Raw genomic sequence first — 144,179 nt, 5'->3', positions numbered from 1 at the left:
ATAAGAATGGCATCTACATTAATATTAGTCTGTTTCTTTCTTATTCCGAGGTCACCGTAGTCAAGACCACAGGAACCAGATGATTCCTCTGCACAATCTGACTTTGTTGCAACCTAGAATTAAATGGCTGGTTTCATCTGGCCAGAGGAGAAAAACCTTGGGAGAAACCAGGCTCAGTTGGGGGGGCCAGTTCTCCTCTGGCCAAACGAACCAGCAGTTTGTTCCATGCTGCAGCAAAGTCAGATTGTGCAGAGGACTCATCTGACAATGAGGACAATCAGGCAATGATGACCACAGACCGATGAACAGCTGAAGTCTTGTGTAAAACGATATATAATTTCATGCGCCTATATTTTCCTGATATTTTACACCATTTTACACAATTTCCTGAGATATTTTACTTGTGGCCGCCCCACATTGAATTGTTTTTCTTCAATGAAAGGTTAGAATTTTGTGAATTTTTTGAATGGAAAGATCAAAAAGATAAACAGTGCCTTTGCTCATATTTACCAAGAGTGCCAATATTAGTGGAGGGCACTGTTCATGCCGGTGTGCAATTCTGAGGGCAGTCAATATAACTTTTTTTGTATTTGGGCACTTCACCTCCAAAGGACCAAAAACTAGGTGCTTGATAGGGTCATAAATGCGGCCATCAAGAGATACCCCAAGCCTAGGGTGAATTCAGAATCGAGATGAAGTTTATTTCTAGCAACAGACAATATTCATGAACAGCTTCAGATTCCATTTCCAGGCCTCTCTTCATATCTGCTGTCTGGTGATATCCTCTGTAGATCTTTTCAGCCAGGTGGTGTTCAGAAGAGCCATGCCCTGGCACATGACAAACTCTCTGAAGCACGACAATGTTACTCAGGGCTTTCTCGATCTTGTGAGTTACTGCCAGTGACCTCATGTGTAGCAGTCTTTGGTGGGTGTGTACAAACAAACAACCCTGTAACCATCATTTGGCAGATGTGGTGGTGGAGGAGCATTTTGATCGGGAGTAAAGTTGAAAGTTGTTTTTGCTGTTGACAACACATTCCCATCCTGAACTGAAAGCAGGATCCACCAGTGCATCCTCAGCAGACATCCTTGTGGTAAATGAATGGGCATTCATTGAGCCAAACACTGATAGATCAGGCAGCTCTCTGATGACATAAAATGTACCCCTAAGATGAAAAACAAGTGTGTAGGGACAATTGACCCTAGTGATAAAAATAATAAACTTATGCTCACTTTATTCTTGAGTTAAAGGTATTGGTGTTGTACTATAACTCTGCATACCAAAGTCTGCTAAATTGTAGCTAATTTTGTATTTAATGCAGTTGAGTTCTTCTAAAAGTAGTGCTGAGGTCCAACTAAAGATGTGTTAGGTATACTTGTTTGTCCATGGTCCAGCTATACAGAGCTATCTCTGTCAGTCCTGTCTGCCCACCCACAAACAATTGAGGCTGCCCTGTCTGTCCACCCACTGATCTCAGAGTTGAGGAGGTCATTCTGCAGTTGCCTGTTCTTCTGGCCCCAGTCCAGCTTGAGGTTCCTCAGTCACCAGTGCCTCTCATTAAGGTCACGAAAATCATCACGCAGTTCTCTGCTATCAATCCATTCTTTCAGAACCCACATAGCTAATGCTATTCTCATGAACGCAGCCATTATTCCTCTGCTTTCTTCTGCAGCAACCACTCCAAGCTTCTGTGGCAATCGTTGATCCTCTACGGCACCCCATAACAGCTGCTGACAGGTCTTGAGCAGGGAAATGTGGATGAATTCCTCGACCTAGCCCATCAGTTACCCTTCCCAGATAACTGCCTCTGCTTATTTTTGATCGCTGGACTTAAAAATGCCACCAAGGTTCAGTTGTCTGGAAGGGCCCTTGAGGGAGCTTTGCAAAATTTGTGGAGTGGGCACAGGTCTCATGTGGATTGCCGTTTATCGTCTGACTTGTCGAAAACACCAGCCCCACTACCAAGCCCGTGCCCAGCCTGAAACCATCAGACCTCCCGAATGGGACTCCCTCTCCAAATCTCAAACTGTGTGTGCACCCAAGCCATGATGTTTGGTGCCAGTCTCTCTATTCATCCTCAGTATTTTCCCCAGCCCTCAGCCACTCCTGTTGCCCAGTCCTCAATTACTGGTGCCAGAGTTGGAGCCGGTGCTCAGCCAAGACTGGCACTCGTTCAGAAGTGCCTCCCTAATTGTTGTGATAATGTTGTTAATTTATCTGAACTTTGATGGTTTTTAAAAATAGGCTTGTTCGAGATGGGAACCTATGACGTCAGCAGGTGAATGAATGATTGAATGAGGCATTTATATAGCACTTTATTGTGTATTGCTGTACACCCAACGCGCTTTACAATCATATGGGGGGGTCTCTCCTCAACCACCACCAGTGTGCAGCATCCACTTGGATGATGCGACGGCAGCCACAGGACAACGGCGCCAGTGCGCTCACCACACACCAGCTACAGGTGGAGAGGAGAGAGAGATAGAGCCAATCAAGTGGATGGGGATTATTAGGAGGCCATGATTGACAAGGGCCAGTGGCGGGAATTTGGCCAGGACACCGGGGTTACACCCCTACTCTTTACGATGAGTGTCATGGGATTTTTAATGACCACAGAGAGCCAGGACCTCGGTTTAATGTCTCATCCGAAAGACGGATGAGGTGGAGCTCCCACTACTGATGGTTTCAGGCTGGGCATGGGCTTGGGAGTGGGGCTGGTGTCCTCGACAAGTCCTCCCCCGCATTTTGAAAGGAGCCATTAGGCTTGTTCGAGATGCATCAGAGCTGCGATCGGTGTATGACATCAAAGTACCGCGAGTGCAATTCAAAAGCATTAAGCTCTCCAATTGCCCTCGCTCTACTTTGATTTCAAATGCCGATCGGTCTGAGCAGTGCCAATTCATCTCGAACAAGCCTAATGGCTCCTTTCAAACTGCGGGAGGACTTGTCGAGGACACCAGCCCCACTCCCAAGCCCATGCCCAGCCTGAAACCATCAGTAGTGGAAGCTTGTTCGAGACCAGCAAGGTTTCGGAATCAGGATCTGGGCACTGGCCCAGGATTTTTTCGAGTGGAAAAGCATGGCCCCGTTCCCAACTGGGCTTTGGCTCCGGCACCAGTCCCGGGGGAAAGGTGTGAAATGTTTCCCATCAGCCCCTGCTCCTCAGCCTCCTCTTAGTGGCAGGGCAAGACCTCGGGGCTGTGGCAAGGCAGCTCCTCCTGGTCGTGAGGATCCCTTGGCTCAGGCTTCAAATACTGTAATTCCACCTCGGCTCGTTGCACTGAACAATCGTGGCGATTTCTGTGATCGTGGCTCCTAATCAGTGGTCCTGTGTCGTTGTCACGGTCTTGCAATCAGAGATAGCCTACGATACAGCATGATCATTGCACAGTGTCTTTGCTGCTACGATCCACATTTACTGACCAACCAATAAAATTGCGACATGAAATAAATGCGACATGGCGCTAAAACATAAAACTGCATACCTCAAGATTTTATCCCTTCCTCTTTCGCTGCTTCCCCATTTTTCAGCACACATACAGTAAAAATTACAGTGGCTAAAGTGTGATTCATCATGCTCTTTTTATTTACCACTAGCACATGCTGATGACGTTTTATTATTCTACTTTAATGTGCGTTGTAGCGAACAAGACAATAGGTGTCGTCATCGTACAGTAATAATAATAATAATAATTTGTTACATTTATATAGTGCTTTTCTGGGTACTCAAAGCGCTTTACATGAAAGGGGGGGGGATCTCCTCAACCACAGTCTACACACGTCATCGTTTATTAGATCCATGTGTGACATGCAGTGATCTTATAGGATTGCTAAAACTGTGCAGTTCGTAGAAGGCTTTAGCTGTGCAGCATCAAGACACTAGTCCCAAATTACTCCTTGCAATAGGCCTACTAAGGTTTATTAGCGACCAGAGTCATTTCAGACACAGCAGAGCAGCTTCCCAACCTGAGGCTTTTTTCCCCTGTTGTTTGAACATAGCATTTTCACTCCCCTTAAAACATAAATATACAAAGGACATAATCATAAAACATTTAAGGTTACAAGTTACAACATAAACATAGTATTTTTAGAACATAAATATGAATAAACTACAAAAAATAATCACAGGAATCACTTTCATTACCACTCTTTTTTTATTAAATAATTTTCATTCTCCACCAAAAAAAATCCGGAAAGTTCTTTAAAATACTATTTAAATATATATTTGGCAGTGGATCATGTAGGGTAAGGCCATTGCAAACCATTTTTGTGGTTCAAAAACTGAAGAGTTGGTTTAATATGACCTCAGCAAACTTCCAAGGAGAACCTAATAAGTCTTAAAATGATTTAAATTACTCAAGTTTAAAAGGTTTAGATATTTGAAGGCTCTTGTATATGATATGTAGAGGTACTTCAGTAAAATATATATACTTCTAATAAAAAAATATATATACTTTTTATATATATATTTTTTCCTCTTTATTTTTATTCCAAAGACAAATGCTATTATTTGTACAGAAACTGTATTTTTACATTCTTAAACCCTCCTCAACCAACCCAGAACAAACTGCCTATAAGTAATAATAATAATAATTAAAGCTGCAAGCAGCGATAAACGGGCCCTCGCACCCGGGCTCACCGCCAACGGTGGCTTCAGAAAGACAGGGAACGGTGAGCAATATGCATTTAAAAAGCCAAATATAGAGGAAAATATTAAAGTCATTTATATGTGCCAAACCTGCTGGTGGCGCTATGTCTATAACTTAACATTGGCCTGTAGATGTCTTCAGACCAGTACTTTTATCAAATATATGACGTTTGGTGCAGATTGAACATGGTATGTTTGAGTTAGTGCAAAGCATGACGTATCATGTTGCCAACAGGTGGCACTATAATTATAACTGAATATTGGCCTTTTGATGCTTCAGACCAGGGCTCTTACCAAACATATGAAGTTTTGTGCAGATTGGACATTGCATGTTTAAGTTAGTGTAAAACAAGTCATTTCCTGTTGCCAACAGGTGGCACTATCACTATAAATGAATATTGGCCTTAAGATGTGTTCAGGCCAGGACTCTTACCAAACATGTGAAGTTTGGGGCAGACCGGACATTGCATGTTTAAGTTAGTGTAAAACAAGTAATTTACTGTTGCCAGAAAGTGGCAGTATGATTATAACTGAATATTGGCCTTCAGATGTGTTAAGGCCAGGACTCTTATCAAATATGTCAAGTTTGGGGCAGATCAGACATTGCGTGTTTAAGTTAGTGTGAAACAAGTCATTTCCTGTCACCAGCAGGTGGCGCTATAATTTTAACTGAATATTGGCCTTTTGATGTGTTTAGGCCAGGACTATTATAAAAGGTGTGAAGTTTAGGGCAGATAAGACATTGTATGCATGAGTTACAACAACTTCCTGTGTCATGGTATTAATAACATGCTTTAGTACTTAGTAAGCGCTGCTATCATGTTTGACCATTATTCTAGCATGTTTAGCACACAATGGCATAATTTACAGTGTTTCTAAAAGTGCATCACTGTGTAAAACATGTCACTTCCTGTTGTCAGTAGGTGGCGTTATCACTATAACCGAGAGTGAGCATGTAGATGTCTTCAGGCCAGGACTGTAATCAAACATGTGAAGTTGAAGGCAGATTGGACATTGTATGCCTGAGTTACAACAACTTCCTGTTTGATGGAGTTAGTAGCATACTTTAGCACTTAGCTAAGTGTTGCTATCATGTTTGACCATTATTCTAGCATGTTTAGCACACAATGGCATAATTTACAGTGTTTCTAAAAGTGCATCACTGTGTAAAACATGTCACTTCCTGTTGTCAGTAGGTGGCGCTATCACTATAACCGAGTGTGAGCATGTAGATGTCTTCAGGCCAGGACTGTAATCAAACACGTGAAGTTGAAGGCAGAATGGACATTGTATGCCTGAGTTACAACAACTTCCTGTTTGATGGAGTTAGTAGCATACTTTAGCACTTAGCTAAGTGTTGCTAACATGTTTGAGCATGTTGATAACATGTTTAGCACACAATGGCATATTTTACTGTGTTGCTAATAGTGCCCCAGATAGCACACGTACGTCTGCAAGATGTCTGTTAAAGATCTGTTGATCTGGAAAGCATCTGCTGTCTATAAATGTCTGACAGACGTCTGTAAGATGTCAGTTTTACATACACTCTAAATCATAAACATCTTAAAGACATCTAATAGACGTCTATTTGACATCTAAAAGGAGACGTCCTATAGACGTATTGCAGATGAGCAAACAGCCTAAAAAATACGTCTTGCAGATGTAAATGCAGACGTCAAATAGACGTCTCAGAGATGTACGTGTGCTATCAGGGGCATCATAGTCTAAAACATGTCATTTCCTGTTGCCAGCAGGTGGCGCTATGACTATATCTGAATATGAGCATGTAGATGTGTTCAGGACTGAACTCCTATGAAACGTGTGAAGTTTGGGGCAGATCGGACATTGCTTGCCTGAGTTACAGCAACTTCCTGTTTCATGGCGAAACATCAAACTTTGTCAGGCCCCCAGGGACACGCCCCTTGACGAAAACTCTAGATCTTTGCAATTTAACATCGCAAAGGCCTTATGATGACACTCAGCAAATTTGAAGACGATCTGATTAAAACTGTAGGAGGAGTTTCTCAAAGTACGAAGCCTGGAAATTGCAAAAACTGCACAAAAAACAGGAAATTCAAAATAACGTACTTCCTGTTGGGTTTTGGATTTTGTACCAAAAGGCTTTTTTGTAGGTAATGGTATGTTACATGTGTTCCTATTTTCGTGCATGTACATAAAACGTAGCTCGAGGCGCACTCTTTTGAAATAGTATAGGTGGCGCTATCGAGCCATTTTGCCACACCCACTTCTGAAATCATCGCCGATTTGATTGCACAGATACTATTTAAACTAAACTGAGCTAGACAATGACATCTCTGAATTCAATAATGAAATGCCTTTAACTGAAAATTGAGTGTTTAATCTTATCAATATACATTACTGACACTCTATCCTCCAGTTTGATACTGTTAAGTGCTTTGACACAATCTGTATTGTTAAAAGCGCTATATAAATAAAGATGACTTGACTTGACTTGAAAAGATAAAATATTAAAAAAGAAATAAAATTAATAATAATAATAATAATAATAATAATATTATATTTAAAAAAAGGGTAATTGCATACCACAATCAGGTATTATACACCGTCACTTCACTTTAAAGAACAACATAAACCCTACACGAGTGGTGAGGAGAAGGAAAAAAAAAAAAACAAGGGAAAATTGTGATGAGGTAAATCCCATTACTCCCCAGGTAGTATATTTATAGCAGAGAAATATGATAATAAGAGTTGCCAGACATAAGAGAATTTATGGGAACCTCTAATTGAATATTTAATCTTTTCTAAGTGTAGGTATAACATTAAATCCTGAAGCCAGTATGATGCTTTGAAGATCGCCAAACTGAGCAATGCCCTTATCTTGCCGCTGTTTAAATGCAGAGTCTAGTTTTGCAGGGAGGAATGCATGATTATTGCATATTGGACTCTGAAACGAGAGTGCTTGTCTTAACTTCAAATGCTGACGTAGCTGAGTCCATATTTTAAGAGTGAAATGAACAACTGGATTTGAAGTATGTTGTGCTATTTTAATAGGCAAGCCAGATGTTATTAAGGCTTGTATAGAGGGTGCTGTGCAGGATTTAGATTCTGTTTCATACCAATCAGTACCTCCTGATGAGCGCATCCAGTAAATTATCTTTGGACATTAGCCGCCCAATAATAGTATAAAAAGTCAGGGAGAGCTAAACCTCCGTCACTCCTATTTTTCTGGAAAAACTCTTTATGAATCCTAGGAATTTTCCCATCCCATATAAAACTGGAAATAAGTTTATCTAATTTGTTGAAAAAGGTTTTGGATAGGAAGATGGATTCTTGGAAGAACTGTCACAGTTCACTCTGCCAACCAGAGACAGATGGAGAATCCTCCATTTTTGAAGATCAGATTTGAGTTCAGTCAATAGAGGAGTAAAATTATTTTCATATAGTCCTTTGAAGTTTTGAGTGATATTGATACCCAGATATTTAAATTTAGATCTTGCCATGCTAAAGGGAAACACCGAGTCAGGCACAAGTGTGGCATGCATTCGCTTTTAGAGATATTCAACTTATAGCCAGAGAAGGTCCCAGAATTGTGCAAGACTTTGATAATATTGTTAATGCATGATATGGAATCTGACATGTAAAGAAGCAGGTCATCAGCATATAATGAGAGCTTATGTTCGACACCCCATCTAATTATGCCATGAAAAGAGGGTGTGGATTTCAGTGCTAGAGACAGGGGTTCAATTGCAATTGTAAACAAAAGCGGGCTTAATGCGTACCCCTGCTGAGTGCCACTTGACAAAGCAATATTTATTAATAACCACTGAAGCAACTGAAGAATGGACGGATCCATTCTATAAATTTGGGGCCGAATCCGAACCTATCCACAGCGAAAAAAAGATAGTCCCATTCCAGCCGATCGAATGCCTTTTCGGCATCTGATGCTACAATTTCAGGGCTGTCTTGAGAAGAGGGGGTGTAAAGAACATTTAAACGGTGACGGATGTTAGAAAATATGTGCTGACCTTTTATAAAACCGGTCTGGTTAACTGAAATGATAGTAAATAAGGGAGACTCTAATCGAATAGCCAGTAATTTTGCTAAAATTTTGACATCTGCGTTTAACAAAGAAATTGGTCGATATGAGCTACATTTTGTTGGGTCTTTCTGGGGCTTCAACAAAAGTGTAATCAGTCGTTTGGTAAGGGACTTCGGCAGATAAAGAAGGTTCAAACATACTGAGAAGGAGCGGGGATACTTTAGCAGAAAACTTCTTAGAAAATTAGATCGGAAAGCCATCGGGCCCCGGGGTCTTGCCGCTCTGCAGCGCTGATGTGGCATCAAATATTTCTTGCAGCTGAAGGGGATGATCTCAGTCTTTTTTGTGTTCCAAAGAAATAGTGGGGACATTTATTGTATCAAAAAACTCTACCAGTTTAGACTGATCCTTGGGTGTTTCCGAAGGATAAAGACTAGAATAAAAGTTCATCAAAATGTTGTTAATTTTAAAGGGATCAATTGTTAGTTCCCCGGCATCATTTGCAATTTCAGAAATATGTTGTGCTGATGAGCTGGATTTAAGTTGATGGGCTAAGAATCGGTTAGCCTTATCACCGTGTTCATAAAAAACCCTTGTGACCGAAGAATAAGCTGTTCTGCGTGACTTGTATTGGATCTGAAAATCAGTCCTTTCCTTATAAAGTTCTGCTGTAGGAGAAGTATTGACTGTCGATTTTGGATATTGCATCAATTAAAAGTCGCCTTGTCCTTCCCCTCTCTCTATTAATAACAGCAGTGTAAGATATAATGACTCCCCCAAGCACTACTTAGGGTCTCCCAGAGGAGACATGCTCCGTTTAATTCAATTCTAAAAAAAACTGTCAATTGAAGAGGATTCGTGTTGACAAAAAGATTCATCTGACAACAGCGATGAGTTTAATCGCCATGTGTAGCTGGTAAAATCAGACGGAAAGGGAGCATTATATCTTTTTTTATATATATATAAAAAAAACGAATAAATATATTAGTTGAATGAATGTATTAAATATACATTTTCTAAATGAGAAATGCTGTATTTTCCACGATTATGAAAGTGTTGTAAATGTCTGGTGAAAGTTAGTGAAGATGCGGGACAGGTGCGGCGGGTGTGGCAGCGCTATAAATGGCGCTGATGAGCGCTGCTCTACAGCCTGTGCTTCAGGAGAGGAGTCATGGACGCAGTGTCGCAGGTGTTCGTCTGAGCAGATCTGGCCTGTATTTGAAGTCTCTGTGATCAGCTGAAGTGCTTTGTGTTGAGATAATGAGCAGCGGTACTCCTTACATCGGCAGTAAGATCAGTCTGATCTCTAAAGCTCAGATTCGCTATGAGGGAATATTATACACTATTGACACGGATAACTCCACCGTGGCTCTGGCGAAGGGTGAGTGTCCAGTCCGCAGCGCGCGCCTCTTTATCATAGTTTCCACGTGCTGCGCGTGAGATCAGCTTTCAAATCCGCTGATCAGAGGCTCCAGACAGCGAGCGTGCAACACACACACACACGCACACACACGAGTCTTTCTGAGCCAGTTCTCTTCAGTAATATAAAATAGACAGTGCAAAGACTGTTCATGCATCACGTGTTCACATTAAAACCCTGTTGACCCGCTGCAGTTTATATCGGTTCATTGAAGCAGTCGAGCAAATTAATAACGAAGCCTAATCGAAGTCAAGATCAAACCGTAAAACTTGTTCACTTGATAGTAAATGTTTATAGGTCTGAGTGTTGATCTTTATTTGACCCTCTAACTTTAGCACTCTCCGTTTTCTAACTGCTTGTTTTCTTGTTGTATATAAATGAATGAATGAATGCATAAATAAATTGCCTTGTTTATAAGTACTGTTACTGAGACTTGTCACAGCACTTGCATATTATTGCCCTTTTATTGGTTTGATTGCTTCTACTGTCCTCCTTTGTAAGTGTCTAAATGTAAAGTTAAACCGCAGTCCCAGGCTCACTGGTGTTGATGGAGAGGGTGAAGTTTGGTTGGGTTCGAGCTCTGATTTCCTTGCCTGTCTTGTAAGGTCCATCAGGTTTATTTGGCGGTGACCGTCATGGAGTCTGACTGCGGCTTTTGTTTTTGGCAGTGAGGTCTTTTGGGACGGAGGGGCGGCCGACGGACCGGCCCGTGCCGCCGAGGGATGAGGTCTTCGAGTACATCATCTTCAGGGGAAGTGACATCAAAGACATCACGGTCTGTGAGCCTCTGAAGATTCACCACAGTCTTCCTCAGGACCCTGCTATCGTTCAGGTTAGTTTGTCTGCGAGGGAGTCTCCAGCAGGTGTCTGCAGGCAGGGCTGATGTGTGTTTCTCTCCGTCAGTCGTCTGTGGGGTCGGTCCATTACCCTGCGTCTCAGGCCGGCTACAGCCCTTACCGGAGCGTGCTGCCCTCCTACAGCCAGCTGGCCGCCAGCTCGCTCCTCAGCCAGCAGTACGCCGCCGCCCTGGGCCTCGGTGAGATGAGCTGCCTCTGCGTCACACTGCGCTGCGAGCGGTGCTCACCCTGACTGTTCTGTCTGTTTCTGAGGCTCTGGTGTTCCTGTGAGGAGAGGCCCGATGGTGGAGCAGGCGGTTCAGACGGTGCCTGCGGAGCAAGCGGTGCAGAAGAAGGGTTTGTCTGGAGCGCAGCAGCAGGGAGGAGAGCCGGGCCGAGCGCAGAGGACCAGAGCCCCAGCCCCGGCACCGGCCCCGGCCCAGAGAGGTGAGCGACTCCGCCGGATCCCAGCTCATCAACCCAAACATGACATCTTCCGACATGTTCTCTGACAAACTGCTGGTTTTGACCCTGTGACAATCCTTTTTTCTTTTTCTTTCCTCTCTCTTCCCACTTCATGTTCTGCCCGTGGATCCGGTCTGTTCCAGCGGCACAGCAAGGAGCCTTGAAGGGACCGAGTCCAGCCAATGACGAGAACAAGCCTCCAGGCAGCAGGAGAAAACAGGGTAAAGACTGAAGTGTTTGTTCTGTGGAAACGAGTACAGCTTCCGATCCACATCTGAGGTGTCTTGCAGGAGCTCGCCGGTCCAGGAACCGCGGCCGAGGTCAGATCCTCGTAGGCAACACCAAGCCCAGCACCCTGCAGTTCGAGTCGGACTTTGACTTCGAAATGGCAAACGCTCAGTTTAATAAAGACGACCTGGAGAAGGAGATCGAAGAAAAGCTCAGTGTTCAAGGTACGTGGTTCTACCTGAACTCCTGCCCTTCGTCTGCGGTTTTCTACACCTGATTGGAGATGTTTTTCTTTGTGCTCTTGTGTGTTTCTCCTGTCAGAACCGAAGGAGAGCCCGGAGGAAAGGAGCGATAAAGAGCAGGAGAAGCCTGTCCCTGAGAGCGAGAGCCCTGCTGAAGAGGATCCACTCGGGCCCAAGTGCTTTTACAATAAAGCCAAGTGCTTCTTCGATAACGTCTCCTCAGAGCTCAAGTCGAGGTATGAGCCGCTTGCGTTTCCGGCGGGAGCGTGTCCTCGGGGTAATCTCTGTCTCTGTCTCCAGGCGTACCACGTGGGCTGAGGAGAGGAAGCTGAACGTGGAGACCTTTGGGGTCCCCGGGCGGTTTCTGAGGGGCCGTGGGTTTCGGGGTAATTACAGAGGGAGACGGGGCCGAGGGGCAGCGCAGCATCCCGTCCCACAGAGAGTAGGGAGCGGGCGGCTGTGAGGTGAGTTGCAGCATCTCTGAGACGACTCTGGAGTTTGACGTGTGTAAGGAGAACCCTTCAGGGCTGTTTCCCGTACAGCGCTGTAAACCGCTGATTAACCACCGTAGTACGAGGCATTGTGGAAGCGCTCTAGCTAGTCACTGCTGTTTCCCGAACACAGTCACATCTCCGCAGTTTGAACCTCATTAGTTCAACATTATAGGGCCGTTGTTAATGACATCACAGGCATGTGCTGGAGGATTCACTTCTGCTGTTTAACTGATTCCAGAGCTCCAAGATGCTGCTGTATTGATCATGGCACCTGATGACTAATTGACTTTTTTTTTTTTTTGTTTAACTCGTCGCAGGTCCCTCTTACGGTTCTCCTGGGTATTTATGCACATGCGCACTCTCAAAAACAGCACTTGAGGATGTGCTAAAATACATAGATTAAAATGCATTTATATTTAGCTGGAATGGAATATAAACGTAGTATTGCATGTTAGCGTGCTTACTGTGCCCAAGAGCAAAATTAACTTAAGCCCACATGTCTTCCTAACCAGAAACTATGCTTCTGACCACAGGTCGAGAGCTGTAGCTTCAACCGCATTAGTTTGCGCCGCTGATTGTGACTTCTGGTTTGAGCTATGGTCTCAGGGAAACACCGACCCGTTGAACTTGAGACATTAGTTGGCTAATGATGCTTTTAACGGTCTGTCGTCGTAGATCTCTCTTCATCTAATCGACTCCTGATGCACTGAAATCCCACTCGCCGCTGCAGATGCTTGCCACTCGTTCTGAGTGAACGGCAACTACTTTGGCTTAAACGTGCCTCTTTCCTCCAGATACACCGCCTTCCTCCGGGACGTGGCTGACTTGCTCTCGTCTGAGTTTGGTTTCCGGTGTCGGAGATCTTCAGTGGTAAATATCACTAGACTGTTCTCGTCATCTCGCCCTCCTGTGAAAAATGGCTACATTGATTGTTAGTTTTCATTTGATGTTTAAACGGCCTTTTCCTTTTTGTTTAATGTGAAGAAACTCTCGGCTTTAATGTGAATGCACCTTAATCTATCAGTGATTTTTGCATTTGAACTAGGATGGCACTTTTATTTGTATGTACGGCCAATTTAATGGCTATACAGGAATATCCATTTAGATGGAGTAGATGAACTTCAGCCTATGGTATGTGGTCCCCAATAATTATTTATTACCTTTTTTTTTTTTTTTTTTTTCCATGTGTGTAAAATTGTAAGGGGATCTTGTTCTTGATTGTGATTGTTAATAAACATAGGAAATTAAAATCTTGTGTCTGAATTTTTTTTTTTTTTTTTTAATTTGCACTTTGAATGCCTTGCAGAGCTTTAATTCCTTATACTTTAATAATAAAATGGGAGTGTTAAAGATTAGTGAAAGGAATGGTTCCTGAATGTGCTCAACCTAAGGTCAAAACGCTGATTAAAACCTCAATCCACACCACTTCAGTCCATCAGTTAACATCTTGAGACTAAAAGTTGATTCTGTGCTAATTTGATCTAATATTTTGTTGATTTGTTCAGGGTAATTAAAGCAACTGGAGTCTTTTGTTTATTGGTTTTAATGTGGTAGTAATGTTATTTGGGGTAGAAAGTGCCTGAAGGCACTATGGGTTCTCCAGTGCTTTCCAAAAAAAAGATCGTTTTGAACAGGTTAACTTTGATATTGTGAGCCTTTTTAACCCTGTGTGTGAGGTAAAAAGCCCACCTTGCCACCTCATTTTTCTTTGTTTTAATATTTTAAACCAATATCTTTCTGTAGGAAATAAACTACACTAAAAATTACATGGAGGGGGGGAATGGTATGTGTTCCTAAGTGATGGTTGTTTCTTGTTTGGCAGGCTGTATCCCAGTAAGGCTGTCTGTATTTGAAGGATCCTTGGAAGATGGCCTTTTTTGTCTTTGATTTGGTTTATTTTGAAGGATGCATCGTGTGTCCTCAGTCACCCACAGTCCTTTTACACACATACCAATTCACAAAGGATTAGAGCAGGGATACTCAAATCTGGCTCGCAAGATCCACGTTCCTGCAGTGTTTCTCCAACCCTGATCAAACTAACCTGACCATGTTAATGTCTTCAAGATGATTAGAAAATCACAGGAGAGTTTGATCAGTTGGAGCTAAACTCTGCAGAAAAGTGGATCTTGCGAGCCAGATTTGAGGATCACTGGATTGGAGGAAAAAAGAATCAACATTGAACTCGTTGTTTTGTTTTTGTTTTTTCCCCTTTCTTTGCATTAAATGAATCGCAAAATGCTAAACGGTCTGTAATATACTGCCTGGCCAAAAAAAAGTCACCATCCAGATTTAAATAAGCAAATACGTTAGCTTTCAGAATAAAACCATCATTGCAGTGATTAATGTGTTTGTTTGGCAACTATTCTTTGAACCCTAACTGACGCAGTGTAGATTTTTATTTCTCCACCAGCTGTGTTGAAAGACATACTCCTGTCCGTATTTCAGAATGACAAGATGCAGTAAATGTTACAGGAGTTGTTTGGATCATACCTAGTATTTTTAACTTTAAAAAATTGCAATGTTAGCCTTAAGTAAGGTTAACGAATTTGATTTTACAGTCTTTGTGATTTTTCTTAAGTAGAAGTGTAATAACCGCCGACTTGAAGGTCCTTGGAGCGTGAGAGAGATATAAAGAGCTGCTTACTGAGAATGACAGATTTATTTCTAAAGCAGTGGCACGGTTCAAAAACAAGCTTTGGTGCCGACCAAAGTACTGTGCACGAAGATAGAAAACCCAACACAGAACAAGAAACAGAAGCCACTACAAATTAAAATAAGAACTATAAACATTTTACACAGACTACACAGGGCTAAGTGAAGTGCATGCACGTATACTGAGAAAACCACGCAAACAGTATGATGCAGCACAAATGCACCAGGAGGAAGTAGGGAGCAGCATACATGAAATACAGTTGAATGTAGATAACATAGTTATGTGGTAATGAGTGGGTGGTAACAGTCCAGTCCAGTGTGTGTCGTTCTTATCGCTTCCCTCGTCTGCAGGTGAGGAGTCGTGATGCAGTGAGGGCCGAACGCTCCTGTACCTCGTGCCAGGCAGCAGAAGAGTGAAAGGTTTACGAGAGGGGTGTAGATGTCTGGGACGGAGGGAAGAGAGACCCCAGTGGTCTTCTCTCTCTGCTGCAGGGTCTTGTGATCCGAGATGCTCTCAATAGTCCCTCTGTAGGAAGTGCTGTAGTGGTTTTGCTTCCGCCAAACCTAGGGAGGGGAAACAGTGCAGTGATGGGTACTCATGTCACCAATGATATGATTTTTGGATCAGGTGTCACTTAACGTGTGGTTATGAGTACATCACATAAGAAAGATTGGTGGGATCTTGTAGAACCTCTTTCTGTATTTATCAACACAAGGAAGACACAAGTGTAATTAAATACATTTTATTAATTTGGGTGTTGCTATGTCAGAGCTGTTATCTTATGGAAAGATAAACTGAAACTAAGGCCAACCTTATTATGCCTCAAAAAAAAAAAAAGGGAGTCTCTTCCGCTCATCAAGGCTGTATTTATTCGATCAAAAATACAGAAAAAACAGTAATATTGTGAAATCTCATTCCAATTTCTAATATTGGTTTCCTATTTGAATATGCTTTAAAATATCATTTATTTCTGTGACGCAGCGCTGAATTTTCATCATCATTACTGCAGTCTTCAGCGTCACATGATCATTCTAAGATGCTGATTTATTATGAGTGCTGAAACTGTTGCGCTGCTTCATATTGTTTTTTGGAACGTGATCCTTTTTTATTTGATTCTTTGATGAATACAAAGTTAAAAAGAGCAGCATTTGTTCAAAATAGAAATCTTTTCTAACAATATAACGCTCCGTTCTCTCTATATTTTAGGATTGGATGTACCCAATATTTCCTTTCTTTTTCTCTTTTTAAGAAGCGAGAGGAAAACAAATTCATCCTCAGTGCTTGAAGACTCCATTTAGTAGGCTACGGTTTAGTGAATTTCTTCACAATGGATTAATTAATACGCATTGGACTCAGTGTGCAAGGTTTCTGCGTGTAACGAATTTTCAGGATTATGAATATTAAAAAACGCATACAAAAATTTCTGACTCCGTGTGCAATGACCTTTACTTCTTCTGGAGGTGCAGCTGGATCACGTACAATAGGTACTGATCTATCCTTGAGTTTTAACTTTTTAACAAAACCTGCCTTGTATTATCCCTTGTTCAGAAAGCAGTTTGGAGTAAAATTATTTGCGCAGATATAAACGAATTTAGGTGTATTCGGTGGCGCATTACCATTAAAAACAAAACTAATGCACAACGTCCTCAGTGGCTCTGATGTCGGGAGAAAATTAAGATTCTTATGTTCTTCTAAATCACAAAACTACAAAAAACCTGCATTGCTTACAAGACATTGTCGCTACAGATGCTGGAGCATGGAGAAAATTATGGACTTCATACAACTGGCTAAGGACGAAAATATGCTAATATTGGACAGTACTTCAGCGGTTGAGGGTGGGGCCTGAGCAATATGACATCATACTGCTCAGAAAATCAAAACTGTTTGATAATTGAGACCGTTTAGGATTTTTGGGGATTAAAAAAAAAGGAGTGTTTGCTTATGTTAGTCCACCAAGATCCAATCAAAATGTAGAAACTTTTGTCCACTGTTGTGGCCAAAGAGGGGCCCTGCCACCGCTGAATGAACACCAAGGAATTTGGTGCTCTTGATGATCTCTGTGGAGGAGCCATCAATTTTCGATAACCATCTCTTATTTTGTCCACATTCAGGGGCAGGTAGTTGACTTTGCACCAGTCTGTTAGCCAATGCACCTATTCTCTGTATGCTGACTCGTCACCTTTGCAGATGAGACCCACCACAGTCGTGTCATCAGCGAATTTAATGATGTGGTTTGAGCTGTGCGTTGCTGTCGTGAGTCAGCAGAGTGAAGAGCAATGGGCTAAGCATGCAGCCCTAGGGGGGCAGAGTGGTGGTGCTGGAGAAGCTGTTTCCTAGTCGGACTGGAGGTCTCTCAGAAAGGAAGTCCAGGATACAGTTGCAGAGGGAGGGGTTCAGGCCCAGCAGACTCAGCTTTCCAATCCGTTACTGAGGAAAGATGGTGTTGAATGCTGAGCTATGTCTATGAACAGAATTCTTATGTATGTGGCTTACATATGTGAGCGAGAGCTCGGTGGAGGGTGGTGGTGACAGCATCGTCTGTTGAGCATTTAGGGCGGTTCGTGAACTGAAAGGGGTCCAGTGTAGAGGGCAGAAGAGTCTTGATGTGCCTCATGACAAGCCTCTCGAAGCACTTTATGACAATGAATGTGTGCACAACAGGCCAGTAGTCATTGAGGCTGGATACATAAGACTTCTTTGGCCCAGGCATGATGGTGGTGGTCTTGAGGCACGTTGGGACAATGGCGCTGCTCATGGATGAATTAAAGATGTCAAAGAAAACATAAGCCAGCTGGTCTGCAGATCCTCTGAGCAACTTACTAGGAATGTTGTCTAGTCCCGTGGCTTTCTGTGGGTTCACTCTGCATGGCCTGGATGCCCTGCCACATGCACCGAGTGCCACCACTGTCTCGGAAGTGGCTGTGGATTTTCTGGGTATGGACACGCTTTGCCTCTCTGATGGCTCTTAATGCTGTCTTGTTGCCTATTCTGAAGGCAGAGTTGCGGGTCCTCAGCAGCATACACACTTCCGCAGTCATCCACATCTTCTGGTTTGAGTGTGTAGTGATGCTCTTGAAGTCAGTGCCGTCATCTATGCACTTGCTGATGTAGCTGGTCACCGATGATGTGTATTCCTCCAAGTTGGTGGAGTCACCAGTTGTTGCAGCCCCCCTGAACATGTGCTCAAAACAGTCCTGAAGAGCAGAGATGGCCCTTGCGGCCAGGTTTTCACCTTCAGAGCTGGTTTGTCGCGTCTGACGAGCGGTCTGTATGCTGAGATTAGCATAACAGAGATGTGGTCTGAGTGGCCGAGATGGGCGCGGGGCTCTGAGTGATATGCACTGGGAATGTTTGTGTAGATCCAGCTTGTTTGCCCCTCTCATTGCAAAGTCCACATGCTGATGGAATTTAGGAAGAACTGCTTGGAGATTCACTTGATTGAAATCTCCTGCGACAATAAACAGTCCATCAGGGTGTGTGTTCTGCAGCTCGCCAATGTGCCTCGTTAGATTTAGCGTTCACACTAGCGCTAGGAGGAATGTACACACCGACTATGAACACGGTTGTGAATTCCCGTGAAGTAGTAAGTGCATCAATTGCCCTTTGAAAATTCTTAAAAGAATGGCATGATTTTACTTTGGCTAAAGATCTCAAATGGAAAAAACTTGACTTAACCACAAAGTTAACCTGTTTATCAAACTTAAGTTCATTGTCAAAGACAACACCCAGATTTTTTGTGAATTTTTCTCAATGAAGTCAGCTTTTTCTGAGCATACTGCCTTCTGATACTGAAAGTGATTCATTTAACACATCATAAGAGACCTGGGCCCGTATTCATGAAAAATCTTAGCACTAAGAGTTGATCCGAAAATTCTTAGAAATGTGGGTGTTTCCCCTTAAAATTAAAGAAAAGATCCTAGTAAAGACAAAAGTAATTCAGGAAGCATCTTAACCCTTAAAAGAGGTCTTAAGGTCCAAAATTGTTAGGAGTACGGACGAGGACTTTTAAGAGGCTTAAGAGTTTCTTTAGCAGTGGAAAAAGTGGACGAAACATGAAGAGGGAGAAGAATTGTGTTGCATACAATGCATGACAGTGAGTTAATAAGACGCTACACATTAGATTGTGCAGGGATAATGTTTGTGACCGATAAGTATGACAGCATGGTAAATAAAAAATAAAGAATATATATACATATATAATGTGTGTGTGTGTGTGTGTGTGTGTGTGAGAGAGAGAGAGAGAGAGAGTACGGTAAAACAGGAAAAATCACGCCTGTAATTTCAAAGTGAAGGCTTAAAATAAACCCTACTCTTAAAAGCGCTCTTTTATTTCCTTCTCGGACAACCAACCAATCACAGTTTTCAAAAGACTGTGTCATAGCTAGCAATGGGGTCAGCCCCGCCTCCTCACTAAGATAAAAGTTTTTGCCTTTTTCTCGCTCAGAGTTGCTCTCAGATTGGTCCTGAATCACTTTTAAGCTAAGACTCCTAGTTAGAAATTTTTAAGCTAAATTAGGAGCTCTCTGAGAGGATTCTTAGAATCTTTAAGAATACGGGCCCTGGAGCTTGTCTTTTTTCTATTTTCTTTCCATTCCTCTACAAATCTGTCTTGAGTCTCTTGTGGTGTCATTTAGCCATGGATCAGACCGTGGTTTGTAGTATTTACCTTAAGTAGAGATATTTCATCTAAAATGATTGTGCAGACTGAGTTAAAGCAGCTGAGCTTGGAGAGAGATTGTTACATTCAGCCTTGTTGGTCGATGATACTATTGATGAAATGTGCCCACAGTGGTGGGAGAGCATTACTCTGCTGGGGTGCAGTTCTTCAGCATGGAAGAATCTACAACCCGAATTCCGTAAATGTTGGGACGTTTTTTAAAATTTGAATAAAATGAAAACTAAAAGACTTTCAAATCACATGAGCCAATATTTTATTCACAATAGACCATAGATAACATAACAAATGTTTAAACTGAGAAATTTGACAGTTTTATGCACAAATCGAGCTAATTTCAAATTTGATGTCTGCTACAGGTCTCAGAATAGTTGGGACGGGGGCATGTTTACTGTGGTGTAGCATCTCCTCTTCTTTACAAAACAGTTTGAAGACGTCTGGGCATCGAGGTTATGAGTTTCTGGAGTTTTGGTGTTGGAATTTAGTCCCATTCTTGCCTGATATAGGTTTCCAGCTGCTGAAGAGTTTATGGTCGTCTTTGACGTATTTTTCATTTAATGATGCGCCAAATGTTCTCTATAGGTGAAAGATCTGGACTGCAGGCAGGCCAATTCAGCACCCAGACTCTTCTACTACGAATTGACTGCAGTATGTGGTTTTGCATAGTCCTGCCGAAATAGACGTCATCTGGAGGGGAGCATATGTTGCTCTAAAACCTTTATATACCTTTCAGCATTCATAGTGCCTTCCAAAACATGCAAGCTGCCCATAATTATGCACTTATATTCCTTCCTAGAGAAAAATGATATCTGTGAGGAATTCCAGTCAGGATTTAGATCGTATGATAGTACTGAGACTGCTCTCATTAGAGTTACAAATGACCTGCTTCTATCATCTGATCGTGGTTGTATCTCTTTATTAGTTCTACTGGATCTTAAAGACCCATCTCTTTAGCCTGGCTTACACATAACACATTAATACGCTTCTATTATTCAAATCCGTTAAAGGATTGTTAGGCTGCATTAATTAGATCAACCAGAACCGGGAACACTCCCCATAACACACGATGTACTCGTTACATCGTAAGTTGAATGGCATCTACGCTAATATTTGTCTGTTTCTTTCCTAGTCTGTTTCTCAGTCCGTATCCGATCAGATGGTGGATCAGCACCAAGAGATGATGTCTACAGCCCTGATCGTCAGCGGAGACCAGGACGCCCGGATGACCCCCAGAGATATATCCCCAGATATATCAACCAAAAATAACAAAATAACTAAAATATAATAAAATACCTAACTACATAATACTACTATTGTTAGAAATTGCAACAAAATTAAAATAGAAATATAAACTTTTGAACTGCGGGTTTCGTCTGGTCAGAGGTAAAAGCGCTATATAAATAAAGGTGACTTGACTTGACTTGACTTATGCAGATGCTGGCTTTTGAACTGAACGCTGATGACACGCTGGAAGGTCTTCCTCCTCTTTAGCCCGGAGGACACGGCGTCCGTGATTTCCAACAAGAATGTCAAATTTGGACTCGTCTGCCATAGAACACTTTTCCACTTTGAAACAGTCCATTTTAAATGAGCCTTGGCCCACAGGACACGACGGCACTTCTGGACCATGTTCACATATGGCTTCCTTTTTGCATGATAGAGCTTTAGTTGGCATCTGCAGATTGTGTTCACCAACAATGGTTTCTGGAAGCATTCCTGGGCCCATTTAGTAATGTCAAGTCACCTTTATTTATATAGCGCTTTTATAGGGCGGTGTTGCAATAGAGGCTATTTACACTAAGTGAAAATAGCAGTATTCTTTAGTGATATGCTATTTACACAGTGCAAATAGCTTTAGATTCTATTTATTCTCTGTTAAAATAGCATGATTTTGCTAATTACTTATTGCAAATATTGAATAAAAGGGTATGATTAATTGTGGCGAAAAACATTATTAGAGAAAAACATTACTTATTGCAAATAGTGGCACTTATCTGCATCTCTGCATTATAATACATTATAAAATAGTATGCAATAACTTTTGTTATAGTTATAGTATGTCATTTTTTAATTTTATTTAAAATTATTAGGACAAGCCTCCTTACACCTACCCTAACCCTACCCGATACTTTATGTTCAACTTTTTGATTATTTCCTTCATTTTTATTAAAAAATTATTGCTTTTCTGATGTGATTTGAAATTTAAAAAGGGAGAAAAAAAGTTTGCCAAAAGGCAGATTCAAACCCCGGTCGATCGTGTCAAAAGAAGTGTACTACACGCTTTACCATCTGCGCCACTGAAGCTAACGAATGATGACCGTCTTTTGCAAATTTGACTATCCCAATCATACGTTTGTGGGTGGAGTTAGTATAAATAGCCTCTGCCAACAACATGGCTATTTGCACTTAAATAGACACTCCGATTTGTTTTATTTTATTTTTTATATTCCCAACAATTAAACAGTTGCCCACAGAAAAAAACAGGGGGTGCTGCAGCACCCTCAGCACCCCCACTTCCCGCGCCTCTGGGCGGGTATATGAAAATGTTGGGGGCGTAACTATTAGAGATCCCGACTGTTACGTCACAGTCTGTGTTCTGTTCTGATTCGCTGATACTGATTTTCAGTGGTCTTTTTTTATTCACGAGATTTACATAAGAAGGAGGAAACTATGGTGTTTGAGGCTCACGGTGTGTCATTTCCATGTACAGAACTGTTATTTAACTATGCCAAGGTAAATACAGTTTTCCATTCTATGGCACCTTTAATACCGATGATGCCAATGTAGTTTTCGATGAGTCTGCTATGTTAGCAATAATAACGTAACCTGCTTGACGGATAGTAATGTGGACTACAGACATGACCGCTGTCGCGGCACGACCAAACAGCTTGAAGTTGTCTAATTTAGCACGGTCTCCCTGCTGCACTAATAGTAGTAAGGCTTTCCTCTGTGTATACTTAACCTTACAAGTACAATTTTAGCTGTATTATTTGTGTCCCCTTCAAAAATTGCTCTTGAGAAATTTTACGTTTGGGTGTTTCTGCAACTTCGGGCACTTTTGACTCTCCAAAATGTAGAAAAATCTCATTTTAATTTTAACCATCAGAGTCTGTAATACTTATATAAAGTTCAACAAAATTGCATAGAGTCATTAAGATTTTAATCTGGAACATGTTTATTTTTTATGTTTTTCAACTCTTCTTCTTACAAAATGTCCTTACAGTAATGTTCATTATATACATTTTTCTTTTTTAATTTCTATATAAATGTAATTCCAATAGCTTTCAAATTTTGTGCAGTTTTGTAAATACTGATATTAAAAAATATATATGGAAAAAATAAAATAAATAAAGCAGAGCTGCGGTAATGCGGTAAAGAGAAGAGGAAGAGAAAACTAGGGGTGCACGTAAAATGCTATTCATATATGAACCGCGATTCTGTCTTCTAACGATTCTAATGGATTCACAAGTTTCAAAATCATGTTCTAAAGCAGCGGTTCTCAATCCTGTTCCTCACATCACCCTGCTCTGCACACGCTCTGCATCTCTCTCTCTCTCTCTCCAACAATGAAATGTTCCATTTATACACTTATTTTCACACAGCTATGACAAGCGTTAAACATGGACATGCGTGTGGTTGGTGTACTGTATTAAAGCTTTAATCAGGATAAAACCATATATTAAAAGCTAACAGAAGCAGTAGCACTTACAAATAACAGCATATCTAAAAGTATGAGACAACAACAACAAACAAAAAACATACCATTAAAAGCCATGCTTGCACAGGTTCTGCGCAATCCTCTTCACTAATATCCTCTGTGTCTCAATCGGGCTCAAATTGATAAGCAATATTGACGACGCCATTGTTTACAATACAACCGGAGCACATGCCACTGAGCTGAGGGGCAGGATGTTTAGATGAGCACTAGAGGCGGTTTAGCCAATCACAACACAATCTGACCCGATTGCGTATTTCTGAGGGAGGGGCTTCATAAAACCAGGAAATGATCAGCGCGTTTAGAGGAGAAGAGCGATGTGGAATAAAGGTAAATTATGTGAAAAATAATGCGTTTTTTAAAAATGAAGCATTAACACATGTTAGACTGCACCCCCTAAAACACAATCAAGCCTAGAAAAAAACAGTAAACCACCCCTTTAACAGCAGATTCAGTGATGTGAGAGCTGATCTGCGCATCACGGCTCCGACACAGCCACCGGAGCAGATCACGGTCGCAATGCTTGTGTTTATACCCAGTGGCGCCAGCAGGTGGACTGACCTGAGATTTGCCCCCCAAACATTTCAGCAGTAAATTATAGGCCCGTGTGTCCCATATTTCTGTCGACTAATTCAGCCATGCCATTAATAATGAATGTATCAGTCTTTTGCATGCCAAAGTCAATTTCTGCTTATAAACATTATGTCAAATAGAAAGAGAAAATCGTGCTACACGCACTTTCATGAGATCGGGTTAGACTACAACAATTAATTTGTAGCCTATTTTACAAATGGGAATACAACGAATTCATGACAATGTTTTACATTCAAGCATTACATTCTTTAAAATCATCTGGAATGCAATAAAGTAATTTTTAAAGCTGTTTTTAAAGCATTTGACGCATGTTTTAGGCTTTTCTTTATTTTTATATTTTACTTAGAAGGTGATGAAAAATGACTCGCCATCTCCTCATTGGACGTGCCTTTAGAGAAAAATGCATCTTTACGGATTACATAATGAAAGAGTTTTTGTTTTCGATTTGAATTACTTCGTTTTAAAGTAGTAATTTAAAACTTTCTATAGATATATTTATCATATTTGTGACTCAGTTCGTTGAGTTTCGGTTCATCATTGTGAAGCGCTCCTATTCAAGACGGCAAGCGCATCCTCTGTTTTCCTATTTATTTTATAAAAGCACGTTTTGTTGTTATTGTGAGTGCACACAAATAAAAGTAGACCCTTTACAGTTCCGATTGATGTATTACTCTTACCTTTATGAGCAAAAATTACGGCCTATTTTAAGTTGTTTCCAATATCAAGAAAAAAAAGTGACCGCTCTGGCGCCTCCATGTCCTGCAAAGTGCGCTTCAGCTTCCACTCTTCACACAAATTATTAGATATGCACCTAGCACACATTTATATAGTTTAAACATTAACTAACATTGTGATATGCTTGAACTGTTTATCTGTAGATTTTATTTTAGGCAATTTGAGAAGGCTAAATTGATCAAACATAGGCTATGATCACTGTCTGCCGCTGGCTGCTGGTCATTACTTAAAAAATAAAAATAAAAATTACATTTAAGGAACAAAAAGTGCTCCAAACGTTTTTATTCATTAACTTTATAAAAAACGAAACGAAATATAATCACTTTACCATTACATATGAAAAAAAAACAAAATAACTGTGCGTTCCCTCGGAAGAAATCCTGCAGGCGCCCCTGTTTATACCAGCCACGCCGCGGCACGTTTCAGAAGCATCCCAGAATCTCGTGGTCTCGCGCTGTATCTCTGCTTCGCTCCTGGTGTGATTTGGCACCGCGTGGAGGACGGAACAAACGGTCATCGGAGCCGTAAGGGGTAACGGTAACAGGCTAATACAATGATAATAGGTTGCTTTTAAATGAACATTTTAATAAAAAACAAAAGTTCTTCTTTGGCCAGATTATAGTCTACACTTTCTTAATAGCATAAACACAGCTTTACTCCATTCAATCTTTATCTGGAATGCCACTGTATCTGTCACTGCAGCTTCCCGAACAGGCGAACACACAAATTAAATCTGTGTGTCTGTCTGCCTGATGAAAAAATGAATTTAAAACACGTTCATATTTTAGAGAATATTTGCATCACTAATGATTTATCTCATCCACCCGCAATTAATTAGAATGTATTTTTTATTACATGACCCACTGACCCGCAGATTACCCGCGGATACAGCCGCCATCCGCGCATCACTATTACCTGGAGTCTAGACTAGTGCGCGTGCGTAGAGTGTGTTCTTGCACTGCACTTTCACTACATTTAGAATGAACACAAAATTAAAGACATGGGAGCAGAAAATGTATTTTGTACCACTTCATATAGCCTAGTTAATCAATTACCATGATTACAAATGTGATATTGAATTTTTTACAACAGCTCAATAAGAGGTTAATTTCCTGTTTTTTGCTTTATTTCGACAACAAACAATCACTCCAAACACAGCCACAGCCCCCCCCCCATCTGAGTGTTGTCCCCCCTAAAAATATCATTACAAGTGACTCTGTGTACTGAAAATAATATAATGGACATATACTTAAAATAATTGTGTGAGTAGTAAAACAAAATAAACGCAAAAAAGCGTCTTAAGTTCAGAAATGTTTTGATTCCCCCCTCCTTTGCCTCACAATGGTTTGGTCCACTGCCTGCTTTCCTTCTTTACCGATACACACACACACACACACACACAGGAGTCCGGTGGGAGAGAGCTCCTCAGTAACAGTTAATTATGTGTAAGCGCTATTTTATTCTCTTTAAACTTCGGGTGAAATGATTCTTTCTCTTTAATACAGATGATGCTGGATCATTAATAAATTTGTCATGACAAAAAAATTATGACATCCGATGTATTTTCTATGAGCGATTATAAGGTTAACAAGTTTAATACCGTAGCTTGTCACCCACTACAACTAACACGGCGATAAGCCTGTGTGTGAACTGATATTAGGCTAATATTGTAGACCTACGGATGCTTTGGGCTTTGCTCAATATGATGTTAAGTGGCAGATCAGTGGGCTTAATGCGGTTGAATATCTAAAGAGACGTACTCGGTTCCAGACGAAACCTAAAATACTATGGAGGACGCAAAATAATAATTATAATATGACCACAGCGTGGTGAACCATATGAACCGAACTCATATTTAAACAAGGCCCATGCTACACATGCTGTGTACACATATCTATCCTTACAAGTACAATTTTGGCTGTATTATTTGTGTCCCCTTCAAAAATTGCTCTTGAGAAATTTTATGTTTACTGTCCCCCCCTACTGTCAGATGAAATTTACGCCCCTGGGTTGGAGCTGTAGTAAATAACTCAAACTGTTTTTTATGTTTAAAAAATATAATCTCCTAAAGTTGATGTGTTTTGTTGCAACACACTGATTTGAGGCATGCAGTACTTTGTGTTTTGCCCTCTGGTTTCTTTTATTTATCCTGCACTGCCTTCTTTTCAGATTTTTCCCTCTTTTTGTCAGCTGGAAGACACTCTATCTGCCCATTTTCCTGTCTCTTTTTATAACGTTCCTTCTGCAGAACCTCTCTGGGTCTTTTCTCATTTCCTCTCTGCATTTCTTTGATCTTATTGTTGATGAATAACAAAATGTCATATTTAAATATAATTTACAATAGACTGAATATTTGTAATTTAATATACAGTAAACCTTGAACTTCTCTGTACCGCAACACCTACATTTTGCTGTGGTAAAGAGATGTTGCTGAAATGACATTTTTGCTAATATTGCAGTTAATTGGCACCTAGCAAGGTTACTACATTAGTTTTGAGTCTTAGCATCTTAATATACATGAATTAAACCGTATTATGCCAGGGTCTGTCTGAATACTGGATTCTGATTGGCTGGCAGGTGTTGAACTGCAGGTAGTTCCAGGTCAGTTTAATCACGTTCTATATTAATGCGCTTCCTATAAACATTGGTAACCATAGTAACATACAATAATAATATAAGCGGGATAATCACTCCGCTCCACGTCCTGCATTCAAATCGTTTAATGCACAGCTAGCCGTTGATTATTCCTTACATAAACATTTATTTTTAAAATGTAGTTCAAAGTACAGAATTACTAAGCTATATGGTAAGGACACACAATAAATACTGACACAGAAAATATGACATTTACCCCATATTTTTGGGATCTTGTGAGTGAGGTAGTGAGGTGGCCCAATCTGTCAGCAATGTGCTCATGTGCTACTTTCTGTTTCCATAGAAACTAGACTTGTTTGTCTTTGATAAAATGTGATAATAAAAGCCTTTTTTCATTGTTGCGGTAAGGACTCAAAAGTGTGGGACATGCACATTTAGTTGAAAAAATCATAGAAATGATCAGTAAATAGCCTAATACAAAAATAATTAAGATGCTGTAGATTAATATGTATATTAAACAATTCCATTTGAAATAATGTCAAATTGTAATTCAATTAGCTTATTTCGTGTATCCCAACATTGTTGTGGGACATGAGCAAAAATGGTGTTTGGGATTTGCATGCCGTTGCACAGGTGTATAGATGCATTCACTCATTCAAGGTTTGTTCAGGTAGTTCGAGGTTGTGGCAGGAACAGGGTTACAGACTTAAACGAGACGTTCCCTTTCAGCCAGGCACATTCAATGTTACATCAATACAGCTGTACTGGGGAAACCGCCACAACCAGTGAGCTGTGTTACGGGATGTGGCCGTGCAGATGCTGGCATCTAGTGGAGACTTCTGTAGGTTAGACGTCTAGAGTTTTCTGAGTCTTGCTGTTATGCACAAGTCCTCTACCTCTTTCAGTATTGCTTGTTGATTTCTTAGAGAGATCTTTGCAGGATGCCGCTTCTTGGGAGAGTAGCAACAATCCAGAATTTTCTGCATTTGCAGACAGCAAAGTGTTTGTTGTCTTTTCCATCTTTGTAATTCTCTGGAATGCATTTTTAAGCTGTTAGGATCACGAACCAACCTTTCTTGAGATGACCAGATCTGTCAGTACTTTGTGCGCCTTTATTTAAAGAGCATCACTCAGTTTCTTCAATAAAATGTTGAAAAGTACAGCTGTTTGTGAGTTATTTGTTTAATCAAATTATTTTTCTCTTTCATTGTGACAGATGAAGATCAGACCACATTTTCACAGAAATCCATTTAGAAATTCAGATATTTTAAAATGCTTCACAAACAATCTTATCACTGTACATAATATACTTAAATACTCATAATGAAAAAAAAAAGTAGTTGTTGTTCGACAGATATTAGAGATATGACAGAAGGATTTTTAGCAGAAATGAGTAGCTGGTTGGCATTAATCTCTATTTTATCATTCAGCCAAACTAATTTGTAATTGTACTGATCATTAAAATTTTTTGGTATACTATTTAAATTGGTATGATACAATTAAAAAAAAAAAAAAAAAAATTTATATATATATATATATATATATATATATATATAAACATGAAACATTATTAGTAATATAATAAATGTTACATTATTTAAAAAATAAAAGAAATTACACTCAAAACAGTACTAACTCAAATGTAACACTACTCTGTCTGAATGTTGGGTTCATGTGTGTGTCCCTTACGAAAAATAACCACGGTTTTATTATAGTAAAAGTGCAGTAATTTGAGATTACCATGGTTTATCAATGGTAACCGTTTTGTTGTTTTTTGAAGTGAAACGGTTGTTTATCGTAAGGACTGAATATGTTGCCGGTGGTCAGTGCGTGGATGCAGTGTGTTTGAGTGTGGCGGAAAAAACAACAGCATTTCTTTCTGTCGTGTTACAAAAAGGAGATCTCAGCCGTGAGCCGGTTCCCTTTGTTCACGGACATCGCTGTGTGCGGCTTTGTCCGTCGTTTGCGTGAGAATGGCGTATTCTGCTCGTGAATCCGCAGCGCACCGGCCCGACAGAGCTGAGGAGATTATACCAACCGAGGCAGCAGGAGGTCAGGTGCTCCCTGCGTGATACAGCTATTGAAGAATGAGCGCGAAAAAATGCATCTCTAGCGAGCTGTACCAAAATTAAACACCCTTTTGTGCTTTACATCGGCCAGTTATCTTAATGGTTCATTTTTTGCAAGACTGTCATATTTAGACGCGGAGACTCCCCTGTGTTCATCAGCAATACTCGTCCGGAGTGTATAAACGCCTCAACGCGGCATAACAGATACAGATAAAACATTTATCATCATTTCAGATTGGAACATGTCTGTCACATTTCCAGCTGTGCGTCCGAGGGGGAAAGGAGAGGTCACGCAGCAGTCCATCCAGAAGGTAGGCTGCTTTGTTGGACTGTGTTTGAGTGAATGTAGCGAACGACAAACTGACGGATAAATAACAACACTGTACTGCTTATGTACCTGATCCGATCCCAGCAGTTGTGACTTTTAATGTATTTGACAAGATTTAATGATTGGACGTACAATTAATGCTTGATACTGCCTCTCAAACACACGCACACAATACCACATTATTAGTAGCTAATTGTTCAAGTTCACATAAGAAAGTTGTTTTGTGAGATTTTAAGTGATTGTTTGCGCTCGATTGACGGGAGTCCATTAGAATATCAATTACAGAGCCTTATTATCATAATATCATAAGAGTGATTGCCTGTCTATAGTGAATCGGTTAATGCCAGTAATATTATATTTAATATAACTGCAAATAATATCAGTCGAAGACCAAAGGGTGATATCGGTAAAAGTAAAATCAAAGTAATATCGATTGGTCTGGTTTAGGAATGCCTGTCTTTTCTGTATCAGGTCATTTATCGTTTTGTAAAGTGCACTTACTATCCATAGATTTGCCACTAATATCAATTTGCTGTTATTTTTCTATTACTGTGTAATCGTAGTAGCAATTATTTGACCTTCTTTACTTGTTTGTTCTTGCATAGATGCTGGATGAAAATCATCATCTGATACAGTGCATCATGGACTACCAGAGCAAGGGGAAAACATCTGAATGTACACAGTATGTATTTGTCCTATATGTTCAATACAGATGATCTTTTCAAATGTTATACATTTGCATAATTCTGTGATGAACACGCATACATTTTTGCTAATTAAAAACAGTTTTACAATTAAAGAAATGAGCAGTGAATTTGAGAAATATCACTGTCACTCAGAAGAGATGGAGTCCAAACAGAAAAGGCTGTTGTATTGTGTGTGGAGCGCCGCTGTGTTGACATCTCTCGCCTCGCTGTGATGAAACTGACTACTGCTATTACTGTGTCTGCTGTATTGTGCTTTCAAGCACTGCTTTAGGTGTTTTACAAAGTGCAGACATTAAAGTAGATGGACAAAACAAGCAAACCAAACAATATAACAACAAATACAACTTGAATGTTATACATGCTGAAACGGAATGATTCGCAGATTCAGATTTAATGAGTATGCAACCATCATCACTGCAGCAGCAGTCAGTAAATAAACAATACGTGAGTCAGAAACCACTGTTCTTTAGAGAAGAGTAAGAGTCTGATAACTGTAAGCAACAACTTTGAGTTTACTTTTAAAGGATTTAAAAAAAAAGACTAGGTTTTAAAAAATAGCTGGGTTCACTATTTTATTTGTCATAGATGTATAAGATGGATTACATATAGGGGAAGTGATCCTATTAAGCACACCTTAAATTGTTGGTTGACCAGAAGAAAAAAAAAACAACAACAGAATTTTAAATCATGGTTTACGCACCCCGGGGTTGTTCTAATGCCATATGCCCTTCTTTCTTTCTTTGACCACAAAAGGAGAATTAAAAATTGTCCCGCTCGCGATTGTCCATGTAGTGGCAGTGGATAGCGATCGGCATCAAGCTTTTAAAAAAAGACACAAGAGTATCACAGAGTGGTCCCATGCAGCACATATCGTATATTTCAAGTATTCCGGGTTTAGGGAAAAATAAACCGAAATTTAGTGTATTATTTAAAGAAAATCTTGACCTTGGCCTTTGGTCTCTGCACACAGCTGCAGATTAATGAGACTCTAATTAGCGCAGCAGTTTACTCAGAGAAAAAGCATACAAGTTGTGAGAAATCAAGATTAATAAAAACAACACAAAATACAATACATGTACTTTTATAGATATTTGTAGATAAATGTAGATATTCTGCTTTATTACACTGAAAAAAATTATAAACGCAACACTTTTGTTTTTGCCCCATTTTAAAATGTGCAGTTTTATCACACAGCACAATGCCACAGATGTCGCAGGTTTTGAGGGAGCGTGCGATTGACATGCTGACTGCAGGAATGTCCACCAGAGCTGTTGCCCGTGAATCGAATGTTCATTTCTCTACCATAAGCCGTCTCCAAACGCGTTTCAGAGAATTTGGCAGTACATCCAACCGGACTCACAACCGCAGACCACGTGTAACCACACCAGCCCAGGACCTCCACATCCAGCATCTTCACCTCCAAGATCGTCTGAGACCAGCCACCCAGACAGCTGCTGCAACAATCAGTTTGCATAACCAAAGAATTTCTGCACAAACGGTCAGAAACCGTCTCAGGGAAGCTCATCTGCATGCTCGTCGTCCTCATCGGGGTCTCGACCTGACTGCAGTTCGTCATCATAACCGACTCGAGTGGACAAATGCTCACATTCGATGGCGTCTGGCACTTTGGAGAGGTGTTCTCTTCACGCATGAATCCCGGTTTTCACTGTACAGGGCAGATCGCAGACCTGGTGAGCGGTTTGCTGATGTCAACGTTGTGGATCGAGTGGCCCATGGTGGCGGTGGGGTTATGGTATGGGCAGGCGAGATCCTGAGGCCCATTGTTGTGCCATTCATCCATGACCATCACCTCATGTTGCAGCATGATAATGCACAGCCTCATGTTGCAAGGATCTGTACACAATTCCTGGAAGCTGAAAACATCCCAGTTCTTGCATGGCCAGCATACTCACCGGACATGTCGCCCATTGAGCATGTTTGGGATGCTCTGGATCGGCGTATACGACAGCGTGTTCCAGTTCCTGCCAATATCCAGCAACTTCACACAGCCATTGAAGAGGAGTGGACCAACATCCCACAGGCCACAATCAACAACCTGATCAACTCTGTGTGAAGGAGATGTGTTGCACTGCGTGAGGCAAATGGTGGTCACACCAGATACTGACTGGTTTTCAGACCCCCCCCATCCCCCCCCGCCCCCACAATTAAAGTGACCTTTTATTGTGGCCAGCCTAATGCCGAGTTCACACTGCACGATTTTAGCCCGATTTTTCACTCGCCGACAGGTTTTGATAAATCGCCGACAAATGCCCGACATCGGAGGCAAATCGGAGCTCGTTCACGCGAGTGACAATCGCGCAGTGTGAATTATCACAGACGCGATCTGAGAGAATCGCCGACACGTCGCCGACGCCTGTGAAATATTTGGCATGCTAAATATCTGGAGCTGTCGGTGATTCACAATCCTGCTGTGTGCAATGATTTCTGACTGAAAACTACATCACGATGACCTTCAGCCAATGAGAGACAAAGATACAGGGCAGAGGGAAGTTCGGTGAGGAGTTATAGACCATATCAGTATTTTAATATGTACAATTATATCATACAGAAACAAGCACAAACGCTTGACCAGCCGCAACATCAGCATAACAGTTACTGCTAATTATTATTTACCAGAACACAATCCCTGTTCCCTGCATCTCCCTCCTGCATAATCTGTTTTTGTTTTTGTAGCTGGAAATCAGTGCACAGACCATTTGCAGGCTATATTTTTTAATACTTCCAGTCTCGCTCGAGAACAACGGGCTGACGCATGCAGGTTCTGGCGTTATTTCCTTATCACTTCTCGCTTGTGTTTTGTTGTGAAACGTAGTTTGCAGATCAGACAGAGTTGTCGGCGATTCTTCCTATTGTGAAATCATGCAATGTGAAAGCCCCTGTCGCCGATCCATCGTGCAATGTGAACACAGCAGCGAATGCTACCCCAGATAGTCACGCAGTGTGAAAACAACAGCGATCCGACGAGTTTGAAAATCGTGCAGTGTGAACTCGGCATAAGGCACACCTGTGCAATAATCATGCTGTCTGATCAGCATCTTGATATGCCACACCTGTGAGATGGATGGAGTATCTCGGCAAAGGAGAAGTGCTCACTAACACAGATTTAGACAGATTTGTGAACAATATTTGAGAGAAATAGGCCTTTTGTGTACATAGAAAAAGTCTTAGATCTTTGAGTTCAGCTCATGAAAAATGGGGTCAAAAACCAAGTGTTGCGTTTACAGTTTTGTTCAGTGTGCTTACATTCTATTATTGCTATTTCATGTTACATTTTTATTAATCTCGATTTCTCACATCTTGAGTGCTTTTTCTGGGTGAGCTGGAGTGAACTGCTGCATTCATTGAGTTTCATGAAGGTGCAGTCATGCACAGAAGAACGACGGCCAAGCTTAGGACTTTCATTAAATAAATAATTTTGTTAAATTTAAATTTTGGTTTGTTTTTTGACAAACCCTCTCATATAATCCCAGAACAATTGGGATATATGATCAACATGTCATGGGACAATTCTGTGATACTTTAACGTCTTTTTTTAATTAATGAATTATATATAGACAAGCATTTTATGTTCTGAACAAGACCGAAGGGCATACAGCAATGGAACAACAACAGGGTAAGTAATGACTGAATTTTTATTTTTGGGTGAGCTATACCCTACATATTAACACCTTACATGTAGATGTGTGAATAATATAGTGGCAAAAAGACATAGGTAAATGTGTAGCGGTTAAGGCCACCTGCATTCCAAATAAGCCCACTACACCTTTTTATGTAATCACTTCAAATTATATTAAACATTTTAGTTTGTAACTTTCATCTGGATGTTTCTTTAGTTTTAACATGGACCCTCTATAGTCTACACTTATATCTAATCTTAACATTCTTAACCCTGTCTCAGGTTCTTCCTTTATCAATTATTATTATTTGTATTTCTTGTAAGACTTTTCTTACTTTTAAAACTTACAACTCCCAATACTTCATAGTTATAAATTAAAAGCATGTGTTTTGAGCACTATTAATTAATTTACTGCTTTTTATATGAGGTTTGGGGTGTTTTAAGCGTATTTGCAGTAGTATACAATAGAGCATAGGTGTTATTTGGGGGCCACCACTTTTTTGCAAAAGTTGATTGACACTTTTTCAAAGCCACTTAAAAAAAACACTTGAAGGCTTACAATGCAAAGCAGAGGCATCCCCAGTCAGTTGTTCTGAACGTCAGCTTTACACATAACACAAAATACATTTGTGCTAATGAGATAGGCCTGATCTATAAACATTGCTGTGTACGTATCAGGATTTATAAATTATAAACATCATAATTGTATGTGCAGTGCCGGTCACTCTGGGCCATATGCACTCTTTTACTGTGTGATTGAAGAGATGAAGTAAACAGTGCTTTCCATTTACACATTTAAATATTCCACTCTCATGAACTGAGCAAATGACATGAAATCATGATACAGAAGATCCAAAAATGATAAGAATTTAACGTATAAGCAGAAATATGTAATGGATGTGCTGCTTTTCAAATACTTTTCCCATGACATGCTTTCTTTAAGTGCTAATTACAGCAGGGGTTACCTGGCTCGAAATATTCTGCTTTATATTATATTATGTTTTGTATTGCAGAAATCAGTCTAAGCGCTAACAAAATATTGGTACTTTTATTATTGAATATTAGGTCAATGATGGCTTAGCAACATACATACGCTGCTGAATTTGTTGATTGGTTAGCCATTCAAACAGATGCAGTGACACCTTTGGCCTACTGTACAACCGCTGCCGCAAATGACCATTAAATGTGCTAGTATTCAAAGACCTATGCACCTGACTGCACTTACCCTGACGCTCAAGTCTGATTATGCCCTAATAATTAGTACAAATTAAGCTAATACATTTCTTGCTTCTAGCTACCTTCAGTGTACAATGTATCTGGTTAGCATGGTAACTGCTCACTGCTGCTCATGAAACTGCTTATATATTGAGTTTCAATAATTTTAGGTTATATCATGGATATTTAAAATATCACAATCGCCACCACTGCTTTTCAAGACAAAATTATGACAATGCAATAGAGCCATTCCTTATATAGATGATGAAATTAGAAAAAAGGCCGATCAAAAAAGCTAAATTCACTTTCCTTGCTCTCTATTTGAGTAAACAGCATTCACCACAAGACAGAATATTTGCACTTAGTGAAAACAAACACTCCGAAAATGTAATGCATTTGTGGATTGATTAGATTATGGTCTTCTATGACAGCGCCCCTATTATGGATTTTTGAAAATTACCTTTCATGCAGAGTGTAATGTAGCTGTATGTGAATGTAAACAATCTGCAAAGTTGTAAAGCTGAAAGTGCATCATAAATAAAGTTATTGTCTCTCAAAAGAAAGAGTCGACTCTGAATCACTTCAACGTGTCGTTTAAAATTCGAATCCCATTTCCGTGAAGTTCACAAGTTACCACATTTGCATAATGCTCGCCTATGTTCTGTTTGGATATCCTGTGAAAACACCCCTCAAACCATAGGCGTAATTTGCGGGTGGGACAGGTGGGACTTGTCCCCACCACTTTTTGCCAAAGTCAATTCTGTCCCCAACACTTATTATAAAGCCGTTTAAAAAATATATAGCATGCAGAAGGCTTATAACGCAAAGTAAAAGCTTCTCCAATCCGTCTCCAGTCGTTCTTCATAATTTAATTCATTCATGTAACACAAAATATATTTGCGGCAGTCAGACAGGCCTGATCTATAAACCTTGTCAGGCACATATCAGGATTTATACACAGTAGGCTAAATGGCGTAATTATATGCGCATCGCTGCACGCCCTCTTTTACTGTATGATGATAGCGATGAAGTAAGCTTTCTATTTAAACATTTAGATTAAATATACCAATCTCATGAATTAAGTACACACATTACATGACATAACAGACATAGCGGGGCAGGTCCGGTACCAGAATCAAATCACTGAGGGTGCTCTAACCATAATGCACATCTATTTTGATCTATTTCTTTGTCCCATCCATTGTTATGGTGCAAAGAGCGCTCCCTTTAGGCTATAATTATTAACAAGCTAATCTTAGCCTACTGTGATCTTACAAAGCTCTAGGTGCTGATCCACCATCTGATCTGGATACAGACTGGATCGGGTGGCTACAGTGACCTCGGAGTAAGAAAGAAACAGACTAATATAAGCGTAGATGCCATTCTTCTTACGATCTAACGAGTACATTGTGTGTTATGGGAAGTGTTCCCGGTTCCTGTTGACCTAATTAATGCAGCCTAACAATCCTTTAACAATTTGGGGCAGTTGTGGCCTAATGGATAGAGAGTCGGAGTTGTAACCCAAAGGCCGCGGGTTCAAGTTTCAGGTCCGGCAGGAATTGTAGGTGGGGGGAGTTCTCTCTAGGCGATTCGTCTTCGATTATGAATGCGATATTGCCTAGCTTGTCAGTGAACTACGGCTCTGTGTATTAACTACTGCTCCATCTGAAAGCAGGTGATGGCGAATTACTGCTAATCACGAAACCGGCTTTACTGACGAGATGCACATGATAATGCGCACAGCCCTAGCTCTCTCCACCCTCAATACCACGACTGGGGTGAGACCCTTGAGCAAGGCACTGAACCCCCAACTGCTCCCCGGGCGCCACCGCATTGACTGCCCACTGCTCCGGGTGTGTGTTCACGGTGTGTGTGCACTTGGATTGGTTAAATGCAGAGCACAAATTCCAAGTATGGGTTACCTTACTTGGCCACGTGTCACGTCACGTCACTTCACACTTCAACGGATTTGAATAATAGAATTGTTAGTGTGTTATGTGTAAGCCAGGTTAAAGAGATGGGTTTTTAATCTAGATTTAAACTGATAGAGTGTGTCTGCCTCCCGAACAGTGTTAGGTAGATTGGTCGCCAAAATAGGAAAAGGATCTGCTGCCCACAGTTGATTTTGATATTCTAGGTATTATCAAATTGCCAGAGTTTTGATAACGCAGCTCGCTCAAGTACTGAGGAGCTAAACCATTTAGGGCTTTATAAGTAATTAGCAAGATTTTAAAATCTATACGAAGTTTAATAGGGAGCCAGTGCAGTGTTGACAGAACCGGGCTAATATGGTCATACTTCCTGGTTCTAGTAAGGACTCTAGCTGCTGCATTTTGAACCAACTGGAGTTCGTTTATTAAGCGTGCAGAACAACCACCCAATACAGCATTGGAATAATCTGGCCTCGAGGCATGAACGCATGAATTAACGTTTCTGCATTTGACATTGAGAGCATAGGCCGCAATTTAGATATATTTCTGAGATGGGGAAAAATGCAGTTTTACAAATGCTAGAAACGTGGCTTTCAAAGTTGAGATTACTATCAAATAGAACACCTAGGTTCCTAACTGATGACGAAGAATTTACAGAGCAGCCATCGAGTGTTAGACAGTGTTCTAGGTTATTACATGTGGAGGTTTTAGGTCCGATAATTAACACCTGTTTTTTTTCCAGAATTTAGCAGTAAGAAATTACTTGTCGTCCAGGTTTTTTTTTTTTTTTTTTTTATATCGACTATGCATTCTGTTTGTTTTTCAAATTGGTGTGTTTTGTCAGGCCGCAAGGAAATATAGAGCTGAGTATCATCAGCATAACAGTGAAAGCTAACACCATGTCTCCTGATAATATCTCCCAAGGGTAACATGTAAAGCGTGAAAAGTAACGGCCCTAGTACTGAGCCTTGAGGTACTCCATACTGCACTTGTGATCGATATGATACCTCTTCATTCACTGCTACGAACTGTGGCGGTCAGATAAGTACGATTTGAACCATGCTAAGGCATAACTCCAATGAGAGCAGTCTCAGTATTATGATATGGTCTAAATCCTGACTGGAAATCCTCACAGATACCTTTTTTCTCTAAGAAGGAATTCACTGTTAATTGTCTGTAATTAACTAGATCTTTGGGGTCAAGTTGTGGTTTTTTTAATGAGAGGGTTAATAACAATTTTTAATGCTTTTCTGTAGGATAGGGTACTTTCCCGCCATATGATACGAAATACCTCTAGTTTTGTTTTCCTCCAGCTGCGCTCCATTTTCCGGGCTGCTCTCTTTAGGGCGCGAGTGTGCTCATTATTTTTTTTTATTTTTTTTTTAATATATACACTGCATTTATTTGCATTAGCATTATTTCTTAACCCTCATAAGACCTGTTTTTCCTGTTTTTCAATATGACCCCAAAATTGAAAGAGTAATTGTAAAATATTTATAAATTTTTAATCATTTTTGAGTGTGCTCATTATACCACGGTGTTGGACTCTTATCCTTAATCTTCCTTAAGCGTAAAGGAGCAACCGCATCTAAAACGCTAGAAAAGAGAGTCTATAGTTTCTGTTCTATCATCATCAAGTTTTTCTGAGCTATTGGATATGCTGAGGAATTGCGATAAATCAGGAAGATTACTTACAAAGCAGTCTTTTGTGGTAGAAGTGATAGGAAGCCGGAAAGTAGCTCTTTGTAGTCCTTACAAGCTGTAACTTTAGGCATTAAACTGTCATAAATTTTAAAAGACACTATCTCCATTTGCATTGAACTTTCAGCGTCGTAACTTTGCAGATACTGTTTGTGCTCAAACAGCAACATTAAACACTAACTAAAGTTAAAAAAGTGAAATCACAATCAACCACCCCTTTAAAATCAATTACTTATCTCTCCATACTATGCTGTATTGTGTTCACACTTTGTTATAATAAAAGGATTTGCGGGTTCACAGAATTTTAAGCATTTTAAGCGGTGAGTGGACTTTAATGCCTCTTTTTCATTGCATTCATGAAATTAAACAGTTATGTCTGTAAATGGTTACATTACTCGAGACAAATCACGCTGGAAATAGAAACCTTTGATGCTCTGCAGAGTGCAAACAACAACGTGCGCTACTCGTCTGTCAAATCTGTTTCGCCGATATGTTATTATTACAGCTTCAACTGAGGATGGACTTCCTCTGTCACCTCCATAAAATTAGGCTTGAAGCGAGGATTGCTTGGCGGTGAAAATTCTGGCTTTAATTTGTGTTATACTGCAGAAATCAGAGCCTGAGCACAAAGAAAATATTTTTTCTGAATAATGATCAATGATACACACTTGATTCAGAAGATGGCTTAGAAACATACATATGCTGCCGGACCGTTCCACATCTACTGTACCACTGCTTTATATGTGCTACTATACTGTACATTACACATGCAGTTTTGAGCGCAATGACCATAAAATGTGCACAAATGTGTGAGAACTGACGCTGAAGTCTGATGATGTTCCATACAAGTTGACTGCAGTAATTCATGTTGATAATCAGTGCATGCAAATGTGTATGACAAACATAAAAATACTTTTAGTAACTGAATCATAAATATTTTATCGGCGTTGCAGTACAAACACACTATAAACTTGAATATGGCTCGCCACAATGAATGTGCTCTGCTGGTTGCAATGCAGTTCTGAGAGAGTATTTGACACCAAGAAAGAAACATGACTGCCTCCTACTGATCATGACTTTCCTGTGCCAGAGCGTTCCTTGTGTTCCTGTGTGCTACTGTGTGCACATGCAGGATTAATTTCTCTTTGATGTGCATTCTCAGTGGCCATATCTGTATGTGCATCAGAAGCAGCACAAAATTAAGGAGTTATCACCTGAGTACTATGTCCATACTGGTTACTTCCTGTTTGGTGGTATTTATCCATCTTATTTTTCAACACGCAAGTAAGTGTATTTCCTGTGAATATGCAAGATTTCCAATTCATCATGTGCTATCTGTAAATAACTAGAAGAATATAAAACGTTTTGTGCTACACACCAGTGTGTTTATAATAATGACAATACATTACAATAATATGATAAAAAAATACCAATTTGCAATATAAAGGCGCATAACAGACTGTTGTGAACTGCTAAAATTAACTAGAAAGTTAATTCTTGCGCTGCATCTGATCCTTGCAAAGTCTTGTCTGTACATTGACTGCAATTCTGAGCGTTTTTAATTTTGACTGTGTTCATGGATCTTATCTGACCATTCAACTGTTCATTGGTTTGTTGTCTGGACTGATAACTTAGTGTTGCCCCTCGCTCTATATTAGGGCTGCCACTAACGACTATTTTTATTTCGATTAATCTATCGACTAATCGATTAAACAATTAATTTCCCACAAAAAATCAGCAATTTTTCTCAAGAATATTTTATTAAACCAAATGAAATCCAAATTTCTATGAAATCCTTTTTTTAAAGCAAAAGTAATGTGCAACAGTGCAAGAAGCAAGTGTGCATCTCATAGTCCAAATCACTGAAATCAAAGTTCAGTATTATAGTGTAAGAATTACAACATATCCACCTGTTCTAGTCTACTAATAATAAAACTATAATCAGAAAACACTTTTTAAAGGAGTATTTACCAGAAATATTATTTACCAGAATTTATTTAGGAGAAAAATGTAAATGTGCAGTATTTCTGAAAAAGAAAAAAGAAAAAAAAGAAATACTTTTTTTAATATAAAATCAATTAATTGGAGATGCTTTTGGTTATTAAAAGAAAGAGTATAGAAAAATTAAAATAGATTTAAGTGAACAATAGCTTTTAAAATGACTTAAAATACATATATAATGGCAATGATGCAATAATAATTAGTTCAAATAAAGTATCAAAAGCAAGAAATCATATGGTTTTATTGAACAAAACTTTTAAAATACATAATGTATTATAAACATTAGCTAATGTACATTACGCATAACAACAAAGGCCTGCAGGGGGCGCCGACGGCCTGACGATTGTTTTTACACATTACTGCGCGATCTAATCCTTGTTTAATATTGACCAAGAACCATTTAATTCAAATGTCCACTTAATCTTTAATATTTGGGCATTTCTTTAGGACAGAAATGCTATAGCCGCTGTAATTAAATGCATATGTGGACATCAAAACGTGTAAACTCAGAGTGAGGGTTTGAGCTTTTATTTTGAAATCGCGATGTATTCTCCTGTGTTTGTGTAGATTTATAAATGATTTACCTTACAAATCTGATGAAATGGCGCACATTGCGTTCCCAGACGAGTGTTATAATAAACCCAAACTCACAACAACATGCAGAGATGGAGTTTGAGACGCTCCACACACGTAAATGATAACAGTTTCTGTGGAGCTACTGTGAACGGAGCCGCTGTGTGACGCACGTACAGAACCTACACGCATGTAGATAATTAAAGCACATACTGTATTACAACTGCATCGCATATAATTATTTAATTAAATCGTAGCGTTTGTGAATTCACAATTATGCTTAATTATGATTTTTAAATGGGTTTAATATATCATGCAGTCTTGGAAAATAGTCTAATAATGTGTTTCATGGATTCTCGTCTGTGAAATGCGCTACTTCTGGTATTTTGCTGGTTAGTCGACGCGAGCAAAATGAAGTCGACGATTTTTATAAATCGGCTAGTCGACTAAAATGGATGAATCACGACAGCCCTACTCTATATTGATGCCCCCACTGCCTGCTATCTCTGAACCATGTGTCGATGTACTCAGTTCATTGCTCTCCTTTGTCTATCTGAGATACTACTGGGTAATACCCTTGAGTTAGGCCGGGCATACACTGTAAGATTTTCGAGCCGAATTCTGACTCGTCAAGTCAAGTCAAGTCATCTTTATTTATATAGCGCTTTTAACAATACAGATTGTGTCAAAGCACTTAACAGTATCAAATTAGAGGATAGAGTGTCAGTAATGTATAATGATAAGATTAAACACTCAATTTTCAGTTAAAGGCATTTCATTATTGAATTCAGAGATGTCATTGTCTAGCTCGGTTTAGTTTAAATAGTATCTGTGCAATCAAATCGGCGATAATCACTAGAAATTAAGTGTCCCCAACTGAGCAAGCTTGTGACTCTCTTTTTTTGAAGTCAGGCTAATTTCAGCTTTGCCGTGCATCATTTGTCCTGCAGTGTTCGTGCAGTGTACAGGGGGAACCGAGAAGCGATTAGCCTCTCCTGACTGGCAATCAGACGGTCAGATGAATTTCTGATATGTCAGAAATTTTGGTCACCCCTGGCGAGGGCACAGTTAAAGCGAAGCTACGAACGATTGCCCTAAACTCAGTGCTTTTTCCCTCACTATGTCTGCACAAAAACTGAACTAAAACTAGGAAATGAACATCGTAATGTTTATGAATTAGCTCAGTCAGTGGAGAGTAGGTGGACTTTAGTGACTGTTTGAACGCAATCCAGTTGATTGCATTTTTGACTACCTCTGGAAGTTGTCGAAAGTGGACAAGCTCTTGAGAACTTGAGACATTTGCAAGTTCATCAGATATGGAATAAGTTTAATTAAAGCAGCTCTATCGAAAACAGTGATGTCGTCATCCAGCTCAGTTCAGTTCTCATCCAATAGTGTTGGTGGGTAGGGTCTATGCAAAGGGTTCGTCTGGCTGCCGTGGCTTTTGCTTGAAGATTTGTTGATGGCTGTCTAGTTACGAGGTCTTCGCAGGGGATCGGTCTCTACAGCTCATCTAGTTTGAGCCATGTTTTTAACAGCAGATGGCACTGCATGCTTTAGAAACAGCCATACTCTGCTTACTTCCAGTTCCTTACACACACCACTTGAACATAAAATAATCATTCATATAGTCTGAAAAGGTTGAAGCGATTTACAAGAGTGTTCACAGTGGGCTGTTTACTAGAGATGCACTGATTGCAACTTTTTTTGCCGATTGACCTGCCAATTACGATTTTTAAAAAAAAGAACTGTAATGAAAGCATATACAGAAATATTTTCTTCAATGAATTGTTTTATTTTATAATACAAGAAATTATTAAACATTGATCTTCTCACAACAAAATAACAAATAACTTTAACAACAAAATAAAGTGCTTTGTGCCTTGAAAAAGGTATAAAATGAGTTCCTGTATATAACTAACAGTTATACTAACAAAAATCTTCTTTTACTCAATGAAATTTTTTATTTTATAATAAAAGAAATTAATAAACATTATAGGATCTTCTCACAACTAAATTTTGACAACAAAAAGTGCTCTGCGCCTTGAAAAAGTTAGAAATAAAATACAACGGTAACACTTTACAATAAGGTTCATTAGTTAACATGAACTAAGAATGAACAATGCTTCTACAACATTTATTAATCTTAGTTAATGTTAACTTCAGCATTTACTAATGCATTATTAAAATCACAAGTTTTGTTAACATTAGTAAATGCACTGTGAACTAACATGAACAAACAATGAACAACTGTATTTATATTAACTAACATTAACAAAGATTAATAAATAGTGTAATAAATGTAGTGTTCATTGTTCGTTCATGTTAATTAATACATTAACTAATGTTAACAAATGACACCTTATTGTAAAGTGTTACCAATATAACTAACAAAGTAGACTTGCTAACAAAAATCTACTTTTCTTCAATTAATTTTTTAGAAATTTTATTATGAAATAATTTTTTAAACCATTAATTACAGGATCGTCTCACAACAATAACTTTAACAACAAAAAGTACACTGTCTTAAAACAGGTAGAAATAACAATGCTAATACTAAATTCTATTACTTGAGGATTAAAGGTAAGTTTTTCTTGACAAAGAGAAGCATTTCTGCCTTGTCACCAGTTAATCTGTTTCTCCTTTCATTTACCACATGTCCAGCCAAGCTAAACAAAACTTGTACATGGAGTGGAGAGGTAGGCTCGGGCAAGTTGAGCAAGTGCAGGGAAACGATCTTTGTTGATCCTACAGTAGGTCAAAGCATTTTCGCCTCTGCTGCTGGGCAACTCGGAGAGGTAGCTCTGAACTTGCACAGATGAGGGGCTGGCCAGCAGCTGCTCCATCTCAGCATTTTCCTTCAGTATTTCATCATGTACTGAAAGTAGTAGACTACATGGCTTTTTGGCTGGAGGTACTTCTGTGGCAGGACCAGGTACTGGAGAAGCTTCTGCAACAGGTTTCTCAGGGGCCGGGTCTGGTCTGGTCTTCCCCTCCAGAATAGCCAAAAGTGCTTTTTTCACTTGGTCTTTACCATCTGTTGAAAAGTAGCGATTCTTGTACCTTTTGCATGAACGGACAAATAGACAAGAAGGAACGGTCACATGAAACTTTGTTTAAGTTTGAAATGTTTAAAATGTCCGACGATCTTCCTGGCAATTGCGAGCACATCAGTGATGCTTCGCTGCGACAGCCGCTGTTGCCGCTAAGTTGGCAGCAGTATGGGACCCCTTAATTTCTTGACAGTGCAGAAGTAATTGTTGTCGCTGAAAATCTTTGTCAACACCGTGAGCAGTCAGGCTCATCATTGACATTAAGCTAACGTTACATGTCCAAATATCAGTAGTAAAACTTATGGCTGCTTCAGGATGGGCTTGTAACAGGCTTTGTGTATGTTCTGACACAAGGTTAAACAACTCGGGTAAGGCAACGTCGGAAAAGTACCGCCGGCTCAGTATAATGTATTTTGGACTGAGGTAATTTCTCAAATTTCTGAAACCTCTGTCCTCGACTATGGAGAACGGCTGGTCATCAAGTGCCATGAATTCCATAATTTTTCTTGTAATTGCTTTGGTCTTTTCACTCCTCATCCCAATAAAAGATAGCAGAGGCTGCTGACTTGTGGCTGGCGAGCTTTGGCTTGGATTCGGAGCGCTAGCTTTTCGTTGCCTTTCCCCTTTTCAAACTGGACATATTCAGCTGAGTGATGCTGTTTTAAGTGTCTTATTAGGTTTGTTGTTCCGAATGTTTTCGTGGTTGTTCCCTCACGTTGTATTTTGGCCTTTCAAATGTTACAAACTGCGATCTTTGTGTCATCTTCACTCACAGAAAAGAACTTCCACACCAACGACATGTTTTCACGTGACCGTAAGTGTGCGAGTGGCTGTGACGTCATTGCCTGCGCCGCTGGCAATAAAAGCATCGGCTCGGAATCAGCAAGACATGAGACTGATGATCCGGGCCGGTCATGCGAAAAATCGTCCGATTCCGATCACTGGCCGGTCAATCGGTGCATCTCTACTGTTTACATTAATCTCGTGTCATAAAAGCATAAAAGCTGAGGTGCAAGTACATTTAACCACTCACATGATTCAGACGAATGCACAAGGGCTCTTCTTCGTGAGCGTTTGAGTGTGCGGTTAAAAACTAGCCTAAAGTGTCATCTGTTGTTACAAACTAGGCTCAGAATTGATCCACGAATTGTGATGCATCGATTTATTGTCCCAGCCCTAGTCGTTTCTAGGTGCTGATCCACCGTCTGGTCAGGATAGGGACCGGAACCAGTTGACGGCGGAGAGTCAGACTAATAATAGCTTGGATGACATTCCACTTACAATGTAACACATATATCGGGTGTCATGTTACCAGTTCTAGTTGATCAAATTTATGCAGCCTAATAATCATTTTTATTAGGGATTTGAATTATTTAATTGTGATTTATTTAAATGTTATTTTCTCCTAAATCGGCACGTTATGAGCAACTTACAGCCTTAAGATGTTTTATGACTTCCTTAAACTTGGTGAGTTGATGAGACTCTGGCATGGTGGCCATTATGTGATGTGTCCCTGGTGTGGTGAAGACTCAGGCAGTTATTTATTTGTGTATGCCAATCTCAACCCCAAAATTCTGTCTGAACAGGATTTCTGTATTGCCTAAAATATTGTTTTTTTTAATTAATTTTTTTAGTCATCATATCTTCTATGTACATCTCGCATTTGCGCTGATTTATCTATTATTTATATTGATTATAGAAGTATTATAATATTATGTTACCCTGTAACGCTGGATTTACACACTAAAGGAGCAGGCAGTGAGCACCACATTTTCATTTCGACACCCATATTAAAAGAATTCACCCCGGAGGCATGAGCTGTGCATTGCTGCTTCCCAGCAGCATTGCATGCAGAGAAATGAAAATGCCTGCTCACAAATCTGACATGAACAGCACTATGTGGCATATGATAAAGTAACGGTTCCCTTACGGTTACGTTAGCCGACAAGAAGCAGATGAAGATGATGAAAGTGTGGGGAACCCAAAAAAGTAGTTTATTTTAAAAGCATGAAACATTGACTTGAACAATGACCTGAGAACATGGAACAGCATACTTACTTCCATAATCCAAAAAGTAACGAGGCAAACAAGAGAGCTTAAACACAAGAAAAAACAACCAATGACTATACAGAATTGTTTAACAAGATAAGACAATGATAGTGGATCAAAATAAAATAAGACCGTAAACCAATGGAAACCATGACACATAAAACAAAGGAACAACATGGCAAGAACACATGAGGGGAACAGGGAATCACATGACACTGACTATGAAAAAAAACAGGTGAGGCCTTCACAGACCTGGCCCTCCGGTCCTCCGTGGCATGATAGTGGGCCTGGACCTTGGAGCAGTGGACAAGCCCATGGATGATCTGGTAGTCAGGGTGGAGCCAGCAGACATGGAGACTAGCAGGGCAAAGCAGCGGAGGAGAAGACCACCATAGTGGAGCCGCTGTAACGGGAGTGGAAGACCACTCAGGCAGAGCTAGTAGAACAGGGCACCACAACACAGCAGAAGACCACCACGGTAAATTGGAAGCTCACCATGATGGATCAGGAGGCTGTTGGAAACTTAGAAGAGAAGACCAGGAGATTCTTGGGTATCTTTGGCAGGATTCTTTATTGAGAACTTGCTGCGTGGTGCTGCAGTCATCAACACTCTAAGGCAGTGATACATTGTAGTTTATATACATTTAGGGGGCAGTGCTTAGAATTGGAGACAAAGTACCTGGGTGACAACCTTAAACAGAGCATGCAAATAAGGCACTCTGTGAACTGTACGGGGCCATTGACGAGCTGCAGAACACACACCCTGATGGACTGTTTATTGTCGCAGGAGATTTCAATCAAGTGAATCTCCAAGCAGTTCTTCCTAAATTCCATCAGCATGTGGACTTTGCAATGAGAGGGGCAAACAAGCTGGATCTACACAAACATTCCCAGTGCATATCACTCAGAGCCCCGCGCCCATCTCGGCCACTCAGACCACATCTCTGTTATGCTAATCTCAGCATACAGACCGCTCGTCAGACGCGGCAAACCAGCTCTGAAGGTGAAAACCTGGCCCGCAAGGCCCATCTCTGCTCTTCAGGACTGTTTTGAGCACATGTTCAGGGAGGCTGCAACAACTGGTGACTCCACCAACTTGGAGGAATACACATCATCGGTGACCAGCTACATCAGCAAGTGCATAGATGACGGCACTGACTTCAAGAGCATCACTACACACTCAAACCAGAAGATGTGGATGACTGCGGAAGTGTGTATGCTGCTGAGGACCCGCAACTCTGCCTTCAGAATAGGCAACAACAATAGGCAAATTCACTGATGACACGACTGTGGTGGGTCTCATCAGCAAAGATGACGAGTCCGTATACAGAGAATAGGTGCAGGGGCCAACAGACTGGTGCAAAGTCAACAACCTGCCCCTGAATGTGGACAAAACAAAAGAGATGTAGTTGACTTTAGAAGAGCACATGACATCCTCAACATCCTGCTGAACATCGATGGTTCCTCTGTGGAGATCATCAAGAGCATCAAATTCCTTGGTGTTCATCTGGCAGAGAACCTCACCTAGGCCCGTATTCACAAAACATTTTATCTTACCACTAAGAGTTCTCCTAAATAGCAGTCAACCTATTCACAAAGCTGCTGAGATGAACTTTTACTAAGGAATAGAGAGAAGTCCTAAGCTAAGAGTAAGGGCGGGGTTGACCTTGTTGCTATGGATGATGTCAGCATGCTTACTAACTATGCACACCGTGACTGGCTGATAGTCTCTATAAGAGATTTATTCATAGAAATATTGTAGAGCGCGATATTATGTTGCCATACTTACTTAAATAAAGGTTTACAAATAAAAATGTTGCCATATTCAAATAAAGATTTTAAAATGCAGGCTAAGTGTCACTAATTAAACAAGTATAAGTTCAGCTAATTGTCAACCTGTTGCATGTGTGCTTCTCGTAAACCATTAGCGGATATGCATATAAACAGCCTTTTAATTAACAGAGTAGAATAATCATGGCTGAAAGTAAGACATGCAAACATAAAAGAAAACCAATCTGACCTCAAGAACAGCTGTTACTTCTTGCCCAGATGGTTAATGAAAACAAGGATATAATCAAAGGAAAAGTTGTAGTTGGGATAACCTCCAAAACCAAAGGCGATACCTTTTTTTAAAAGCTAATTATCATCAAATGTTTCTAAAATGTTTACGTTCCGAGGCAGATTACCGGCAATAACAGCCATTTTAGGATAGTTTGTGATTTGGTCTAAGTGACTTGAGAGTCCTCTTCACTACTCCTAACGTTTCACAGATTTAGGAGCTAGTTTTAGTGCTAAAACGCTTTGTGAAATGCTCTCAGAGCAAAAATTTAGGAGTCCTAAATTTAGGACTGACACGCCCATTATTTTTAAGATTTTCTCCTAAATCGGCACGTTATGAGCAACTTACAGCCTTAAGATGTTTTATGACTTCCTTAAACTTGGTGAGTTGATGAGACTCTGGCATGGTGGCCATTATGTGATGTGTCCCTGGTGTGGTGAAGACTCAGGCAGTTATTGCAGGATTGCAGAGTACATGACGAACCGCTCAGCAGAAGGGCACAGTCGTATTCCATCAGAACCCAGCTGATTAAACCTCTAGGACTTATGGAATACAGTGGCTCATTTAAGCCAGCTTGAAAGATGTCCTTGAAGGCATAGATGAATCAAAACAACCAATGATATAACAGAACTTATAACAACTGCAACCCTTTACAAATCATTATTTATACAAACCAAATGGCCGCTCACTTCTTCTAATGGGCAGCTCACCTCACAAAAAACACCTTTTCCAAAATGGCCACTAATGGGCAGGCCCATCATAATAAGAGTCCTTTAGAGGCCAACAAAAGTCAGCCTAAGCAGCATGCAACAGACAGAATTATAATTATGTATAATTAATTAATATAATTAGTATATTATTTTTATACAATTATAATTATTATAAATTTTTATAATTAAAAATGATAAATAAACATATATTATAATTATAAATATAATTAATTGTATTAGGGGCCGTTCACACTACACTTTTCAGTCCTTTACCTTCGATTCGTGCAGACGTGGGAGACAGGAAATGCAAGCTCACGCAAATTTCACTGTGTTCCAAAGTTGAAGATATCTCCAATTGAAGATCAATAGGTCACAACTTGACCGCTTAGGTGAATTAAAAGTATGCAGAGTTTAAATCTGCTGGATTGCAGCATTTTAGTACAGTACAGTAGATTGCATATTTTTACATTTCGGATGAATATAAACATGCTGTAAATGTGACATCATGTTATGACCATTGCATTGTTTGTAAAAATGTTGCTTGCTCAAAGTCTAGTGTGACCACGGCTTTAGGTTGGGAATCTTTGACAGCCTGTGTAAAAGAAGAATGCTGTTTGTGTGACCAAATTAGAAACGGGAGACGCTGTAGGATCTATTAGCGAGAAGGTCTTTTTAATGAGGCAAACCAGAAACAAAGTCAAAGAGCATGCAGGGGTCAAAACCAAAAGAAACGAGTCCAAACAGTAAATCTGAAATACAAACCTGAGACATTAGAACAGAACAACAAACGGGCAGGGGTCGAAACACAGGGTGAATCCAAAATATAGGAAAACGCTCAGAACTGCAATACAGATATTGGCATGACTTCGCAAAGAATGAATAGCCCAGGGTGTCTGTATGTACAGTGAGTAATGGTGGAGAAAGACCTTTAGGTGTGGCATAAGTCAAAATTCGAGAGGGGGCTGCCTCATGTGGCTGGTGGAGGGAATAGCAGGCTCAGGTGACAGTTTGTTGTTTGTTTACCACTAAACAGGACATACTGTATGTAACATATTGAATGTAATAGGACATATTGTATGTTGTAGGCTATTTGTAATGTGCAGGTTCTGTACATTTAAAAAAAATAATAATAAAAAAGAAGCCACAAAAATAATAATTTGTTATTAATAATAAATGTAATTAAAAAATAATATATATATATATATATATATATATATATATATATATATATATATATATAAAATACACATATGGAAATTTCACCTGAGATACTGCTCTAAAGAGATAAGTATGAAAATATAATTTACAGATAGAAATGGCAAAGTGCAAACATTTTTCCAAAACATTTTACTACTTTCACTGCACTACTAATAACTTGTCAAATTATTTTATATGTGAATGCATTATTTGAAATTCCTCTTGTATTTATACTTTTACATTTTTAATTTCTTACAAATATTCAGCAGTTCTATGACCAGATATAATATTCAGCAGTTCACCAGAATAATAAATACATACATGCATACATACATACATAAAAAAATATATTTGATTAGCTCTTAAAGTAAAATAACAGTAACGTGGATTAACATACATTTCCTCATACTTTGTATTTTTTTCTATTTTAAAATCTAGAAGTGGGCTTATCAGGTGTGTGAGTTTAGTAGGGTCGCTTCCCCTAATGTTGCTTAGACAGGGACGGTAATTGATTCCATCATGTTTATTTACAGTGCTGCTTGGTTGCCTGCTAGTCTTTCTCTGTTGTATTAGGCCTGTTCCACACATAGTCTGTAACAGTGGTGCTGCTGCTGCCAGCGGTGGCCTCGCTCTGTTACAATTTTTAAGACATAAGTCATGTTCATTTCAGTTCATTTCAATGATTACAGATCACAGCCTCACGCTAGGATATACAGGGGTTGGACAAAAAAAACAAGTGAACACCAATTATTATAGGATTAACATTTGTGTCCAATGATCCTTTATTTATTTATTTATTTTTTTCTAATTGTCCATATACAACACTAATACACTACCCAGAGAATAAGTTGTGTTCAGCAGAGTTTAGTACAAGCTATGGATGAAATGGGTGAAGCTGGAGCATCTGTAACCTTAACAGCCCTGTTGTTTGGTGTATTAAGAACAACAGTCTTTATGATTATGACTGCAGACACAAAGCACAGTAAGACTTTGTCAGCAAAGAAGATTAGTGGGCAAAAATCAAAAGTGAATGATGTGAACGTCGAAGACTAACAAGTGTCCAAACAAAACAGAACGGTTGCACTTTATTTTGATAGTTCACTTTAGACATTCTACTATAAGTAACTTTGCAACTACATGTCAACTAATTCTAATTAACTTGCAACTACATGTCTGCTAACTCTGAGTACACTGTTAGGGTAGGTTTAGGGTTAGTAGAATAAGTTGGCATATACTTGCAAAGTTTCTTTTAGTCAGTATGTGGTATGTTGTGGACCCATCAAAATAAAGTGTTAGAAGATATTAAGCAGACAGTCTACTAATACTCTAATGACTGATAGTTGACATGTAGTTGCAAAGTTACTTACTGTTAGTAGAATGTCTAAAGTGGACTCAAAATAAAGTGTTACCAACAGAACTACTGTGGCAAACCTCAATATTCATTTTGAAGTCCCTGTTTCCACAGAAACTGACCACAGAGAAGTTCACGAAACCAGCATCCACAAAAGAGCTGTACCTGCTTTAATTTTAATCACAGACACTAATGCTAAAAGGTGAAAAATATGGAGTCATGATCATGAAACTTGGACAGGTGGAGTCCCAACTTTAACATCTGGCATGGTCAGAGAAATCACCATCTTGAATATTATCTAGGTTAATTGAATATTATCAAACCATTATGGATAGTTTTGGAGAGAGGAGTGAGCAGTAGATTCTCTGAAGCAACTGGCAAAGGTTTTGATAGACAACATTCAGGCTGTTCAGAGGTGGTATGAATCTACATTGCAGGCTGCATTAATTGTGGCAAAACACCTCAATACAGAAATATTTCCCTCGTATTCACATGATTTTGTCCAACCACTGTCTATGCATGGTAAACCAGGTCATAATCATGTCCTGTGATAAATGACAGCATGCCACATATGCTGTTGATAAATTCTGAGTAGTAAATAACCTAAAAATCAACTGGGTTTCCATCCAAATATTTTGTTGCTCATTTTAAAAGTGCGCATAAGATATCCTGAATGGAAACACTTAAAATGTCAACTCTCAAAATTCTCATACAAATTCATTGCACTAGGCCAGCGGTTCTCAATTCCAGTCTTCTTGTTCCGAAGAAGTAAACTTCAAAGTATTTTCCCTGCTCTTTTGAGAACCGCTGCACTAGGCAGAGGTGGATTACCTAGCATTTTGCATTCGTTTGCAATGACTGGCCCAATGAAGTATTGAATATACAGTAACTGCTCAAACAAACAGTTAGACAAAAGGAGTCTAGGGACGAATGGGAATAGCCGTTTGAGCCATCATTATGTGTGTTATAAACCTTAGTCATGGTAGACGCCATATTGAATTTTATGAAAATGATGCTGTAAGGCAGGGGTCACCAAACTTGTTACTGGAGGGCCGGTGTCCTGCAGTGTTTAGCTCCAACCCTAATCAAACACACCTGAAGCAGCTAATCAAGGTCTTACTAGGTATACTTGAAACTTCCAGGGAGGTGTGTTGAGGCAAGCTGGAGCTAAACTCTGCAGGACACCAGCCCTCCAGGATCAAGTGGTGACCCCTGCTGTAAGGGATAGATTTATAGTCTTATCAATGGCATACACTGGTCCTAGATCAAATGTTATTCACAACTTTCAACTGTTTAACAGAATGTTTCTCTACTGAAAGTTGTAAAGACAAATACATTGTTGTGAAATAACATTACATTGAACACACTGTACCTCTATGCCTCAAGGCATCATTTTCATTCCTGTAAAAAATAAAATAACATGGTGGTACCCTGACTAAAGTCTATTGCACTTCTGCAAAATTTGTGTATTATTGCTTTGTTACAGCAAATACAGTTTTTCTCAGAGCATCATGACGAGGCGGCCTCCCTCAAGATGACGCACATAATGAAATGATTCACATGTTCTTTATTCAAGTTTTTTTAGAAATGCGCATGACAAATGCTAAACATTTTGGATGGAAACTCAGCTCATTGCTGAGTTATTGAGCCATTGGCTTGCTCTTACCAATGATGTCTCTTGCATCTTCCCAGGTATCAGCAGATATTGCACAGAAACTTGGTCTACCTAGCAACAATAGCAGACTCTAATCAGAATATGCAGTCTCTGTTACCAGCGGTATGTTATGACTGGAAGCTTTAACAGCTTTCTTTCTTTCATGCTTTTTCTTTCTTTCTTTCTATTTCTTTTTTTCTTTTTTCTAAAACAATGACAAAGAGTGGTGGGATGACGCAACACAAATCTTTATACCAAAATCTATGCAGCATGATGCAAATGGTCACTTAATAATAAGTAAACAAACAAACACACACAGAGTATTTGACCACAAGGGAGAGCTGCCCCAAAAAATCCCATGGATTTTGCTGTGGAAGCAAGACGATACAAAGCCCAAGTCATGTACTCAGCAGTCGTTTTCAAAATGCAAGGTGCAGGAGACTTTACTACTTCTCAAATCATGTTTCTTTTCAATATTCAATATACAGCATTGACATTGGTAACAAAAAACAAACAAACAAAAAACAATATTCAGTATTGCTCTATGAACCAGATCATTTTGAAAGTAGAGGAAAACAAACATACAGGACAAAAGAAATGGGGGTTACTGGATATACTATCATTAGATTACTTCCAAATGGTCTAAGAGAGGTTCCCATGTGGCTTCAAATCTTTTTGGTGAGCTAAGCATTTGAATAAATGGAATTTAGGCCCAATCCCAATTCTATGTTATACCCCTTCAATATTCCCCTAAGAAATGGGACACCACTACTACACCGTTACATGACATCATATGTTGTCTAGCTCCTACAATACACACACCTATAGTGGTGTGAATTAGAGCCTTACCGTTCTATATTAATGTGCTACTAACACACACACACATATCGGAGATCGCACAGTTCACACACGCAGGAACAAAGAAACTCATCAACGCTGCCCCACGATTTTTATTAATAGTTTAAATACTGAATCGCTACATTATATTTTCAAACAACGAGAGGATAAAATCACTGTTTCATCGCTGTACAACTGACTCATTGTAAAGTGAGACTCACAGACACACACGCATCTTTCATCTCTCTCTCAAATTGGTCATAAAACTCTATCTTTAGAGTGGGCTCAAAAGAATGGTTACATGATTTTGGTGTTAATTGAGACTGGGTAATTAAAAAAAAAAAAAAACTAAAAAAAAAAAAAAATTAATCAAATTTAAAATCTTTAAGGAATTTCTCAACAGAAAATTTCAGTTCACCAAATTGTTAACAGTTCTGCTTTCTGTGAAGAGTAGAGCTTGGAGAGAGGACCTTGGCACTGACATAACCTCCGCTTGAACCCATAATGGAAAGGTCTCAGGTGTCCAGATTTGACTGCAATAATAAAAACTGACACTTCAGATCAACATTTAAATATCAACTTTTACTTAAAGTAGTTTTTAGTACTACCTGCAAATATATCCAAATGAACAACCTAATACAAGTAATGTGCTTTATGTCTTACAATCTCACGTTCTTTCATCGGTCTGCACAGCACCGCTTCACCTAATATATTGAGGTCATATAAGTGAAACTATTAGTCTTTTTTTACTTGGTTACTTTAATAATAGCTTAGGACATTTTTACTTTTTAATTGTCTTGATGGAAAATCCATAAAAGAGAGAGTTACAGTAGTCAAGTCAGGAGGTGAGGAAATGTGGACAAGAACCATGGCATCTTTGATATTTAGAGAGGGACATAGTCAAACAATTACTTGGGTGAAAGATAGCTGATTTGGCGAGAGAGAAATATTAAGGAAGAAGGAGGTAGAAGGATCAAAATTTATGCCAAGATTTCTAACAGCAGTGGAAAGTCTAAGAAGGACACCAGCAATATTAACACTCAATATAGAGGCAAGATGTAAGCTGAGAAGGGCCAACCAGTAGAAAATCTGTTTTATCAGTGTTTAATTTAGGAAAATTACAAATCACCCAAGCATTGATGTCATCAACACATGCAGATATAGAGTTGATGGGGAAAGCAGCTGTACATTGAGAACTGATGTGGAGCTGGGTATCGTCAGCATAGCAGTAAAGGTTAAAGGGGTCATGAGAGAAATCAAATTTTCTTTGTGCTTTTGCAATAAGAGACCTTTGTACCATCAAAAAAACCTCCTGTGAGTTTTTCATAGCTTAAAACGTCATAATAGACAAAGCGTTTATTTAATCAAGCTCCAAAAATGGCTCATTTGGATAATGTGAGTTCTGTGACATTATCCAATATATTTGCATATGACTGCCTCCAGAGCAAAATATAGATGAATAGTTATCATTGCAACATAGGGTTTGCGCACTGATGTTCAGTCGCTTAACGCCTGACACGTGTCTACACCAGACATGAGTGTCGTGTCAAAAGCAACCAGAGCTTATTATAATCACTGATACCGTCTACAACTGCATACAGTAAAAATGCCCATTCTGTTTTTGACATACTCTGACACGCTCCAAAACTTTATTAACATAACATATTTCATATATGGGGCTGCCCCCTAATAGTCGACTAACCGTTAGTCGAACAGAAGAGTCAACCAAAATTTTATTAGTCGCTTGGTCGCAGAAAAAATAAAAATCCACAGGCGAAGTTACGCAGTTCATGACAGACAGATCATTAATGGACAGTCTATGTGGTAATGCAGTACATCAAGCAGGACATCCAAATGCTCGCCTATCATTCATCGAACTCAAATATGGCTTATCATCTGAAATATGTTAGTAGCAGCAACTTTACATGGCCGCTCAATCTAATGTTAACCAAGAGAAATGTGCTCTATTCAAGTGTCTGTGGAGTGTGGAAGCTGAACAGTAGATCACTGCAGGACAGATGGAGGTGCCGGTGTGCTTACTCTTAAAATACTCCATTTTTGATCATACAGATAAGAGTAATGGTGCGTTCACACCAGATGTGAATGAAGCGTTAAGCGCAAGTGATTTACATGTTAAGTCAAGGCAAAGACATCCTGCGGCGCGATTCGCACAAATGAGGCGGCGTGAATTGAGCGTTTCGGGCGGTTGACACGCGTAACTCAATTTGAGGTGTGTGTGTGTGTATATATATATGTATGTGTGTATATATATTCTTCAGTGTTGTCACATGAAAAGATATAATAAAATATTTACAAAAATGTGAGGGGTGTACTCACTTCTGTGAGATACTAATATATATATATATATATATATAGAAGTGAGTACACCCTCACATTTTTGTAAATATTTTATTATATCTTTTCATGTGACAACACTGAAGAAATGACATTTTGCTACAATGTAAAGTAGTGAGTGTACAGCTTGTATAACAGTGTAAATTTGCTGTCCCCTCAAAATAACTCAACACACAGCCATTAATGTCTAAACCGCTGGCCACAAAAGTGAGTACACCCCTAAGTGAAAATGTCCAAATTGGGCCCAAAGTGTCAATATTTTGTGTGGCCACCATTATTTTCCAGCACTGCCTTAACCCTCTTGGGCATGGAGTTCACCAGAGCTTCACAGGTTGCCACTGGAGTCCTCTTCCACTCCTCCATGACGACATCACACAGCTGGTGGATGTTAAAGACCTTGCGCTCCTCCACCTTCCGTTTGAGGATGCCCCACAGATGCTCATGCTTGCCCAGCCCAGTGGTCGTTTTGGAGGTGTGTTTGGGGTCATTATCATGTTGGAATACTGCCCTGCGGCCCAGTCTCCGAAGGGAGGGGATCATGCTCTGCTTCAGTATGTCACAGTACATGTTGGCATTCATGGTTCCCTCAATGAACTGTAGGTCCCCAGTGCCGGCAGCACTCATGCAGCCCCAGACCATGACACTCCCACCACCATGCTTGACTGTAGGCAAGACACACTTGTCTTTGTACTCCTCACCTGGTTGCCGCCACAAACGCTTGACACCATCTGAACCAAATAAGTTTATCTTGGTCTCATCAGACCACAGGACATGGTTCCAGTAATCCATGTCCTTAGTCTGCTTGTCTTCAGCAAACTGTTTGCGGGCTTTCTTGTGCATCATCCTTAGAAGAGGATTCCTTCTGGGACGACAGCCATGCAGACCAATCTGATGCAGTGTGCGGCGTATGGTCTGAGCACTGACAGGCTGACCCCCCACCCCTTCAACCTCTGCAGCAATGCTGGCAGCACTCATACGTCTATTTCCCAAACACAGCCTCTGGATATGATGCTGAGCACGTGCACTCAACTTCTTTGGTCGACTATGGCGCGGCCTGTTCTGAGTGGAACCTGTCCTGTTAAACCGCTATGTGAGGGGTGTATTCACTTCTGTGAGATACTGTACATATTGAGTTGATGTGTTTATAATATAAAGCGCAGCTACCCTCTCAACAAAATCCATGTCAGCCATTTCACAACGAGACTGGAGCTGCCTGGCAGAAGCCATGACGCAAATTTGCGTCTGTTGTGAAGTGAATTTCACGCGCGAATGAAGTGAGTAAACTCAATTTTCAAGCGTCCATTTATTCGCGCAAGTCACGTCTGGTGTGAACGCCCCATAATACATCTTTCAAATCTGTAAAGACGTTTATTTGTGTGCACTCACAATAACAACAAAACATTGCACTTTTGTAAAATAATGAAAGCAAACAGGATGCACTTTCTGCCGTCTCGGCCTCTGTGAACTTGGGCACGAAACTCCGTGTACACTTGCCTTACAGACAGAAAAATATATCTGTAGAGAGTAAAATGTTTACTTTACGACTACTAGTCGACCAGAAAAATCTTTATATATATAAATGATTAATGATTATTGTGGCCTAGTGAAAGTCATATAAGTGATGAAGATCAATGGAACAAGAACAGAACCCTGGGGAACACCATGAGAATCGGGGGCAGCAATAGACTAATGAATATAGTTATATAGTGTTGATGGTCAGACAAGTAGGAAATGAACCAAAAGAGGTCAGTTTCAGAAATACCAAGAGCAGAAAGACAAGAGATGAGAATACTGTGAGAGATGCAGTGCCAAATGCAGACGTCTAAGAGAATCAGAATACTGGTGGAACCAGAGTCAGTGGCCAAGAGGAAATTATTGACCACTCAGAAATGAAGAGAGCAAAAGCCTGATTGGACTCAAAGAATTTGTTACAGATAGGACTATAGTTAAGCGGCCTCAACATTCTCCAGCAATTTAGACTGGGGGTCGGCCTTTTACTTAAACATTTTTATGTTTTTGTTCATTTTCATGACCAAAGAGCATAAAAAACATTCCAGGATTTCCACCCAGTGTATTCCCTCCCTTTTTCCTTTATCTGAAGCTAAGGACTAATGACCAGTGTTGGGAAGGTTACTTTGGAAATGTAATGGGTTACAGATTACAAGGTACCCTATTTAAAATGTAATTAGTAGTGTAACTTTTCAATTACTTTATTAATTTAACTTATTACATTTGATTACTTTTTAAAATTTATAATATTTTCAACTGTTAATCATTTTGAAACATTTAAAGCAGGCAGGGTTAACCTTACAGTAGTGCTCAACACTGATTACTGTCACTTTCAAAATCCTTCATCACTTGAATTAAGATTATAATAAATAAGGGATAATGTGTATCTTTATTTTGCGATAACAACTGGCTGGATGTACATTATCCCGCTTATAACACGGCTGCTTGCCACAAAAGTCAATATTTAGACATGAAACACTGATCTGAGTAGAAATATTAGAACGCAAAGCTTCCATGAAGAAAGCAGTTGCTAGCAAGCAGCAAGTTCAAACTAGACGGACATTTAAGGGATACGGTGCAGTCATACCACTTTTATTACACAACATTTCACCACATAAATAATTAAGTAAATAATTGAGTCTGTGTTATTAGATTTTACCGGTTGTTATAGAGAAATAACATACCTTGGAATGTCACGACTGACCAATCAGAATCAAGCATTCCACAGAGCCATGTAATAATTTAATTTAAAGCACAACCACCACAAAATAAGACTCAACTCCTCTTATTTACTTTGAGATCATTCTGAGGTTAAATACAGATTTAAAATCATAACAAGAAATAGTTTATTAGCTATGATACTGGTTTTGAAATCAAATGTTTGCATGTTTATGTCAGGAAACACTGGCATATAAGAATGTCTTGGAAAAAAAACAATGTTAAAATAATAAAGCATAATTATAAACCCAAATAGGAAATGAAACAGTTATCGAATAAGCATGTGTCCTATTCTGTCTCCTAAACTCCTGAAACATTGCTGTCTCATATTTTAGAGCAGTCAATGCAATTTATGATATGGGTCAGTTAAATCTGTATATGGGTGTGGGTGTGTGAAAAAAATTCAGATGTAACCCCCTTTGTAATCATTAACATTTTCAAAAGTAACTGTAATTTAATTACACACTACTTTTTTTCTCAGTAACTGTAAGTAATTACAAATACATTTATTTTGTAATTAAATTACGTAATCCTGTTACATGTAACTAGCTACTCCCCAACACTGCTAATGACCAACCACTATAAACATGGATGGAACATGCCAGAAGTTCACAGAGCGCAGTCACTTTCATTTATTATATCTGTTATTTATAAGTTTAAATTACTTTCTGGGTTCATTACAAGTTAAGATCAATCAATGGCACTTGTGACATAAAGTTGATTACCTAAATATTAAATATTAACAAAACAAAATATTTTTTTTCCGAGTTGCAATGGACGCAGCCAAAGACTAAAGATATGCAGCGTCGGTAAAGTTGTTGAAATTAATAAAATTATATATATTTTTGTAATGTACAATATAACTATATGTTACATATACAAAATATTATATTAATGTATAATTATAATAGAATATATAATTATTCAGTTTACATCACCTTCATAAATTAAATAAAAACGGAAAAAATTAAAAACGCAATGCACATTCTTCTTTCAATATTTTGTAGATGTAGAGTTAAAAAAAAAAGTTGAATTGTGTAGAAACGTAGAACTAAAAGTTAAATCGCCATCTTTTTCCGACCAAAGTGACTTAAATGCAACCGATGTCGTAATAACGACTTGTCAACTCGTAAGTACGAACGTCCCAGGAGGACTTGAACGCAGCATAAAAGCCCTACTATTTCCTGTGTTCATTGTCAGGTGTTGTTCTAATATGGTGGTTTGCTCAGTTTTGATCTTTGTTCCCTTAATTTTTATTGCTTTGACTGTTATCACCCAAAATAAAACTGTTTTACTCTCCTTTGTTGCTGAGTTCACCACTCATTAGAGTTTTCAGTTTTGCACTTTAAGAGTGCCTTATGATGTGTAAGCTGTAATGGGGCTAAAGACACCTTAAGGAAACTGTGCTTTTCACTTCTCCCAAAATGTATGATTTCACAAATTACACATTGTTATTGAACAGTGATAAAGCAACACAGTTCATGGAAAAATAGATTACAAAAGTGGTATGTTTTAAAAATTCATGAGGTGGTAAAAGGCTCACCGACCGCGGACAAAAGGCACCTAGTAATGATACAAATACTTTAGCTAAAGTAACAAGTTCTGCATGATGTTTTCAAATATGATTAAAAAGATAATACTTGTTTAGAACAGTCACTTCAGCAAATTTTGCACTAATTTTATAATAAATAAGAAAAAATCTAATTAAAAAACGCACTAAATTATTTCTCATTTACAAAATAAATGAAAACCGTTCATGCCTTCCCTGGGAATCAAATGCTCTAATTTTTAAGTTAAAAAAACCTATACTGATTTTTTTTTTTTTTTTTTGTGCCATCTAGTAATTGAAAGAAAAAAATCAGAAGTGCTTTTTAGCCTGGTGTGCCTCATTGTGCCCTATTTGTTCCTTCACGAGTTGCTGTTGGAAATATATGATGATTTGCAGCTTCACTTGAGGAAAAGATTTACGTTCAGTAAACACAGACCGTTCTGCCTCCACTTGTTTTATTAGCAAAAAAAACCTAACTTTGGTTTATATGTTTGTAAATTAAAATTGGATAGTGTGACAAGAGCTTAATAAGGATAACTGAAAATGTGTATTAAAAGAGGGACATAAATAGTACACAGTCACTTCATATAACAAGAATGGCTAAAAATAACAAAAGAAAGATTTAGTTTCTTTTTTTCTTTGTCTGTTCTTTATCTCTTTCTATTTGTCTTTCTCTTGCTTTGTCTTCACTTTAGCCTCCCAACCCCAATCTAAACATAGGTCCAGGTGGTGGAGGTCAGTCTCTGCACTCTCAGACTAATATGAATGATAGTATGGGCACTGGCTTGCCACCCACCTCACTAATGCAGAGCCACATGAGCAATGGTGAGACCCTCTCTGCATCCAAGAACCGCTTACGTGCCTGTGCTGTGCTTGAGCTTGCTTATTTCTTTATAGAAATTTATTTTCACTGTATGTAGTACTTAATGTTTTTACACACACCCCCTATACTTTTCAGCAGCTTGCCTGGCTCTTAACAACACTATGTTCCCTTTCATTTGCTATCTTTGTGTGGTGGTGTTTTGATGAACTGAATGTGTGCTTTATCCTGACTGTGAGTGTGTGTTGTCAGGCCCCAGCCACGCCCTCATCCAGCAGCAGCCCAGCACATCCATGAGCCTGCCCGCCAGCAGCCATGGCACGGGGCCTGGGTACAACCACTCAGCGCCCACCTCTCAGGGTCAGGTGGCCTATTCATCCATGGCCTCTCGTGCCAACCTCAACATGCAGTCCAGCCAAGGTGAGCCCGGGATGGAGCTCACCTGAAAGTCCCATCCAGAAATCAATGTAATTGGATGAGAATGGGGGATGAGGGCTTTTGAGGAAAGCTTTATTCAGAAATAATTTGTCATGTATGGTATGTATAGATATATTTTGCATAAAGATAATAAAGCCCATTTTAGCCATGTACACACTAAAGTTAAATTTGTTTATCAGTTTACCTTTTAGTTATAAATCCCCTCCTGTAACAGTGGCGTAGCCAGAATTTAAAAAAAATTTGGGGGGGGGGCATCTTAAAATGAGTTAAAATTATTACATGTAGGCTATAATGTCAATATTAAATGCGTGCATTTTCAAGTGTTTGTGCAGCGTGTGGAAGCTGAATAGCAGCGCGCTTATACTGCATGACAGTTAAAACCTGGTTTATACTCGCGTCCGCCAGTTACTGCCAGAGGAATACTCGGACTGATTTAATTTAATTTTTAGTATTATTTTGTTTATTGTTTCATTATATTTATTGTGATTAACCTCCTGTTCTTGTTCACAGTATAATGACATTCAATCGTTGCACACAATCACTGAGAATATAACTCGATTAGGATGATCAAACTTATTTTTAATTATCGTCTATGGGCTGGAAATATTTCTTTATTTAAATCATAAAGTCAGTGCATGAAAAATGCATTATATTTAATACAAGTTTGCCCTAAACCTTTAATTTAATCCTTCTATACAGCCTATTTGAATCTTCCACTTTCCAAATGCGGAAGTGTGATAAAGGCTTAAAAGGTTTTTTTTTAAGCAATCAGAAATCTGAGGGGGCCGGACATGTAAATGAGGCTACGTCACTGTCCTGTAAACACACAGTTCAGTAAATCACGTGAGTGACATCAGCATTCTACAATTGAATCGACTCCCGAAAAATACAGGTGGTGGCAGCCGCGTTTACAGAAGTTCTACGCAATGTGTACAGAACTGAACTGAACAACTAGTTGTACAACTAGTACGAATTTAAACGTGCATCAGAGATGTGTCTCTCTGTATGTGTGTGGTGCAAGAAAATCACAGAGAAAGTGGTATGAGCTTTGACTCATCCGTGTCAGATCTAACTAGAAAAAACAGTAAACAAGAACAAGCCCATAATAAACAGATGAATCCAAATGCTTTATCTTAAAAACAAAAATATCTCAACCTGCTCGCTTCAATATCTCCATAAACTTAAGGTAATATCAAGCCCAAAAATGTCTATAAAAAGTGGACATGGCAACACTTCAAAAGCGTGCTCTGTAAAGCAGCCTTACAAACATAAACAAAACACAATGGCTCTGTTGATGGTGGTTTAGTTAAAATTGCTGACCATAAGTCTTTGATCGCTATAATATTACTTTTGACAAAAACAGTGAATACCAAACACATGAGACACCATAATGTTGATATGGTGACCACACTGTCAATGGCAATTTTGGGAGTGAGTCATGTTCCGAACACAAATTTAGAGAATCCAGTATTTAAATATGGTTGCTGAAATTATATATAAATAACTGCTTAAATTTTACAGTGTAGCCTTTGGCATTTTTTTTTTTTCATGCCCAATTTAACAAATTTTATTGTTTTTATACTGACCAAATTATACTTTCTTTCCCCTAACCCTAAACCTACCCCTCACACAAAACATTCTGCCATTTTTAGATTTTCAAAAAACTCCATTCTGTATGATTTTAAAGCCTGTTTCCTCATGGGGACCAAAAAAATGTTTTTGGCATTACTATCCAAAATTTACTGGCATTACTATCCTTGTGGGGACATTTGGGAATACCAGGTACACACACACACACACACACACACACACACACAGAAACATATTTTGGGGAAAAATATAACAAAGACATGTTCTTGACAGGTTTCTTGATATTCATCTATGTGCTACTGTTGAGTTATTCTTCTGCATGGATAAAGATGCTTCATTAGAAATATCTCTTGACCCTCAAGAGAGAGATCAAACACATTCAGTTCATCAGCAGGAGGCTGCTCCCTTCCTCTGACTTTTGATTTAATCCTCTTTTTAGGCATTCTTTAAATCTTTAAAACCCTGAAATGCTGCCCTATGTCCCTAACTGACAGTGTTTCTTTCTTGACTCTACCCCTGCTGCTTTTAGTTCTCAAAAACTGTATAGCAACATTTTAGTCCTGGATATAACCACAGTGTTTTAAAACATTTTTTGAACATAAGACTTTTGTTTACACTGTCATTTCAATGTTGCAATGTTTGTGGTGCTGGTTCCCATTAGTTTCTATGATGCATCAGCAAGGCACTGGACCCCATTACTCATCCACCTCAGCAGGGGGTCAGCACTACCAGGGCCAGCAGACTGGAATAATGGCACAGGGAAACCAGGGGAACAGCATAATGTCACAAAGGCCAATGGGAAGTTATCGTGTCCCACAACAAGGTAAGGGCTGTTACCATTATTGTATTCAACTAGTTTAGATTTTTCTGCTGTTTTCCTATGTTACCTGAAGCTGGTTAGGGTTATGTTTAATTGTGCTGTAGATTTGCAGAGGTGAAATAAAAAGTGCTAATTTTAGTAATTGTTGAGCTATTTTTTTTTTCTATGATGCAATGACATTGATTTCAATACTTGTTGAAAATTAAAATAATTCTAGACAAAAGGATGGCAGCCTGTTATGAATATGCACCAAACATCTTTCCAATTTTGTAATGAGAATGGTTTGAATTCCTTGACAACAAAAGAGAAGTTTACTTGAAGTTTACAGAGGAAAGACAACAAAGCATTCCAACACATGAGACAAAACAAATATGACAACAATACATGTGTAATCAAGGAAAGGGGAAACAAAAGACAACACACAAAAGTGTAGCTGATATAGGGTATTGTGAAATTTTTTGCAAAAACTGTACAGTGAAAGAGTGCTGAAATAAAATGTAAAAAAAAGTTGCGTGTCAAACATACAAAATTTCATCATAACAAGACATTGAATAGGCATAAGACAATGCTTTTCTCAGGTTACTGAATGGACAGAGACTGTTACAGTTCATGAGGCTCCTGTCAGCTTGAAACCAGACACCGGGGGAGTTGTGACTGATGGCACATGCAAAGCATGCAATGACTGTGGCAACTTTAACATTTGAAAGGATACTATGGCAAAGTTAATGCTTTCCTTATTCAAACTGATTTATTTATTTTTTTCATGAATATATGGTTGACCTGAAGAAGGAAAGCTATATCATACACTTGGAATATTATGAGCTATATCACCGCTTATCGACACTAGGGGTGTGACAATACACTTAACAAAATATTTACCTTTTAATTACAAAAAGTAAAACAATGCAGTTGTATTTTGAAATATTTTAACTATACAATACAATACAATACAATACAAATGTTATTTTTATAGCACATTTAAAACAACTGTCATTGACCAAAGTGCTGACCAGCATCAATACATACAGTCACAAAAACGAAATTCAACATTAAAAAGTACAACCTGATCCCTCTAATCGACTCCAAAAGCTCTACTAAAAAGGTACGATTTCAATCTAGACTTAAAAGCATCCACAGATGGGGAGGATTTAATATGCATTGGGAGAGGGTTCCATAAACGGGGAGCAGCCACTGAAAAGGCCCTATCGCCCTTAGATTTTAATCTCGTTTTAGGAACATGAAGAATCATCTGATTCGAAGATCTCAAGTTTCTTGAATTTTGATAAGGAATTAAAAGGTCAGCGATATATTTTGGAGAGATGCCATGCAACGCATTAAAAACCATCAACAAAACCTTGAATTCAATTCTAAATTCTACAGGCAACCAGTGTAAAGAAACCAAAACTGGAATAATTCTCTCTCTCTTCTTTGTATGCGTCAAAAGTCTGGCAGCAGCATTTTGTACTAATTGAAGACGAGATAACTGACCCTGTGAGATACCTATATATACAGAATTACAGTAATCGATGCGTGATGACACAAAGGCATGAATAAGAGTCTCCAGGTCCTTAAAAGAAAGAATAGATTTCAGTTTAGAAATAAATAATAAGTTGATAAAAGGCAGCCTTCACAACACTAGAAACCTGTTTATCTAAAACTAAAGCTGAATCCATTGTAACACCCAAATTCTTAACATGATCTGAAACACTTATCTTCATAGAGGCCAACCTACTTATTATTTCCTTGGAAGCAAAGGAAGGTCCAAAAACAACACACTCAGTCTTATTAGTATTAAGATGAAGAAAGTTGCTTGACAACCAGGCTCTTATCTCACCTAAACACTGAACAAGTTCCTCAAAAGATTGAGATGCACTTGGATCTACTGAGATATATAACTGAGTATCATCTGCATATAAATTATACATAATATTATATTTACAAAAAATTGAACCCAAAGGGCCCATGTATAATGAAAATAAAATAGGCCCAAGAATAGACCCCTGAGGCACACCACTACGTAATTTAGCTGATGTCGAACACAAATCTCCAAGGCAAACCGAGAAAGATCTATTATTTAAGTATGATTTGAACCAATCTAAGGCAGTACCCCTAACACCAACATCTTCCAAACGCTGCAATAAAATACCATAATCAACCGTATCAAAAGCAGCTGTGAGATCAAGTAAAACAAGAATAACTACCTTTCTAGAATCAACTGCCAAAAAAAATCATTAAAAACCTTAAGAAGGGCGGATTCTGTACTATGAAGAGACCTAAAACCTGACTGGAACATATCTATAACAGCATTCGTATCTAAATATGACGCAAGCTGGGACAGAACAACCTTCTCTAAAATTTTCGATAAGAAAGGAAGTTTCGATATAGGTCGGTAATTACTTAAAACAGTACAATCTAAATTCGGTTTCTTAAGAAGTGGCTGCACTACTGCATGTTTAAAACAAACAGGGACATTTCCATTAATTAAACTACTATTAAGAAGAGATTGAATAGTTTTACCTAAAAGATCAAACAAATTTAACAACAGCCGATTTACAGCTGCGATTTAACAACTAATCTAGGGCTGTAACTAATAATTGTTTTGGTAATCAAGTAATCTACTGATTATTTTGACAATTGAGTAATCTGATATTTTTTAGTAACACAAACAGGCCTAAGTGAAAACCAGGCTTTAGTATGACTATTTATATCTAAACTAACGATGAGGCAATAATAATTGGCTCAAATAAAATATCAAAACCAAGTAATTACATGGGTTTTATTGAACATCTTCCTTTGTGTTCAGCAGAACAAAGACATTCATACAGGTTTGGAACTACTTGAGGGTGAGTAAATGATGACAGAATTTTCATTTTTGGGTGAACTATCCCTTTAAGTACATAATGTGTTATAACAAATACTTGCAGAGGGCACCAACGTTTGACGTTTCACTTTACAGCGTGATTAAACAACATTTAAATCCATTAAATTTTTATATTTGGCCACATGCAAACTCAGAAACTTTTATTTTGAAATCACAATTTACAATAAATGACATTTTTAGAAATAGGTTGATGTATTCTCCTGTGTTGGCAAAGGTGTATAAATGATTTATGTTACAAATCTAGTCAGATAATGCACACAGTTTTCCCAGATGAACCTTAAGCAAATCAAATTCACAGCATATACAGAGGAAATTTAGCCCCTTTCACACATACAGTCTTTACTGGTAAATTACCAGTAAGTTGCCATTTAAGAGATCATGTGTGAACAGGACCTTTTCAAAAATCTCGGTAAATTTGTTCTGGCAATCATATCGTTCTTATGGAGATGACGTGATTACTCTGAGCTGTTTACAAAGCTCCGCTGCTTTTTAATTAGTTTTTCTATGTAATGCGCTAGATGGACATCTTTGACCATTGTGCCTCGCAGCTTTTTGTCAAGTCACTAGTCAAGTCACTATTTTTTGTATAGCGCTTTTAACAATGCAAATTGTATCAAAGCAGCTTTACATCAGCTTTACAGTATTTAGACGGGGGAAATAGTGTGTCGAAATAGTGACGCGCTTCTCCATTCATCAGAGCTGAGTCTCTGCAAGTGGATACTATTATGCACGTCTCGTATAAGAGCAAAACATTCTGATTGGCTAGTAATGTTAGTTTCGTTGAGAAAAGCTGTGCTCCTCTCATACCATTGGGTGTCCCATACTTGGAATTTGTGCTCTGCATTTCACCCATTCAAATGCACACACACAGCACTGACGTATCGGGGTCTCAAGTGGGAGCCCAGTCACATCTGAGTAGTACAAGAATCAGCCAATGAATATTGGCAAGTGGAATTGGCATGTCTAGCCACTTCCCGTACACACTGGTATATTAGATGGCAGCATGCATCCACGCATTCAGGTTAATGCTGAGGAGTTTCCTCTTTGTTCTCTCCTTCAGGGAATGACGTTTACATGTAACCAAGATGAGGTTTACATGTAACCAAGTTGTTCCCTTTCAGTCAGTCACATTCGATGTTACGTCAATACAGACGTATTTGGGTCCCTACAGAAAGCACCACAACCACTCAACTGTGTTATGAGATGCAGGTGGTGTTGAGCAGAAGCATGTCTAGACAGATGCAGTTGCAAGCCATAACTATTACACATTGGGGGAGCTGCGGAGCCACATCTTACCCATAGGGAGGTGACATGTGGAGCATGCACATACTGACATGAGGGCAGTTGTACATATTGAATGAACCAATGTGGTAGGACCCACTTCGGTAGGTCCTCATCTGCCAGACAGGTGCCGTGCACCAATGCCCAGGAAGAGCCTGTGCTCCTACTGGAATGACTCCTCTTTCCCAGGGTGCCCTTTCATGTGCTCCTTACGTCTGGTATGCCAAGGTGATGGCATCCACTAGTGGGCCAACCTCTGCTTGGAGGCAGCCTCTCCTTTCTGCTGACCTCCAAAGCAGATAAAGAGCTGTTCTGAGCTTCTGAAACTCCGGGTGCAGTCCATGTAAATGTCCAAAGCGCAGATGGGACAGAGCAACGCAAGGGCCATGTCTGCCTCCTCTGTGGGCAGTGCTTGCAAGTTCACCACCGGATCCTGGAAGGGAGTGGTGGGAACTTTGGTTACATATCAAGGCCAGGGTCTCAGGATCACATGAGAGTCAGCTGACCTAAATTCAAAGCACATTTTGTTGATTGAAAATACCAGCAGGTCCCCCGCCCTTTTGGTGGAAATGAGTGTGGTCAGGAATGTTAAGCTCAACTGACCCGAAGATTCAAAGGGAGCTTTCTGTAGTCCAGTAAGGACCACAGAGAGATCCCAAGAAGGGATGAGCTGCAGTCTTGGAGGATTCAACCTCCTAGCCCCTCTTAGGAACCTGATGATTAGGTCGTGCTTCCCCCAGGACCTGCCATCCATTGTGCATGATGTGCCGCAATGGCGGCAACATACACTTTCAGGGTGAAAGGGGACAGCCTCCTCTCCAACCTCTCTTGCAGAAAGGAAAGCACAACACTGATCGGGCATTTCCAGGGGCTTCTAGTGAGAATAACACCACTCGACAAACATACTCCAGTTCAGGGCATAAGCCTGCCTAGTAGAGTTGGCTGTAGCCTGAGTGATAATGTTTATCACAGCCTGTGATAGGACACTTAAGTCTGCCGTGTCCCATCCAGGAGCCACACGTGGAAGTTCCAGAAATCTGGACACAGGTGCCAAATGGTGCCCCAAATGGTGGGAGGAGGTCCTTCCTCAGGAGAATTTACCAGGGAGGGGCTATCACGAGGAGCATCAGGTCTGAGAACCAGGTATGAGTGGGCCAGCAGGGCACAGTCACCAAGACCTGCTTCTCATCCTCCTTGATCTTCAGAGTCTGTGCAATGTGGTTCACTGGGGGAAATGCGTACTTCAGCAGACCCCAGGGCCAGCTGTATGCCAGTGCATCTGTGCCAGGTTGGGGATGTGGCAGTTTGAGCCTTGGTCAGGGAATAAAACAGCTGGTAATGGGAGGACTCCTTGGAAGAGAAAAGATGAGCTGGTCCACCTGGGGGTGGAGTCTCCATTCTCTCAGGAGCATAAGCTGTCATGAGAGTGCGACTGAGACTGAGCTCCCCCAAGATGTGAATGGCCTGCAGTGATTTCAGCCATGTCTGACTGAGATGGCAGGTGTTTTGCACTGCAAGAATACACGGTCTTCATGGTTGATGTACGCAACCATCGCAGGTTGTCCATCCGGACGATCACATGCTTGCCATGAACCAGTGGCTCCAACATGTGTAAAGCAAGCAGCTAGAGCTAGCAACTCAAGGAAATTGATATGCCACTGCATTTTAGGTCTTTGCTTAGGGGCCCGAGGCTGTGTGCTACTTGCCTCTGTTGTGACAACAACATGCCTCCTAAGGACAGTTCTGCCCATAGAAAAAGGTCTACCATGGGGTGAATAATGAATAAACGGCGTAATGATCACCCGCCCATGCCATGTCCATCTTGGGAATCAATCAAGCTTTATCAAGATAAAGAGATGCTCTGCACAGGGAAGGGCTTGCAATTATGCCTGAGCATCAAGTCCCCATGCTCACACAACAGATCTCATGAATGAGCTAATATAAGTCAGTCGTTGAGATGAGCACACTCTGCAACTTTGGAGAAGATGCAGGGAGAGCCCAAAGGGGAGGACATTGTACTGGTATGTTCGACTCCTCAAAGCAAACCAAAGAGACGGTCTGTGTCAAGGTAGAAGTGAGACGTGAAAGTACACATCCTTCAGATCGATTGCTGCAAACCAATCTTATGGGCTAACGCATGAAAGAATGCATTTCTGCATCAACATCTTGAACGGGAGCTTGTGTAGGGCCTGATTCTTACTTTAAGCATTTGGGCCATGTAACTGATTTGGGGAAGTTTTGACAGAATCCAAAATTCTAGTTCACTCTTATTAATTCTAGAAGTCGCATTAATAAGAGTGAGAGAGAAAACCAGTTTAACCCTCTGGGGTTCGAAGCCCGCAATGGTGCGGTCCATCTCGTATTTTGTTGAGGACCGCGAAAAGAGCTAAAAATACTCCGTCATTTTTGATCATACAGATAAGAATAAGGTATCGTTTGAAACTGCAAAGGGTCTACTTTTATTTGTGTATAGTCATAATAACAACAAAATAATGTGCTTTTGTAAAATAAATAATATAAACAGGGTGCGTTCTCTGCCGTCTCTGCCACCTCTCTTCACAGACACATAAATAAAACAACCTGAATCTCAGCGAATACTCGCCTCAAAGACATGAGAAACATATGCATAGAAAGCTTGAAATGTCTACTTTTAAATGAAGTAAGTCACGTCCAAAACAAATATTCTTTGATAAAGTAATCCGTATGAAACCAACGCAATGTCCAGTTTTTCCTGTCTCAACTCATCATCTCTAATGTAAGCCGATCGCGCTTTTCAAATTCTAAACATCCACATGAGACGCTCAACATGCAAACACCCACATCACCTCAGTAAACAAATGTGAAGAGTTCATCCCGGCTACTTTTTATTTCTGGAAGAAGACGTGCTGAGAGGAATAACCCAGAACTGACCTCAGAAGAAGAACACAACGTGATGCATCACGTAGCTTGATCCAGTTAAGAATATAATTCTAATGAGTAGCCTTGTTATTGTGTTACTGTGACATTACTTGTACACATTTTACTAGTTAGACTTTTCCCAAATTATAATTTCTGACTACATGTATGCAATGAAGTGAAACATTTTGAAATATGTGTCATTTCATTGTATAAACGCCAGGATGTTTGTTTCATGTTTTATAACATTAAAACCACAAGATATAAAAGTAGAGCGAGTGTTAACACTATGATATTAGAGTCTCTGAATGTTTGGCACAAAGGTGTTACTGTTCAAGTCTCAGTGTTCAAATCGGTATATTCAATCATGTGTCCTTGACCTTCACTGTGTAAATTTTTATTATACTGTGTTGTGAATAAAATACAAATAATACAAACAATAATACAAATAATCAAAAACCCACATTATTTTACTCTCCTCACACATTTTTTTTTACCTGCCTCAGTCACATTCATATTGATAGCCCATTATGGGAGGCCCTTTGTCTCTCAGGTGTGAATCACTAAATATTCATGGCCATAGTCACTCCCTCGTATACGGCCATTCTATCACAAAACATGTTTTACAAATGTTAAATGAATATATTGTTTTCTGTGAACGAGTAAAGAGGATGATTTTCACACCATTTTGTAGCAAAAACTCTACCACGTCCATTTCTCAAAAGTCTTGTATAATATTCTTGTACAAATATTCTGTATATATTTTATGGCCTTATTTCAGTGACTTCAAAATTTTAGTTTTTCACTAACCACGCATAAATGTTTTCTCAAAAACACTGTAAGATTCCTGTGTCGAAACGGACACAGATACGCCATCAAATGAACTCGTCACGAGGTCCAGGTTAATCATCACTACCCCTGACGTCAATATTCTGAGCGGTTTCCTGTCAGCACCTTATTTTCTCTACTCAGAATGGTGATAAAACATTTTGTACTTTTGTATTAAGAACTGAAAGAGCTCTGTCTCACAACGCATGTTCGAGAGAAGCCTCGTGACATCTCGTGGAGCAATGCATGGACTATATTATATCAGACAGGAAAACGATGATTAAATTAACTAACAGCCCTCCGGCCTGCAAACACAGAATCTGGAACATGACTGTCCCATGACTCGCTTCCTGCTCGTCTGCGTTTTCAACTTTTCTCTTACAACAAAAGAAACACAAACTTACATAGAGGATCTCTAGAGACAATCATTTATTTCCATTGCTATTAGAGCAAGTGTATCAACAAATAATATGTTGATGTCTTTTTTTTTATGATTGATATGTTATTGTAACCAGTGATGGGAATAACGGCGTTATAAATAAACGGCGTTATTTTTTTCAGTAACGAGTAATCAAACGAATTACTGTTTCCCCCGTTACAACGCCGTTACCGTTACTGACAATAAAATGTGCCGTTACTATTTTATTAGAATTTAATTTTTCAGTTCATCTGAATGGATGCGCAGTGTAGCTGTATTTGACGAACCGTAAACTCTAGTGTGAAGGCGCATGACTCGCCGTTGCTTTGTCTCACACGCAAAGAAAGATACAGAGCAAGAGAGTCTTTCATAACATGCAGAATTGACGCGCTACATGTAAACAATATTCTTTGTTGTATTTTCCTGTCAAAATAACGGAGTTCCTTCGGAATTCTTCAGCTTTTAAGAACTGGCAGGTTCTCTGGTAGTGGGCGGAACTAATGCGCAAACGACAATATCATTGGCTAGCGCTCACCTATTGTCATCCCTGTTTTGATTTCAGCAAATCAATTTGAGCGAACGCAGACAACACGATTAATATTCATGAGTCCAGCAGCTCATTAATCCTTAGTGCGTTTTATATAGATGATAAATATGCATTCATACTTGGTTATTGTAATTACTAAAGTTCTATCATCGTATAATATTAAATTATCATAATATTATATTATAATGCTTGACTGACTGATACTAATTGTCAGTAGATACATAGTGTAGATTAATGTTCTGGCTGTTTGATAATACCTAGAATATCAAAATCGACTGCGGGCGGCAGATCCTTTTCCTATTTAGCACCCAAACTCTGGAACAATCTACCTAACACTGTTCGGGAGGCAGACACACTCTGTCAGTTTAAATCTAGATTAAAGACCCATCTCTTTATCCTGGCTTACACATAACACACTAATACGCTTCTATTATTCAAATCCGTTAAAGGATTGTTAGGCTGCATTAATTAGATCAACCGGAACCGGGAACACTCCCCATAACACACGATGTACTCGTTACATCGTAAATAGAATGGCATCTACGCTAATATTTGTCTGTTTCTTTCCTAGTCTGTTTCTCAGTCCGTATCCGATCAGATGGTGGATCAGCACCAAGAGATGATGTCTACAGCCCTAATCGTCAGCGGAGAGCCCCTGAGACATAAATTTAAATTATAATAAAAAAACAAATATATATTATAAAAATACACCGATAAACAATAAATGCATTAAACTATACATTACAATTATAGCAAATGAATAAATCATATAAATGAAAAACTTCAAACAATGAATAAAACACAAATATAACAAATACATTAAATTATAAATTAAAGACAAGACCACGGGAATCAGATAAGCCCTTTACACAATCTGACATGGCTGCGGTTGGAATTGAACTGCGGGTTTCGTCTGGTCAGAGGAGAACTGGCCCCCCGACTGAGCCTGGTTTCTCCCAAGGTTTTTTTTTCTCCATTCTGTCACAGAGGGAGTTTTGGTTCCTTGCCGCTGTCGCCTCTGGCTTGCTCAGTTGGGGACACTTAATTTCTAGCGATTATCGTCGATTTGATTGCACAGATACTATTTAAACTAAACTGAGCTAGACAATGACATCTCTGAATTCAATAATGAAATGCCTTTAACTGAAAATTGAGTGTTTAATCTTATCATTATACATTACTGACACTATCCTCCAATTTGATACTGTTAAGTGCTTTGACACAATCTGTATTGTTAAAAGCGCTATATAAATAAAGATGACTCGACTTGACTTGACAATGTTTTATAATAATAATTTATTCTTTTTAGTGTCCATTTCATTAATTTAACATTTAATATTGGGGGCATCCAAAGTTATTTGGTATATTTTTAAAGTAACGCTATAGTTACTTTCCCTGGTAATTAGTTACTTTTATAATGATGTAACTCAGTTACTAACTCAGTTACTATTTGTTAGAAGTAATTAGTAACTATAACTAATTACTTTTTTAAAGTAACATGCCCAACACTGATTGTAACCAATGAAGTCTAACCAATGTGTATAACCTTCTTTTTAGCAGAGAAAGCTATTAACATGCATGTGAACTATGTGAAGTTTGGTCTTGAAAGGAAGTTTATTTTAAATGCAGAATGTTGAAAGGAATCAAAAGTGCATATTATATACCGTGTTCTTAAGGTGACATTTTTTAACCGAACTTGCAAAGATATTCCCCACGTGGAAGATTAAATATATGGTTAATTTGTGTCCAAAGAGGAACAGTACGGGGCGTGGTTCTGTCCTGCAGATCAATCGCCGTGGGACGGACAAAATCAGCCTGTGTAAAACTAAGGAGGACACAGCCCTCCCTTGCTCTGCGCTGCTTGCTTGCTTACTCTCTCGATCTTTGGCTCTCTCCAAAGAGCTCACAGCTATAACATCAGGCTATGAGACTCCAGAGCTACAAATACTTTGTTGGAATTTCGTTTGAAACTTCGGGACTGCCAGAAACTTCCAAAGCTTAGTCTCTGCAGACAGACTCCAGAAAGCTGAACACGTCACTCTCGCGTCACCAGGAAAACAACCAACCACCGGAGGGCATCCCTAGAAACGTGTCAGACAACGACACATCAGCAGCCAATCAGGAACGCCGTGTTTCCCTGAGACAAGCCAGGAAAGGAAACCAGCCAGCTTTCATTAGTCAACTTGAACACCAGGTAGTGAGCAAAATCTCCATATCTTGCTGGGAACTGGTCGAATTAATCGTCAAGCAGTAAAGATAATTTTATTTATTTTTTCCTCAGGTTGAATTAGTCTAGTCGCAGATATTAGAATTGTGGGAATTTTCTAACGTGTGTGTGTGTGTGTGTTTTAGTTAGTTTAATGTACCTTAGAATAGCAAATAAATCTGTGCCATTTATGAAGAATCCTTGTCTTGTGTCGTGTATTTTAAAGTTAAACTTTGCCCAGATCACGCTACAGTCGCTCAAAAGTAATCTAAAACTGTTACTGTTAAGTGCTTTGACACAATCTGTATTGTTAAAAGCGCTATATAAATAAAGGTGACTTGACTTGACTTAAAACCCAGTTGTTTATTGTCGTTGGCCACGAGATAAACATAATTGCTAAGATACACTAAGTGCTAGACACTGGACAGAATAGTCGGAGTGTATGCTATAAATTTTGAATCAGTCTAATCAAATCAACCCGAATCTCTAAGATTCTATTCCCTAACAGCTAAAATTAAGAGCTAAATCCTTACAGTTACTACAACACAAACATTCATGCTGCTCACATATTATTGTATCCCAGTTTCTGCTGAATACAGTGTTATCAGACTTTAGATATTAATATGTTTTTAAGATACTGAATAAAAAAACACGCATGTCAGGCATGTCAAAACTTCTCCAGGGCGCCAAAACACCCTCAGACCCCAGAGGGTTAATCAGAATCAGAATTAGCTTTATTGTCAGGTATATTTACAAATACAAGGAATTTGTTTTCGTGACAGCAGCTTCCACAGTGCAACAGAATGACAGTGACAAGACAAAACACAGATAATAAAAGAATAAAAATAGAACAAGTAAATAGGGAATAACAATATAAAATTGACAATTTTTATGTAAAGGTATATTACAATAGACAATTTTGTATATACAGGCATGTTATGTACAAATTTGAAATGTAAACTAAGTATGTGTGTTAGATAAAGAAATGTATAAGTGTATAAATAGTGTTGTGTATTCCACAATTATTTTTCATAATTATTGTTCATAAGATGGATTGCCTGAGGGAAGAAACTGTTCTTGTGCCTGGTTGTTCTGGTGCTCAGAGCTCTGTAGCGTCGACCAGACGGCAGGGGTTCGAAGAGGGAGTGTCAAGTCGAGTCATCTTTATTTATATAGCGCTTTTACAATACAGATTGTGTCAAAGCACTTAACAGTATCAAATTGGAGGATAGAGTGTCAGTAATGTATAATGATAAGATTAAACACTCAATTTTCAGTTAAAGGCATTTCATTATTGAATTCAGAGATGTCATTGTCTAGCTCAGTTTAGTTTAAATAGTATCTGTGCAATCAAATCGGCGATAATCGCTAGAAATTAAGTGTCCCCAACTGAGCAAGCCAGAGGCGACAGCGGCAAGGAACCAAAACTCCCTCTGTGACAGAATGGAGAAAAAAACCTTGGGAGAAACCAGACTCAGTCGGGGGCCAGTTCTCCTCTGACCAGACGAAACCCGCAGTTCAAAAGTTTATATTTCTATTTTAATTTTGTTGCAATTTCTAACAATAGTAGTATTATGTAGTTAGGTATTTTATTATATTTTAGTTATTTTGTTATTTTTGGTTGATATATCTGGGGATCTGTCTCTGGGGGTCATCTGGGTGTCCTGGTCTCCGCTGACGATCAGGGCTGTAGACATCATCTCTTGGTGCTGATCCACCATCTGATCGGATACGGACTGAGAAACAGACTAGGAAAGAAACAGACAAATATTAGCGTAGATGCCATTCAACTTACGATGTAACGAGTACATCGTGTGTTATGGGGAGTGTTCCCGGTTCCGGTTGATCTAATTAATGCAGCCTAACAATCCTTTAACGGATTTGAATAATAGAAGCGTATTAGTGTGTTATGTGTAAGCCAGGCTAAAGAGATGGGTCTTTAATCTAGATTTAAACTGACAGAGTGTGTCTGCCTCCCGAACAGTGTTAGGTAGATTGTTCCAGAGTTTGGGAGCTAAATAGGAAAAGGATCTGCCGCCCGCAGTCGATTTTGATATTCTAGGTATTATCAAACGCCAGAGTTTTGAGAACGCAGCGGACGTGGAGGACTATAATGCGATAAGAGCTCGCTCAAGTACTGAGGAGCTAAACCATTCAGGGCTTTATAAGTAATTAACAAGATTTTAAAATCTATCCGATGCTTGATAGGGAGCCAGTGCAGTGTTGACAGAACCGGGCTAATATGGTCATATTTCCTGGTTCTAGTAAGGACTCTAGCTGCTGCATTTTGGACTAACTGTAGTTTGTTGATCAAGCGTGCAGAACAACCACCCAATAAAGCATTACAATAGTCTAACCTTGAGGTCATAAACGCATGAATTAACATTTCTGCATTTGACGTTGAGAGCATTGGTCGCAATTTAGATATGCTTTTGAGATGAAAAAATGCAGTTTTACAGATGCTAGAAACATGGCTTTCAAATGAAAGATTGCTATCAAACAGCACACCTAGGTTCCTGACTGATGAAGAAGAATTGACAGAGCAGCCGTCAAGTGTTAGATAATGTTCTAGGTTATTACATGTGGGGTTTTTAGGTCCGATAATTAACACCTCTGTTTTTTCAGAATTTAGCAGTAAAAAATTATTCGTCATCCAGTTTTTTATATCGACTATGCATTCCGTTAGTTTCACCGGGCCGCGAAGAAATATAGAGCTGAGTATCATCAGCATAACAGTGAAAGCTAACACCATGTCTCCTGATAATATCTCCCAAGGGTAACATATAAAGCGTGAAAAGTAACGGCCCTAGTACTGAGCCTTGAGGTACTCCATACTGCACTTGTGATCGATATGATACCTCTTCATTCACTGCTACGAACTGATGGCGGTCAGATAAGTACGATTTGAACCATGCTAAGGCACTTCCACTAATGCCAACAAAGTTTTCTAGTCTATTCAAAAGAATGTTGTGGTCGATAGTGTCGAACGCAGCGCTAAGATCCAGTAGAACTAATAAAGAGATACAACCACGATCAGATGATAGAAGCAGGTCATTTGTAACTCTAATGAGAGCAGTCTCAGTACTATGATACGATCTAAATCCTGACTGGAATTCCTCACAGATATCATTTTTCTCTAGGAAGGAATATAATTGTGAGGATACTACCTTTTCTAGTATCTTTGACAGAAAAGGGAGATTTGAGATCGGTCTGTAATTAACTAGATCTTTGGGGTCAAGTTGTGTTTTTTTAATGAGAGGCTTAATAACAGCCAATTTGAAGGTTTTGGGGACATATCCTAATGACAATGATGAATTAATAATAGCCAAAATAGGATCTATGACTTCTGGAAGCAGCTCTTTTAGTAGTTTAGATGGAATCGGGTCTAACATACATGTTGTTGGTTTAGATGATTTAACAAGTTTATACAATTCTTCCTCTCCCACAGTAGAGAATGAATTAAATTGTTCCTCAGGGGATCTATAGTGCGCTATCTGATGCGATACTGTAGCTGACGGCTGCAGGGATACAATTTTATCTCTGATAGTATCGATCTTGGAAGTGAAGTAGTTCATAAAGTCATTACTGCTATGCTCTTGGGAAATGCCAACACCTGTTGATGCTTGATTTTTCGTTAATTTAGTTACTGTATTGAATAAATACCGAGGGTTATGTTTGTTTTCTTCTAGAAGAGACAAAAAGTAATCAGATCTAGCAGTTTTTAATGCTTTTCTGTAGGATAGGGTACTTTCCCGCCAAGCTAAACGAAATACCTCTAATTTAGTTTTCCTCCAGCTGCGCTCCATTTTCCGGGCTGCTCTCCTTAGGGCGCAGATGTGCTCATTATACCACGGTGTTGGACTCTTATCCTTAATCATCCTTAAGCGTAAAGGAGCAACCGCATCTAAAGTGCTAGAAAAGAGAGTCTATAGTTTCTGTTACATCATCAAGTTGTTCTGAGCTATTGGATATGCTGAGGAACTGAGATAAGTCAGGAAGATTATTTATAAAGCAGTCTTTTGTGATAGAAGTGATGGTTCTACCATATTTGTAACAAGAAGTTGGCTTTACAGCTTTAGCTATATGGAATATACAGGAGACTAGATAATGATCTGAGATATCATCGCTCTGCTGCAAAATTTCAACGCCACTGACATCAATTGCATGTGACAGTATTAAATCTAGAGTATGATTTCGACAATGAGTAGGTCCTGACACGTGTTGTTTAACACCAATTGAGTTTAGAATGTCTATAAATGCTGATCCCAACGAATCTCTTTCATTATCAACATGGATATTAAAATCACCAACGATTAGGACTTTATCTGCAGTCAGTACTAACTCCAATAGAAGATCAGAAAATTCTTAATAAAGTCTGTATGGTGCCCTGGTGGCCTGTATACAGTAGCCAGTACAAACATCACAGGGGATTTATCATTAACACTTGTTTCTTTGGATAACGTTATATGAAGCACCATTACTTCGAACGAATTATACTTGAAACCCGACCTCTGAGAGATACTGAAAATATTTCTATAAATTGTAGCAACACCTCCCTCTTTACCTTTTGGACGCGGTTCATGTTTGTAACAGTAATCTTGGGGTGTAGACTCGTTTAAAGTAATGTAATCATCTTGTTTTAGCCAGGTTTCTGTCAGACAAAGCACATCTAGTTTATGATCAGTGAACATATCATTTACAAAAAGTGCTTTTGAAGAAAGGGATCTAATATTCAATAAGCCAAGCTTTATCATGTGTTTATCTGTATTATATCGGTTTTTTATTTGTTGAACATCAATTAAATTGTTACTATTACTTTGCTTTGGATGTTTTCTGTATTTTCTAGTTCGGGGAACAGACACAGTCTCTATAGCGTGATATCTAGATGAAAAAGATTATATGTGCTGAGAGTTAACTGACTTTGGTGACGTGAGACGGCTAGCAGACGATCGGTTTAGCCAGTCTGTCTGCTTCCTGACCTGGGCTCCAGTTAGTCAAGTACTGGATGTGCTGGATGTGAGGGTCCAGAGTGATTTTGCCAGCCCTTTTGGTCACTCTGGATAAGTACAGTTCTTGGAGAGTGGGGAGGGTTGTACCAGTGATTCGCTCAGCAGTCCGGACTACCCTCTGCAGTCTTCTGAGGTCAGATTTGGTAGCTGAGCTGAACCAGACAGTTACAGAAGTGCAGAGGACGGATTCAGTGATGGTGGAGTAGAACTGTTTCAGCAGCTCCTGTGGCAGGTTGAACTTCCTCAGCTGGCGAAGAAAGTACAACCTTTGCTGGGCCTTTTTCACAATGGACTCAATGTGAATGTCCCACTTCAGGTCTTGGGATATTGTGGTGCCCAGGAAGCTGAATGTCTCCACTATCGTTACAGTGCTGTTCATGATTGTGGTTGGGAGGAGAGCAGAGGGGTTCCTCTTGAAGTCAACGATCGTCTCCACTGTTTTGAGCGTGTTGAGCTCCAGATTGTTAACCCTCTGGGGTCTGAGGGTGTTTTGGGGGCCTGGAGAAGTTTTGACATGCCCTTACATTTGTGCTTTTTTTCAGTTGCTTATAAACATATGAATGGCTAAAGTCTTATAACACTGTATTCAGCACAAACTGGGCTACAATAATATGTTAGCAGCATTTATGTACATAATTTTGTTTTTGAGAAAGAAAGGTTTATGCGTGGTTAGTGAAAAACTAAAACTAAAAAAAGGCCATAAAACACATACAAAACATTTGTTCACAAGACTTTTGAGAACTGGACCGTGTAGTCTAGAGTTTTTGCTTCAAAATGATATGTAAATCATCTTGTTTACTTGCTCACAGAAAACAATATATTGATTTAAATTTTCTAAGACAATTTTTGAGTAGAAAGGGTCTATGCGAGAGGGCGTCAACCTTCACATTCACACCTGAGAAGACAAAGGCCCGCATAATGAGCTGCATAATGAGCTTCATAATGAGCCATTCAGGCAGGTACAGTGGGGCAAAAAAGTATTTAGTCAGCCACCAATTGTGCAAGTTCTCCCACTTAAAAAGATGAGAGAGGCCTGTAATTTTCATTATAGGTATACCTCAACTATGAGAGACAAAATGAGAAAAAAAAATCCAGAAAATCACATTGTAGGATTTTTAAAGAACTAATTGGTAAATTCCTCGGTAAAATAAGTATTTGGTCACCTACAAACAAGCAAGATTTCTGGCTCTCACAGACCTGTAACTTCTTCTTTAAGAGGCTCCTCTGTCCTCCACTCGTTACCTGTATTAATGGCATCTGTTTGAACTTGTTATCAGTATAAAAGACACCTGTCCACAACCTCAAACAGTCCAACTCCAAACTCCACCATGGCCAAGACCAAAGAGCTGTCAAAGGACACCAGAAACAAAATTGTAGACCTGCACCAGGCTGGGAAGACTGAATCTGCAATAGTTAAGCAGCTTGGTGTGAAGAAATCAACTGTGGGAGCAATTATTGGAAAATGGAAGACATACAAGACCACTGATAATCTCCCTCGATCTGGGGCTCACAAGATCTCACCCGTGGGGTCAAAATGATCACAAGAACTGTGAGCAAAAATCCCAGAACCACACGAGGGGACCTAGTGAATGACCTGCAGAGAGCTGGGACCAAAGTAACAAAGGCTACCATCAGTAACACAGTGCCAGACGTGTCCCCCTGCTTAAGCCAGTACATGTCCGGCCTGTCTGAAGTTTGCTAGAGAGTATTTGGATGATCCAGAAGAGGATTGGGAGAATGTCATATGGTCAGATGAAACCAAAATAGAACTTTTTGGTAAAAACTCAACTTGTCGTGTTTGGAGGAGAAAGAATGCTGAGTTGCATCCAAAGAACACCATACCTACTGTGAAGCATGGGGGTGGAAACATCATGCTTTGGGGCTGTTTTTCTGCAAAGGGACCAGGACGACTGATCCGTGTAAACGAAAGAATGAATGGGGCCATGTATCGTGAGATTTTGAGTGAAAACCTCCTTCCATCAGCAAGGGCATTGAAGATGAAACGTGGCTGGGTCTTTCAGCATGACAATGATCCCAAACACACCGCCCGGGCAACGAAGGAGTGGCTTCGTAAGAAGCATTTCAAGGTCCTGGAGTGGCCTAGCCAGTCTCCAGATCTCAACCCCATCGAAAATCTTTGGAGGGAGTTGAAAGTCCGTGTTGCCCAGCGACAGCCCCAAAACATTACTGCTCTAGAGGAGATCTGCATGGAGGAATGGGCCAAAATACCAGCAACAGTGTGTGAAAACCTTGTGAAGACTTCTGTCATTGCCAACAAAGGGTATATAAAACAAAGTATTGAGATGAAATTTTGTTATTGACCAAATACTTATTTTCCACCATAATTTGCAAATAAATTCTTTAAAAATCCTACAATGTGATTTTCTGGATTTTTTTTTCTCATTTTGTCTCTCATAGTTGAGGTATACCTATGATGAAAATTACAGGCCTCTCTCGTCTTTTTAAGTGGGAGAACTTGCACAATTGGTGGCTGACTAAATACTTTTTTGCCGCACTGTATGTGACTGAGAGCAAAGAGTTACAAGAAAGAATATGAGGACAAAATAAATTTATATATTTTTTTGTTAGTAGTATATTAAGAATATATTTAGCTATCACACAAAATAACTTGAGATTCACTTGCAAGTGCAGTTAAACAGTTTATTAGGAACAATCAAACAGTTATTATAAATATTATTACTTTGAAAAGAGCTGAGGTTTTGCAGGGTTTTTTGACGAATAGAAAGTTCAGAAGAACAGCATTGTTTGTAACATGATAAATGTCTTTATCATCACTTGTGTGCTAAATAAAAGTTTTAGTTTCTATATATACTGACTCCAAGCTTTTGAATGGTATAGTGTATATTGTTACACTTGGAGTAGTAATGATGCTGAAAATGTAGCTTTGATCACAGGAATAAATTACATTTTAAAATATATTCAAATAGAAAGCAGTTATTTTAAATAGTAAAAATATTTCACAATATTACTGCTTTAGCAAATACAAGTAGACAAGTTTACAAATGCTAGTAGACACTTCAAGCTTTCTATAGATATAACTCCCATGTCTCTGTGTGAAGTATTTGCTGAGTTACAGTTCATTTTAGTGATGCGTTTCTAAAAGCAGTTCGCAGAGACGGAGAAGACAGAGAGCACACCCTGTTTGTTTTCTTTATTCTTCAAAAGCACAAAGTTCAGTTGTTATTATGAGTGTATACAAATAAAAGTAGACCCTTTACAGATTCGATTGATGTATCGCTCTTATCTGTAGGGGGGAGCAATTGAACAATGGTTCGGACCAGGCAATCGAACCAAGTGTGAAAGCACCTTTAGTCCTGTAATTTTGGGGTTCTTTGGCTGGAGTTTGTTTATTAAACGTGCAGAGCAACCACCCAATAAAGCATTATAATAATCTAACCTTGAGGTCATAAACGCATGAATTAATGTTTCTGCATTTGACATTGAGAGCATAGGTCGTAATTTAGATATATTTTTAAGATGGGAAAATGCAATTTTACAAATGCTAGAAACATGTTTTTCGAAGGAAAGATTACTATCAAAAAGTATGCCTAGGTTCCTAGCTGATGACAAAGAATTTACAGAGCAGCCATCAAGTATTAGACAGTGATCTAGGTTATTACATGAAAAATGTTTTGGTCCAATAATTAACACCTCTGTTTTTTCAGAATTTAGCAGTAAGAAATTGCTAGTCATCCAGTTTTTGATATCAACTATATATGATACCTCTTCATTTACTGCCACAAATCAGATAAGTACGATTTGAACCATGCCAGTGCACTTCCTCTAATGCCAACATAATTTTCTAGTCTATTCAAAAGAATGTTCTAAGATCCAGTAGAACTAATAAAGAGATACAACCACGATCAGATGATAGAAGCAGGTCATTTGTAACTCTAATGAGAGCAGTCTCAGTACTATGATACGATCTAAATCCTGACTGGAATTCCTCACACATATCATTTTTCTCTAAGAAGGAATATAATTGTGAGGATACTACCTTTTCTAGTATCTTTGACAGAAAAGGGAGATTCGAGATCGATCTGTAATTAATTAATTCTTTGGGGTCAAGTTGTGGTTTTTTAATGAGAGGCTTAATAACAGCCAATTTGAAGGTTTTTGGGACATATCCTAATGACAACGATGAGTTAATAATATTCAGAAGGGGATGTATTACTTCTGGAAGCACCTCTTTTAGGAGCATAGATGGAACAGGGTATAACATACAGGTTGTTGGTTTAGATGATTTAACAAGTTTATACAATTCTTCATTTCCAGTAGAAGAGAATGAGTGGAATTGTTCCTCAGGGGATCTATAGCGTACTATCTGATGTGATACTGTAGCTGACAGCTGCATGGTTACAATTTTATAATAATAATAATAATAATTTTTATTTATATAGCGCCTTTCTAGCACTCAAGGTCACTTTACAAATCAGGCTTAAGGAACAGAGACAATAGACATCAATACACAAAAAAAAAAAAAAAAAAGCTGGGTAATATACAGAAACCACTTACAAGATTAGATTACAAACAGAAGAGAAACATCCATAACAGGGTGCAGTTGACTTGAAGAGTAATAGTCAGAAAAAAAATGGTTTTTTAAGAGGTTTTAAAGGAGAGAAGGGAGGATGCCTGACGGATGGTTTGGGGAAGAGCATTCCACAATCTGGGAGCAACAACACTGAATGCCCTAGCTCCCATTGTCACCAGATGAAATTTAGGGGTGACTAACAATCCCTCACTAGAAGATCTTAATGAACGGGCAGGAACATAAGTAAATCAGATAAATAAGGAGGAGCAATGTTATGGTGGGCTTTATAAGTGAGAATTAGTATCTTGAAGTTTATACGCAAGGAAACCGGGAGCCAATGAAGATGACTATTTATCTCTAATAGTTTCGATCTTGGAAGTAAAGTAGTTCATATAGTCATTACTACTGTGCTGCTGGGTAATGTCTGCACCTGCTGATGTTATATTTTTGTGTTAATTTAGCCACTGTATTGAATAAATACTTGGGGTTGTGTTTGTTTTCTTCTAAAAGAGACGTAAACTAAGCAGATCTACCAGTTTTTAATGCTTTTCTGTAGGATAGGGTACTTTCCCGCCAAGCTAAACGAAATACCTCTAATTTAGTTTTCCTCCAGCTGCGCTCCATTTTCCGGGCTGCTCTCTTTAGGGCGCAGATGTGCTCATTATACCACGGTGTTGGACTCTTATCCTTAATCATCCTTAAGCGTAAAGGAGCAACCGCATCTAAAGTGCTAGAAAAGAGAGAGTCCATAGTTCCTGTTACATCATCAAGTTGTTCTGAGCTATTGGATATGCTGAGGAACTGAGATAAGTCAGGAAGATTATTTATAAAGCAGTCTTTTGTGGTAGAAGTGATGGTTCTACCATATTTGTAACAAGAAGTTGGCTTTACAGCTTTAGCTATATGGAATATACAGGAGACTAGATAATGATCTGAGATATCATCGCTCTGCTGTAAAATTTCAACGCCACTGACATCAATTCCATGTGACAGTATTAAATCTAGAGTATGATTTCGACAAAGGACCTACTGGTCCTGACACGTGTTGTTTAACACCAATTGAGTTTAGAATGTCTATAAATGCTGATCCCAACGAATCTCTGTCATTATCAACATGGATATTAAAATCACCAACGATTAGGACTTTATCTGCAGTCAGCACTAACTCCGATAGAAGATCAGAAAATTCTTTAATAAAGTCTGTATGGTGCCCTGGTGGCCTGTATACAGTAGCCAGTACAAACATCACAGGGGATTTATCATTAACACTTGTTTCTTTGGATAACGTTATATGAAGCACCATTACTTCGAACAAATTATACTTGAAACCCAACCTCTGAGAGATACTGAAAATATTTCTATAAATTGTAGCAACACCTCCCCCTTTACCTTTTGGACGCGGTTCATGTTTGTAACAGTAATCTTGGGGTGTAGACTCGTTTAAAGTAATGTAATCATCTTGTTTTAGCCAGGTTTCTGTCAGACAAAGCACATCTAGTTCATGGTCAGTGAACATATCATTTACAAAAAGTGCTTTTGAAGAAAGGGATCTAATATTCAATAAGCCAAGCATTATCATGTGTTTATCTGTATTATATCGGTTTTTTATTTGTTGAACATCAATTAAATTGTTACTATTACTTTGGTTTGGATGTTTTCTGTATTTTCTAGTTCGGGGAACAGACACAGTCTCTATAGAGTGATATCTAGGTGAAGGAGTCTCTATGTGCTGAGAGTTAACTGACTTTGGTGACGTGAGGCGGCTAGCAGACGATCGGTTTAGCCAGTCTGTCTGCTTCCTGACCTGGGCTCCAGTTAGTCAAGTACAAACTCTAAGACTATGTGCCATATTTCTAGAGAGAAGAGCGGCACCACCCCAGGAGGGATGAACACCATCTCTTTTCAACAGGTCAGGTCTGACCCAAAAATTCTTCCAATTGTCTATAAAGCCTATGTTATTTTGCGGGCACCACTTAGACATCCAGCCATTAAGTGACGACAGTCTACTATGAATCTCATCACCACGGTAAGCAGGGAGCGGACCAGAGCATATTACAGTGTCTGACATCGTACTTGCAAGTTCACACACCTCTTTAACATTATTTTTGGTGATCTCCGACTGGCGAAGTCGAACATCATTAGCGCCGACGTGGATAACAATCTTACTGAATTTACGTTTAGCATTAGCCAGCACTTTTAAATTTGCCAAGATGTCAGGCGCTCTGGCTCCTGGTAAACAATGGACTATGGTGGCTGGTGTCTCTATCTTCACGTTCCGTACAATAGAATCGCCAATAACTAGAGCACTTTCATCAGGTTTCTCAGCGGGTGCTTCACTGAGTGGGGAGAACCTGTTTGATGTTCTGATCGGAATGGAAGAGTGGTGTTTTGACCCGCGACTATGCCGCCTCACTGTCACCCAGCTGCCCTGCTGCACGGGCTCAACCGAAACCGAACAATGTACAGGATCCAAAGCAGTATCTACAGCCCTTTCTTTCTTGAACATTCTTACTATCCTCAACTAAAGTTTGGATGCGTGTCTCTAGTTCTAAAACCTTCTCTGTCAGCCTTACTATTTCCCTGCATTTATCACATGTGAATCCCTCGCTGCTGACAGAGACAGATAAACTATACATGTGGCAAACAGTGCAAACAACAATAGCAGGAGAAGAAGCCATTACTCACCGTGATTGATGAATTAATTCACTTACCACTGTTGTTTGATGAACTCGTGAAAAACAGAGCGAGAGAGAAATGAAACGGTGCGAGAAAAAAGAAAACAATAATAGGCGCGAATAGAAACGTGAAAGGAACTGCAAGTGACCAGGTAACCGGCTAACAAATGCTAACGCGGTTTTAAAAAGCGAACGATCAAATTAGTTAGATTAGTTTGATTGATAATACCAGAAATATGGTGGGAATTAAGTTTTATGCCATGGTCTGTCTGAATACTGGATTCTGATTGGCTGGCAGGTGTTGATTAAATTCGTTGAACTGCAGGTAGTTCCAGGTCAGTTTAATCACGTTCTATATTAATGTGCTTCCTATAAACATTGGTAACCATAGTAACATGCAGTTACAGTTGAATAGTAATACAGACGAAAATAACCGTCATTTTTTATCGTTCTGGTCAAATATTGCAGCGCAAATATTATTATTATTATTATATTAATATTATTAAATATTATCTTTAATATGTGAATGCTGGCAAATGACCATGGCATAAACGGGATATTTCCGCTCCACGTCGTGCATTCAAATCGTTTAATGCACAGCTAGCCGTTGATTATCCCTTACATATATTATCACTTTAAACAACAGAGAGTGAAAATAAGATAGAGATACTTTTTTCGTTTTTCGTACTTCATATGGCTTTGAAAATGCGCAGGAGATTTCAGGAATCTGTGATCACTTGATAATGTAGATGAAAATATAGCACAAATCTTCCATAAACATAGCATTATAATGAGAACTTTATAGAAATCTAGCCTATAGTAAATTCTATCCTTGCCCGTGTTTCCACGCACTGTTATGAAAGCGCGTTACAGCAGGAGCTCTCACTCTCTCTCACTATAACGCGTAACTTAAAGTTCACTGGCATTTCATAAACATAGCATTATAATTAGAACTTTATAGAATGTGAAATCTATAGTAAATTGCCTGCTTTCCTTGCCCGTGTAATAACTTATTTATTAAAGAAATAATAGTAATAACAATAATGTTACTTAAAAAAAAAAATTATTTATTGCGACAAACAAAGCACAGATCATGAATCTGCATTTCATATCATTCCCCCTTGTTTTTGTTGTTATTTTTCTCTTTGATTGGAGTGATGGGGTTACTATGACTTTGGCATCATTTTTGGCATCAGTTTTTTTGCTTACACATAGGACTTATTAAGGACTTGCATCCAGATTTATTCGTTTCAAGAACACTGACAACACACTTATCTTGAAATTAGAAAGATCCCAAAATATGTTTTGCCTGCTGCTTCGGCTGCAATATATATTTAGCACACAACAGACACAGACAGCTAGAGCACTTACGCTCCCTTCAGAAAAGCCCAAAACCTCCCCAGTCCATTCTTCTGAAGCTGCTGTCAGATCGGCTGCTTAACCAACCCTGGTGTCCGCCTGTCTTACAGGATCAGCCCCGCAGTACATGGGCCAGGAGGAGTTCTACGGAGAGCAGTATGGACACACTCAGAGCTCCAGCGAGCCTGTTAGCCAACAGTATTACTCAGATGGTAACCAAGCTCTCATCCAGAAATTTTCTTCATTCATTCATTCATTCATTTCATATCACATCACAACCCTGTTTCTACTTACGTTTATCTCTGAATATTCCAGTCATGTCTTTGTCTGTAATATCTTTTTTCCCCCATAAAAATATGACTAAAACAGACTGAGAACAAGCATTGCCTGTAAATATTCTTTTTTTTTTTTTTTTTTTGATGTGCTGAAATTTCAGATTTGGCTTTCCTTCCTCACTTTGTTGTTGCTGGGCTAAAAGATTGGTCGTTTGAAGCTTCTATTTTCTTTTGTGTGAGTTTGTATGTCAATTCAAAGTAGGATGCACACATCCAAAAATCTGTTAAACAGGTGCTCGATCAAGAGGAAGCTTAGTTGAAAAGCACTATTTTATTTTTATTTTATTTATTTATTTTTTGGCTTCCAAAAAACCTTAATGTAGTTTCATGAACCACAAGCGGTCTTCATCAGGCAAAAACACAGCAAATATCAACAACTTTTATATCAACACAATGAACAATCACGTTTAATTTACATAATGTTTAAATTACATGAAAAATAAAAGTGTGCTGGTCTTTTTGCATTTCAGCTGAATTTATTTATGTGCGAACAGTTGTCTGAATGTCTGCGAGCTGCGAGGGCCCTTTGTTTCGCTTTTGTTTTTTTCCCTGTAGGTGTGTACTATTATGTCTTTTTTTTCAACAGGTCACGGGGAGTATTCCTATCAGCAGTCTTCCTATGGGGAGCAGAGTTATGAGAGATCCTTTGATGAGTCGTCACAACACTATTACGAAGGCGGTGAGTTCCAACTGAGTATGTTCAGAACCAAGCTCAAAAATCAAGTTTTATTATAATATAGGGTTACTCTCTCTCACACACACACACACACACACACACACACACACACACGTATGTTGGTATATGTGGTTTATGGGGAGTCTCCATAGGTGTAATGGTTTTTATACTGTACAAACTGTATTTCTATCCCCTTAACCTAACCCTAGACCTAAACCTTAAGCCATCTGGTTTACAAGGACACCGGAAGTGTTTTCCTGTGTTCAATTAAATGAGTACTTGGAGGAGTTATGCAATAATCATGATAACAATTAAACAATTATTCTTGATTAAAACATAAGGTTAAAGAAAATATCACAAGAAAAAAAAACTGCTAATGTTTTAATAATTTATCATCAAGAATGGAATATGATTTTCAAATAATTCATAGTCAATAATGTTGTGCATTGAGGTTTGAGCCAGGTGAAGCTGAAGAGCAAATGAACACCAGTAAACAAGTGTTTTTCTAGCAGGTCATTTTATCATATAGGATGCCTTTGTGAGGTGTTGGTTGACTGAAGGTGCTTGCTTGTGGTGTTAATTCTGCAGAGAATGTCATACCAGATGACACAGCAAATTTGAAATCTAAATTAGCCAGTTTCTTCAGCAAGAGAGTGGTCCCCAACTTTCACTGTGGAGTCCTTAATCTGTCCCCTGATTTCCAACAAAGCTTCTGTCACCTTGCCTGCTTGGTAGCGTAAAGGTTCAATACTGTTAACTCAGCTCTCCCATCACGTTCCACTCCAGGACTTGTGTGACATCCACATATTTCTGCAAGATGGTCCATCTTTGAGGAGACCCTGAGAAGAGTCTGTAAAAATTTTCCACATTTCCAAAAAAAACAAAAAAACAAGTGGCATCCTTGGACGCTTTAGCAGCATCTGAAACCATTAGGTTTAAGGTATGTGCTCCACAAGGCACATTAAATTCACATGGATTTTTGGCTAACAGCCTAACCTGCACACCTTTATTTCGGCCCTTCGTGTTTGCACCATTGTCATAAGATTGTCCCCTACAGTCCTGGAAAGAGATGTTCAACTCTTCAAGCCTTTTAAGAATTAGTGTGGACAAGCATAGACCAGTAGATTCAGGAGCAATGAGAAATCCCAAGAAGTGTTCCTTTATCTCTGGTGTTTTGCCAAGACTTGCAGTGTGCACAACAACAGACATCTGTTCTTGGTAACTAACATCTTGGGTGCAATCCAGTATTATGGCATAATATTTTGAATCTTTGATTTCTGTCACCATTTTGTCCAGTATTTTGTCACTGACACAGCTCATCAGCTCATTTTGGATAGTTTTCCGCAAGTATGTAATATGCTGTGCTCCACTGTCAATTCATCTCACCTGATCTCTCAAAACAGGATCAAATTTAGATTTAGAATTTAGATCAGCGCCACTTCTTTCAAAAAGTTCCCATTGTTTTCCTGATGTAATGTATCAACAGATCCCGAGTGCCCGATTTCTTTCTGCCAAGGACTGAATAATACTGATTAAGCGTGTGAGAACATCTCTCCAATGATTCTTTTCTGCCTCCAAGAGGGCCATTTCAGCCTCATCAGTAGTTTTCCCCTTTGAGAGACAGAGTGCAAAATCCTCCCATTTCACCATATTGTTGCAGTGATCAAAACAATTTTCATGCTGTTACAGTAGTATGCCTATATTGACCTAATCCTGTTGTCCCTCTGTTGCCAGTTTTGTGGACTTCTTGGAGAACAACTTGCAGCAGAAGCAGTAGACTGCCTCATTTCTTTTTGAATAAGTGAGCCAGCTCCGCTTGATTGTTGTTGTTTTTTTTTTGTTTTGTTGTTTTTTAATTAACTGACTGTATGTGTAGTGGTAGTGGAAGCTTCGGCCATCAGGTTTTTTAGGAAATATGAAGTTTTCCTTTATAGACTCTCTACTTACCAGATCAGTCCTTTCTGAGTCGGACAGGACAGATAACACTCAGCTGGGTCAACTAGAGGAGCTGCTGATCCATGGTGTAAGCTGGAAGTGCCACAGCTGGTGTGCCTATGACAGCCACCAGAGGACACTCTTCTGGATCATTGTTGGTTTGTTTTGGACTTCCGTTCCCATCACCCCTTGCACTGATGATTGTCATTTAGCTATTTGCTCACCCTGATAAATACCATGCTCACTTAGTCTTTTGTTTAGTGATGGGAAACCGAGGCTTTCTGAAGCGTTTGTGGCTTTCGTGAAATTGTGCCGAAATTGTGCTTCATTACTCGAAGCTTTTAATGCAATGCACATTAGCAACATCTGGTGGCCGGACTTGTTTTCTCCACCATATCTGACCAATCGCGGAGCAGAGGATGGTTTGAAAAAGCATGTGACCATACAAAGCTTCGGACGTCCATGACATACAAGAGTGGAATCAATCTGGGATCAATACAATTCTATCTGATCTGATATAATCTCATCTAAATTAATTTGTGCCAATGAGACCACAACTCGTGTCATGTATTGCTTGGTCAAGGGATTCACGTATTGATCAATAATATAAAATACACAAGTATGTGATCATAATTAATTTTTATTATTTTTCATCATATACATATACATATATATACATACATACATATATATATATATATATATATATATATATATATAATTTTTTTACATTTATAACAGCCCAAGCATACCTATATACATATAGAATGCTGCACCAAACAAATTAATAAGGGGAAAAATGTAAACAATAATCCAACTCCATAGAGGATTCTAAGTGATCAAGGGCTTAGGACATTCCAATTCAGCCCATTCCAAGGGTTCTTCTGCCAGAAATGGGCACTCATGCAATGCAATCAATGATGTACAGCCAAGTAAATGAGATGGAGGGAAGTTGGCGAGTGAAGGGCATAAAAAAATCGACTGGACTTAGACCTAGTTTCATCCATGATCCTTGTCCTGCCGGCTCCAGCCAGACTCCTTTCCCTGCCAGCCCCACCTAAGCTCTCTGCTTTGCTGGCCCCACTTAAGCTTCCTGCTTTGTTGGCCCAGGAGAATGCCTCAGAACCTGCTCCAGTCCAGGAGCCCTCAGAGTCCACTCAGGAACCGCTAAGTGCTGGTAAGTGCTCCTCACCTGCAGGTGATGGACCTGATGAAAGATGAAAAATATCTAGCGATCTAAGTAATCTACATCATAAATAAAAGGGGAGTAAGATGGAAATTAGGTGCAAAACTAAGAAAATCACACAACCAACAGAGAAACAAGACGATGACTCTGCACGCTCTCTCCCTGGCTCACAAGCAAGCGGCCATGAGGGAGATTCAGTGTACCTCGCCAGCGAGACTGTCGACTTGAGCCTCATTCTTAGGGAATTAAGGGACTTTCATCGGGATAACTCAACTCAAGGACATTAAAGCAGAAATTTCGAATACCAATGTCAGACTGGAGGAGGTAGAGGGCCAAGTCATGACAGCAGGAGCAGAGATGTAGAGGTCTGCACGGGACTGTTTTTTTAGTCCTGCTTCCACTTGGTTATATTCTGCATCCACCCGATCCCGCCATATTTTCACTCTTTGTTCACCCTCTGTCCGCTTAGAATAATTTTCTTCCTGACCCGACCCGACCGTTCCCGCTAAATTTTAATCTCGTTTCTAGAATCTCACATTTAATTTTCCACTACTGAAAGAGAGAGAGATACATTTTTATTTACTTGTATTCGTATTGTCAAGATGCTTTTAACATTTAGCTGTCAACACAATAGGAAAATATGTTGCAGGAAAAAAACATGTAGGTACAAAAATTGTAGCCTATTTGTTATTTTTATTCAAAATACAAATGTAACATTTTTCTGTAAACACAGTAGGAAAAGTGAGAGAGAGGAAAAAAAAGACATGTCATTTAAAATTATAAGCAAAAGAACAAAACCATTGGCTTGTAGCCACTGCGAAATTAAATAACTTTTTTACCTTTTTTAAAATTAAACAAAAAATGTCGCGACTTCAATTTCAACGTGTCTCCTACAAAAGAAAATATAGGCTTATAAATACATCAATAATATCTAATAATAAATTTAATGACATTAATGAAATGAATGAAAACCGTTTACTTGCTTGCAAAATCACCTTTTTCCAAATTATATCCATGCAGGAAAAGAATGTCACTGACTTACGACGGTTTCAATACCGAATGTCTCTCCTCTAAAACCCGACCACAAAGGCTTGAATGCTCTCTCGGAAGGTGCACTCGTGGCCGGGATGCAGAGGATATATCTTGCAAGGTTGCTCAGTGCAGGGAACTGGGAACGATGGGAATTCCACCATTGCAAAATTTTTGTTGACTTGATAGTTCAAGTTTCATGGTCCTGTACTCCTGAATCTGAACATCTAGTGAATTTGATCCACATGATTCCACATCATCCTCCCTGAAAATCTGAAAATTTAAAGAGAACAGTAGGCCTTTTGGCAGGTGTTGGCTCAACATCCTCATCATGTGTATCAAACTTTAAATCTTCGATCATCTCTGTATCACCTCCTGTCGCCCTCTTTCATCCAACATTTTCAAACCTCGCAGACTTGGTGTCCGAAAGGTTGCTATTTTGTAAAAGCATGTGAACCGAATGTGGTGAAGTGCTGTCTGTTAACAGTAATTCTTTCAGCCGTGTCACACAGACGGTTGCGGTTTCAGAGAGCAGAGGGTCTTTTGTGGCTGATGTACAGTGCTCAATTAATCACACAGACCACGGAAGAACCAGTGAGGCACTTGGAGCTGTGTTGTCGGTTTCCAAGTCGTCAGTTGCCTCTTTGAAGGGTTTTAGGGTTTTACAACTTAAGCGTGCTGGTGCTGATGCGTCCGATCTTGTCATAATTATTGCTCTCAGTCAGCACAGATGCAATGTCTTCGTACTGTTCTAAAACAGAATTCAGCATGTCAAAATTAGAGTTCCACCGTCTCTCTACGGATTGTTTCAGTGACTTTTTTAGCTTGCCCTGCTGTCTTGAGTGTTTGAAATATGTGACCAAATTTTTAACATCAGTTAGAAGCCCAGCGATCTCTGGAGACATTTCCATTATGGCAGGACCAAACGCACTGGACAGAGTTAAGTTTAGTATGTGCGCCGTGTAGTTTGGCCTTGTGTATCCTCATAAGGCACTGATCATGTTGGCTCCACGATCTGTGACAAAAACTTCTGCCCATTTCTGTTGCATCAATGCCAAACAGTCTGAGATTCTGCAGCAGGTGCCTTCGAATGTTTTCACCCGTCTTTGAGGTGTTTGGGTCAAAAGGGGCAGCAAAAAGCACTCTTGAATGTAGCTCAGATTGCTCATTAACGTAATGGATGGTTGCCGACAAAAAGGACGTTTTACGATATGTTTCTGTCCATATGTCTGCTGTCTGCTGCATCCGAACTTCGATATTGTTGCAGTGATTTCATCCACAACATGTCTACGCAGACTCTGAGCCCTCATTTCAACATTTCTTGACACTGTTGTTGGGTGTGGTAGTATCTCACTGACATTGAAGTTTCCTATTTTTGCTGCTGTGTCGATCAAATGTTGGGCCAGCTGTGTGAAGCCTTTTCCGGATGTCTTGGCAAAACAAATTCAACTCATTTTTCTGTGGTCTCTTTTTTTAAACTGCTCTGGCACCGGCCTAGCCTTAGTAAATGTTAGTTTGGTTTGCCCCTTTGTGATAAGGCATGAGTGCCGCCTTAAACCCGAGGTTCCAGTCTTGTGACTGCTGAACGGTAAAACTTTTAGGCATGTATCACCTAAAAGGTTCTGCCTTGATAAGCAGAAGATATTTATTTCAAAATCATTAATAATTGTAATGTTTCCAAACATTTGGCAGGTACTTTAATAATAATAACAATTCTATATACTTTACTATAATATATTATATTGTTATGATTATTACATGCTGCTTTTTATTTTTACAGGACAACAGTATGTATTACAATATAAGATATCAATATTTGTGCTAAAATGTATATTTTTAATAATAAGTGATGGGGGCGTGGCTTGGGGCGTGGTCAGATTTTCCTTCTTTTTTGTCTGTAGCCGATCACATGCCTGAGAAGAGTTGATTCAAAACGCAGAAGAGGTACTCACAGTCTTGTTGAAGTTACACACTAAAATGGAAGAGAAACTCATGGACATAGAGGGTCGTTCCAGATGGAAAACTGTTAGAATATACAGTACGTAGTTCCCGAAGGTGCAGAGAAGGACTTTCCGACAATGGCTCTATTTCTAGACAAATTTCTGAGAGAAAATCTAAATCTATCGGAGGGCACATCACTTCAAATTGAATGTGCTCATAGAGCGCTTGGCAGACAGCCACTGGCGGATGCACAACCACGATCAATCAAGTTTCACGACCAAGATGAGAAGGGGGTACACACTATGTTTTGAAAGATGGAGAAGTGAAATTTAGAACATTGTACAACTTGTTTGAAGGTGCTCTATGAGGATGGAGTGAAGATATACAACACGGTCGAGGAGAAAACGCAAGACATGTCAAAGAGAGAATTCCGGGTGCAGCCCGTCAGCCACCCGAACACCCTCATGGAGCAGATTCAGCGAATGTCTTGGCAGAGAAGTGGCCGGAGCATGGGCAGACGCGATCCCCAACAAAGAAGAGGGCCAACATTCAAGGAGAAGCTGCAAACTTTCCAAAGAAAGGACAGGAGTTTGCAATCTTCATAATTTATGCACGGTCCCGATTCTCTTCGTACCGTAATGGTAAAGCGGTGAATACGGGGATGAGAAGGATTATGCCATTTCAGACTGCCATTTTCAGGATTGGAAAAGGTATTTGAGTTTAAAAAGAAAAAAAAGAGAGAGCACGAGACACAACTTTATATATTTTGTTTGAACAACCTAGTTATCAGAGTGTAGTATTGATTAATCAGGACATATTGTATGGATAACTCAAAGGGTTCTTTGTTTAACTGCTATCCACAAGGGCCCCTTCTATAAACTCATAAAGAGGGTTTTCCCTTGGAGCCTATAAGTGAAGGCTCGATTACAGTCGTGGTAATGACTTCAGTTATGGAAGTTCACTTTATGTTGTACATGTTCATTAACATTTCAAATTTGTTGATTGTTGATTTGTTTCAGTTTGTTCTGTTGAAGGGATATATGTGACCCTGGACCACAAAGTCGGTTTAAGGAGGTACCCTTTGCATCCTATAAATCTGTACGTAAAAGAGGAGTGGCCATACTTGTATCCAAAAAAATTGAATTATGAACATATGTCAGAAATAAGACAAGGAAGGAAGATTTGTATTGATAACAGGAAGAATAGAGGGAACTTTAACAAGTTTTTTTGAATATCTATGCTCCCCCAGGTTCTGAGTGGAATGTCTACCGTGAAATATTTGATCGAATAGTTACTAAATTACTTCTTTATTTTTAAAAAGGATCTGCATCTGGTTGAAGTCAAGTCAAGTCACCTTTATTTATATAGCGCTTTTACAATACAGATTGTGTCAAAGCACTTAACAGTATCAAATTGGAGGATAGAGTGTCAGTAATGTATAATGATAAGATTAAACACTCAATTTTCAGTTAAAGGCATTTCATTATTGAATTCAGAGATGTCATTGTCTAGCTCAGTTTAGTTTAAATAGTATCTGTGCAATCAAATCGGCGATAATCGCTAGAAATGAAGTGTCCCCAACTGAGAAAGCCAGAGGCGACAGCGGCAAGGAACCAAAACTCCCTCTGTGACAGAATGGAGAAAAAAACCTTGGGAGAAACCAGGCTCAGTCGGGGGACCAGTTCTCCTCTGACCAGACGAAACCCGCAGTTCAAACGTTTATATTTCTATTTTAATTTTGTTGCAATTTCTAACAATAGTAGTATTATGTAGTTAGGTATTTTATTATATTTTAGTTATTTTGTTATTTTTGGTTGATATCTGGGGATATATCTCTGGGGGTCATCTGGGTGTCCTGGTCTCCGCTGACGATCAGGGCTGTAGACATCATCTCTTGGTGCTGATCCACCATCTGATCGGATACGGACTGAGAAACAGACTAGGAAAGAAACAGACAAATATTAGCGTAGATGGCATTCAACTTACGATGTAACGAGTACATCGTGTGTTATGGGGAGTGTTCCCAGTTCCGGTTGATCTAATTAATGCAGCCTAACAATCCTTTAACGGATTTGAATAATAGAAGCGTATTAGTGTGTTATGTGTAAGCCAGGCTAAAGAGATGGGTCTTTAATCTAGATTTAAATTGACAGAGTGTGTCTGCCTCCCGAACAGTGTTAGGTAGACAGTTCCAGAGTTTGGGTGCTAAATAGGAATGAGATGAAAAAATGCAGTTTTACAGATGCTAGAAACATGGCTTTCAAATGACAGATTGCTATCGAACAGCACACCTAGGTTCCTGACTGATGAAGAAGAATTGACAGAGCAGCCGTCAAGTGTTAGATAATGTTCTAGGTTACATGTGGGGTTTTTAGGTCCGATAATTAACAGCTCTGTTTTTTCAGAGTTTAGCAGTAAAAAATTACTCGTCATCCAGTTTTTTTAATATCGACTATGCATTCCGTTAGTTTCTCAATTTGGTGTGTTTCACCGGGCCGCGAAGAAATATAGAGCTGAGTATCATCAGCATAACAGTGAAAGCTAACACCATGTCTCCTGATAATATCTCCCAAGGGTAACATATAAAGCGTGAAAAGTAACGGCCCTAGTACTGAGCCTTGAGGTACTCCATACTGCACTTGTGATCGATATGATACCTCTTCATTCACTGCTACGAACTGATGGCGGTCAGATAAGTACGATTTGAACCATGCTAAGGCACTTCCACTAATGCCAACAAAGTTTTGTAGTCTATTCAAAAGAATGTTGTGGTCAATAGTGTCGAACGCAGCGCTAAGATCCAGTAGAACTAATAAAGAGATACAACCACGATCAGATGATAGAAGCAGGTAATTTGTAACTCTAATGAGAGCAGTCTCAGTACTATGATACGATCTAAATCCTGACTGGAATTCCTCACAGATATCATTTTTCTCTAGGAAGGAATATAATTGTGAGGATACTACCTTTTCTAGTATCTTTGACAGAAAAGGGAGATTTGAGATCGGTCTGTAATTAACTAGATCTTTGGGGTCAAGTTGTGGTTTTTTAATGAGAGGCTTAATAACAGCCAATTTGAAGGTTTTGGGGGCATATCCTAATGACAAAAGAGGATCTATGACTTCTGGAAGCAGCTCTTTTAGTAGTTTAGATGGAATCGGGTCTAACATACATGTTGTTGGTTTAGATGATTTAACAAGTTTATACAATTCTTCCTCTCCACAGTAGAGAATGAGTGGAATTGTTCCTCAGGGGTCTATAGTGCGCTATCTGATGCGATACTGTAGCTGACGGCTGCAGGATACAATTTTATCTCTGATAGTATCGATCTTGGAAGTGAAGTAGTTCATAAAGTCATTACTGCTATGCTCTTGGGAAATGCCAACTCCTGTTGATGCTTGATTTTTCGTTAATTTAGTTACTGTATTGAATAAATACCGGGGTTATGTTTGTTTTCTTCTAGAAGAGACGAAAAGTAATCAGATCTAGCAGTTTTAATGCTTTTCTGTAGGATAGGGTACTTTCCGCCAAGCTAAACGAAATACCTCTAATTTAGTTTTCCTCCAGCTGCGCTCCATTTTCCGGCTGCTCTCTTTAGGGCGCAGATGTGCTCATTATACCACGGTGTTGGACTCTTATCCTTAATCTTCCTTAAGCGTAAAGGAGCAACCGCATCTAAAGTGCTAGAAAAGAGAGAGTCCATAGCTCCTGTTACATCATCAAGTTGTTCTGAGCTATTGGATATGCTGAGGAACTGAGATAAGTCAGGAAGATTATTTATAAAGCAGTCTTTTGTGGTAGAGGTAATGGTTCTACCATATTTGTAACAAGAAGTTGGCTTTACAGCTTTAGCTATATGGAATATACAGGAGACTAGATAATGATCTGAGATATCATCGCTCTGCTGCAAAATTTCAACGCCACTGACATCAATTCCATGTGACAGTATTAAATCTAGAGTATGATTTCGACAATGAGTAGGTCCTGACACGTGTTGTTTAACACCAATTGAGTTTAGAATGTCTATAAATGCTGATCCCAACGAATCTCTTTCATTATCAACATGGATATTAAAATCACCAACAATTAGGACTTTATCTGCAGTCAGCACTAACTCCGATAGAAGATCAGCAAATTCTTTAATAAAGTCTGTATGGTGCCCTGGTGGCCTGTATACAGTAGCCAGTACAAACATCACAGGATTTATCATTAACACTTGTTTCTTTGGATAACGTTATATGAAGCACCATTACTTGAACAAATTATACTTGAAACCCAACCTCTGAGAGATACTGAAAATATTTCTATAAATTGTAGCAACACCTCCCCTTTACCTTTTGGACGCGGTTCATGTTTGTAACAGTAATCTTGGGGTGTAGACTCGTTTAAAGTAATGTAATCATCTTGTTTTATCCAGGTTTCTGTCAGACAAAGCACATCTAGTTTATGGTCAGTGAACATATAATTTACAAAAAGTGCTTTTGAAGAAAGGGATCTAATATTTAATAAGCCAAGCTTTATCATGTGTTTATCTGTATTATATCGGTTTTTATTTGTTGAACATCAATTAAATTGTTACTATTACTTTGGTTTGGATGTTTTCTGTATTTTCTAGTTCGGGGAACAGACACAGTCTCTATAGAGTGATATCTAGGTGAAGGAGTCTCTATGTGCTGAGAGTTAACTGACTTTGGTGACGTGAGGCGGCTAGCAGACGATCGGTTTAGCCAGTCTGTCTGCTTCCTGACCTGGGCTCCAGTTAGTCAAGTACAAACTCTAAGACTATGTGCCATATTTCTAGAGAGAAGAGCGGCACCACCCCAGGAGGGATGAACACCATCTCTTTTCAACAGGTCAGGTCTGCCCCAAAAATTCTTCCAATTGTCTATAAAGCCTATGTTATTTTGCGGGCACCACTTAGACATCCAGCCATTAAGTGACGACAGTCTGCTATGAATCTCATCACCCCGGTAAGCAGGGAGCGGAGTGCAAGTTCACACACCTCTTTAACATTATTTTTAGTGATCTCCGACTGGCGAAGTCGAACATCATTAGCGCCGACGTGGATAACAATCTTACTGAATTTACGTTTAGCATTAGTCAGCACTTTTAAATTTGCCAAGATGTCAGGCGCTCTGGCTCCTGGTAAACAATGGACTATGGTGGCTGGTGTCTCTATTTTCACGTTCCGTACAATAGAATCGCCAATAACTAGAGCACTTTCATCAGGTTTCTCAGTGGGTGCTTCACTGAGTGGGGAGAACCTGTTTGATGTTCTGATCGGAACGGAAGAGTGGTGTTTTGACCCGCGACTATGCCGCCTCACTGTCACCCAGCTGCCCTGCTGCACGGGCTCAACCGAAACCGAACAATGTACAGGACTCCCTGAGCTAGTCGCATCCAAAGCAGTATCTACAGCCCTCACATTCTTACTATCCTCAACTAAAGTTTGGATGCGTGTCTCTAGTTCTAAAACCTTCTCTGTCAGCCTAACTATTTCCCTGCATTTATCACATGTGAATCCCTCGCTGCTGACAGAGACAGATAAACTATACATGTGGCAAACAGTGCAAACAACAATAGCAGGAGAAGAAGCCATTACTCACCGTGATTGATGAATGATACCAACTTAACTTACCACTTACCACTGTTGTTTGATGAGCTCGTGAAAAACGGAGCGAGGAAAAAATAAAATAATAATAGGCGCGAATAGAAATGCAAATGGAACCGCGAGTGACAAGCTAACGGGCTAAATAGGTTTTTAAAGGAGAACGATCAAATTAGTTAGATTAGTTTGAAAGATAACACCAGAAATATGGTGGGAATTAAGTTATATATTATCACTTTAGACAAAAGGGATTGAAAGTAAGGTAGAGATTCAATAAAAAGCGAAGGTACACGGAGCTACAAACACAAACCTCTCAGCAGCACAACAGACTGAAGCAATCGAACTCAGAGAGCAAAAGACTGTCCCACAAAGGTTGAACACTGTGAATTGGGAATGATGGATATTTCTGATCATAGTCTTATTTATATGTTTGTGGGTCCGAATAGGAAATGTAATTCTACAGTTTGGAGAATGAATTCAGATATCTTAAACAATTCCCAAATCAAGCAAACTTTAGAAAATGAGATTAAATCTTATGTGGAGATAAATGATAACGAGAACGTGACACCATCAACAGTCTGGGATGCACTAAAGGCAGTAGTAAGAGGTAAAATTATATCCATTATTACATCTAATTTAAAGAAACTTAGAAGGCAGAAACTACAAGACCTTGAAATTAAACTAAAAAGACTACAGAACGAACACAGGGCTACAATGAATCATAAGGTGAAGCGAGATATTTAAAAAAAACAGTTAAAGAAATAGATTAAATATATTCTAAAGAAATACAAAAGAAACTTCTGTTCTTAAAACAAAGATACTATGAAATAGTCGGAAAATCATTAAAATTGTTATCCTGCAGATTAAGGAAACAACAAGCATAGATCTATCAATAAAATCAGAAATACTCAAACCGGGGAGATACATTGTAAACTTGAGCAAATACAACAAAAGTTTTGAAAATTTTTATAAAGTTTTGTATTCACAACCTAAAATTAATAACGATCTGCAGATTTTTTCATTTTTAGCCTGATTAGAGTTACCCACAGTGTCAGAGGAACAAAATAAATCTTTATTAGCAGAGTTAACGTAGTTAAAAGTAGCTGTGGCAAGACTAAAGACAGGCAAATCACCAGGAGCGGACGGCTACCCTGCGGAATGGTACAAGCCCATGTTCGATCATTTGGCCCCAACTTTATTAAAGGCTTACAATTGGGTAGTATAAAAAAGGGAAATCTTACCTTCCTGGAGAGAAACGATTATCTGGGTCATTTTAAAGGAGAGAAAAGATAAGTTGGAATGTGGTAACTATCGGGCCAATTAGTGTTCTAAATGTTGACTAAAGTTGTTTACCTCCATTTTAGCACGAATATTAGAAAAGAGTCTCCCAAACCTCATTAATTTAAAGAGGCTTTATTTGTCAAAGGCAAGCATCAGACAACATCAGAAGAACTTTACATTTCAAATCATAATGTGGAAGCTGCACTATTGAGTTTAGTTTAGCTGCACTATTTAGTTTAGCTGGGGCTCAGCACGTCGCTGTGCAACTGGCTGTTGGACTTTCTGACCGGCCCCATATTGGCAAGAAATTAAAAGGAATCTCGAAGTTGTTTTTGAAGTAGAGTGTTTTTAATTGTGAATCTCTATATTTGGGTAATGTAAACTTAGATGGGTGGAACAATAAGGATAGGAAATTGTTGTTAATTCTTCTGGCGGCTAGTAAAAAAAGTAATTACTAAAAAATGGCCAAAGCCAGAGTCACCCACAGTTGAAGAGTGGATTGATACAATACACATTATGTGGTGGAAAATCTTTTTCATTAAGAACTCAGATAGAAGATTTTTTTCTAACTTGGAAAAAATGGATGGATTATATTAAACCGGTACACCCAGATTTTTCTTGAATTGTAACAGTTCTTTTAAGGTATCTTTTTGTGTGAGTTGTAAGCAATAGCTTCCCATGTTCTTTTGTATATAGTTGCTGTTAAGAGGAAGAAATATATATTATATATATATATATATATATATATATATATATATATTATAAATAAATAAAATAAAGTTAGCCATATTAGATGCCAATATGATAGGTAATGCAAGGCAATGCAACTGTCTGTCAAAAACAAACAAACAAAAAAGATATCTCAAAGGGCATGATTTATCCATATAAATATATTGATCTGGGATTGTTGAAAACTCACCTGCTGTATCATCATCAGCTGTAGCACTGGCACTTGGAGCAGGTGGCGTTGGTTGTGCCCCACTTCCAAAATATTTCAACGGTGCTCCTAAGGAAGTTTCAAAAGAGTATTAGTTGATGGAACAGAATGTTATTTTAACATTTAAAAAAGTTATTTCAACAACATAAGTAATGTAAAACTGTTATCAGTACCAATTTTATGAAACGGAAGCTTATTTTTATTATCAATACCAAGTTTATGAAACAGAACGTTTTTTTATGACGAAATATATACCAAGGAAAGATATTTTTACAAAGAAGACACAAACTTGAATCTAAAACCAGCTAAGTAATATGTTGTATTATAATTTACAATCTCAAAAAGTTAGAATATCTTTTTTTTTTTTTTTTGGTAACTTATTTCAAGAAGTGAAACTTTAATATATTCTTCTAGATTCATTATAAGTAAAACATTGCAAAAGCTTTTTTTGTTTTAATTTTGATGATTAGAGCTTACAGCTCATGAAAGTCAAATATGTATATATATATGTATATGTATATACAGTGCCCTCCAAAAGTATTGGAACAGTGAAGATAAAATTGCTCTGTTGGCTGTGGAGTCAAGACATTTGCAAATATGATGAAAAGATGAATATGAGACAAAACTACAGAATGTCACATTTTATTATTAGCCGTTTCAACATATACATGTTTTACCAAATAAAAAGAACAGCACTTTTAGAGTTCATCTCACTCATCGATGTGAGCATTAGTATTGGGACAGATATAAGGCAGATATAAAAGATTAAAAGCTATTATTTAGTTGCAGATCCCTTGCGCACAATCCCAGCAGTGAGTCTGTGACCCATAGACATCACCAGACTCTTGCTCTCATGCTTTCAGATACTTTCCCAGCCTTTAATGCAGCCAATTCCAATTGTTGCTTGTTTTGGGGAGTTTCTGCCTTTACTCTCCTCTTCTTCTGGTGAAATACATGTTCAATCGGATTTAAATCTGGAGATTGACTCGGGCAATCTAAGACTTTCCATTTCTTTGCCCTTATAAACTCCTTGACTGAAGTGGCAGGTGTTTTGGGTCATTGTCCTGATGTAATATGAAGCACTTCCCAATGAATGTGGTGGCAATTTCTTGAATATTGATAGGCAAGATGGTTTTGTACCCTTCCAAATTCATTCTGCTACTGTCATCATACATTAAGTCATCAGTAAAGTTGAGAGGGCCTGTTCCAGAGGCAGACACTACTACCTCCACCATGCTTTACAGATGAGGCTGTATGCTCGGGATCATTGCAGTTCCCTTTTTTTCTCAACATTTTTGCTTTCCCATCATTTAGATAAAGGTTCATCTTTGTCTCATCGGTCCATAAACACCGTTCCAAAACTCTTCTGGCGCACCTTTGTGCTTTTTTGCAAACTCTAATCTTGCCTTTCTATTTCTGGAGCTGGTCAGAGGTTTGTATCTTGCTGTGTAGCATCTGTAATTCTGTGTCAGAGTCTCCTGAGGACAGTAGATTGTCAGAGCATCACCCCAGCTTTCTGGAAGTTGTTGGTGATTTTATAGACACGTCTTTTAGGGTTCATTTTCACAGCTTTTATGATTTGTCTGTCATCAACTACTGTTGTTTTCTCAGCTGATCAGGTAGTTGCTGGCATCGCTGGTGGTTTCCAAACTCTTGATTTCTTCATGCCCTTTGTTTTTGCTAGAGCTCTAATTGACTTCCTCTTTTCTTTTAGCATCCAAATTGCTTGCTATTCTCTCAAAGTCAGCTCCCTCATCTTCATCCTGGTTTGTGTGTGTCATCATCAAATGCAAGATTCAGAATGCAGAAGTAATGGATATAACTGATACGACACATTCCCTGCTTTTAATATCTGAAGAATTAATGCAACAGGACACAGCTGATCACTTAGAAAGACCTGCGAGGCAACTGTTCCAATACTTATGCTCACATCAGATCGAGGGATGAACTCTAAAAGTGCTGAACTTCTTAGCTGGTAAAACATCTATGTGTTGAAACGGCTAATAATAAAATGTGACATTCTGTAGTTTTGTCTCATATTCATCTTTTAATCATATTTGTAAATGTCTTGACTCCACAGCCAACAGAGCAATTTTGTCTTTACTGTTCCAATATTTTTGGAGGGCACTGTATGTATATATGTATGTGTGTATATATATATATATGTGTGTGTGTGTGTGTGTGTGTGTGTGTGATATATATATATATATATATATATGTGTGTATGTATGTATGTATGTATGTATGTTATGGCATGCCATTCAGGAAAATCTGAGTATATGGAATGAAAGGTTGAATATATTGAATGAAAGTATGAATATATGGAATGAATCTTGAATATATGGAACGAAACTTGAATATATGGAATGAATCTTGAATAAATGGAACGAAACTTGAATATATGGAATGAAACTTGAATATATGGAACGAAATTTAAATATATGGAACGAAACTTGAATATATGGAATGAAAGTATGAATATATGGAACGAATCTTGAATGTATGGAACGAAACTTGAATGTATTGAATGAAAGTTTGAATATATGAATGAAAGTTTGAATATATGGAATGAAAGTTTGAATATATGGAATGAAAGTCTGAATATCTAGAATAAAAGTTTGAATATATGGAATGAAATCTGAATATATGGAATGAAAGTCTGAATATATAGAATAAAAGTTTGAATACATGGGACGAAACTTGAATTGGGTGGATGATTGACATTAAAGAGTATGTATTTTGAAACAAGTGAATGGTATCTTACAGGAAAAAAATAAAATAAATAACACTTGCACTTGTGTAGTTCTGTAGTAATCTACATCGGTGCTATTTTTGTCGACAAATAAAAATGAGACGAAAATTCCCAGTCAGAACTGACGTCCTGTGTGATAGATGTGCACACATGAATTGTAACGTTCTGATCTAACCGTGGGAAAACTGCGCTGTTGCATGTTCTACAGGCTCGAACAACAGTGCTTCAAACTGATTCAGAGCGGTTTGCAATAAATGAATAGCACACATTTATGACAGGCAACTGCTTATGAACTAATACTGATTAATTATAGCGATGTTTACTTTACAATGTTTATATGGTAATGTGTTTTAGACGGTTGTAAGAACGCATATTTTATCTCCCTCATGAACTTGAATGAACAGCCTGCAAATAAGAATTCCGGTGTATTTCGGTCTTGTTTCAGGGATTCCAGTCACAGGAAGGAAAGACTAAAGACATTATTTGACATATTATTCAATAAATAGATTGAATAATATGTCAAGTATGTAAGTGTTCTGCAATTCATATTGAAGCGTATTAGTGTGTTATGTGTAAGCCAGGCTAAAGAGATGGGTCTTTAATCTAGATTTAAACTGACAGAGTGTGTCTGCCTCCCGAACAGTGTTAGGTAGACTGTTCCAGAGTTTGGGTGCTAAATAGGAATAGGATCTGCCGCCCAGTCGATTTTGATATTCTAGGTATTATCAAGCGGCCAGAGTTTTGAGAACGCAGCGGACGTGGAGGACTATAATGCGATAAGAGCTCGCTCAAGTACTGAGGAGCTAAACCATTCAGGGCTTTATAAGTAATTAACAAGATTTTAAAATCTATCCGATCTTTGATAGGGAGCCAGTGCAGTGTTGACAGAACCGGGCTAATATGGTCATATTTCCTGGTTCTAGTAAGGACTCTAGCTGCTGCATTTTGGACCAACTGTAGTTTGTTGATCAAGCGTGCAGAACAACCACCCAATAAAGCATTACAATAGTCTAACCTTGAGGTCATAAACGCATGAATTAACATTTCTGCATTTGACGTTGAGAGCATTGGTCGCAATTTAGATATGCTTTTGAGATGAAAAATGCAGTTTACAGATGCTAGAAACATGGCTTTCAAATGACAGATTGCTATCGAACAGCACACCTAGGTTCCTGACTGATGAAGAAGAATTGACAGAGCAGCCGTCAAGTGTTAAATAATGTTCTAGGTTATTACATGTGGGGTTTTAGGTCCGATAATTAACACCTCTGTTTTTCAGAATTTAGCAGTAAAAATTACTCGTCATCCAGTTTTTTATATCGACTATGCATTCCGTTAGTTTCTCAATTTGGTGTGTTTCACCGGGCCGCAAAGAAATATAGAGCTTAGTATCATTAGCATAACAGTGAAAGCTAACACCATGTCTCCTGATAATATCTCCCAAGGGTAACATATAGAGCGTGAAAAGTAACGGCCCTAGTACTGAGCCTTGAGGTACTCCATACTGCACTTGTGATCGATATGATACCTCTTCATTCACTGCTACGAACTGATGGCGGTCAGATAAGTATGATTTGAACCATGCTAAGGCGCTTCCACTAATGCCAACAAAGTTTTGTAGTCTATTCAAAAGAATGTTGTGGTCGATAGTGTCGAACGCAGCGCTAAGATCCAGTAGAACTAATAAAGAGAAAACAACCCGTATTACTAACCCTCAACCCAACTAATTTAACTACCAAACAAAAAATGTAGAAATAAAACCGCAAACTTCGGCGTATCCGACGCCCAACCTAAACTACTCTTATTAATAATAAAAATACACAGGTGGCTGTCACTTCTTACCTGAAACTAACAAGAAAAGGAAACTACAAATACAAAGGCTTACCTATCTCCTTTTCCCAAGGTGATTTAAACAAGTCACAAGTGACAAAAGCCATACTGGTCTGACTTAGAACAATCTGGATTACACAGCATATAGGCTAATAGTTAAAGTAAAGTAGTTTACTAATCATGCGGTCACCCGACAGATGTACTTGATCGGTTTTTACTGCATCTAGATAAACTCAGAAAGCCTCAAATTAGCGAATGACAAAAAGAATAACAAAATCAACTAAATCCAGCAGAACTTAACTAAACAAAATCCATAACATAATTGAACAACAAAAATGAACATGGTTGACAACAAATGGACAGCCGCCCACTGACTGAAACGCAGGACGACTGACAACAGCCAAAGAGGCCCAGCCCCTTTTATAGCGAATAGGTCCAGCCTAATTGGTCGACCGGTGAACTGAGTCAGCCAATAGATGAAACCTAAAAATCAAGAAGAAAACAAAGCGGAAAAACAGAAAAAGAACAGAAAATACAAAGAGTAGGCAAATACAAACAAGGAACGTAACACTTGGTCTCATCAGACCAGAGAATCTTATTCAGATGTTTTTTAGCAAACTCCATGCGGGCTTTCATGTGTCTTGCACTGAGGAGAGGCTTCCGTCGGGCCACTCTGCCATAAAGCCCCGACTGGTGGAGGGCTGCAGTGATGGTTGACTTTCTACAACTTTCTCCCATCTCCCGACTGCATCTCTGGAGCTCAGTCACGGTAAGAGAGGTAAAGAAGATCCCAAAGATCACTAAGGCTCTTCTCCCCCGATAGCTCAGTTTGGCCGGACGGCCAGCTCTAGGAAGGGTTCTGGTCGTCCCAAACGTCTTCCATTTAAGGATTATGGAGGCCACTGTGCTCTTAGGAACCTTGAGTGCAGCAGAAATTTTTTTGTAACCTTGGCCAGATCTGTGCCTTGCCACAATTCTGTCTCTGAGCTCTTCAGGCAGTTCCTTTGACCTCATGATTCTCATTTGCTCTGACATGCACTGTGAGCTGTAAGGTCTTATATAGACAGGTGTGTGGCTTTCCTAATCAAATCCAATCAGTATAATCAAACACAGCTGGACTCAAATGAAGGTGTAGAACCATCTCAAGGATGATCAGAAGAAATGGACAGCACCTGAGTTAAATATATGAGTGTCACAGCAAAGGGTCTGAATACCATGTGATATTTCAGTTTTTCTTTTTTAATAAATCTGCAAAAATGTCAACAATTCTGTGTTTTTCTGTCAATATGGGGTGCTGTGTGTACATTAATGAGGAAAACAAATTTACTTAAATGATTTTAGCAAATGGCTGCAATATAACAAAGAGTGAAAAATTTAAGGGGGTCTGAATACTTTCCATACCCACTGTGTGTGTGTGTGTGTGTGTGTGTGTGTGTGTGTGTGTATATATATATATATATATATATATATATATATATACACATATACATATATATAGATATACATATAGATAGATAGATAGATAGATGTAAATATAGAATATTTACATTTGAGTTTCATTAAATGACCATCCCTAAAGTATAAATTCCGGGTATCTCTTGTTCTTTGAAACCACAATAATGGGGAAGACTGCTGACTTGGCAATGGTCCAGAAGACAATCATTGACACCCTCCACAAAGAGGATAAGTCACAGAAGGTCATTGCTGAAAGGGGTTCACAAGAGTGCTGCATCAAAGCATATTAAATGCAAAGTTGACCGGAAGGAAAAAATTGGGTAGGAAAAGGTGCACAAGCAACAGGGATGACCGCAAGCTTGAGAATACAGTCAAGCAATGCCAATTCAAACACTTGGGAGAGCTTCACAAGGAGAGAACTGAAGCTGGAGTCAGTGCATCAAGAGTCACCACGCTCAGACGTCTTCAGGAAAAGGGCTACCAAGTCACTTCTGAAACAGAAACAACGTCAGAAGCATCTTACCTGGGCTGTGGAGAAAGAGAACTGGACTGTTGCTCAGTGGTCCAAAGTCCTCTTTTCAGATAAAAGTAAATTTTGCATTTCATTTGGAAATCAAGGTCTGGAGTCTGGAGGAAGACTGGAGAGGCACAGAATCCAAGCTGCTTGAAGTCCAGTGTAAGGTTTCTGAAGTCAGAGTTGATTTGGGGTGCCGTGACGTCTGATGGTGTTGGTCCATTGTGTTTTATCAAGTCCAAAGTCAATGCAGCCGTCTACCAGGAGATTTTGGAGCACTTTATGCTTCCATCTGCTGACAAGCTTTATGGAGATGCTGATTTCCTTTTCCAGCAGGACTTTAGCGCCTGCCCACAGTACCAAAACCAATTCCAAATTGCTGTGCTTCACTGGCCAGCCAGCATGCCTGACCTGAACCCCATATGGAAACTATGGGATATTTTCAAGAGAAAGATGAGAAACAGTGGATCCAACAATACAGACGAGTTGAAGCTCAATAGTGCCTCAGCAGAGCCACAGGTTGATCGCTTCCATGCTACACCTCACTGATGCTGGAGGTTTTTTTTGATTGATCTTAGAAAATATTCTAATATTTTGAAATACTGGATTTTTGACTTTCATGAGCTGTAAGCTTTCATCAAAATAAAAAAAATAAAAAAACTTTTGAAATGTTTTACTTCACATGTAATGCATCTAGAATATAAGAAAGTTTCTAATTCAAATTTTTTTAGATGCACCTGTATTAAGATGTCAAGGCTATTTATGGATGTTTAATCCAACTAATGCTAGCTTATAGGCAATATAGCCTATAGTTTAATTTACATGAATTGTCTTAACTTACCTTTATCTTGCTGTATTTTCCTCTTCTTCGGTTTTCTTCTTTTTTCTTTTCTCTGCACCAGAAGGATATGTCCTTTTTTGTGTCATTAATGAGTTTTGCTGCAATGCCGCTGCTTCTTCAATCAACTTCAGTAATCAGTCATAGTCTGACTGACTGTGCTTGCATACTGCTGCCTGTTAACATATTGCGTTTTGTTTGTTTGTTTTTCATTTAACATTGTTTTTTTGTATAATTACCACTGTCCATTGACATAATAAATAAAAAATTAAAAAAACACGCACAAAAAAACAATCTGTCATTTCATGTACTCTTGGGGGCCCCCTGGTGGCCACAGAGTCCCTAAGCAGCCACTTAGTTTGCTAAAGCCCGGAACACACCAAGCCGACGGTCGGCCATGGGGCAGTTTTTTTTCGTCGGCCGACTAAGTTTACAAGTTGGTACTTGTCTGCTTTTTTCGGCCGATTCAACATGTTCATCTGCGTCGGCTTGGTATGTTCCAGGCTTTATGCCTTGGGCCGGCTCTGACTGCACTGCTGAGCTCATTGAGGAATCACTGGGTAGCTGCAAGGAGAACGATATTGTCGGCGAAATCCAAATCCGCAATTCGTCTACCATCTCTCCCAAGCAAGGCGTTCGGTGACATGTCGCATGACGAAATCTAGGGCGAGGATGAAGAGGAACGACAAGATCACGCATCCCTGGCGGACACCAGTATTAATCCAGAAGTAGTCAGAATTGCCTCGGTCCATGTGAACACAGCAACTGGTTTCATAGTAGATGTTGCTAAAAATGTCGACAAACTTTACTGGGAAACCGTAGCTTTGCACTATTTTCCACGGTGTTTCTTGATGAATGCTATTTAATTGATAACTTCCGTTGGTACTCGGTGTGTTGCTTGATATAATTCCTCAGGACAAAAATTAGCTCAGTGCATGATCTCCCACTTCGGAAACTAGCCTGTTCCTCTTGCAACAGTGCGTCGTCACTTGACGGAGGTGTCGAAAGAGAACCGAGCACAAAACCTTGCCGGAGACGGAGAGTAGCATGATACCTCACCAGTTGTTGCAATCTCAGTTGTGCCCCTTCTTCGGAAGAACAACTGCCATGACCGAGGACGCATTCCGATATCGGTTCATTAATCTTGTCAATTGGGGCTTGGCCACCATACTCGAGCATTTCCGCTGATATCTCGTTGATGCCAGGTGCGCGACCACTCCAAAGGGCCATAACTGCCGCTTTAATTAGATACATACAGTGCACAAAAATAAATATAAGGTTATAATGTATGTCTGCACAAAAGGGCTTCCATTGTGGATGCACTCTTCCAGTAACAATGTGCTAAAATGCTTTCGAAACCATGGTTTTACTTATTTAGCAGTTATGCAATCATCGTTTTCATGATGAATGAATGAATGATACATTTATATAGCACTTTGTGTATTACTGTACACCCAAAGCACTTTACAATGATGTGGGGGGTCTCTCCTCAACCACAACCAGTGTGCAGCATCCACCTGGATGATGCGACAGCATCCACAGTATAACGGCGCCAGTGCGCTCACCACACACCAGCTACAGGTGGAAAGGAGAGAGAGTCATAGAGCCAATCAGGTGGTTGGGGATTATTAGGAGTAATGATCAATCATTACTGTCATTTCCAAGTTGTCATGCCCACCAGTTGTCGTGGTCAAAGGAGGCACAAGATGACACCTGACACCCAAAAAATTTGCCAAACCAAGAAATTACTTGTACTCACCACATCCACACAAGCACAAATTTGTCTGGATTTAAAAAAAAGAAATGGTGCTGTTATGTGTAACTAGTTCCTTTTAGTTTATTGCTTCTGGTAATTTAATCAGCAGAATTGCATGATGAATCAACGTACTTCCATGAGAATCAATTGGTGAGTTCCTGAAGTTCTATCACTCTTATGCCGACAAATAATTTAAATTAGCATAACTCTGTACGTAGCCAAGACAACAAGTGAGCTCATGCTCCTCTGCAGCCTGGCGAGTTGGGCTCTTGTTAAAGTGGCACAAGGCTCTAATCTCAGAATTGAATGCAGTCTTTTTGGTGTGATTCTTGAACAGACCATAATGAAAGAGAAATAGGTCTGACCTGGACTATTTACTATTCTCAAGTAGGCAACAACTCCATAAGCTTGCCCTGATGTGTCACAAAACATGTTTTTTTTTTTATGAGTGATGCTTCTCGGATCCATTGCTAGTGATACATTGGTTCAAGGAAAGCTAAACCTTGGTAGGACTTGCAGATCTTTCCCAAACTTTCCAGTGTTGTAATAGGTAATTAAGCAGTAGTGGGTCACCCCAGTCTATGGTTTTGTCCCAAAGCTTGTCTTATCAGTACTTTGGCACATTTCTGTCAGGACCACTATCTTCAAAATGATAGACACTTAGCATACAGTTTGGTTTGGCGGTATGGTTCCGTTCTGGGCAAGCCTGTCATGAATGAGCAGGGAGAGCAGCAATAATAACCCCCCTAGGGTAAACAGAACAAAACAAAGCAGATATCATTAAATGCACTTAATGATATTTAAGTGAAATACATTATTCAAGACAAAGGAGTCTGATTCAACAAGGAATGTCAGAAACCAAAGTCCTGACTGTAGCGAAAGGAGGAGCTGGGGATGGAGGAGGGTAATTTGCTCCTGAGCAAGTGAAAAGGCTGCTTAATAATACTGAATAGAGATTATATAGGAATGCCGCAATAGGTGTCGTATTCCTATAGGTAGATGTGATCAGTCTATAGGTGAGCTTGACTCACATGACCTGCCAGAACTAACGCTATACGCTTAATTTTTGGTGAATGTTGAAATGAATCTGAGCAGGTCATACTATCCGGCTAATGCTTTGTATATACTCTGCATGGTAGGAGCATCATAGTTAACAGGTCAATGTTTGTATTTCATTGTGTCGGTTAGAAAATGCCAGCTGGGTCCAAAAGCCGATTCCAGAAAATCTACTTGTGCAAGCCAGAGTTCCAGACCGTCTGATTGAACATCTTTGGGCAGGTGACACTTGTGACACTTGGCACATTACTGGCCCACTGGTAGAGCTCAACCCTACCAAGTGACAGGATCTCCCTCAACTTATTATTTAACAGATTTCTGGCTTGGTCTGCACAGCGTGGAGTACGAGTGGTGCCAAATGGTGGAACTTGCCACTCATACACTGATGAGGGTTTGGCTCTCTCTATATCACTCCACATGTCCACGTGTGTCCACTATTTCAGCTTACCATGAGTTTGTGGATGGTTTTGAGTTTTTACCCAGTGCACATTCCAACATGGGATTTGCCAGTAGTTGTAACTGTGTCAGTGAGACTTTTCAAAGGGGCAAAATCAAAAAATAATTTAGGGGAGGGTCCCTCAACTGAAAACGACACAAAACACAGTAGGCCATTTCAAAGTGTTTATATAAAGGCAATCCACAGATCACTACAGCATATGCATGAAAAACAGTCAATAAAGTTTTTTTTTAGTGCAAAACAACCCGTTGTGTGTATCATTAATCAATGTAAAGGACAAAAAAAAACATATCTGTTTGGATGAATCCTTGTCTCTTAGCCGAAGCATGAACTAAATCTGAATACTGAAGTCCTCGATGATGATAGAAGGTGAAAAAAAAATCCAATAGTCCGATAGCAAGAGTATCACAAACAATCGCGATCCAAGTTTCCTTAAAACATAGCGTGCGCTGCAATTCTTTAATGTTGATGTGTCCCGCGATGAGCACAGAGTTTTGATGAAGTCATTCCTTAGTCCATTTATGAGGAATTCATGGTAAAGTAGAAAGACTGAGAGACAGAAACAACAACAACAACAAAAAGAGTCCTACAAAACAAACAAACAACTAGTATTAGCATTTAACAACAGCCCATAATTTCACCACTAGTTAAACTATTTACAAAGTAAGTGCAAAGGTACACAGCGCAAAATATACTTGGTACACTTACATGATTGAGCTGAAAACCTTAGTTTCTCAAACCGAACTCCATTTGCAGAAAAGTTACGTAAGTGAAAGCCATGCTTTCACTTAACCAAACAGGTATGTCTTACCCTGCTGCCTACATCCATTTTATCCCTTAACATAGAAAATCCTATAGGGCCCCCTTGAGCACAGTAGAGCAACTACACACACAAAAAAAAGAAACAACATGGATTGTGTTGGATGACAAGATGGCGCCTGTGTATTTGGCATGCCGTCTGCTGCTCTCATGTTTGTTTGTCTGGTTGTCTGCTCTGTCTCTAAACTGCTGCACACTTTTAATCTACGACCGTCAAGCACTCTTGGATATCCGCAACTCTATTGTGGACACATTCACGAACTCTTACACTCTGGATACGGACTGCTCCTCCTGCAATACAAAGGAGCCGTTTCGAATGGTCATGTGTATGTATGGTTCGAATGTATGTGTAGGGGTGATTTACCGTCCTCCGCACACTTCCAAGGACTTTATACAGCATTTCACGGAACTGATCGGCAATATTGCCACTAATTACGATCGCTTTCTATTGGTGGGTGATTTTAATATCCATGTCTGCTGTCCGTCAAACCCCCTATCGCATGACTTTCTTAATCTTATTGACGCTTTTAATCTATCTCAGTGGATCAGAGACTCTACTCATATTCAGGGCCATACGTTGGATCTTGTACTGTCGTATGGGCTTGATGTGACTGACATTGTGCTCTCAGATTTTATGATCTTGGACCATAAACCCATATTATTTTCACTGACTCTTCCAGATCTCTCTCAAATTTCTACTACACCTGCAACTCTGTCTCGATTATACTCTCCTCAGTTTAGCACAAATTTCAACTTGTGCTTTGCTGAATGTTGCTCACAGTTGCACTTGGATCAGTCATTATCTAACTTAAGACTTTGCGTCTGCCCCACTTTAACTGTAACTGTCTCTCCAATCATGTCATCTGCCTCTGCCGTTTTTGATGCTTTTGAACCTATCAATCTTCAGGAATTGAAGGAGGTGATTGGCAAACTTAAACCTTCATTCTGTTCTAGCGATATCATTCACCCGAGATTTTTTAAATTAATTATCAATTCGATTGGGCCAGGTCTGGTGTCTCTTATTAATAAGTGTTTCCAAACTGGCTCTGTTCCTGCCAATCTTAAAGTTGCTACGGTCACTCCTCTGCTCAAGAAGCCTTCACTGGATTCCTCTGTCCTAAAAAATTTTCGGCCAATTTCTGTCTTGCCTTTCATTTCAAAGGTTTTGGAGAAAATTGTGCTGAATCAACTTCAAAGTTTTATGTCAAGAAATTGTATTCATGAGATTTTTCAATCTGGTTTTAAGTCTGCTCACAGCACTGAGTCTGCCCTGTTGAGAGTGTTAAATGATATTTACCTCTCTACCGATTCCAGAGACTCTGTGGTTCTTATCCTTTTAGATTTATCGGCCGCTTTTGATACTGTAGACCTCTCCTCACTGTTATCCAGATTGGAGTCTTGGGTAGGTCTAAAAGCTAACGTCCTGAAATGGTTTCAATCCTACCTGTCTGACAGAAAGTGTTTAGTGAAGCTGGGTAATTTTACTTCTTCTTCTGCACCTCTGACCTGTGGCCTTCCACAAGGCTCTATCTTATCTCCTTCTCTATTTTCTCTTTACATCCTACCTCTGGGCTCAATTCTACGTAAACATGGTATGTCTTTTCACTTCTATGCAGATGATACTCAAATCTATCTACCAATCAAAAAAAAACAATTCCACTGCGATTACCTCTCTTCTGCAATGTTTAGAGGAGGTAAAATCATGGCTAGCCCAAAATTTCCTCTTCCTAAATGAAGACAAGACCGAGGTAATTGTTTTTGGCCCAAATGAAAACTCTCAGTGTATAAGCCCTGAGTTAGAAAGTTTATCCGTTTTAGATCCTCACGGGTGCGGAACCTAGGAGTTCTTGTTGACCAGCATTTAAAATTTGATAAACATATTTCTTCTGTTATTGGATCCAGTTTTTATCAGCTTCGCTTACTGTCCAAAATTAAACATTTTCTCACTCCTAAAACTCTTGAAATGGCTGTTCACGCTTTTGTTACATCTCGTCTAGATTACTGCAATTCTTTATATTGCGGTATATCTAAGTCTCAAATTGCGCGTCTTCAGCTTGTTCAAAATGCTGCGGCCAGACTTCTTTTAAAGTGTCGTAAACATGAGCACATCACTCCAGTTCTTAAATCCTTACACTGGTAACCGGTCTGTCAGAGAATAGACTTTAAAATTCTCCTCTATGTATATAAATCCCTACACAATCTAGCCCCTATCTACCTCTCTGAACTTCTTCATCTCTACTCTCCGTCAAGAAGCCTACGATCTTGTGACCAGGCTTTGTTGGTAGTCCCTCGCGTTAGGCTTAAGCGTAGAGGTGAGCGTGCTTTTGCAGTGGCAGGGCCTCGACTTTGGAATACCCTGCCTTTAGAGATTAGAATGGCCTCTTCTCTGTCTGTTTTTAAGTCTCTGCTAAAAACGTATTTATTTTCCTTAGTGTATTGACTACTGTGCTATGGCCAGTTTTAATTTTTAAATTGTTGTATTAAATTCTGTCGGGTTTGTTTTCTGTGTATGTGGTAGGTTATAATCTTGATTTTCTGTAAAGCACTTTGGTCAGCCTGGTGGCTGTTGTAAATGTGCTATACAAATAAAATGAACTTGAACTTGAACTTGAACCGTATCTGGTCTGTAACTTCCATTCACTCACCACCAGAGGTCACTCACTCACCACAGTATTCATTGCACTGATCACATTACTGTTGCACTTCACCATCTACTCAATTTCCCATCATCCATTGCACTGATTGCACACACAGCTGAAGGCACTGATCACACGGCTCTCACTAATCACACTCTCTATTTAAACCCTGGACTTTGTTTCCCTCTTTGCCGAGTATTGTATGCGTTTACCGCTCCCCTAGCCGTAGCAACACTACAGAGCCCCCGATAGTTTTCCCAGTTTTCCCCTGCCTGTTTTGGATTGTGTTTTCCCCTGCCTGTTTTGGATTGTGTTTTCCCCTGCCTGTTTTGGATTGTGTTTTCCCCTGCCTGTTTTGGATTGTGGTTTCCCCCTGCCTGGACTATTGCTTCGTTTTTCAGATACCTCTCTCGTCAAGCCCCTTCGGATACTGTTCGCTGTCGACCGACCTTTGCTTGCCCTAGGATTACTCTTTGTCTTGTCCCTGCCATACCTGTTTGCCATTGCTCGTCCCTGCCTGTATTCATGACCATGCCTGTAAATAAAAGCTTGCACTTGGATCCGCACGTCTCATGTCTCGTCAGCCCCGTTACAGGTCGGTTACATAGTTTAGAATGAGCGTTTAAAGTATTGTTCTTTGTGGTATCAGAAGACCTTTTATTAATTTATTTTATTTATGCATTTATTTATTTTTTTATTTTTGCTGACAAGCTTGATTTGGAAGTATGGCAGGGCCCAGGGTGCTCAGTAGTGCCTACTACTTAGGGCATTGTTCAAAATATTATTATATATCCTTTCCAGTTCCCTGAATGGCGCTGTGCAATGCTGCCTCATCATTTTTTCACTGCTTGGGAATTACTCCTCATAGCAAAAAAAAAATTATAATAATACTATTTGTTACCAAACACCTGCTAATATACATTGCCATGGACAAAACCTCTAGGGTTTTTCACCTTTGGCAATCTCGGGACAAACAGGGACAACTGAAAAAAAAGCATAAAGTCAAAATGGCAAAACACACTGGCAACGAAAGAGAAAAAGCAAGAAGTAGAAATAGGGAGAAACCAAAATGAGAAACAGCTGTGAGCGCGTGCACAGCTGCGCAATTTTTCTTTGGGTGCGATGAATGAAGCTGAATTACAAGACTCTGTAGATTCTACATTTGTTATTGTAAATTTCTGATGCTATCTGCTGTATTTTATCACAAGGGATAAATTCTTGAAATATATTTGATTTAGTTTACAGATAAACAAGGGGAAAAAACAGTGCGACACCTAACGTAGCCTATATATGCTGAGTTTTTCAGTTAATTTGTGATACGCTTAATTTGTTCACAGAAAGGAAACTCAAATGGCAGAAAGCGACATTCTGTTTGTTTTCCTTATTTGAGTGTACACAAATAAAAGCAGACCTTTATACAGTGATGCATTATTATAAAATACAGTGAACCAAACATCAGTCACGTTCCAACAGTGACACAGAGGAGGGCGCGCTGAAGTACAAAGCCTATCATTTAGATAATAAATAATAGTTTAGCATTCAGATACGTTACATCGCAAATATGGAAATATTATGGAATATTTGGATTTGTGCCAAATGAGAGAGGTAGGATACTCGAGCACAAAGCTCCATTTCGCAAACAGTTGAGTGCGCAAGCCTTTAAAGTATACTCCTTTGTCAGTCTATGTGAGGGACGCGTTCAGAATCAGCACATGGTCACTGTCTAGGGGGCTTTGTTTTCAAGTGCGCAACTCATGGCATTCGCTGTTCTACTGCTGGCGGTTATCAAGCAGCGCTGCATTACTGCGGCGCCCCCTTCTGGATTGGGGGTGATTTGCCTGTATTCATTGTAAGGCCTCATGCACTGAACCGAGATGTCCGTACCGTGACGGTTCGGTACGAAAACATGTATCGTTCCACCCCTAGTTTGCACACATCTCAGGAGGGATTCTGTCCCACTCCTCTTTGCAGATCCTCTCCAAGTCATTAAGGTTTCGAGGCTGACGTTTGGCAACTCGAACCTTCAGCTCCCTCCACAGATTAGATTAGATTAGATTAGATTAGATTAGATTCAACTTTATTGTCATTACACAAGTACAGGTACAGGGCAACGAAATGCAGTTTAGGTCTAACCAGAAGTGCAATAGCAGCAAGTGCAGGATATACAATGGTTGAATAAGTGCAGGACAAGGATATGTACTGAATATATGTATAAATATATATAGAAAGATGGCTATTACTATAAACAGAATTTACAGGTGATATGTACTATCAATATAATATATAGAAAGATGGCTATTACTATAAACAGAATTTACAGGTGATATGTACTATCAATATAATATATATACAGATGGCTATTACTATAAACAAGGTGTAAAAGTGCAGTGGAAGTGATTGCATATTACAATTAGACATACGGTGCAAAATGCTAATGTAAACATTGATAATGTAAACAACAGTCGGCAGTGCAAATGAGCATAATCCAATTTAGGTATGGTAGTGCAAGATACAAAAGTAAACAGTTGTTACTGTAATAAAAATTTACATTCAGTAGTGCAAATAAGGCAGATGTGAGGTAGGAGAGAAGAGTTAACAATATATGAGGAAGTGGATCAACGGGGGTTAGAGTTCAGTAAAGAGACAGCTCTGGGGAAGAAACTGTTCTTTAATCTGCTGGTCCTGGTCCGGAGGCACCTGAAACGCCAGGAGAGAAAACAGTCTGTGGGCTGGGTGAGAGGAGTCCTTAAGGATGCTGCGAGCTTGATGCAGACAGCGTTTCCTCTGGATGTGTTCGATGGCAGGTAGTGGAGTCCCTGTGATGCGCTGGGCAGTTTTCACCACCCGCTGCAGTGCCTTGCGGTCCGCAACAGAGCAGCTCCCATACCATACTGTGACACAGCTGGTCAGGATGCTTTCTATTGCGCAGCGATAGAAGTTCACCAGGATAGCCGAGGAGAGCTGATTCTTCCTCAGTGTCCTCAGAAAGAAGAGGCGCTGGTGAGCCTTCTTGACCAGGCTGGAGGTGTTGGTTTTCCACAACATGTCTGCCGAGATGTGGATCCCCAGGAACTTGAAACTGGAGACACGCTCAACAGCCATTCCATTGATGTGGATGGTGTCGTGTGTGCCTCTTGACTCCTTCCTGAAGTCCACGATGAGCTCCTTCGTTTTGGTGGTGTTGAGGAGCAGGTTATTTTCAGTGCACCATGTGGCCAGGTGCTGGATCTCCTCCCTATAGGCAGTCTCATCGTTGTTACTGATGAGGCCAATCACCGTGGTGTCGTCTGCAAACTTGACGATGGAATTAGATCCATACACAGGCTTGCAGTCGGAGGTGAAGAGGGAGTAGAGAAATGGGCTTAGCACACAGCCCTGTGGAACACCAGTGTTAAGTGTGATGGATGTGGAGCAGGTGAATCCTGATCGAACATTCTGGGGTCTGTTGGTCAGGAAGTCCAAAATCCAGTTGCACATTGAGGTATTGATGCCCAGGTCTCCAAGTTTGGCTATTAACTTGGTTGGAATGACAGTGTTGAATGCTGAGCTGAAGTCAACAAACAGCATACGTGCATAAGTGTTCTTATTGTCCAGGTGAGTGAGCACAGAGTGCAGTGCCATGGAAACTGCATCCTCTGTGCTCCTATTGCTACTGGTGTGAGTCCAATGTGGATGGTAGAGAGTCTTTTAGGTGTTCCAGGACCAGCCGCTCAAAGCACTTCATAACGATGGGTGTGAGTGCTACAGGGCGGTAGTCATTAGGGCACCTCGGACTAGAGTGTTTTGGCACTGGCACAATGGAAGTGCATTTAAAGCATGTTGGTACGGCTGCTTGGGCAAGAGACAGATTGAAAATGTCTGTAAAAACCCCAGCGAGCTGCTCCGCACATGCCCTGAGAACACGACCAGGGATGTTGTCTGGTCCAGCAGCCTTGTGCGCGCTGATCCGGCTCAGTGCCTTGCAGACATCTGTGGAGGAGAGTATGATTGGTGGGTGGTCAGCTGAGGGATTGAGCTTGGTGGCAGTTCCTCTGTTGTCTCTTTCAAAGCGAGCATAAAATAATTTAGCTCGTTCAGGAAGTTGACATCAGTGGCTGCGGGGGTGGAGTGGGTGGGTTTGTAGTCACTGATGGCCTGAATGCCCTGCCACATGCGTCGAGGGTCAGAGTTGGAAAAGTGTCCCTCTATCTTTAGCTTGTAGCAGTGCTTGGCCTTTTTGATGCCCCTCTTCAGGTTTGCTCTGGATGTGCTGTAGGCTTGTGCATCTCCTGATCTGAAGGCAGTGTTGCGTGACTTCAACAGGAGTCGCACTTCCTTGTTCATCCAAGGCTTCTGATTTGGATATGTGGTGATCTGTTTCTGGGTTGTAACACTGTCAATGGTGATATTGATATGATCCAATACAGAGGAGGTGTAAGAGTCAATGTCTGTGTGAGCGCCACTAGTGGCTTGAGAAGCAAACATACTCCAGTCTGTGTGTAGAAACCTTTCCTGGAGTGTGGAATCTGCCCCCGCAGGCCACACCTTGATGGTGTGGTGTTCTATGGGATGAAGGTCTGGAGACTGGATAGGCCACTCCAGGACCTTAATGTGCTTCTTCTTGAGCCACTCCTTTGTAGCCTCGGCCGTGTGTTTTGGGTCATTGTCACCCATCCACGACCCATTTTCAATGCCCTGGCCCTGACGGTACATGGCCTCGTCCATCGTCCCTTTGATGCGGTGCAGTTGTCCTGTCCCCTTAGCAGAAAAGCACCCCCAAAGCATAATGTTTCCACCTCCATGTTTGAGGGTGGGGATGGTGTTCTTGGGGTCATAGGCAGCATTCCTCCTCCTCCAAACATGGCGAGTTGATGCCAAAGAGATCATTGGCAAGATCCTCCCGTGTAGTTCTGGGCTGATTCCTCACCATTATCATGATCATTGAAACTCCACGAGGTGAGATCTTGCATGGAGCCCCAGTCCGAGGGAGACGACAGTTATTTTGTGTTTCTTTCATTTGCGAATAATCGCACCAACTGTTATCACCTTCTCACCGAGCTGCTTGGTGATGGTCTTGTAGCCCATTCCAGTCTTGTGTAGGTCTACAATCTTGTCCCTGACGTCCTTGGACAGCTCTTTGGTCTCAGCCATGGTGGAGAGTCTGGAATCTGATTGATTGATTGCTTCTGTGGACAGGTGTCTTTTATACAGGTAACAAGCTGAGACCCCCTTTAAGAGAGTGGTCCTAATCTCAGCTCCTTACCTGTATAAAAGACACCTGGGAGCCAGAAATCTTGCTGATTGATAGGGGATCAAATACTTGACTCATTAAAATGCAAATCAATTTATAACTTTTTTGAAATGCGTTTTTCCGGATTATTTTTTGTTGTTGTTCTGTCTCTCACTGTTCAAATAAACCTACCATTAAAATTATAGACTGATCATTTCTTTGTCAGTGGGCAAACGTACAAAATCAGCAGGGGATCAAATCATTTTTTTCCCCACTGTATATATTAAGTTCTCGCTTCATGCATGATCTCAATGATCTTTCAGGAAACTCTCAGTACAGCCAACAGCAGACACAGTACCAACAAGGCTCTGGGACGCACCAGACGTTCAGCCAGCAGCAGTACCCATCCCAAGCCGGCTACAGCGCTCCACCTCAGGGATACGGTAACAGACTACATCAGATTACATCGATTTCATTCAGTGTTAATTGATCTCTACGGATGATCTCCAGCAATATACTGACATGTGCTGTTTGGCTCTGAAGGTGCAGGGCAGGGCAGCTCATCCCAGTATCCTCAGTATCAGCAGAGCCAGAGTCAACAGTACCCGTCATACCGCTCCATACAGCCAGGACCAGCCGCGCCGTCACAGAGGTCCTATTCTTTTGAACAGGTGAGCACGATGACTGTCCTGGACAAATGACAAATCAATATGTTCTGGAAGCATTCCAAACCCAGCCCAGTAATAAGAGAGCCAGTTCACCCATCAGATTTCATCCAATGTCTTTTATTAAATGCCATTATGTATTTCTTTTTTCTTTTTCTCTACAAAGGGTCAGTATGGAAACTATCAGTAATAAAGAGACATGGCTAATGTTTGGGGCAGCTTTTTGTGTACATCCCTCTTTACGCTGGACGCTGGAAAAACAGAGGATTCTCCACCAGCCCTGTCTCACAGGCTTGCTACGGAATCAAAATCAAACTCTATAAACGATAACAAATGAATTAGATTTTTTACAAGGGTCTGGAGTTTATTTTTTAATTCTACTTTTATCATACAGGATATATTATTTTCTATACCAGCACAGTGACGTCTCGGATACTTTTGCTTTTTTCTGGAATTATTTGTTTATTTTGCACTTTGTTTTGTCGATTGTCTGAATGGGTGGATGAATGGATTAATGTTCTGAGAGCACAAATGGAAATACTATTTTCCATGTTTATTTTGTTATTTTAGTTTTATTTATTTCAATTTTAAATACTGTAATCATAATTTTTAATCGAAGGGAACGCAAAATTGCAGACAAATAGCCAAAGTTCAGATTTTACACATATAATAAGTTGTATATAGATTTCTTTATTGGAATCCTCATGCACATTTATGTAGTATGATGTTCTTCAACAGTTTAATGCGTGACATGCCGGTTGTGATGTTGTTCTCATGTTTTAGGGGACTGAATGTTTAGGATGTAGACATTTTCATGCCTTACTGTTGCTCTGACACTGTATACTGTATCATATGAACAAACGTAAGGTTTATTTATAAATTCATACCTAAAAAAAATGTAACATTTTTAATGGGGGTTAAAGACGGGTTCGCCCGTAAGGGGACAGCACACTCAAAAACTGTGGCAAATTGACATGAAAGATAATTATCAATGACTGTTAAACAGCTTTTATACCATATTGCACAAATAATCTGTGACAATCTTGGGATACGTGTGTTTACTTAGCAAACTGTACGTTTATCTGTAATTTGATTACTGATATTGAGTATGCATATGTAGTATTACACTTATGTGAAAACATAGTTAGCACAATTGTAAAGACATTTGTGATCATTTGAACAATTATCTTACATCTCCATCTTCACTGTTCTGTAATATGGACTTTTATTAAATTGACAAATAAATTAATTTTCATCCTTGTTCTTCACCTTAGCGCTGGTTTCCTTGTGTTCTGTGACAGTGTAAGGATTTTACAGGTAAGCACAAGTCAAGGTGCGATGGCTCCATTATGATTTACTGTACACACCAAACACATAAAATAAGGCTTTCAAATGTGTTTGAAGTCCGTGATGAACAGTTCTTCTGTGAGAGTGAGTGCAGTGAAGTTTTTCACAAGGAGATGAAAGCTGCTGATATACACTATACCTATACGACCCAATTTAATTTTTTAAAAAGTTTTTCAAATTTCAGTCTCGTTTTGGCAAATGGGTGGGTAATTAATGTGAATTTGTGTAGTCTCAGTGTTCTGGTATGATCTGCTTACACCCCACTGACGCTGAAGCTGATTGGTGTTTGTTTGAGTAATGGCTGCTGCTCGAAGGAGGAAGCAGAGAGGGAAATAACTGCTGCCAGTAATAAATCACACATTTGGAAACCATGACATAACATGGACTATGGTTAACATTTGGTGTCGCCTGGGCCATCATCCTCATATAAATTATGATCCAAAAACGTGTTCAGCCATGTCATATCCAGACCAAACGTGACAACAATCTACACTTGTCCCAAAAGCTGCTTAAATTTGAACAAAATATATAGCAAATTCTTGAAGTAGTTAATAATGTAATGCATTCCTGTAAGCGCTGTATTTAAAAGCGTGTCTGAGGTGTTCTTCCCAGTCTCTCCCACGCTTTGATTTCATTGGTCGACTCACCTGCCGTTCTGCCCTCAGTTTTTGAAAAACACTTCATACGTTCAGTAAAATCGCTTTGACAACAGTTTCATAAAAATCATAGTAAAATTGCTCAGAAATGTGAAGCATTGAGACAATTACATGATATTAATGATATTCTTGCATTTTTCAGTCTTTGTATGGACTGTTGTAAGTGACAAATGAAAATCAGGACGTGAGCAACTGTTTATTTGTTTACAATTGTTTACCATAAAAGTTAATGGACAGTTAATTTACAGTAAATGTCTCTCCTTAAATATTAAACAATCAGATCATTGAAAACATACTGTACCTCTTGCCGAGGGGTTTTAATTTTAAACTCATTGTCAAAATTATTTTCATGAGAATTTAAATTTTAGACTCTCACAAAGAACATCTCCAGAGAGGTTCAGTTTCATTTCTGCACTGATTTGGTCATACTTTTCCTGTTCTGGTTACAGACTAAACTACTGAAAAAACAATAACAATAAAAACACCGTAACTTAATAAGCATAGACAAAGGCATTAATCGTTATATACTGTGCAAGCATTGCAGAACAACCAAAACATGCACATACTGAATACTGAAAACAAATATGATTTTCCCAGTTGTGTACATTCATACTGATATGACTGACTTCTGTTTCTGAGCACAGAAGTTTTAAATGTATTTGACGAGTGAAGTGAAACGTCTCCTACAGCCGCCTCCAGGAGCTTCAGTGTCTCGCTCAAAGGCACAATGATGGGAAGATCTGTCTCTCATTTTTAGATCATCACACCTTATTTAAAAACGTCACATGGCATTTCATTTGATGCACTTGTACAGAAAGATGCTTCGAACATCTCAAACCTTTAAATGTCTGCTGTATTGAGCTAGGAACGGCACAAGTTGTAACAGGTGTTTGAATGACAACATTTTGATTTTATAAGATTGTAATGGTTGCCATACATATCTCCTTTGACATTATAGTCAGGGTTGGGAGGGTTATATTTAAAATGTATTTCACTGCAGATTACAAAATACACGCTTTAAAAAGTCATTTGTAACATTTAGTTAGATTACTCAAGTTGTGTAATTTAATCTAAACCAGTGGTTCTCACTTCCAGTCCTGGGTGCGCCCTGCTCTGCACATCTAACGAGCTGATGATCTCAATCAGGTGTGTTAAACAAGGGAGAGATGCAAAATGTGCGGAGCAGGGCCCCCAGGACTGGAAGTGAGAACCACTGATCTAAACACTTTTAAATGTTTTGTAATTCTAATAAGGTATGTAACACAAAGGGTCCTCTGCAGCAGGGGCAGTTCTAGACCGCAGTAACTGGGGGGGCCTTCTGCTTTTAGGGGGCACAATTTTCAAATTCATCTTAAATTACTTTAGTATTATTCATTCAGTCATTTTTCACCATGTCATGTATCACTGTAATCTCTAGAAGTACTCTATAACAATTTAAATTAAAATGAATGTTTCATCGTTTCATTTACTTGACAAATAATTTTGTATTGTAGTGTCAGGGCAATCATGCACTCATTTTTGAGGGGGCAAGAGTGGGGGGGGCTCTCATGCTTGTCATGTGACATACAGCAGCTACAGTACCACTGTATAACTGATATAGGCTTATGTCCCTACTGCAAAAAAATAAAACAATAAAACCCTCACTGAAAAAAATCATGGTTTCCACTACAAATACCATTACAAGCATTACAAACAATCAACTTTTAACCATTAAAAAAATGGTTTTCTGTAGTGTGTTTTGGGACATTTATTAGTTTTAACAAGCCACCAGTAGAAGGCAACCAATTACCAGCAGGACCCACAGGCACCAGTACAGTTTCCAGTAGAACCAATACAAGTCCCATTATAACCAGTAAAACCATTACTAATTTTGTAATGGTGTCTATTGTTTTTTTCAGCAGGGGTTTTATTAAATTGTTTTAATTTTTTATTCGATATATCTCCAAAATATATCATGCAATATCTCGATTCTCAAATATGTGTAAGTAATTGATTGACAAAACGTAGGATGTTGGTTTTCCTCTGCATATAATTTCAACAAAATCACAATGTTTCCCACAATATTTCTTAAAAGGGAAAAAGTCCAGACAATCTTTAAAAATAAATGAATAAAAAAGGAATTTGCTGATGCTCAAGAAGGCAGCACAAAGCATTAATATGTACTTATTGTGTCTTCTGGGAAACATGTATTATATTCTAAAGGGCAGTAAATAAAAAAGAAAAAAAGAAATCATGCCGTTCAAAAGTTTGAAAGCACTTAAAGCACTGTTTTTTGTAATAGTTGTGTATGAGTCTCTCATAAGATGGATCTGAAAATCATACAGTTATTGTTGGACAGGAGAAGATGCTGGAAAACCTGAGAAAGTGAAGAGCTGGAGGATTTTTCAGAAGAACTGCTCAGGATGAACACGGGACTCATGAACAACCATCACAAAACATGACCACAGTCCTACAGTTTCTATAAATTCAGCTATTTGTCTTGTGGTGGACAGTATGTAAACATCTGTTGTGTGAAATTGCTTATTCAGGACAGAACTAAAATGCAATTTTTATGATCCCTCGAATTTTGATAAAAATTTTGTATATTCTGCAAGGGGTATGAAAAAACATATCTTAGGATGCTTTTGAAGACCGTCAGATTCAGAGAATCACCAATTGCTGTTTCCATTAATTGCCCGATACAGATTACAACTACTTTTAAACTACTTTTTGGATGTAACTGTAATTTGATACCACCCATTTATGTAACAGTAATGAAACACAGTTACTCATATTTTGTATTTTAAATGTGTAAGTTCGATGCGCTCCGTTACTCCCCAACCCTGATTATGATGGCAAGTCCTCAACTGCTGTGCTTTAGAAAGACATGCTCACTTATCTTTAGTGTTTAAACATGGCCTTTGCTAACTCGTGCTACAAAATATATGCTCTTACAGCATTCTCGCTCTCTAAAGCAGACACTTAAAAGTTCTTTCCCGCTATAATGACTTCCTCCTGAAGCGTGGCAGATCTCTGAGGCTGAGCCCAGGAGAAAGCGTGCTGCCTGGAGAGGACACAGCCGTATCGTTCCTGGTCGAGGAGCCGCCTTGAATCTTGTAGGAAACGGAGTTGCAGTACACCGAGTTGATGTTGCACTCAGGGCACTTGTTTGGAGCCGGGGCCGGGGCCGCGGCCGAGCTGTTGCAGAGGCCCAGGTGATAGCAGACGCAGCTGCAGAGCAGGCTCAGCTGGGACCGAGACTGGCTGGCGTTTAAGGGCAGGGGCAGGGGCGAGTAGAGCCCGCGCTCCTCTGCCGGCGACAGGATGAGGTTGGTGCAGCTGGTGCCCTCCTCCATGGGCAAGAACAGGTTGCTGTGGCAGTGATTCTCCTGCGCCAAACTCATGGCCGTCAGGTTACGCCCCCTCTTCAGTGAGGCCCGCTCCTGCGCATCCCGCTTCTCGTCCTCGCTGTTCATAGTGAGGAACCTCAACACCACCAGGTTGAGGAAGGCTCCGATCACGGTCAGCCCCACGAGGATGTACATGAAGCTAAAGACCACATAAGGGGTCTTCTCCTGGAGGTCCTCCTTCTTCTGAAGAGCCACGAAGTCGCCGAAGCCGATGGTGGTGAGGGTGATGAAGCAGTAGTAGTACGCGTGGAAGAAGGTCCAGCCCTCAAAGTGTGAGAAGGCGGCGGCCCCCATGCACAGAGTTCCCAGGCAGGACAGGAACCCCACCAACACCATGTTTTCCATGGAAATTTCAGTGCGATGCAGCCCTAGGCACTTCTTGACGCGGCTGAGGAGGTAGCGGACGAAGGTGTTCATCCTCTCGCCCAGACTCTGGAACATCACCAGCGTGAGAGGGATGCCCAGACCTGCGTAGAACATGCAGAAGACCTTCCCTGCGTCTGTGCCCGGGGCCGCGTGCCCGTAACCTGCACAAAAACACCCACAAGAGACACCTGGGTTAGATCGGAGGATGAGGTCCATGCTGTTTGAAACCCATGATTTGAAGACATTGAACTGAGAGAGGATAGACTGAGAATGTCACTTTGAACCTTTGGTTACGCTTGATTTTAATAAGGTGTCCCTTGTTACATCAAATAAGAACCAAATTGCAGGGTTGATTTTACAGATAATAATACAGCCTGTATTATTAAACTCACGGTATGTATTCTCTGGTGTTAAAGTTTATTGTAGAATTGTAAAAGGTCTTGGAGGAACATGCAGTGACTGTACAGTAAGGCCAACACTCAGCATAGCATGCCAAACCTGTGAGGTTCGAACCACGCATGGGCTGTTAATGTGTCATGGAAATAAATGCGGGTTTAGGGATTTTAGTTGAATGTGTGATTTTCTCTCATAAAACAATAAATTACATTACTTGATTCAAATAAAAAAACAGAACCAGATTTCTCAGCATTGTGAGATTGATACGTGATACTAACAATGCCAAAGCCACGAGCAACTTTCACAAATGTTTCTGAGATGCATAACGTAGATTTCTTGTTATGAGCCTCATTTAAAGGTGCACAGACTTCATTCGACATACTGTACAAAACACCACCACGGTCACGCTCAGCAACACGTTCAGGTAAAAATAACATTACACAACAAACCAACATAATGCTGGGTGTCCTCATAGAAACTCACAGTAAAAACGACTTTTTTTAACAGTGCATTTTACAGAAATCTGCAAAGTACAACTGGCAGTAAAGTAGTGGAAATTTTACAGTACATTTCTTAGAGCATACTGAGAAATATTAGTTAAAATGGCAGTATATTCCTGGTTAATAATTGCATTGGTTTCACAGTAATCTCACAGCGGAGCTTCTCTCGTGTCTGTCTGGTTACCGACAGCTTTATCATCTGAACTCCCAGTAAATGGCGGGTCTGTGATGCTCAGTGCTGTGGTTTATAGTACAGGTGCATATTTTTCCCAGTATATCACAGTAATCTTTTATGTAGATTTACAATATTCACATTTACATTCAGCAGATGCTTTTATCCAAAGCGACTTACAAATGAGGTCAATAGAAGTAATCAAAATCAACAAAAGAGCAATGATATGCAAGTGCTATAACAAGATAGGTTAAATATCAGAAAGGTTAACGCAGTACACATAGCAAGGTTTTTCATTATTATTATTATTATATAATATATAAAAAGAAAACAAATAGATAGAATACAAAAAGAATAGAGAATCTATAGTTTAAGCTTTTTTGAAAAGAAAAGTTAGTAAATGAATAGAGTGCAAGTCTAAAAGAGGCAAGGTTTTTTTAGAGAATAGAATTGAAGAATAGAATTAGAATAGAGAGTGCTAGAGGTATAGGTCAAATAAAGATGGAAGAGATGTGTTATTAGTCGATTCTTGAAGATGGCTAAAAATATAAACAATATTGCCTACTACTTATCATAATAGAATAAAATAGATTTGCCTTTCATAGATCACTAATTCATTCTCTTTTGAATTAAAATTATGAAATGGATATCCATTTTCATAACCATAACACTGCATTTCTTACATTTATTCAGCACTTTCTTACATACACTGAAAATCAACTACTTTCATGAAAAGAAAATCAGCTGAACAAATAAACAACTTATAAGTAGAACTTCACACATCAGACAAGCAAACAAATAACTATTAATGCATAAAAATGATCATATTCAATCTTTATGGTGACAGCCACTCAGAATGGAAGAATGTTCTGACTGATGCCTCCATGCCTTTTTTCTGGATTTAGAGCCTGTTGGTGGATGAAGCGCCAAGGCTAAAACAAACAGTTTAGTAGCACTTCAAAGAAACACAATAAATACATCATATTGTTTAAACAGAATGAGGATCCAACATCCCTGCCTCCTCACAAAGTTTCTAAAAAGGAGTGTTGGAGAGATATTCATAAGCTGGAGGTGGATAATGGCTCCACGTCAAGCACCTGATTGACAGACACCCATGTCTCCCAACTTAACAAAAGTCACAGAGAGCACAGAATCAGGGACAGTAAGCTCTCGGGCAAAACAAGCTCTCACTGTGGACTCTGCCTGAAAACTGAATATTAGTCATTGGTTAAGTACACAGCTGCAACTTTCTGCTTTTTTTCAAACCCTGAACCAAGCAGAATAACAACCACAAAGGCATCTGGCCTGCCAGACTTGGGCCATTATAGAAGCAGATGGTTTAGAAGCTTCACTGTATACTTACAACTGAACACTAACAAAGAAAAAATAAGACGTTTGCTTGCCAATGTGAATGGACACAGCATTGCTCCATATATGTTTCCTTTGGTACCATATCCCATAGTGCATCGGGATTTGGTTGCACGTTTTGCAATAAATTGGCAGGAAATAACTTACATTCACTGCAAATAGTTTACTGTTAATACTGTAAATTCCTGGCCATTTTTTACAGTGTAGGCCTACTTCTTTAGGGATAGGCTTAGGGTTAGTTTCTTGTAGTTAAGCGTAACTTAATGTGATAACATGTCAAATGAAGTGTTAACGGAAGTTTGTAGGTTATGATGTGTCATGCGATAGTTACTAATTCTTACACTGCTTTTTTTTAATACATTTGTTCCCTCAAAGGCTAAAACACTGAAGCTCACCTATCGTGGTGATGACAGTTATCGCAAAGTAAAAAGATCCGGCGAATTTCCACTGTCTGCCGGCGCGATGGGGCTCCGCCTGCAGCACCACTCGCTCGATCTCTCGGTAGTCGTCCTCGGTGAAGCGGTACTTTCTCTTCATGTCGCTGCGCTTCTGCTCCAGCATGCGCTTCCTCGCGCTCTCGGTCTCGGACTCCAGCGCGTCGAAGACCGCGGCGCCCACCAGCAGATACGAGAACATGCAGAGGATGAGCGACAGCGTGCGCACGTTCTGCTTCTTCATCTTCATCTTCATCGTCGGAGCAGCTCTAACAGGTTGCGCGACTCAGTGCATCGCTGTCTGTTTACGAAACATTGAGCGACGGGGAATCCACGTATCGTTTTAGACGCATGTCGGAAGAAGAACAGAGTCCGTCGTGTTCGTGTCTTCGATTTCTTTCGTAGGTAAATAAGGTGTGTCGTAGAGATCAAACTAACTGAGCTCTCCTGTTTTAAACCAGTCTTCCTGGTCTGCGCAAATCGTGCGAAGGAGGTTTCCAAACTGAACCTGTCATGACTGGCAACCAATAAAATCTCCTGTAGTCCAGCCGCATTCACAGTCAGTCAGTCAGTCAGTCGGAGGACCGCAGGTGTGTGTGATCGCGTCGCAGTGATGGGCTGAGCTCGGAGCGCTGTCCGCGGTGCTGAAGCGCTGCTCCCGCCGCGGTCTCGACAGAGCTCCAGTGAGGGAGCACCGCGGGTTGGACACTCGTGTATGAATGCCATTGGATTCAGTATCAAACGAATGGCGTTTAATCGACAGAAAGATATTTTTTAAAAAGCGTATTTTCGAGCAAAACATTTAAAAAAAGGTTACACTTTATTGTGTACAGTGTAATTATATATTGAAGTACTGAGTAATATTAATTAACTACATATACTTACTATATAGTTAGATTTAGGGTTTGTCTTAGGGTTACTTGCATTATGCATAATTTATTGTTATTATAATAGTAAGTGCATGTAACAAGGACAAAAAAATAAGTAAATAAATAAACACACACACACACACACACACACACGTGTTAGGTTTCTGGTTGTTAACAGTGGATCATGTCAGTCCACAGTTAATATTGTCGCTCTAGAGTCTAGACCATAAGGGGTTTAAGTTAGTTTTAAATTAGTAGGTATTTGAATTTTTGATTTTTGTTGTACACAAGCATGTTAGCTGCGTAACTTGAAATACTGGCTAAGCTAACTAATACAATTACAGTCAAAACAGCACACCTGCACATGTCTACTGGAAGACTGATTCGGTCAACAAGCAGTGGGGCTTATTAAACGGTCCCCTGAACAGCATACGGACTCAGGCCCCACACACTCTTCTTACAGTTCTGTGTCTTCAGCACATGAGGGAGCACTAGTGCATAACCAGTATAGCATTAAAATAATATAAAGTAAAATAAAATAAATAATTCAGGGTCCCACTTTATATTAAGTGGCCTTAATTACTATGCACTTACATCAAAAATAAGTACAATGTTCATATTGTATTGCAAAACACCGCGGGTAAGGTCAGGGGCAGGTTTGGTGGTCTGGGTAGGTTTAAGGGTGGGTTAAGGTGTAAGGGATGGGTCAACAGTGTAATTATAAATGTAATTACACAAAATAATTACAGATTAATTACATACAGGTATTTTAAAAATATAAGTACAATGTAAAAACATTAATGTACACAATAAGTGCATTGTAACAACTGATTAACTACTATGTACTTACATTTAAATTAAGGCCTCCTAATATAAAGTGGGACCCAATTTAATGCTAGTAACATACTTGTGTATGTACAAAACATTAAAAAAAAAAATCTATTAACTTAAATCTGGAGTTTATAAACTTTAAGGTAACGCCTCTTTTGCGATAATAAACTCCAGAATTAAGTTAGTAGAACTTTAGTTTTTTATTTTGCACTACACAAGCATACTAAAATTAAATTGAAATACTGAGTAGGCTAACTTATAGAATCTGATTGCACATAATGTATTTCAAGGTCATGGAAAAACATGAGATGAGCAACACTAAGCATTCCTCAGAGACCGTGCTGGGCAGCATAGAGGAGAAAGTACCGGTACTGATTGGTTAGTTTGAATTCCTCAAATTTGGTTTTAATCACACGGTCAAGAAAATACTAAAAGAAGATTGTATCTGATGCGCTGCTGTGTTTTTTCTTCTCTGGACAGCTGGGTTAGATGATACAGTGGTCAGTCAGCTCCCTTATTTTGTTGAAGTTAAGGAAGAGATCATTTCCACACACCAGACCACAAGCTCATCCCTATTCTCTTAGAAATAAACAGAAGCTGTCTCTATGGCAGTAGCATTTCAGTAGGTACTGATATACACAGCGTGGACACAGAGTGATTTGGGGACCCTAAGCAAATTCCAGGTATGGGGCCCCAATGCACCAAATACAGTTTGCTTGTAACCCTTATTTGCTGCCTCATAGCTTGAAGTTTATTTACCCCTTCACATTATCATAATCCAAATTCAGAAATGAATCAGTCAACTAATTTGATCTTGATGACTAATTTATGATATATACTGTATATATGTATATGTATGTATGTATGTATGTATATATATATATATATATATATATATATACATACACGTATATAAATATTTGCTTGCACTTGTCATTTAATGGCAGTGAGGATTCAAACAATAATCCCATGCAAATTGTTTGGTATTTCAGGTGTTCTGAAGGCATACACTAGGGTTTGGTGAGAAACAAACCAAAAATGTCATCTATTATTAAGTGAAAATCTTTGGTCTTTGTAGTCCTGTACATTAATGCTCCCAGGAAAAACAAAAGCAAATCTTTTTGAACATTCAATACAAATAAAATCATGAAACAAAACATGAGGCCTTTAAACGTCAAAAGTATGTGTTTACTTTCTTCTCTGAGGTGAGAATCTCTGATGTGAGACACTCGTTGCCACACGAACAAATAATGTATAGGCTTGACCATTTTAAAAACATTTTTCAATGGCTCTGGGCTATACCTAACACAGTATAGCCTGTTATTCTTTTCTTTGTGTTAATAAATGAAATGATTTCATTTACACATTGTTTAATAATTTAAAACTAAACATTTTATCATTCTGTTAGTTATAATAAACTCAGTGGATTATAACCAAGAAAGCACACAAAGAGCTCTTGTAATTGCTCAAATCTGCAACTCTCTTCAGTTCATTGTGATCTAACAAAGTTTCATTATAATCAATGAAGCTCTACGCTGCACAGCAAATCTCTTATTTACATCCTGATCACACAAACACAAATATGCACTGGAGCGTTTTTCAAATCTGTTTCACCAGACCGGATGGGGCCCCTGATTCCCTGGGGCCATAGGCAGCTGCGTAGCTCACTTATTGGTTAAGTCCACCCTGAATATATCATTTGGGTGCTAATATGTACACTTTAGGGGTAAAAAGGTGCAAAGGTGTATTTTTTAAAAGGTACCACCGCAGTGACAGCTTTTGTACCTTTTTTTTCTGCAAGTGTGTAAGTTGCATTATAGGATGCCACTGAGGGAACTTCAACAAACCTGATGTGATTCTGCTCTGTGAGTGCTAGGTCCACGAGGACAGTACACATTACTCCTGTTCTTAAGTCTTTGCAGCAGATCAGTCTGTTTCTCTCTTCTAGCTCTTCCACAAAGTAGAACTAAAACATCTGGTCGATGCTGGATTACGAAGCGCTGCTAGAGCCATACCCGGCTCTGTTCTTCTGTCACCGTTTGGTGTAAGCAAGGAGAGCGTTAAGACAAAGATTACACATTAGGTTACTACTGTCACTAATGTCAAAGACGCTCCAAGGATCAGAAAAGGGTCAGAAAGCCTGAAAAAAACCTTATCAAACAGCAGTCACCTATATCACCACACATTGTTTGGGAGGGTTTCAGGAAAAAAAGAAAAGAAAATGCTCCAGCTGTCAGACACGACTGGAACTTCCAACGGAACTGGGTTTAATGGTCAGATGAAACTAGATGAAAGCTTTTTAGCTGCAAACACTCAAGATGGGTTTGGTGCACACAGGAGTAAAAAAGTACCCCATGAGTACAATGAAATACACTGCTGTATCTTTAATGTTGTGGGTACTGGATGTCTTGTTCAGATAGATGGCCTCATGGATTCTAGCAAATACCAACAGATAATAAATCAAAACCTGACTGTCTCATTTGTTTCATAATGAGATTTCCCCCCACTTTAAATTGGTATACTCCAATGAAAGGTTAGAGCTGCATTAATTAGGGCAGTTGGAACCTGGAACACTTCCCATAACACCCAATATACCTGTTGAGAATATCATGTAGGTCCCCCTCGGCCAAGGCATGGGCTCCTCAAGACAGCAGATCTTTTAAGTTCTGCAAGTTACAACCAGAGACCGAGTCTGCAAGCAAATATCACAACAATCTCTAATCTCTCTAACAGTCTCTAAAAACACAGAGCGAGTATTATTACACTCGCGATGATGAATCTGAAGGCACGCATGTTCATCACTTATTACAGACACTTTTAAAAAATAAAGGGTCTAAAAGGTGGGTTTTTTTTGTTTGTTTGTTTTTTTGCAGTGATGCCATAGAAGAACTATTTTGGGTTCCCCAAAGAACCTTTCATTGAACAGTTCCTAAATAAACCGTTTTTTTCCTAGTGTGAAGAACATTTAATAATCTAAAGAATTTTTTTTACAGCAAACAGCTACTCCAATAGCTCAAAATATGCAGCATGCTTTCTCTCTCTCTCTCGTGGTGACTGTCCATCTTAAATAGTATAAAACACCTTTCAGAGGGCATTTTGTATGGGGAGCAATGAAGCTATATTTCAAATTTAGCATTGTTAATTACAATAACTAGTTGAAAGAACAGTTGCTAAAATTAGAACAAAGTCTTGAAACTCTCTTGCTGCCTAATGTATCCAACAGGTGCCATTGTAGTGAAATAATCAATGTGATTCACTTCACCGGTCAGTGGTTGACTGACCAGCGTATATTAGTCTGTCTGTCTCATTCTGTTAAGCACGGATCCGGTCCACATCCAGACGTGATGGTGGAACAACCACAGCACAGCGAAGACCTCAACTAGACAAACCCTCGGAGCATGGGAACAATAATTTCAGACAGCAAATAAAGACACTATGACTCTGAACAGGTCGTTCAAAAATAAATAAAAATAAAAACCTGGGGTTGTGATGATTTAGAGAAACTCAGTCAACCAGGCAAAGTAGGGCAGGCATCAACCTTCATTTGAAATAAATTATAAATAAATAAAAATATAAATAAATTGATAAAGTTGTTCAGAATAGTCAATATAGTTGTTCTGTCAGAGAGTCACCATCAACGTCATCACAAGCAATCACGAGATCACAATCACCTGAGTTCTGATCACCTGCACCTGCTCACCCTCATCAGCACTGCCATAAAGCACTCACACTCTCTGGCATTCATCGTCTGGTCTACGGTTCACATGCGGAACGGTACCTGGCTCCTTACTACTAACTATTCTCCCATTGTTACTCCTCAGATCCCTCCAGCGATACTCCACCGAATCCTCCCGCGATCTCCTGCAATTACTCCCATTTGCTCTCCGGACTCTCACCATCCAGAACTCTGCGATCTCCTCCATTGAAAGACTCACCTCCACGTTCACGCATCAGCTGATCATTTATATTAAATAAAGTCACATTCACCTCTAACCCTTGGTTCTTGGCTCTGTTTTGTGACATGTTCCAATAGTTTTGAAGTATTTGACAGGAAAAAAAACAAAACAAAACAAAAAAAACATCAGCCACACATCAGCTACTCAACGCTATCAAATGCTTTTCAGCATCAACATAGAGCAGTTACAAGCTCCAGGACGTTGTTTCAGAGTAAATTATGATTAAGAGAGTACAAACATTAAAACCCTTTAATAAAACCTGTTTGCTCTTTATATCTTAAGCATGGAAGTCACTTTTCGAGTTGGGTAGCTAACACTTTTGCCAATGTTTTACAACATTCAGAAGTCAAGTCAAGTCACCTTTATTTATATAGCACTTTTAAAAATACAGATTGTGTCAAAGCAGCTTTCCAGTATCAGAATAGGAAAATAATGTGTGTCAATAATGTAAAATGACAAGATTAAACACTCAATTTTCAGTTAAAGGCATTTCATAATTGAATTCAATGATGTCATCGTCCAGCTCAGTTCAGTTCTAATAGTATCTGTGCAATCATGTAGACGATAACACTGGAAAATAAGTGTCCCCGACAGCGGCAAGGAACCAAAACTCCATCGGTGACAGAATGGAGAAAAAAACCTTGGGAGAAACCAGGCTCAGTTCTCCTCTGACCAGACGAACCAGCAGTTCAATTCCAACTGCAGCAAAATCAGATTGTGCGGAGGACTCATCTGGTTCCTGTGGTCTTGTCCCGATGGCTGTCTAGGTGATGAGGTCTTCACTGGGGATCTGTCTCTGGGGTTCATCTAGGTTTCCTGATCTCCGCTGATGTTCAGGGCTGTAGAGGTCATCTCTAGGTGCTGATCCACCATCTGATCTGGATACGGACTGGATCCGGGTGACTGCAGTGACCATCTGATCCGGATACAGACAGGATCAAGTGGCTACGGTGATCTCAGAATAAGAAAGAAACAGACTAATATTAGCGTAGATGCCATTCTTCTTACGATGTAATAAGTCCATCGGGTGTTATGGGAAGTGTTCCCGGTTTCGGCTGACCTAATTAATGCAGCCTAACAATCCTTTAATGGATTGTATATTACAGTGGAGATGACCGTGGACTTCAGGAGAAACCCCCCTGCTCTCCCCCCATTCACCATCATGAACAAAACTGTGACTGCAGTGGAGTCATTCAGATTCCTGGGCACCACAATATCCCAGAACCTGAAGTGGGACAATCACATTGAGTCCATTGTGAAAAAGGCCCAGCAGAGGTTGTACTTCCTTCACCAGCTGAGGAAGCTCAGCCTACCACAGGAGCTGCTGAAACAGTTCTACTCCGCCATCACTGAATCCGTCCTCTGCACTTCAATAACTGTCTGGTTCAGCTCAGCTACCAAATCTGACCTCAGAAGACTACAGAGGGTAGTCCGGACTGCTGAGCGAATCATTGGTACAACCCTCCCCACTCTCCAAGAACTGTACTTATCCAGAGTGAGCAAAAAGGCTGGCAAAATCACTCTGGACCCTCACATCCAGAACACTCCCTCTTTGAGCTGCTGCCGTCTGGTCGACGCTACAGAGCTCTGAGCACCAGAACGACCAGCACAGGAACAGTTTATTCCCTCAGGCAATCCATCTCATGAACAATTGACAATAAACGCGGAACACACAACTCTATTATACATCATTTATTTAACACACATACTTATTTACATTTCAAAGTTGCACATATCATAACTGTACATACATAATTGTCTATATTATATATTGTGTTTTTTGCTATTTTGTACATTGTCTATTTTGTATATTTGTATATTATTCTTTTTATTATCTGTGTCTTGTCGCTGTCATTCTGTTGCACTGTGGAGCTTCTGTCACTAAAACAAATTCCTCGTATGTGTAAACATACCTGGCAATAAAGCTCATTCTGATTCTGATTCTGATTCTGATTCTCAAATGGCCAAAGTTTTGAGAACGAAGTGGACGTGGAGGACTAAAATGCGATAAGAGCTCGCTCAAGTACTGAGGAGCTAAACCATTCAGGGCTTTATAAGTAATTAACAAGATTTTAAAATTTATACGATGTTTGATAGGGAGCCAGTGCAGTGTTGACAGAACCGGGCTAATATGGTCATACTTCCTGGTTCTAGTAAGGACTCTAGCTGCTGCATTTTGGACCAACTGTAGTTTGTTTATTAAGCGTGCAGAACAACCACCCAATAAAACATTACAATAATCTAACCTTGAGGTCATAAACGCATGAATTAACATTTCTGCATTTGACTTTGAGAGCATAGGTCTCAATTTAGATATATTTTTAAGATGAAAAAATGCAGTTTTACAAATGCTAGAAACGTGGCTGTCAAAGGAAAGATTGCTATCAAATAGCACACCTAGGTTCCTGACTGATGACGAAGAATTGACAGAGCAGCCATCAAGTGTTAGATAGTGTTCTAGGTTATTATATATGGGGATTTTAGGTCTGATAATTAACACCTCTGTTTTTTCAGAATTTAGCAGTAAGAAATCACTGGTCATCTAGTTTTTTATATCGACTATGCATTCCATTAGTTTCTCAATTTGGTGTGTTTCACCGGGCCGCGAAGAAATATAGAGCTGAGTATCATCAGCATAACAGTGAAAGCTAACACCGTGTTTCCTGATGATATCTCCCAAGGGTAACATGTAAAGCGTGAAAAGTAACGGCTCTAGTACTGTGCCTTGAGGTACTCCATACTGCACTTGTGATCGATATTGAATTGAATTGAATTGAATTGAAATTTATTTGACAAGTTAATAAACAACTGTACAGAACACACAGTATCCCATACACTTTTAAAAAAAACTGTCGAGGATAAAAACACAATAAAGCCATAGGCTTATTTCCATTGCGGCCCTCAAAATGTTATGGCTATGTGCAAAACTGACAAGCAAATAGTATCTCCTAATCATTTACATATTCAACTCATTTAAAAAACAAAACAAAATAAAAAACAGAATAACAAAGATACAATACACAATATTAACAACAAAACACCACAAATTTACCCAATCGAGCAACTATAATTTCAATCTAACTAACCATCACTAGACAACCATCTTTTTACCAATCTTTTAAAACTCAACAATTCTTTTTCTCCCTTTAATCGACACTGGTAATCTATTCCATGCTATAGCACTAGTATATAAGAACATATTTTTCCCCACCAAAGTCTTAAATTTACATGGACAAATATTAAAATCTCTACCCCCAGTACCATAGGAATGCTGTTGACTCACCATATACAAATAATTTTTTTAATAATTTGGAACCCGATTATTAACAATTTTATGGGACATAAGCAAATGTAAATAAAGCATCCGTTTTTCCACAGTCAATATACCCAACTGAGCCTTTTGCAATTTATTTTTCATAACTTGGGAACAACTGCTATACCAAAAGGAGGTAGCATAATCAAAATGGGGTTGAATCAATGCCCCTGCCAATAATCTTAAGGAATGAACATCTAATAAATCGGCTTGCCTCGCTAAAAACCTAATTTTACCACAAATTTTGGAAAATACCTTTCTAGCCATAAAATCACCCGTTAATTTATTATCTATTAAGCAACCCAAATAATTTACTCCTTTTTTTCCTTCTATTACCATATCATTAATGTTAATCGAAAAGGTATCATCCCTTCTTAATTTCATTTTTGATGCAAAGAGAATGGTCTCAGTCTTTCCTGCATGTAGGCAGAGTCTATTATCTAAAAACCATTTTGACATCACTTGAAGCTGCAGCGTCATAGTTTCCTCTAGGACTCCTTTATCCTGATGAAACACTAAAACTACTGCATCATCAGCATACAGCATAAGTTCCTCTGAACAAGCTGCTTTTAAGTCATTTATATATAAAAGAAAAAATAAGGGGCCTAATATGCTCCCTTGAGGAACTCCACAATTAATAAATAAAGGACTAGACAATGTACCCTTGATGTCAACCCTCTGGCATCTATCATCAAGATATGACTGAACCCACCTAAGAGAATTTTGATCAAAACCCACTGCCTTTAACTTATACAGTAAAATCTTATGATCTACAGTGTCAAAGGCCTTCTGCAGGTCCAACATAACCATCCCACAAAACATACCATTGTCAACCGCTTTCCTTATTTTATCAGTCATAAATAATATACAGGTCTCAGTTGAATGTAACGGCCTAAATCCAGACTGTAAATCATACAAGATATTTTTTTTACTGATATATTTTTCAAGTTGGTCATAGATGACTCTTTCCAATATCTTAGACATCACACCCAAAACAGAAACAGGCCTATAGTTAACCATATTTAACTTACAACCCTTCTTATATACTGGCATAAGTCTTGCACTTTTAAACTCCTTTGGTACCTTTCCTTGTTCAATTGATAAGTTTACAATATATGTTACATAAGGAGCAATCACTCTAGCAGAGTCCCTAAAAAATCTAGCAGAAATATTATCTAAGCCAGAAGCCTTATTTTTTAATTTATTTAGACATTTAAAAACCTCCCTTTCGGTAACTAGACTCAACTTTAAAGAATCTCAAATAACTCCACGTTGCCCATAAAAAGATTTCACTTGCGTTTCATTATAAATAACAGGCCACTCTGGAAGTTGGTTAGATAATTTATTAGCTAATGATATAAAATAATGATTAAAAGTTTCAGCAACCTCCTTTGGATTAGAGATGAACCTTTCCTCCACCTTTAGGTTGATCTTTGAAGACTTCACCTTTGCAGCATTCGTATAACCTAAATTCTTTAACACACCCCAAAGTTTTTTTGGTTCATGTCTATTTTCATTTACCTTATTTTTAAAATAATTAATTTTTGCTTCTCTTATCATATCTCTAACCATATTTCTTCTTAATTTATAAAGCTCAAAGCTACTAGCTTCCAAGTCGTTCTTAAACTTTTTAAAACAATCATTTCTTAATTTGATCCCCCGTAATATATCATCATTTATCCAAGGTTCTGATCTCTGTTCAATTCTTACTCTCTTATATGGAGCTATCCTATCCAGCACCTTACTAAATAATTCCTTAAAATGGACCCAAACTTTATCAACATCCCTACAACCCAGTACAGATGACCATTCAACTTTTCCCAATACATCACAAAATACCTCAGGACAATAATTTTTCATTGATCTCACCGATATAGTATTATGACCATTAAATTTTATCTTCTGCACTTTTCTGCATAAATAAATTAAACAATGATCACTCATACAACAATCCTTAACACCACTACAGCCTATCTTTGTTGTATCAGATACTAATATTACATCAATAACAGACTGAGTTTTTGGCGTAATTCTAGTTGGCACTGTAATAATTTGTTTCAAAGCAAAAAAATCACAAAAACTTTTAAAAGACTTATACATTACAGAGTCATTTTTCAACATATCTGTGTTTAAATCACCACAAATAATAACTTCTAAATCATGGAAATTCGAACAGTCATTTAAAACCCTTCCAGCAACTCATAAAAATCACTCTGGTCAGGAGGACGATAAAGTGACCCAACTAAAATGGGTTTACTCTTTGGTAACAAAATGTCCATCCACACGGCCTCAATAGAAGCACTCTCCAAATCATTCCTAACAT

The 144,179-nt window shown here is 39.3% G+C and overlaps 3 protein-coding genes across 4 annotated transcripts; 2 read left to right on the top strand and 1 right to left on the bottom strand.

Annotated features, from left to right (window-relative positions):
• Positions 1-9,800: 9,800 nt before the first annotated feature.
• On the top strand, positions 9,801-13,572 carry lsm14b (LSM family member 14B). Of its 2 annotated transcripts, none has more exons than XM_058763659.1 (9): positions 9,801-10,051; positions 10,759-10,922; positions 10,994-11,126; positions 11,200-11,373; positions 11,535-11,612; positions 11,682-11,843; positions 11,941-12,097; positions 12,162-12,325; positions 13,031-13,572. In XM_058763659.1, exons 1-8 carry the CDS (start codon positions 9,931-9,933, stop codon positions 12,322-12,324), a joined length of 1,152 nt encoding a protein of 383 aa, XP_058619642.1. In that variant the 5' UTR covers positions 9,801-9,930; the 3' UTR covers position 12,325; positions 13,031-13,572. The 2 variants fall into 2 exon arrangements, with proteins under 2 accessions (XP_058619642.1, XP_058619641.1); XM_058763658.1 differs by having other exon boundaries at positions 9,802-10,051; positions 13,150-13,569.
• Positions 13,573-28,931: 15,359 nt separating this feature from the next.
• LOC131532669 (calcium-responsive transactivator-like) lies at positions 28,932-124,579 on the top strand. The gene is made up of 12 exons (XM_058764512.1): positions 28,932-29,374; positions 29,626-29,702; positions 30,325-30,401; positions 53,596-53,680; positions 61,721-61,850; positions 62,098-62,265; positions 64,535-64,696; positions 89,455-89,556; positions 90,266-90,358; positions 123,918-124,037; positions 124,138-124,265; positions 124,426-124,579. Exons 1-12 carry the CDS (start codon positions 29,296-29,298, stop codon positions 124,447-124,449), a joined length of 1,245 nt encoding a protein of 414 aa, XP_058620495.1. The 5' UTR covers positions 28,932-29,295; the 3' UTR covers positions 124,450-124,579.
• Positions 124,580-128,982: 4,403 nt separating this feature from the next.
• On the bottom strand, positions 128,983-133,406 carry kcnk15 (potassium channel, subfamily K, member 15). The gene is made up of 2 exons (XM_058763991.1): positions 132,849-133,406; positions 128,983-130,178 (listed from the first exon to the last, which is right to left on the bottom strand). The coding sequence occupies exons 1-2, from the start codon at positions 133,141-133,143 to the stop codon at positions 129,241-129,243; spliced, it is 1,233 nt and encodes a 410-aa protein (XP_058619974.1). The 5' UTR covers positions 133,144-133,406; the 3' UTR covers positions 128,983-129,240.
• Positions 133,407-144,179: the final 10,773 nt, after the last annotated feature.

The sequence above is a fragment of the Onychostoma macrolepis genome, chromosome 23 (assembly GCF_012432095.1).
Source record: "Onychostoma macrolepis isolate SWU-2019 chromosome 23, ASM1243209v1, whole genome shotgun sequence".
In the NCBI taxonomy this organism is placed as follows: domain Eukaryota; kingdom Metazoa; phylum Chordata; class Actinopteri; order Cypriniformes; family Cyprinidae; genus Onychostoma; species Onychostoma macrolepis.
Note: the sequence above shows the minus strand (reverse complement) of the source record. Positions and strands in the feature narration are given on the sequence as shown.

Coding starts and splice junctions, on each gene's coding strand:
- lsm14b (XM_058763659.1), top strand. CDS start 9,931: ATGAGCAGCGGTACTCCTTACATCGGCAGTAAGATCAGTCTGATCTCT. Junction 10,923..10,993: donor AGGACCCTGCTATCGTTCAG/GTTAGTTTGTCT, acceptor TCTCTCCGTCAG/TCGTCTGTGGGGTCGGTCCA. Junction 11,844..11,940: donor AGAAAAGCTCAGTGTTCAAG/GTACGTGGTTCT, acceptor TTCTCCTGTCAG/AACCGAAGGAGAGCCCGGAG.
- LOC131532669 (XM_058764512.1), top strand. CDS start 29,296: ATGGCGTATTCTGCTCGTGAATCCGCAGCGCACCGGCCCGACAGAGCT. Junction 64,697..89,454: donor TTATCGTGTCCCACAACAAG/GTAAGGGCTGTT, acceptor CCTGTCTTACAG/GATCAGCCCCGCAGTACATG. Junction 124,038..124,137: donor CGCTCCACCTCAGGGATACG/GTAACAGACTAC, acceptor TTGGCTCTGAAG/GTGCAGGGCAGGGCAGCTCA.
- kcnk15 (XM_058763991.1), bottom strand. CDS start 133,143: ATGAAGATGAAGATGAAGAAGCAGAACGTGCGCACGCTGTCGCTCATC. Junction 130,179..132,848: donor AACTGTCATCACCACGATAG/GTGAGCTTCAGT, acceptor GTTTTTGTGCAG/GTTACGGGCACGCGGCCCCG.